The 140050-nt window shown below is 56.3% G+C and overlaps 1 protein-coding gene across 1 annotated transcript; it reads left to right on the top strand.

Moving 5' to 3' along the window:
• The first annotated feature begins 51293 nt into the window (after window positions 1-51293).
• Window positions 51294-139398, top strand: Bcl11b (BAF chromatin remodeling complex subunit BCL11B). The gene is given in 6 exon segments (XM_048362344.1): window positions 51294-51488; window positions 65053-65421; window positions 89500-89715; window positions 137159-138124; window positions 138127-138250; window positions 138306-139398. Coding segments are annotated over 6 exon segments (2826 nt in total). The 5' UTR covers window positions 51294-51430.
• The last annotated feature ends 652 nt before the right edge of the window (window positions 139399-140050 follow it).

Raw genomic sequence — 140050 nt, 5'->3', positions numbered from 1 at the left:
GGGTCGGGCTGAGCCTCCCTGCCCTTCCCGGGGGGCCTGGCTTCTTACATTGATGCATTTATTTGGGGAGTAGTGTTCTCTCTGTCTCGGCCAGGAGTTCTGAGCTTTAAGGACGCCTGGGCACAGCCAGCTGAGAGGAAGCTTCGTCCTGAGTCCTCGATGACCAAAGCTACCCCCCCACACCGATTGTATTGTGCTGTGCACCCCAAGATGTGATGCGTGCACCCTGAACTGTGCCCAGGTCTCCTCCACGGCGGCAGCTGGGCCTCCGCCGCCCTGCGGTGTGGAAGGGACCATGGCTGCCCCCAGCTCAATCAAGCCAGGGAAGCCAAGGGCCTGCGGCCCTGGCGGCGTTGGCAGAGCGGGGTCTGCCTGCCTTGCCCACAGGAAACAATCCGGCTATCTGTTCATAGGGGGCGTTGGGATGCGTCCAGGGTTAGAAACATCATCAAGCTGGAGTCCGACGAGGGAATCCTGGTGGTTTTAGAAGAGGGAGAGAGACGGGGTACACCTGCTTACTTCCTGTCTCCCACCATGTGACACCCGGCCGGGCAGGGAATGCCGGCACCAGGCCACCATCTCCTGTCCTTTGACCTTGGACCGGCGCCGAGAGCCAAAATAGTCCTTTTATTTATTTGGATGGTACTGGGGTTTAAACTCAAGGTCTCTTGCTTGCAAAATAGGCATGCTAGCGCTTGAGTCTCACCCTAGCCTCCTTAGGCTTTAGTTATTTGTTGGGTAAGGTATCATGTTTTTTGTTCAGGCCCAACCCTGCCCCCCAATTCTCCTACCCATGTCTGTCACTTAGCTGGGATCTCAGGCACACAACACCACACCAAGGTTATTGACTAAGAAAGAGTCTCACTCACCTTTTCTCTATCCTGGCCTCTAACCATGATCCTTGCAGTCTCTGCCTCCTTGAATATCTGAGTCTCATCCTTGTTGTTTTATAGATTTTTTTAAAAAAGTCTCTGGATTTCTTTTTTTTCCCCCTTTGGTTGGCCATGGGGTTTTGAACGTCGGATGCTGTCGCTGAGCTTTTTTGCTTCAAGGCTTGCGCTCTACCACTTTGAGCCACAGCTCCGCTTCTGGTGTTCTGATGGTTCATTGGAGAGAAGAGTCTCACGGACTTTCCTGCCCTGGCTGGCTTTTGAACTGTGATCCTCAGAACTCAGCCTCCTGAGTAGCTGGGATTACGGGTGTGAGCCACTGGTGCCCAGCTTATATAGATTTGTTTTTAGGGTGTGAGAAAGCCATAGTTGTTACAGCCCAAAAGGCCACCTGGCCCAACTTTGATCTCTCTCTCTCTCTGAGTTGGGAAACCAGGGTCAAGAGGAGGAAAATGCCATGTTCAGCCTTGGTTCTGTAGAGAATTTGCAGTCAAGACCAGAATTCAGGTCTCTCTCTTTTTGCCCTCCCCCTTCCTCTCTCCCCTCCCTCCATGGAAAAACCAAACGAAGGCCTGTGAAAGCAAAGACCCTCAGCTTTCCACGGGATGGCTTTGTCTGTGAGCAACGAGAGAGAGAGAGGGGGGGGGAGGGGCAGGCAGGAGGGGCCCAGATCTCCATCCCAGTCGGGTCCACATCCAAAGCTGGGTCCCAGTGGCTTCGGGGGGCTCAGGGGTTGCGCTCACGGAGGCTCCTTGGGGTCCCCTGCCCTGCTGGTCCTCAGCTGCAGCGGAGAGCACACAAGGCGCTCCACACGGACGGCACTCACGCGCTGCCCTTTTCCCCGTGCTCCTCACGCTTGCACGTGTGCAAGCTCACACGTGTGCGTGCGCGCGTGCGGCGAGTGCGCCTCCATCGCGTTCCTCTCGCTGTGCAGTCCGCTCTAGGTGCACGGGAGCCGGTCCTCCCCACCCGGTGTCTCCGGCCCCCGGGCCAGGCCAGGGATCAACACGGAGCACGGAGGAAGCGAGCACAAGCTCCCTCCGCAACCGTTTCCCGACCGTGCCTCACTTCGGGCAGGTCCTTTCCCGTCTAATGCGTGTTCTACGGGCTGTGACATATATAGTTAATCCTCCAGGTCATGGGGGCGGGAAAGGGCGGGAAAGGACAGATTCGAGAAGAACCGGGATCGGTGTTGGCCACGCGGAGAGACGGGAGCGCAAGCGACGTGAAGGCACCCGGCGCCCTCTGGGGCTGAGCGTGGGCGACCCCGCTCCTGTGCCGGCTGCGTTAGCAGCGCTCCGTGGGCCCGCGTGGCCGCCAGCACGGGGTGGGACCTGTTCTCGTGAGAGGCCCCGCGGGCGGTGACTGTCGGGAGGCCGCTCAGTCCCGGGCTGGAAGAGCCGGGTCCAGGCTCCATCGCTTCCTGACGGGGGGGGGGGGGGGCGGAGCGTGGGGGGCGGAGCGGGGGCGGAGCGGGGGGCGGAGCGTGGGGACGGAGCGTAGGGCGGAGCGTGGGGGGCGGAGCGGGGGCGGAGCGTGGGGACGGAGCGTGGGGGGCGGAGCGGGGGCGGAGCGTGGGGCGGTGCGTGGGGGGCGGTGCGTGGGGGGCGGAGCGTGGGGCGGAGCGGGGGCGGAGCTGGGGGCGGAGCTGGGGGCGGGGCGGGGGCGGAGCAAGGCCGCAGGTCAGCCGCGTGGCCCGTCAGCGCCACGGTGACCTCCCTGGAAGGCCCCGCGGGCCCTGCCTGCTCGCTCGTTCGGGGCCGGCGGGGCCCGGGCAGGCCCGCTTCCCTCTCTGGACCCCGCTTTCAAGCCGCTCACCCCCCATCCTGTCCTTCTCTCAGGACGCGAGCCCTGATGGGCTCCCTGTGGCCTACGCTGTGGCCGCCTGGGCAGGAGAGGCAGGGCCAGATACCGCCACGCAGTCCTGAGGGCCACGCGCACGCACGTGCGTGCCCACGCACGCACACGCACGTGCCCCTATACTCACACACTCAGTGCTGAGGTCCAGGGACCTCCTCCCAGCAGAGCAGCGAGGGGCGGCAGTTCACACACCCACGTGCACACGCACGCACACACACACACACACAGAGTATTGTGGGATTGGACCGGGTTTAATCGAAAGCCTTTGGTCTTCGTCTACAGGCCCGGAGGGGGCTGCATGAACGGGGTGGGCCTCCGGCCAGCCGGCCTGCTCGCCCTGCTTGCTTGGGTATGGGGCCCGCAGCGCTCAACCTCGGGGATCCTGAGGCCCAGGCGCCCCACGCCAGCAGGAAGGCTTCCTCCCTCCTCAGAACCGCCTCCACGTCTGCAGCCACTCGGGCCCAGGGCCGCTCCCCTAGGCAGCCCCACACTCCCGGTTGGGGTCAGAAGCTGTCCTCCTCCACCTCCCCCCATGGAGGACGTCTGCTTGCTCCTCCGCTGGTCAGGGAGGGGGGGACAGCAGTGCGGCTGTCAGGGCGGCCACCACGAGAAGCCAGCGTCGGCTCGAGAGAGGTGTGCAGACCTGGTGAGCCGCGTGAAAGGTGGGGGTACAGAGGGGCTGTGGGGTGGGGAAAATGGAGGACCAAGGAGGGGCCTTCCTCTCCATCTCTAGTTGCCTCTCTTCCTTCCCCAGCTCCCTAGGGCTCTGATTGGCCTACCCGGGCTAGGTGTCCCAGCTCCCCGGGGCTCTGATTGGTCTAGCTAGCCTAGGTCGCCTGGTTCTCCAGGTCTCTGATTGGGCTACCCGGGCTAGGTGTCCCAGCTCCTCAGGGCTCTGATTGGTCTAGCTAGGCTAGGTCTCCTGGTTCCTCAGGTCTCTGATTGGTCTAGGTACACTAGGTCTCCTGGTTCCCTAGGTCTCTGATTGGGCTACCCGGCCTAGGTGTTCCCAGTCAGCCAGTCAGCCATGGTCAGAGGCAGCTTGTCCAAGAACAGGCAGCTTTACAAATGGAGAGAGAAAGGGTAGGAGAGCACAGTCATCCTATTCACTATTCACATGTGAAAATGGAACCCGGGAACTTGAGGGGATGGCTGGGGTTGGGGTCAATGGGGGAGAGCCATGAAAGGGGTGGCATTGATCAGGACATAAATTTATGTACTTATAAAGCGATATACTGAACTAAACTCCTTTATACAACTACTAAAAGATGATCATAAGAAAAAAAAAAAAGAACAGGCTGCTGCTGGCACAGCCACGGGGGAAGGGCAGGGACTTTGTGGGCACAGGACAGAGGGCTGGACCGACAGGAGAGGACATGTCCACGCAGTTGCCCTCCTTCCCCTCCTCCTCCGGCAGTGCCTGGCCAGGGCCGATGGTGAGGACGGGAGGAGGTGGGCGTGGGTGGAGTGGGTGGGCGAGGCTGGGCGTGGGAAGGTGAATTTTGAAAGCTCACTGGGAGATCCCTTCCGTGTCTGCGTACCTTTAGTCTCCATGGTGGTCCTGGCCTGTGAGAAGACGCTCTGTCCCCTCAAGGTTGTACAGCTCGTAACAACCAGCTGAGAATTACCCGGCTTTCAGGAGCCAGGCGAGGTCCCTCTCCCATCCCCAGTGGGGCTGTATCCCCCCACACCTCCCCATAATGGAAAAACGAGGTGCAGCTAAATGAATTGACTTGTCCAAGGTTATGCAATTACTGGTTAAACCAGGGCCACTTGGCTTCCTGGCCTTCTGCTCTAAAGACAGTGGCCTAGGTGTTCTCTCCATAGCTCTGTGGCCTTTCAGAAGGTCAAGGGGGTGGGGGAGATGGGCAGGGCTGATGAGACTTTGCATCCAGTCTTGGGGTCACTGTGGGGCACCTTCTTATAATCTTGTTTCTACTGCCCTGGAGTTTTCTCTGCCTCCGTATGTTAAAAAGAAAGAAAACAATTAACGACAACAACACAGAGAAACTTAGATTATTTAAAAAAAAATTACAAAAAAGTCTGACTTATGTGAAATTTAATTTAATTTATTTTTATACCAGCAGCTGTCAGTTCAAAGAACAACAACAAAGTAGCCATCTGTGCTTAATTTCATCAATCCGCTGTCTGTGGTCACGTGAGCGTGGCTTTTGGACTGAGGCAGAGCACGTGGACGCATCTCGGTCCCCCCAGCCCCCAGTCCCCTGGCCAGGCAGAGGATGGGGGGGGGCGCTGGTGGCCAGCTTTAGGGGCAAAGGGCTCCACGCAGGGGCAGATAGGCACGGTGCTCCGGCAGCTCAGGGCTGCACGCGGCGTTAGTGAGGAAGAGCAGCGGTCTCTCCACACGGTAGCCTCCAGCTCCTCTCAGTTGCATAGCAAGTGGGCATTTCGGCCTCACCGAACAAACTGGGAAACCGAGTCACAGAAGAGGATTTTTTTTCCCCCCATCCATCCAAACCAATAAACTGATTCTGACTCTGGTTTGTTCCATTCCTAAAAGTCGAATAATCTTTCTTGTCATACTGTGTCTCACCCGGAGCTTGAAGCTATGATAAGAAAAAAAGAAAGAAAGAAAGAAAAAATACATCTTGGGGTCTGGGCTCCCCCATGTGCACTGGGACGTGTAGAATCAAGAGGAACGAGGTTTGGGGGAGCGGAGAAGGCCCCCTCAGTAGCAGGGCTGGGGCCTGTTCCGTGGCCTGTTCCGTGGCCTGTTCCGTGGCCTGTTCCGTGGCCTGTTCCGTGGCCCACCGCCCACTGGCCTGTGGGCCTCCGCGCAGGAAGAAGTGGCCATTGGGACTTCGGGGCTGCCGCGTCCCGCGTCCTTTCCCCAGCAGGGACCCGGAGCCTCTGCCGCGCCCCTGGGTGCCCAGGCTTGGTGGGGGAGGAGGTGCTGTCCCCCTTCCCGATGCCCACACGGACCCCGCATGCCCAGGAACGTGACCACGATCACAGGAGGCCCTTGAACACATCCTCCCTGCCACAGAACTCTAGAAAACCCGCGCGGAGAACCATAGCCAGCCAGGATCGCCCGCCCCAGGACGGCGGGGTCCGCCGGGCCCCCCCCCCCCCCCCCGCCGACCTCCACGGAGGCCCGACAAGGGAGCTGGCGGGCCTCGCGGGGGGCCCGCACCGTCACCCGGGGCTTCCTGCAGGACCGGCTTGGTGCTCAGCTCGTCCACCCCAAGTTTGCCTGTCCTACAGGGCCAGCTTGTCACAACCGTGACCTGTCCTCTCGGAAATGGACCATTCGTGGCTTTCCGAGGGGCCCCGTCGTTAGGTGATTGAAGGGGCCGCGTCAGGAGGCCGTGACCCCGGCCCAGCCTTCTCCTCCCTAGCACGCGGCTCCAACCCTTCAGAGAAAGTCAGAAGACTCCCCAGAAGGGATTCCTGGGCAAATCCCAGCTTTATTTACTGCGGCATTCAAAGAAGGAAGACTGAGCAAGTCAGAATCATTAAAATACAGATCAAGAAAGTCACATTTTTCGATTTGCCATATTAAAGAGATGGGGGGAACACGCCAATTGGCTTGTCATCTTCTCATTAAATAACAGATGGCGACTGAGTCACCGCTCCCGGCAGTCGGGACGCTGCTGGTCCGCCGGCTCCCTTGCTGGGGCCCAGCCGCTCACTCGGGACTAGGGGGGCTGTGGGGGGCAGAGGAGGAGGAGGAGGAGGAAGACATGCTGCCTCCCTCTCCAGGCAGCCCTTCCCACTCCCTCCCACCCCTCCGGCTCTGCAGCCCATCCAGCCTTCCTATTGTTCACGAGACCAGTGGTACCCAGCACGCTATGGACTCAGCCCCGGAGGGGCTGGTGGGGTGACACGCCCTGCACCCACAGAGCCTCCGTCTGGCCAGAGAGGCAGACAACAAGCACAAAGGTGATGCTATGAAGGCAGGCGTGAAGGAGGCGGCCCAGGGCCCGAGGGGAGCAGGGTCAAGCTCCACATAGAATTTGGGGGTGCTCTCGGCGGGAAGTTCCCCAAGTTCACCTCTGTCCCCCAATGGCAGTGAGGGGTTCCATCCAGGAGGGGTGCATGAGAAAGAGAGAGAGAGAGAGATAGGACTCTATGTGGCCAATCATGGCCCTTCTTCTTCCCATAATGCTCTGTGTTCCCTCCCAAACACCTTCTTCCCATAGTGCTCTGGTGCCTGCTCCAACCAATGAGAAGAGCCGGGTGGGGCCCGCGCACAGGCCGTCAAGCCAGCCCAGGGGGTGGCCACGCACTCACCCTCTCCTTGGCCCGCTGACCCTCTTCCGCGTTGCCCTGGGAACTTGAACATCACAGCTGCGGACCTGTCCTATTTGAGGGAGCAGTGGCCCCGGGACCTGTTTAGGGAGGGGGGGTGGCGCCCGGGGCTGCAGATCTTTTTCATTGCTCTGTGCGTATGTGGTACTGAGGTATTAAACCCAGGGCCTCGTGCACGCTAGGCGAGCGCCCTGCCACCCGGCCTCGTTCCCAGCCCCGAGTTCTTTTTAAGGATGGGTTGGGTTGGTGGAAGTTCTCAGCCTCTCCTCGGGACTGTCTGAGGCTCGGTGTGAACCTAGGTCCAGTGAGCCAAGACGCCACGTTTGCAGAACCCAGGCTCCTAAATGCCCAAACTCTGGTTTCTGCCAGATTCCGAATGGAACCCACGAGGCGCTGCAAGCCAGCCAGGCCCTGTGGCCAAGCTTGGCGCGGTCCCTGGGGGCTGCCCCACCTTGAGAAAATTCGTCTGGACCTGGAGTTCCGATTGGGCTCTCATTCATGAGACTCTCTCTTTTTATTTTCTTGGTGCCAGTACTAGGGCTTGAACCCAGGTCCACACGTTCTGGCTTGGCTTTTTTTTTTTCACTCAAGGCTGGCACTCTACCACTTGAGCCACAAGTCCACTTCTGGGCGTTTCTGCCTGGGCTGGCTTTGAATCGTGATGGTCCTCCCGTAGCCTACTGAGTGAGTGGCTAGGATTGCAGGGGTGAGGCGCGAGCTCCCTGCTCTTGGCTGCGTGTGCCTGGTCCCTAGGCCGGGGCTCGGGCTGAGGCCGGTTCTGCGGAGCCCTCAGCTCTCCTGAGCATCACGGAAGCAGCCGCTAAACCTGGGCCTGCTGCTGATGAGACCATACAGGCGGGGACCCCGGGTGGCCGGGCCTCTGGGGAGGGGGGGGCTGGCTCCGAGCAGGTGTGCTGGCTTGTCTCGAGGGCTGGGCCCCAAGCACCCCAGAAAGGGGTGGTGAGTGTCTGGGTCACTGGCTTCCCTCCTGGGGCAGCACAGATGTTGCTGCTTTTCACGGCTGTCGTCCTGCCCTCCACGCTGGTGCTGTGGGCCCGCGTCTGAGTCGTGGGTTAGAAACAGCGGTCACGTGCAGTGCCCCCTGCCTGAGTCTCGTCCCACCGGGGACTCCGGGCTGCCGGCTCTGCCCTTTGCCGGCTCTCCCGTCTGAGGATGCGCGATGGAATTCTTGGCATGTCTCGTGCAGGCCCATCTGGCCCGGTTCACCGGCAGCCCTGACGGATGGGCGTCCAGGACTCCTTCCTGCCCACCCGCCCTGCCTCCTGGGCTCCACCTGTTGGAAATCAATATTTTCTGGCGTAAATGGTGACACTGCTTGCTCTGCCATGGCCCAGCTTTTCCCCCAGACAGGGCCCCGCCGTGCACAACCTCCGGCCACCTGCTGGTTTCCCAGCATGCTCCGCTTCGCACCTACCACTCGCTACGTCCATGCTCCCAAACCTGCTCCTCTCAGCTTTCCGGGGGGCTCAAGAGTCCCCAGGACTATCCCCTCCGAAACTCGCACAGCTACGAGCCGGGTTAGTAGCCAGGAACTCACCTCCTCAGGACATCCAGAATCTTCCTCCGTGTTTTGACCAGCCCTCCCCCTGCTTTCTGCTTGTGGAGTCTAGACAGACACAAAACCATCGCTCTAGGGTGTGAACGAATGATGTCACTGTCCTGGCTTTCCATTGACCTAGAGATGTCCTCCAGGGCCCTCCCTACTTTATGCTAAGCCCCGCCCCTTGGGGGGCACAGGCCCCTCCCCCAGCTCCCCTCAGTGACTCCTCCAAACCCCAGTGCCTTCCCGGAGGAAGCATTTCTTCACATCTTACCCGTCGGCGGTTTTCCCTTCCATCCAGTTGTGTTTGCTGGAGTTTCCAGCTACTCACAGATCTTCCAGAAACATCTACTGCAGGGTGGTAGGGCTCAGCAATTTGAGCTGTGCGGCATTGTGAGAGGCTGTCCTGTTCTGAGCTGCGGAGACACGAAGAAGCCCTCGTCCCGAGTCTCACACTGCTGATGGAACCCATCCAGTGACCGGGGACCAGCTGAACCCACGCCCCACAGCAGTGACGGTCACCCCAAACCATGGCCGCCGCCATGGTCCACCGCCCAGACCCAGCCTCCGCCCTGTACTTGGGCTTCCATGCAGAGCCCAGCCCTGTGGCCTGGCTATCTTGACTCAACTTCACCATGAGACCCCAACTTCACCACGAGACCCCAACTTCACCACAAGACCCCACCTTCACCACGAGACCCCATCTTCACCACGAGACCCCACCTTCACCACGAGACCCCACCTTCACCACGAGACCCCAACTTCACCATGAGACCCCAACTTCACCATGAGATTTCACCTTCACCATGAGACCCCAACTTCACCATGAGACCCCAACTTCACCACAAGACCCCACCTTCACCACGAGACCCCAACTTCACCACGAGACCCCAACTTCACCATGAGACCCCAACTTCACCATGAGATTTCACCTTCACCACGAGACCCCAACTTCACCACGAGACCCCAACTTCACCACGAGACCCCACCTTCACCATGAGACCCCAACTTCACCATGAGACCCCAACTTCACCATGAGATTCACCATGAGATTTCACCTTCACCATGAGACCCCAACTTCACCACAAGACCCCACCTTCACCATGAGACCCCACCTTCACCACGAGACCCCACCTTCACCACGGGACCCACCTTCACCACGAGACCCCACCTTCACCATGAGACCTCACCTTCACCACGAGATTTCACCTTCACCACGAGACCCCAACTTGACCACAAGGCCCTACTTTCACCCTGAGACCCCACCTTCACCTCGAGACCCCAACTTCACCACGAGGCCCTACCTTCACCCTGAGATCCCACCTTCACCACGAGACCCCACCTTCACCACGGGACCCCCAACTTCACCACGAGACCCCAACTTCACCCTGAGACCCCAACTTCACCCTGAGACCCCAACTTCACTACGAGACCCCAACTTCACCCTGAGACCCCAACTTCACCATGAGGCCCCAACTTCACCACGAGACCCCAACTTCACCACGAGACCCCACCTTCACCACAGGACCCCACCTTCACCATGAGACCCCAACTTCACCATGAGACCCCATGTTCCCCCTCCTCCCTGTGGACCAATGGGTGGACAGACGCTGTCCTTCCAGCGGCCCCCAAACAGTTTGCAATTCAAGATGTCCAGGACAGACACACGAACGAGCCAGAGCCACGCTGAGCAGGACACGGGGGCTCAGACGACGCTGCCCCCCCCCCGCGGCTCCTCCCCCCCCCCCCCCCCGCCCTGGGTACCTGGCCAGCCAGGGCTCTGGAGATCCTGCGGCTGGAGCTCCCCGCTCAGGGCCTCTGGCCTTCTTCCTCCTTGCACAGGAAGACCACGGGGGTGACGAGTGGGTCTGAGCACACGCGTGACCTTGAAGCGCCCTTCCAGCTCGCGTGCTTTGTGACTGAGCTCTTTCCCACAGGGACACGTGGACCCCAGGGCGTGCAGAGACGCCTGCGCACACAGACACAGCCCTTCACCCCCGGAACCCCCGGCGGCCCGGGCTCAGGGGCCGGTGCGGCCTGGGTGGACCTCTGAGTCACCACAGTAAACGCAAGGTCACCCAAGGTCACTCGTTCCCCACCGGGTCATCTCCTGCTAGCTGACTTTAGACGGGGCGGTCGGAGCACCTTGAATTTTAGCTCGTGCCTTGGTTTGAGAGCGGGGAAAAAAGAAGTCAATTTCTTAACTTTGCACACGGCTAACTGAATTATTGCCAGACAAGGAAGCATAAGCAGTCATGTCCTGTGAGACTTCCACTCACACGCTTATGAAAAGCAGGAGCCTCTTCTAATCCTCCCACCTCCCCCCTGCCGTTTGGAGCATGGAAGTGATGGCTGGAACTCTAGCAGCCTTTGCAGGTCACGAGTGTTACAGATTTGGGATGATGGCCCGATAAAAGAGAAAGAGCCCAGGTACCTGGTTAGCCCTGCTTCTCTGGCTCGTACTAGTCCTGTATTTCCTACTTCCAAATGTCTTTGGTGTGAAAGAGAAAGACATTTCTTGGTATTTGAGTCACTGTTATTTTAGGGTTTCTGCCGCATGGGGTTGGACCCGGTCCTATCTGATTCACAGGCGAGTTGATTTCTAAACACGGAGGCACGCCGAGGGTGTTTTCAGGCCTACCAGCGGCAGCATGGAGCCTGCCTGCCGCAAGGGGACGCGAAGATCCTCGTGTACCTTGCTCAAGAACAAGAGACAATGGCGGCAATCTGTTAATCCCATCTGTGGCTCCCAAGGGAAAAAGGATTCCGTGGTGGAGAATGATGGGGAGGCGGCCTGGGGATTCCCCGAGTCCCGTGGCAGAGACTCGAGGGGTGCGGGGCGGGGGGGGGGTGTCTTGGAGCAATAGTGCTTCCTTTCCCTAGAGGAAGGGCCACGGAGCGACCGCATGCCCTAGACGTTCCAGAAGATTCCAAGTGCGTGCATTCAGTCGCCACGCCCTCCCTCCACGCCCCCTTGAGGCGCGGAAAGCGGCCTGGTCATTGGCAAAGCAGCTCTCGAGTGATTATCCTCCAGAGCAGCAAGCGGTCCGGAGGCCTGGGAGGGAGGGAGGGTGCTGCGGCGTCCTGTGTGTGTGTGTGTGTGTGTGTGTGAGTGCGAGTGTGAGCCCGCGGGTGAGTGGGCAGGCTCGCGCGTGTGATCGAGACACAGACGGAGCAAGCCGAGTTCATCAACCTCCGTGCACGTTAAGTAGATTGCGGCTCGAGGCAGACCACGCGCCCATTCGCGTCGCAGAAGTCAAGCGTGTAAGCTCAGAGTTCACCACAAGCGAAGCTGCCGGAAGCACAAGCAGGTAGGCGCCAGCAGGTGGCGCTCCGCAGTGCGGAGAATGCACCGGAAAGCCAGTGAACGGCGGGGGCTCAAGCGGGACGGGGGGCGGGGGGCGAGAGAGCCAACGGGGGGACCCAAGGACTTCATCTGTTGAAGCTGTGTTAAGAAGGGGAGAAGGGATGTGGGAGAGGGGCGGAGGGGGGAGGCGCGGGGGGGGGGAGCACAGAGGGGGGAGGCGGGGTGGGGGGGAGCACAGAGGGGTGCACTGCACCTAGACGGAAAGGGTGCATCGAATGCATGTCAAGAAAAAGATCTTTAAGACATGCTCCCTTGTCTGCAATGCCTTTGGAGCAGTGTGTGTGTGTGTGTGTGTGTGTGTGTGTGTGTGTGTGTGTGTGATCGCACGAGCGCCGGTCCTAGGGCTTGAACTCGAGCTTGGGTGCTGTCCCTGAGCTTCTTTTGCTTACGGCTAGCATGGGACGGCTTGAGCCACAGCGCCACTTCCAGGTTTTTCCTGTGGAGTTAATTGGAGAGAAAAACTCGGACAGGCTTTCCTGCTCAGGCTGGCTTCAAACCATGATCCTTAGACCTCAGCCTCCCGAGTAGCTGGGATTATAGGTGTGAGCTACCAGTGCCCAGCCGAAAGTATGTGAATGAAAATTTTCCGTGTGTCCTGTGATCACTGAGTTTTTATAGCTCGTCAAGACTTCTCATAATGCGTAGTGGCTCCGACGAGCTTTTGTTTTCATTGAGGATTTTCAGAGCATTAGAATAATCTTATGGGTACATATCCACAGTGGTATTTATAACAGGTAGTTAGTTGTAAATTTGCTATTTAGAACATTAAAGGCACACACTATAAAGAGTCTGTTTATGTTTATAGTTATTTGCATTCGTATTCGTTTTTCTTATGTAAAGTATCACTCTTTCAGGGCACAGAAAAGAGCAAAGCTACCCAAATAATCCTACAGATTCCATGTCACCCAAAGAACCTATCAAATCTTAACTCCAAGACTGACTTGTCTCACTCATGAACACAGGTGTAAAACTTCCAGATGCCATCGAGTCCAATCCAGAAGCGTATTCGGGATGGGCGAAAGCCTGGCAGACTCTCTGAATGGAGGGCTTATTTACTTTAAGGAAAAATCTATTTGGCTGAGAAATCGCACAGACAGATCATGGAATAAAACCTGATTGTCTCTTCAGAGGTCTGTCAGCCGGCCAGGCCAGCCGCTGGGCCCGGCAGGAATGATTGCCTCTCTCCCCGCAGTCTGACCACAGTCCTCCACCCTTCAGTTCTTGTCTTGCCTTGTCAGGACCTTCTACACTCATTCACCCCTCTCCTGGGGTCCACCTCCCCGTCTCTGCTCCCCATCTGGTTTTCTGGAACCTACGGAAAGCCCTCCCTTGGTCCTCCAGCCCCCTCTGGGCTCTCCATCTTCCTCTGTCTGGCCCACCGTTTTTGGTGGCAGGGTTGAGGTTTGAACTCAGGGCTCAGTTCTTGGTAGGCAAGTGAACCACAGGGTTGGCCCTTTGTGCTTCGGTTAGTTTGAAAGTAGGCTCTCACTTTTTGCCTGGGATGGCTTGAACCATCCTCCTTTCTAGTTTTTTAAGGCTTTATGGTTCTTTTTATAATATATTCTTTATATATATATTTATTTACATAGGTAGCTGGGATTACAGGCAAGTGCCACCATACCTAGCTATGGATGAAGGTAGTTTGTGCCTAGGCTGGCCTTAACTCTCTGATCTCAGTGCCTGGAGGAGCTAGGATTACAGATGTTGAGCGTCTCATTCTCTTGGCTTTACTTTTGTCAGTCATGGGGCTTGAACTGTGGGCCCGGGCGCTGTCCCTGAGCTTTTTTTCGCTCGAGGCTCGCCCTCTGCCACTTGAGCCACAGCGCCACTTGCGGTTTTCTGGTTGTTCATTGGAGGTGAGGGGGGTCTTGCAGACCTTTCTGCCTGGGCTGGCTTTGAACCGCCATCCTCAGATCGCAGCCTCCTGAGTGGCCAGGATGAGAGAGGCGTGAGCCACTGGTGCCTGAAAGGCTTTGTAAACCTCCTCCACCCACTGTTGTTTATCTGCTCTGCCCTGCAAGGGGTGTGTGTGTGTGTGTGTGTGTGTGTGTGAGCTGGGGGAGAGGGGACCCCTGCCCACAGAGGGGACCCCTGCCCACAGAGATGCCCCCCCGGCACAGTGGTGGCGCCGGGACGGGACGAAGCGCAGCCCCTCCGGAGCCCGGCTCCCCCGCTCGTTCCTGCGAACCCCTCTGCTCGGAGGGGAGGCTTCCTTCCCCAGGTTTGCCAGCCCGCTTTCCGTGGAGCCCAGCCAGGACACATTTCCTCACGCTGGAAGCTCCGGAAGTCCCTCCTGCTTTCTAGAACCTTCTTCCCTCCCTCCGCCGCCGCCGCCGCCGCGCTGGAGGGGTTCCAGCGGGCCAGGCAGGCCCGGATGGTTTACATTCGAGGTCTTGCCAAGAACCTTTCAAATGTTCCCCCAAGAAAAGGCCAGACCTGATCATCAGGCTCCGCGGCTGGCCAGATCCCTCCCTCTTACGCGCCGCATGGAAATAAAACACGGAGGTGACGAGCGGCTTGGAGAAGCAGAAATGTCAGCGCGACACCCCGCAACCTCCCGCGCCTGCCACTCGGAGACGCAAAGGTTGCCCAGAAAGCAAACTGTGAGTGTGGGGGGGGGGCGGGGGGGGCGCGCGGGAGCCGGGGGGCTCCAGGAGAAAGGCCTCCGCGCCCCGGGCGCACCCGACGCCCAGGCCGGCAGCCGTGGACGGGCGCCCCGCCTCCCCGCCTCCCCGCCTCCCCGCCCGCCCACCTGTGGCGCTGGCGACTCTGCCTGCCACTCCCCGGGGCCCTCCCCCCCGGCCCCCCGGCCCCCCCCCGGCCCCCCCCCGGCCCCCCCCCCCGCCCTGCTGCGCCCTCCGGAGTGCTCTGGAATCCGCCGCTCTCCCTTCCCGGTCTGGGCTTTGCTGCGCCCCCTGTGCCCGCTTCCCGACCCTGAGGGGCTGCAGCGGCGTGGAGCCCTGGGGCCTGAGCAGAAAGCCCAGCCGTGAGCGCGTGCGTGCGTGCGCGTGCGCGTGAGCGCGTGCGTGCGCGTGCGTGCGTGCGTGCGTGCGTGTCCAGGCCCTCCCTCCACCTGTTCGCAAGCAGGGCTGGCTGGCTGGCCACCCCTCCGCCCGCCGTGCTGCGTCTCGGTACTGACCGTCAGGTCTGGCGAGGCAGAGCGGGTGAGGCGCAGGGGGGAAGACCCGGGGGGGGGCTGATGGAGTCCCCGGGGGCGCGGGGGGGGGGTGAGGGGGCGGCCCGGGAAGGGTTCCCAGCAGAAGCCAACACCCCGCTTCCGGGAACGGAGTCTGGGCGCCGGGGCCCGGCTAGGCCTCTCTCCAGGCGCCTGCGCGTGGCGGGCCACCCGTGGCTCTGCCTGGCCTTGGCGTGAGGCTCCCAGTTCCGGGGCGCGCCACGTGGCTTCCTCCCTGGAGCCCGTCCTGGGTCCGAAGGTCCCCTTCTACCAGGATGAGGCCACACCAAATCGAGGCCGTCCCTGAGACTCATCCCAACCTAGCCGCCATCGGGACCTACTGTAGTGTGTGGCCCACGGGAGGCCACAGGACAAAGATGGAGGGGAGACAAGGCAGTGTCCTGGGAGAGAGCGCCAGGGTCCCCACGCAAGGGGAGGGGGACCCTCTGGCCATCTACTCCTGGTCTCCAGGGACCTCCAGCCTGGCACAGGGCCCCAGGGATGGTGGATGGATGGAAGATTTGGGCTGTCTTGCTCAGTCCTATGGGAGAAAAACGGCCGCCATTTAGAGACGGGGGAGGGGTGTTGGCACTTTGTGAGTCTCCTCTGGAATTGTTTCGGGGCCACTGGACCCCCAGTTCTGTGGTGACCTGGCCGGAGGCTCTGCCCAAACGTCCCCACACCCCCACGGATGGCCCGTGCTCTTCCCGAGCCCCGGAATCCAACTGGGGCAAAGCGATTTTCCACAAGGCGCAAGTCACCGGGTGTTGGTGGCCCACACCCGCCCGTCATTCCAGCTCCTCGGCGGGCTGAAACCCGGGGACTGCAGCTTGAAGCCAATCTCGGCAGGAAGGTCTGTGAGGATCTGATCTCCAGCGATCCACCAGGAAGCCCGAAGAGAAGCTGTGGCTCCAGTGGTAGAGCAAGAAACTCCAAGACACAGTGCCTCAGCCCCACGTTCAAGGCTCAGGACTGCACACCGCCAACCCCCAAATCAAAACCAAACAGAAGACCAAGTGCATGCGTCAACCTTGGCAGGGGGAAGGTGTCCAAGCCCGTCCTCTAGGCCAGGGTGGCCGGGCAGGAGCCCCACGCGCCCACGGGGCTGGGGGAGACTGGACAGGGCGAGACCCATCACAGGCGACCCTTGGCTTCGTCACAAGGGCCTCGAGACAGCACAAGCCAGGCGGAGCCCCCGGCCGGGCCAGGCAGGAGGAGGAGGCCAAAGCCGGCCCCTCAGGACAAGGCCTGCGCCACGAGTCTCTGGCTCGGGCTGCTGTTCCTCCACCTCAGACCTTTTGAATGCTAGAGGCAGGAAGCAGGGGTGCCTGGAAGGAAGGCTGTCTTGGGGCGGGGGCACCCCCTTCACAGAATCCCCAGGAAGCTCCCCATCAGGATCCAAATTCCTTCCAGCAAGGAGACGCTGCCGCCGCGGGGAGCCTTGGAAGGAGCACAGATCCGCGGAGTCCCGGGGGCGCTGCCAACCCCAAGGTTCGCTCTGGAGGCAAAGGCGGGGGTGGGGGGGAGGAGAGCGCGCGACATATGGAGGAGCCCTCCCCCTCCACGCGGCGGGGATGCGGGTGGGTGACACCGCGGGTGCTCCGGGCCGCAGCCTGCCTTCCCCACTTCCTTCCCGCTCCGTGGGCGCCTTCCAGGGACGAGCGGCTGTGGTCGGCTCAGGCCTTCCCCCCTCCCCCCCCACGATGGGAGTGGGGGGGCGTCATGGACGGGGGGGATGGGAGGTGACAGGCTGCAAGGCCAGAGGGGAAGCACAGCGACTGCCCTGGAGGGATGGTGTGTGTGTGTTGGTGTGTGTGTGTGTGTGTGTGTGTGTGTGTGTGTACAGATACAGAGAGGTTTGCTGTGCCAAGGGCTATCTGTGCATTTCTAATCGCATCCACACGCAAGCTGTATAAGACGCTGGAGACGGGCGGATGACCCGAGGCAGCAAGCGAGCCAGAAGCCAGGGCGTATCTGTTGTCCCAGTGATTTCAAGGGCTGTGTAGGGCTCACATGGGCCAGGCCTGGTCGAGAGGTTCCAGATCCTTCCATAGCAAGGCTTCATCAGCCCTGCCTCATGGCTTCTCTCCCAGTGTGTCTGGGGAGGAGATAGGCGTGTGTGCGCACAGGTGTGCATACACAAGTGTGTGTTCAGCCCCGGAACGCAAGGGGTGGGCCACGGCAGCCTGTAGACCGGCGCGGGGGCTGCCAGGCCGCGCTGGGCACAGCTCCTGAGCACCGGGACGCTGTGAGCGAGGGCAGCGGCTCCGCACCAGGCCTCCTCGACGGCTGACCTTGGGGTCCTCTGACCTCTGCAGAAGAGGGGACGGGGGGCGGGGGGCAGGGGGGGGGGCCAGGCGCGCCTGAGCAGGTGGCCCGGGGTGCTGGCGTCCCGGCAGCCGGGGGTCTCGGCCAGCAGGGCGGGCTCCCGCTCAGCGCCCTGCGGGGGCTCACAACCCCCGACTTGGACGAGAACCGGACCCCAGTCCCCCGTTCGGCCCAGGCGGGGTGGAGCCCGCGATGGCCACCCGGGGAGGTGCGCCTCAGGCGGGGCCCTGGGGAAATCAGCCACCCATCCGCCAGCTGGTGTGTGTCAGGTGCCAAGACTGCCCTCCCTCCCGTGTCCCCCCGCACCCCAGGGCACTGACCGCGTGACAGGTCGGGTGGGGGGGGGCAGGGATCAGGACAGGGCAGGGAGGAAGTGGAGCAGGGGCGGCGGGGGCGGGGGAGGGGTGGGGTGAGCCGCTGAGCTGCTGAGACTGGTGCGAGGCGTTTTCTCACCTGCTCCGCAGAGCCCTGAGCCCGTCCACAGGCTTCTGTGGTCAGCCGGCCAGTCCCGCGCTGACCTCAAGGCAGCCCCGGGCCTGGGGGGGGGGCGGGGGGCGGCGCTGCAGGCTGCTCCGAAGCTGCACCCGGATTCCCCATCCCCAAGGGGCTGCCTGAGCCCTTAGGGCCCACCCAGACCCAATCCGTCACCTTGGTCCCTCTCAGAGGGTTGGGTGAGCCCGCCTCTAGCGAGTTCGGGGCCGCCACGTCCTCGCCAGTGCCCCCCAAATGCCCACCCACTCTGCACAGGGACCAGTCGTCGCAAAGATGCCCGGCCCAGGACCGGTTGGCAGCTAAGGTGGCGCCCCCTTGTGGCAAGGGCTGAGGTGCAGCTGCTGGTGTCCCCTGGAACCCTGGTAGGGACGGGCGGGGCCTGGCGTCGCGGGAGGACAGGAGGGGTCGGACCCCATCACTGTGACCCGGGTTTCCACAAGATGCGACTCACCCGTCACGTAAAAAAAAACCCACAACCTTCCTGCCAGGTGTTGCTGGCTCGCCCCTGTACCCCCAGCCCCGCAGGAGGCTGAGGTCCGAGGATCGCGGTTCAAAGCCAGCCAGGGCGGGGGAAAATCCGTGAGACCCGAAGCGGAGCCGTGGCTCCAAGCGTTAGAGCGCCAGCCTCGAGTGAAAAACGCTGGGGAACAGCGCCGGGGCCTTGAGTGCAAGCCCCAACATTGGCACGCGCGCGCACACACACACACACATCACAACCATCCCAATGATGAAAGCAAGAGTGTTTTTATAAAGCCTAGAAAATACTTCCTCCGGGCTCCTCTCCAGTGGCAGGGCGTGCTGTTGGACCTGGGGGCCCCTCAAGGCCCTCCGCCCGCGAGATGGGCGTGTGCCCGATACTCCTGGGTCTGAGACAGTCGGGAGGTATCATGGCCTCTCCTCCCCCTTACAGACGAGGAAACCGAGGTCCAGAGCGGCGTCAGGTGCCGGGGTTAGGAGGTGGCACTGTGGAGGGGCGTGTCGGGCTGCACACGCGGGGGGCTGCGGGCACAGAGCCACCTCCCGCCCTGTCCCCAGCCGTCACCCGTGACGGGCGTCGCGGCGACTCCGCTGTGGACAGACAGCCGTCCCGTCTCCTCTCCTAGCTGCACTGGGATCGGATGTACGGTTCTAGAACCCTGATATGAGTTCGCTCACGACAGGAAGGCAAGGAGGGGGGTGTGGGGGCTCCTGGCCTTTCTTCTGGGGTCGCTAGATGATTCCGCGCCTTTGGCTCTCGAGACCCGGGCTCGGGGCCTCGTGGGCTGTGACGGGCCGCGCTGCCGGCCACACACGTGGCCACTGTCCGCGCTGGGTAGAGACCACAGCCCTGGGGTGCGTTCCGGGGCAGAGGACCCCCCCATGGCTCCGAGTGCCAGGCCCCGGGCAGAGCCCCTTGGGGAGGAGTCTCGTGCAGCTGCGCTCCCTGGTTGGGGACCGCTGGCTTCCGCCCCGTTCAGCCCAGCAGCAGGTCACCCCTGCTCTAGCCTCGGAAGGAAGTGGGCGCCGGACCCCCAGCCAAGGGGACCCGGAGGTCCCCAACCTCTGGGCCAATCTGGGGGAAGGTTCTAGTCCTCAGTAGGAGGACTCTGTCCATCCGAGCTCAGCAGAAGACGCTTCTGTCTGCCCCTGGGGTTGGGGGCACGGTGGTAGAGTTGACTTAGCACGGGCAAGACACTGGCTTCCAACCTCAGCAGCCCCACAAATGAACAAAAGACAGTGGGGTACAGAGGAGCTAAGAAATAGGTTTCTCTTCTTTCTTTGTAGATATCATGACTTAAGCTCAGAGGCTCACACTTGCTTGACTTCCTTCCTTCCCTTCCTTCCTTCCTTCCTTCCTTCCTTCCTTCCTTCCTTCCTTCCTTCCTTCCTTCCTTCCTTCCTTCCTTCCCTCCTTCCCTTTCCTTTTTCCCTCCCTCCCTCCTTTCCTCCCTCTCTCCCTCCCTCCCTTCTAAATTACCTTTAAGTAGTTGTACAAAGGGGTTTCAATTCAGCATGTCAGTTTATGAGTACAATCCATCTTGACTGCTTGGCTTTCTTACTCATAGATGGTGTTCTACCACTTGAACCATGTCTCTAGCCTTGCTTTTTTATTGGGTTCTTGGAGATGGAATCTTAGGGATTTTTCCCCCAGGTTGGCAGATCCTAGGTAGCTTGGATTGTAGGCATGTACCACTGGTGCTTGGCTAAAAAAACATTACATTTTTTATTTTTATTTGAAATGAAATGACTGCACTACTTATGGGTCTTGGTGTGACCTCTCAGCACACACATACGGTGTGCAATGGTCAGATCACAGTCACCAGGAATCTCTCACCTCGGACGCGTCTCCTTTCTCTCTGCTGGAACATCCACAGCCTCGCCACTACTTTGACACCAACGGTCATGGTGACCCCACTGTGCGACATCATTTCAGAAGTGATTCCTCCCATCTAACTGTGCCTCTCCAGCGCCATCACCTCCTCTCCGTTCAGCGTTCCCCTGCTCCCTTCCCAGCCTTCCTTACCCAGCCTGCTAAGGACTCGATTCTCTACTTCTTTCTCTCTCTCTTTTGTCCAAGACCAGGACTCGATCTCAGTAGGCAACACTTTCACCTGTTGGCTAGCATTCTGCCAACTGAGCCATGCCTCCAACTCTGTTCTCTCCTTCAATGAGATCACTATCTTAGCTTCCACTTACAAGTAAGAACGTTCAGTATGTATCTTTCTGTGCTTTGCTCATTTCTCTTCACACACTGACCTTCCGTTCCATCCAGGTGGCCGCATATGACAAGTTGCCACTCGTTTTTATGGCTGCATGGTATTCCATTGTGTACATATAGCTCGTTTCCCCCTTCTTCTTTGTCCCCATTCATCCATCAGTGGGCTCCTGGGTTGGTTCGGTGTCTGGGCTTCTGGGACTAGTCCTGCAGTAAACACAGGCCCGCGGCTGTCTCTTCACACACATACTGAACTCCTTGCCTTTGGCGATACACTCACAAGTGGGGTTGCTTGTGGGCTCTCTCTCTCAACTTCCCCTCGCTTGGGGGGGGGGAAGGGGCTTGTCCGCCCCTTCCTGGGTGGTCCTTTATCGCTCACGAGGGAGCGATGGCCACAGGTAGCCTCGGTGGCGTGTGGTCGCAGGGTGCCCCAAGAACGACACGGATGTGTGGGCCCCTGGAGAAAACCTCTAGGGCTTCTGTTTATTCAAATGAGGAGCCCCCCAGATATACCCCAAAGGCGGGCACAAGAGAGGGGCCCCTGATTGGTCCCAAGTGGCTGTCCCTCAAATGATGTCAGGAGACTTCCTTTGTGGGAAGAGGTCCAGCTCCCTATGGATGGGCCCCTGGGGTACCCCTCCGCCATAGCACACGTGCTAGCCCCAGGGACAGGGGCTTCTCTTCCTGTTAAAGACAGGAAGGGGAGGGACAGGCCGAGGTCAGTTGTGGCCCCTTAAAGGTGCAGCTGACCCCAACAGTTGCTGGCTCCTACGGTAGTTCTAGTTTGGTTGGGAGCCGCCATACTGTTTTCCACAAGCGCTGCATTAATTTACATTCCCACCAACGGCGATTCCCGTCCGGGACTTTTTTACACGGACGTGGTTGCAGCCAGGGCCCAGCTGAGCAGAGGGGCAGGAACTCCGAGCGTCCGGGGGAGGGGGCAGAGGGCAGGGTGTCCTCCGAGCCCAGGCGAGGGCTGGAGGCCTGGCAGCCCTGAGGCCCCCGAGGGAGGACGGAGCCACTGCCCGCCCCTTGAGCCGGCAGCGCGCGGAGGACGTGGCCGCAGAGGCCCCCACGCGGCGTGGCTCCGGCTGTGGGCAGGACAGCCGGCGGGCAGCCACCTTGGGGAGGGTGAGGGGTGGGCAGGCGGGGATCGCTCCGGGTGGCCGGGCGCTGGCTGAGCGTGAGACGAGCCCCGCTAGAACCCACTAGAACCTTCCGACGGGGTTTACGGAGAGCCTGGAGAGAAGCCCAGAGGCCTCGACTGTCAACCATCCCCAGGGTGGAATTCAGAGCGGGGTCCGGGTTGGAACCGAGGGTGGGTGCACCGAGCCCCGCCCCCCCCCCCCAGGTTGGACACCCCCGAGGGCCTTCTCACGGCGACACAGAGAGCAGCCATCAGTCACGGCGGTGCTCATTCACTGTGCACCTACTGTGTGCCGCGGGCTGTTTCCGATTCTGCGGGGTTATTCACAGGGATGCGCAGGGCCCTGTCCTCGCCGCTTTCCAGCACCATCCTTGGGGCCAGCGACGTTTTTAGACTACAAAGGAGAACCCCAACCTCCTGGCCTCCCCCAGGCAGGGAGCGAGCCTCCGCCTCTTGCCTGGGCCCTGCCCAGGGCTTGCCACCTTTTGGGGGAGACGTCCGGGGTCCTGCGGCCTCCCTGCCCGCAGGCGAGCCCATCCCGGCCGAGCCGGCCGGGACGCCGGGCTCCCGCCCCTCCGCGCCCGCCTCCCCGGTGCCCTATGGCCCGTGCCCACCGTGCGGCCGGGGCAGCTGCCGTTCGGGGGCCGGCGGCGGGGGGATCTGGTGATCATTTACAGATCTGGAGGGAGCGATAAGGCTCTGGCGGCGGCCTGTTTGCCGGTCCTTTATGGGTCATAAAGAGATGGCACCGTGGGGGCTGCACCCCATGCCAGCCCCCCCCCATGTTTATCTTTTATTGTCCACCCTTATCTCTCTCCCTCCCCAGGCCCCGCCCTGTACAGAACCCAAGACCATAACCTTCCTCAACCGCTGCTGCCTTCCTGACCTTCTGCCCCAGGCACAGGAGGAAGCTTTATCGCTAGGGTTGGGAGGGCTGGGCAGCCCAGCCCTGGGTGACCAGAGCGGGAGGTGGGGGGGGAGGTGGGGGGGACACGGCCCAGCCCCGGGAGCCCGGAGAGGGGGGACATTCTGCCACATGGCAGACACACAAGGCCTCCTGGAATCGGATGCAGACTGCAAACCTGCACCGTCCCCCGCCCTCCCCCCCACGCGCATTGCCCCCTCCACGGGCCGCCCCCCTCCCCCCAATCAGGGCCCCCCCCCCCGTTCTTCGCACCACGGGTTCTTCTGCAGGATAACGACCATTGTGTTTAGGGAGAGTGAAGCGGGCGATGGGGACCCGAACCTCCAACTCTCCGGGGACTGTCCTCGGTCCCTGTCTTTGCACCCCCAAAATGGATGCAGCTGCTGCAGGTGTCATGGTGCTGACGGGAGATTCTGTCCCGATGGGTGACAGCTCCCCCCCCCCCCCAGTGTAAGAGAAGGAAGCGAAGACATGCTGGAAGCTTCCTGGGGTCTTCATGGGCCTCTTCTCCTGTGCCTGGGGGTTGAGTCTCTGTGTCCCCCGTCTGACAAACAGACCAGGACCCCCCACTTCACAGTTACGGTGACTCGGGCCGTTCCTCTCTGCCAGAAGGGTCTTCTTCCTACTTGGCTGAGGGGAAGAGCGCGGCTCTGGATCCCAGAGACCTGGGTTCGGAGCTCAGTGTCGCCTCTGGGCGAGTCCACCGGTCCAAACCCCGGGCCCCCCCCAACTGCAGAGGGAGACTGTGAAGCCCCAGGCCTGGGTTTGTGAACAGAAGCAAGCGGCGTCCTGGCCATTTCCTGGGGCAAGTGTGAAGTAGCTGTGTCTGGCCATAATACCCCAAGGGGTATTATGGGGTGAAGACCTGGGCGGGGGGCGCGGATAGTCAGGTGAACTGTAGGGCTGGGTCAGCTGCGGGCCCGGGCCTCTTCTCTCCCCGACACACCTGTGTGGACTGGACTCAGCCCTAGCCACAGGACGGGAATGGCCTTCGCCCATGGGGCATCTGTCCTCTTCCCTTGGGGCCTGCGGTGACCAGCTAGCAGTCATTCCCCAAGGGTGCCGCGTCCCTGAAGGGCCACCGGAGTCGGCGGAGGGCCCGGGACACTTGTCCCGAAGGTTCCAACCCTCCTGTGGGCTCACCGGGGCTGCCAGGCATGGGGCCAGGTCGGGGGGGGGGGGAGGTGGTGGTGGTGGTAAACTGGATCCCTCCAGCCTGAAGCCCGCTCAGCCCTCCCCAGAGCCCAACCCATGTTTGTTTTGTCTTTCTGGGTTTCAGCCCTTTGGCCAGTGGAGGTTAAAGATTACAGAGGCAGCTGACAATAAAGTGCCCGGCGTGCTGGCCTTTGACCGCCCATTAGCAGCCGTGGGGTCCTGATCCCCACAACTGCCACCAAGGTGAAAGTGGGGTGAGGGCGGGCGTGCCCCGGGTATCACCGCTGGAGGACAGTTGCCGGGGCCGGGGATTGCGCCAGGCTGCTCTGTTATCTGCACGGGGCCACAATGTGGCATTGTTCTCCGTCTCAAAGGCCACCAGGTGGCCCCAGAGTGGACCGGCATGGACTCCGCCCGGGAGAACAAACACAGGCCCGAGGCGGCCGCCCGGCCCTCGGGGGTGGGGGAGGAGATCTCCCTTCCTCCCGCCGGGAGGAGTTCTTCCAGGTGAGCTGGTTGCCGGAGCGCCCGCGTGCAGTCACCTCCCCAAACCTGGGCCTCAGTTTCCCTCCTGGGCGGGGGCTACAGCCCATGGTGGACCCCGGGGAGCCAGAGGCCGCCCCGCTCGGAATCACGCTTTCTCAGAGTTCCTCAGCGCTCGCCAGAGGAAACCCCTCCCCCTGGAGGATAATTATCAGAATATCTAAAAGCAGACATAACGAACGCCCGGTGCCCGTGACGCACGGCTGTCATCCCAGCGACTCAGGAGGCTGAGCTCTGAGGCTCGCAGTTCGAAGGCAGCCTCAGCAGACACTCCTTCCTCCCCTCGCCACCCCCCCCCCCCGCAACACCCGCGCCCCCATTTGTAGGCATACTCGCAGTTCACATGCACCCCACACGGCCCAAGGACTCTCTCTCGCCCCCACAGAAGGGAAGGCGAGGCTCCGAGAGGCTGGGGAAAACCCCTGAGGTCACTGCGATCGCACAGCACGGTGGATGACACCCACGGCCGGTTCTCCGCGTCGTCTGGCCCGTGACCTAACAGACAGTCTCGGGTTGGAACGGAGAGGCTTGGAGCCCGGTTTCTGCCTGGACGCTCAGTGGCTGTGCCATACGGGGTTTAATCTCGAGCCTTGGTGCGGCCACCGGTCAGACGCACGTGAGGGGCAGGGGGACCAAGCTACCTGGGTGCTTTCCCCGGGGCGACGGCACCTGCTGAGCTGGGGTGGCTTCTTCCCCACGCCAGCTCTTCTTCCTTTCTCCCGGCCTCTCGGGCTGTGGAGAGGAGGGGAGGGGGCCGGAGCCCCTGGCCAGAGGGTCCACGTTCGCAAAGACACCTGGGAAAACGCTGTGCTCCCAGGGGCCTGCAGGCCTTGGTAGAAAAGCTGCGTTTAGTCCGCACATGACTGAATACATAAAAGTAGGAATGGGCACATGTCTTCCAGGTAGCACCGTGCAGGGTTCCCCGGGCTTGCTTCCGTCTTTTTCTTTTTGATGACAAGCTGCTGAATCTTCTACTTGCTTCATTTCTGAAGTCTGAGCCCCTCCAGCTCATTGCTGGAATGCGGTCTCCTGGTGGGAGAAACTGAGTCATGCAGCTGCCTCCAGGGACTTGGCCTTAGACGGGAGACGCCTATGTGTCACGACAGAAGCATGGCCTTTCTGCTTAGTTTAGGACTTGGGAGCTCATTTGGCTTCTCTGGTGACTTTGGGGAAGGGGGTAGAAAATTGAAGATATCAAACCCGAAGCCCAGGATGTTTGGACCCAGGCAACACGGTGGACGAAGGAGATGGGCACCTCAGCTGGAAACAACAGAACATCTGGGGCTGGAAAAGTCTTTAACTCAGGCCAGGAAAGAAGAGAAAACAAACCCAGAAAGGCTAGCAGGAGCCTGAGCCTGGCTTTTGATGGAGGTGTTTGTTGAAACGGATGCACTTGGGAATTGACTTCGGTACTGGGGCTTGAACTCAGAGCCTGGGTGCTGTCCTGTAGCCTTTCCCCTCAAGGCTGCTGCTCTACAACTTAATCCACTTCCAGCCTTTTTGCTGGTACATTGGAGATAAGAGCCTCATGGACTTTTCTGCCCAGGTTGGCTTCGAACTGCAAACCTCAGATATCAGTCTCTTGAGTAGCTAGAATGACAGGCATGAGCCACCCGTGCGTGGATGATTTTAGCCATCCTGGGGCGAAGGAAGGAAGAAAAGGACATTGCCCAGGACCTGGCTATGCAACAGAGAGCTAGAGCTACAAAGGGGGGACTTGTGCTGTAAGAAGGAGCCAGGAACCAATGCCCCTTTCCCCAGGAGTGCAAGGGAAATGGACTCTCCTGAAGCCTGGTGCTCTGAGGAAAGGCAACATAAGACCAAGGATTTTTAAGGAAGTCCACTTTGGAGCCAGAATTCATACAACCCGGGGGTCCAAAGAACTTAAAGCCGAAACTTATCTTAAAGTGGCTGCCAGGGGTGGTGATCTCAGGCAATGGGCGGAAAGCACATATTTTCTCTGGAGGGGACTACTTCCATTGCAGGCTTTGAAAGCTTTCCACAGTTAAATTTTGTGGAAAATGAGCAATTCCTATGCGAAAATCACCAGACAAACAAGGGAACAGTGTGGGCGTGGAGGGAGGAAGGAGAACGCAGAAGGAGAGGGTACGTAACCAGATTTTTAGGATTATTGTACCACTAATGGCAAATTTTATGTTTAATACATTTAAGAAGTAAGAGGAAGTATAAAAGGAGTAAGAAATAAGTAGATTAGCAAATGACATGGGAAAAATGTATACTGCTTTAGAAATTCAGCAGACAGATTTAATGGCTCTTTAGATTAAGCTTAAGAGAGAATTACTGAATTTGAAGCTAAAAGTAAGGAGACTTGAAACTCAGCGCAGAGGTACAGAACTATGGGCAATATTAACAAGAGGCTAAGAGAGACGTAAGGCTCACATGAGAAATTCAAATGGTTTAAAATGTAAACTCCAGGCTTTTGTTTTGTTTTTGTTTTTCTGCTGGTCCTGGGGCTTGAACTCAGGGCCCGAGCTCTGTCCCCGAGTGCCTCTGTACTCAAGGCTAGTGCTCTACCACTTGAGCCACAAAGCGACTTGCAGAAAATCCAAACTCCCAAAGGAGAGAAGCATAAAAGTAAAGGGAAAAGAGAGAGAGTGGAAGGAAGGGAGTAAAAGGGTCGTGACGGGCAAACCCAATCATGTGAAGAGATATAGTGAGAAGTCTCTAGAATAGAGGACAGAGCAATGGTGAGAAGCCCATTGAATTCCATGCGAGTCAATGGAGACACACGATACCGTGTAACTTCAGGACACCAAAAGCAAAGCAGAGACTTCCTCAGGGGAGAAAAGATAGGTTTCCCACCTAAGAGAAATGGCCGACGCTTGGCCTCTTAGCAGAAACAAGGATATCCCACGTGCGTTAAGAAACGAATAATTGCCAATGTAGAATTCTTCCAATAGAAACAAAAGCACCTTTCCATGAAGAGGATTAAGCACAATCTTTTTGAGATGAACCAAACAAACAGGCCCTTGTTGAAGGAGCTCTCATGAATGTACTTGTTGTGGATGGAAAGCAACGCCAAAGACCTGAGGTGCAGGAACCAATGAAGAACCAAGAAAGCGTGAACTTCGTGTGTGAAGTCATTTTGTGCCGAACATGTAAAACAGAGTGGGAGTCTTGGATGTATGCATACACGGAAACTAGGAGAATGATGGTGATGATGACGATGATAATCACGTGATGAAGGTGAACACAGCAAGACATTGCAAGATGGCCCTAGAGGAAAAGCACAGGTGTACCATAGAAATTTGGGTGGATATAGAACTTCTACCTGCTTCTGGTAGGAGTGGGTGGTGCCCGAGCTCAGGCTTGCCAGGTGGGGGCTGTGCTGTGGAGTCGTGACACCACACCGGCCTTTCGCCCGCTCTTTCCGGGAGAGGGTCGCGTTTCCTGTCCAGATGCTCCTCTGAACCGCCATCCGCCTAGTTCAGCTTCTTTGCCGTTTCTGGGATGGGAGGTGCGTACCAGCACACCGTGCATCTCAAGTGTGCTTGCACACATGCTGAGCCTGCTGTAGGGTCACTGAGAGGCGCTGTCTGGTGGGACGCTGTGGCACGCGTGATTCACTGGCAGCTAAGTTTCTAAAGACTGCCGTGTTTCCGTGAGTCCGTGTCGCCCTTTCCTATTGATTTACATGCCTGATATTTTTGTTGTCGTTGTTGAAAACTAGGTACCGTAGATAATGGATTGTAGTGACTCTGGGTTCTGTTATGTTCTTGTAAGGATTCCCCCCTCCTCCCTCCTCCTCCCTCCCCCCCCCCAAGCAGGCAGTTAATTTTCCAGCACACAATCTCTAGGTGCCACCCTTCCCTTGCTGAGTTATTTCAACTTCTTCCTGCTGAATTTCCAACGTGGTTCCTCATTTCTGCTAACCCTGGTGGTCAGCCCAGGATTTGGCCACCATTTTATGCCCACATTTTGGTGTTCACCGTGTGACTTCCTCGCTCCGCTCCTGCGGTTTCTTTCCAGTTTATGGTGCTCCACTAATATCGAGCCTTGATCGTTAGTGCTTTGACCAGTAGGACTCAGCTTTCTTCTGTCTGTGATTTGCCTGTGAGGGGATGATTTTTTTTTTTTTAAATAAGAAATGTAGCAGATTGACACCTTGCTCCTAGTCACCTTCTACCTTGCAAGGATGGGTGTTTCCCTGACTTCTGTTTGGTTTTTCTTTGGGCTTCTGGGGTTATCATTGATGCACGAGCAAATTAGCAATGAGACAGTGACGTGGGAAGACCTTACAGTCAGGTCCTGCCCACCCCATACTCCTTCAATTTCAATCAGGCATTTCTCTTGTTCCATTCCTCTCTGGGTCGCCAAATTACTAGCTATTCGCTAATCTCAGACGATCCCTTCTGCTTGCTTGAGGCAGTGAGAGAGAAGTTTTATACCACGGGATTTTTTTTTTTTTTTAAGATTTGAGACCATCTTCTGTTACTTCAAAGAAAAACCCTCAAAGTCATAATTGTTTTTCATCAAAACAGCCATCTCATGACAGATGTTCCCTTTGGTGTCTGTCTTCTGATTGCTTTGCAATGCTTCAAATACCTTTTCTTTTGATAAGTTTTGCCTAGATTTTATAATTGTTATCTTTTGAGAGTATTTGCCTCACCAACTCAGCCATTACAATAAGTTAGACATCTAAATGGTATCATTTAAAATTTCATTTTCTGATTGCAGCTGTTATATAAAAATAAGAATGCCATTTTTATGTTGATGCACTATCTAGCAATCCCGCTAACTTTACTTGTTATGCTAACCCTTTGTGGATTATTTAAATTTTTACATATGCTATTACATTGTCTGTAAAAATGACAATTTCATCTCATTGTTTCCAGTTTGTATACCTTGCTTTACTGATTTTTTTCTTCTTCTTCTTTTCTTGGCAGTGCTGGGGTTTGAACACAAGGTCTCGCGCTTGTGTAGCAGACACCCTAACACACCTCTAGCCCTTTTGGCTTTCATTAGTTTTCAGATAGGATCTTGTCTTTTGTCCAGGCTGGCTTGGACCCTGAACCTCTCTTTTGTGCTTCCTGGGCTGCTGGGATGGCAGGTGCCTACCAAGGAGCACAGCTTTTTATTGGTTATAGTGAGATCTTGAGATCTTTTTGCCCAGGTTGTCCTCGAACTACAACCTTGCTGGTCTCCCTGTGCTGAGTTGCTGGAATCACAGATGTGAGCACCTGCGTCTGACCTTGTCGGAAGCTTGACAGTGAGGCTGGGTTTGTCCCCTTGACGGGCATCTGGATGTCTTAATTTGGCAGGAAATGCTATCTGCTTTGTAGTAGAAAATGCCTTGGATGAAAAGAAGCTAAAAGTACAGCGTCTAACAGCACAAGGTAGAGCTACAGCTATGAGCAGAGGGAAATGTGAAGCCCTAAGCAAACAGGTTCTTACCGAAGAAGAAAGGCTGGGGCTTCTGGAGATAAATATCCAAGTCGGGTGAGAGCATCTGACTGGACAGAAGGACAAAAAGTGAGAAATAAGAAGGAAAAGAGCAGAAATGAATGAGGTGAGCAGAAAACAAGTGTTCACCAGAGAAAATTAGCAAAGGTAAACGTTACTCCCTGGGAAAGCTGAGCAAATTGATAAACATTCAGAAAAAAAAAAAATCAAGACAGAGGGCAAAACAAATTTCCAAAGTTAGAAATGTGAACATCACTACAGACCCTACAAAACACACACAATTATATTCCCAAACACTCACACATTAAATATGGTATGTTTGAGGTCCTAGAAAGCCCTTGCCAAACAAACACAAGGTAATGTAGAAAATCTGGCTAGTTTATAAATTTAAATTTTTAAATTTAGTTTATAATAGAAATTCTTTCCCCAAAGAGATATCCAGGCACAGATAGTTCCCAACAATTTTTTTTCAAACACTTAAGAAATAAGCAATGGCAATAGTAAACACGCTTCCAGTGGATAAAATTAGAAATAATGAAATGCTCATTTCAGACACTATAATAACATATATAAAAAGTTAAATAATCCACAAAGGATTAGAATAACATGTAGAGTTAGCAGGATTACTAGTAAAAAAATCACACACAAGGGGCTGGGAATATGGTCTAGTGGCAAGAGTGCTTGCCTCCTACACATGAAGCTCTCGGTTCGATTCCCCAGCACCACATATATGGAAAATGGCCAGAAGGGGCGCTGTGGCTCAGGTGGCAGAGTGCTAGCCTTGAGGGGGAAGAAGCCAGGGACAGTGCTCAGGACTGGCAAAAACAAACAAACACACACACACACACACACACACACACACACACACACACACACACACAAAAACTAAAATAATCTACAGTTTCCCTGTCGGCTTTTCTACTAACCTGTCTCACAATGATGGCTTACTTTTCGGACATAATTTCAGACTTACAGAAAAGTTGTGAGAGCAGGCCAAATAATTCTCAGATCAATTTCCTCCAAACTCCCCCAATAGTACTGTTTCCCTCTGGTTGCTGGATCCTTCTCGTCCCCACCTAAACGACAGAATGAAAGATGCCTCCACTCACCAGGTGACGTCTCAAAACCAAGGGTCTGTCTTCGGTGGAGAGCTGAGAATCAGGACTGTCCTCACAAAACTTTCCCGTAGACTCTGCTCCTCATTTAGATTTCACTAGCTGCCGCGATGGTGTCCTTTGTATGCCACAAAACTCCGGGTCATCTTTTGTTCTCCTTTGCTAAGTCTCCTTGGGCTTCGGTGCTCTGGCCTTGACACTGCTGAACAGCAGTGCACTGGGCTATCCCAGGCCAGTCAGGTGTGGCAGAGCTGCCAGGAACAGCATTGTGTCCTTCTCAGGACACCGTATCAGGAGGAATGGGCCGCCATTGCTTGGTAGGCAGCACCCGCCAGCTTCCTCCAGCGCAGGAGCTGTTTGACCCTTTGTAATTGGAGCACACCCCATGGGGGCCCACTTTGAGAGCTCATGCTGTCCTGTCCCCCAGGTTTTATCCTTTGGCGTCCATTGGTGACGTTGCCTTGATTAATTACCATCCTCATGATGGCTACTCAAATGGTTATTTTCTAATTTGATCATTTTTTTTCTAGTTTTATTAATTGACTTCATTTGTGAGGAAGAGTTTCTTCTCATTTATCAACAGCAGTATGAGCTTACAGATTCTTACTTTATTGAATAGGTTATAACCACTTAATGTTCTGTTTATCCATCTCCATCATCTGTTAACTGTCTATCTATATCAATCTTCAATGCATGTATCTATTTTATCTATTATTTATCTATTGATCTATAATCAATCATCTATATGTCTGCCTATATCTCTATCATCAATCTATATTTATCTATCATCCATTTATATCTATCTCTATTATCTAGCGTCCATGTCTATCATCTGTGTAGCTGTCTATATCTCTGTGTCTATCATCTATCAATCATTTATCTGTATTATCCACACTGACATCTTCAATTCTAAGCAGTAGCACATGGTTCATTTGGTCTTCTTCCTTTTCCCACGTGTAATTCCCTCCTCAACTTTGAAAAGCTGTCTTCAACACTGACAATGTATTCACTTATTTGTTCACTCCTAGAATGGGCAGAGTTGTTTCAGAACGGCTAAGCTAGAGTTCTGCAAAAGGAAGCCTGAACATTTGCTTGGAGTTAAGCTATTGTCTTGAAGTCCTGTGATCCAAATATCATGTTCAGAAATGACTTAGCTCTTCCCTTTCTGTGTAGTGAAGTGAGCAAGTTGCAATTCAGCCCCCTGTTATTATGCATGTATTGTAGCTTAGGTCCCTCTTCCTTGCTGTTTTTCCTTTTCTTCTTCTGAATGTGTGGACACACCCATGGTCAGCACCACAGAGATACCATCAGAGAAGCGTGAACTTCAAGCCCAAGCTCTCACACGCCGCACTTCCTCTCTGCCCCTCTCTCTCCAAGCCCTGCAGGTCCTCGTTAGAGCTGAACGCAGCCTCGTCAAACTCGCACTGAGGCGCCAGCCCCCCCCAGCCCCCCCCTCCCTGCACCACAGGACCCATCTGCATCTGGAGATACAGGTTTCAAAGAAAAGATGAAGGTACACTGAGTCAGATGGTCCAGGCTCATTGATGTCCTGATAAGACAGTCAGAACCTCGGTACACAGGAAGCCTGTGGGAGGATGCAGAGGAGACATGGTCTAGAGGCCAACGAGAGAGGCCTCAGAGTACCAACCCTGTGACGCCCCCGTCACGCCGTCAGCCTAAGGCACCGCGAGGAAATGCGTTCTGTTGTTCAGGCCACTGCGTCTGAGGGGCTTGCTTGTGTCAAGCCCAGCAAGCTGGCAGCAATAAACCTCACCGAGCCTTCGCTTCTCTTCTGGCTTCTTTCTGCTAGAATGAGAAGATAGAAACACACGCACAAACACACTTTTATATTCTATATTCTACATTCTCTTATATTCTATAATCTCTCTCTAAATATTCTGTATTCTCTTATATACATATTCTTTTCTCTTAGGCCAAGTGATGTGTATATATATATATATATATACATATATAATATATGTAATCTGGACATTCTTTTTTAATTATATTTTTATTATCTGTAAGTAGTTGTATACTATGTACACGCTTACGTTTTTCACTCAACATAGATATTCTAGAAATAGAATGTTCTTTCATCCATTTATATCTATCTATCTTGGTCTGTTATTTATCCATTGATCTACCATCTACATTTATCATCTGTGTGTCTGTCTGTCTATCTATCATTTATTATCTATCTAGGAATATTTATCCATCTCTTCTATCTACCTAGAAATGGAATATTCCTAGAATATATCTCCACATAGGCAGCGTTGTTGCTGAGGAGTAAGTCCCTACGCCTTTCCAGGATAACCCAGTCTATTGTGTGACTCACTTTTCTAACCGTTTGCTTAGGATTTTCACATCTCTGTTCATGAGAGATAGAAGCCTGGGATTTTCTTTGCTTACAACGTCCTCATCAAGTTTCACTACCTTACTTATTTATTCTCACAAAATGCGTGGAGACATGTTTCCTCTTCCTGTGTTTTCTGGGAAAGTAGGAAAAGCTGGAATTTCTTTCTTAAATGTTTGTAAGAACTTAACAGCAAAGTTAGCTAGGCCTATTTTCCCCCTCTAAAGGTGCAGGGGAGGAGACGGGAGGGGAGGAAGCTTTTTGAATTGCAGATAGTGTTTTAAAAATCCATGACTTAAAAGTTCCTGTTTCTTCTTCTGTGTTTTTGTAAGTGATGTACCTCAAGGAATTCTTCCATTTCATCTAAGTTGTCCACATTTCAGGGGAAACTAGTGTGGCTCAAGGAAGAGTATATACTGGGGAAGAGCTAAGTATAGCAGGGACAAGGTGCAGAGAGTACAGAGGCCCTGGGGTATGGGCATGCCTGGCTTAATGCAGAATAGTAAGCTAGCTGCTAGAGTGGTGATGATGAGGCATGAGGGAGGGAGGACAGGAGGGAGCGAGAGAGAAACAGACAGTGTTAGAGATGAGAACAGCAACGTAAGGGGGCCAGAGACCAGCAAGGTCCATGTAGACCAGTGGATGGCCTGAGGGGGTGAGTTTTAAGCAGAACAGTGTTGCCTTCCGATGTCTGACTTATAGTTAAAAAAATTAGACTACGTATAGAGAGTGGACTCAAGAGTCAAAACAGAAAAACCGGACACGAGGCTGTTGTTCTGGGAGGAGGCTGTTGTTCTGGGAGGAGGCTGTTGTTTTGGGAGGAGGCTGTTGTTCTGGGAGGAGGCTGTTGTTCTGGGAGGAGGCTGTTGTTCTGGGAGGACGCTGTGGTGGCCCTTGGGATGTTCATGCTCTGGAGAGACTTTGAAGGTAGAACCAACAGGAGATAATGGTGGATTGGGTACTGGATGGGGGAGACAAAGAAAGTCCAGAGATGACCCCCTGGGTCTGGCTTGAGCAATGGCCCCGAGTTAGAGCCTATCACGTGGAAGCAGAGTTTGGGATGGCAAGTTCAGAAGTCAGTCTCGGGGGCTGAGAATGAGAGCCCTGCGGGCGCTGATGGGCAGCTGCGTTACGGAAGCCATGTTGAGGGCGGGGTTTCCACGTGTGCATGGCTGAGGTGCAGATGGCATTTGAAGCTGTGTGCAGAATGGACTTGACCTGTCAAGGGGAGGAGGTCCACTGAGGAGCTCCGATGCCTACAGCTCCTGGCCTCCCGCACCCACCCAAGGGCTTGCTCTGCGTGGTTCAGGGGCCTCCCTACCCTGGCCCCGGTGCCCAGTCCTCAGCCCTCACCTCACTAGGCCCCCTCAGCAGCCTGTAGCATGGCTGCTCACTTTCCCTTCACTGGGTTTCAAGGTGGCCATGTGTCCCAGCCCTTCTGTCTCCTCGCCTCTTTTATGATCCCTGTTTGTGTCTCAATCACGGGGAGATACAGACGGGTGAGGGCTGTGTGCACCCCTGCCCCGCCTCTCCCGGTACCAGCCAGGGCCCTGTCTGCCCTGCCCAGGCAGCCTTCATTCATCCTCCCATCTGCAAGCCAGTGGGAAACACCAATCTCCAAGGGTCCTTTATGTCTAAGTGAGCACTGGCGAGTGGCATCGAGTCCAGCCCATTTGACAACCTGTGTCTGGAGAAACAAGGCTGAGGCCCCTGGCAGGGTCCCTGGCAGTCGGAATGTTCCAGATTTCCCGTAGAAACTGTGGCCTCGTGGAGGAGAGAGCGATCCGCGCTCTGAGGCCCATGTGTCTTGGTGTCTGGCGGGCAGGGAGTTGCGGTGCTCTGTTCACTGCCCACGGGGAACTGCATGAGCTCTCCGCTGCCTGGACACTCCCTCCCTGGAGGACAGGTCTCTAGGATCTTTGGGAGGCTGATGATCCCCCTGGAAGAGCCCCGGTGTCCAGGTGGGGACGGGTCTGTTAGGTCTTGAGCAGGTAGAGGGGGCCGTGCTCACTTGAGCCTCGTGAGGGGTGAACAGAGGCAATGGTTGTGGGCTGAAATCCATGGCTGGATGTGTTCCCCCCAATTCCATTTGTATGGCGGTACCTAGCCTTCAACATGATGGTATTAGGGAAGACGTAGGGTCTTGGGAGGGGGTGATTACGTAACAGGGTGGAACCCTCAGAAATGGATGGGTGCCCTTTTAAGAAGAGACATAGGGAGTTGATTTCTCTCTCCTCCATGAGGACGCAGTGAGAAGGCCGTCGACAGGCCAGAAGATGGGTGCTCCCCGGACCCGGGTCCACTAACACCTCCGCCTTGGACAGTGAGCCTTGGGGTTAGGATGGAAAATGGCTGTGTAAATGCCCATTGTGGAAACCACCCAGCCCGTGGGGGTGAGACAGGATCGCTCCAGGCCCCTCTCTGGTGGCTGCAGGCTCCCCCAAGGCCCCTCTGTTTCTCCCTGCCCAGTGCCATCCTGGGTGACTAGGATTCACCAGCCTGTCAGGCGCATCACGGACAAGGTACCGTGGTTTCCCAACCATGTGTTTCTCTCTCATCGCTTGACAGGTGGGAGAGGGCTGAGGGGCGTGTCACCTTGGAGTCAGGGCAGGAGCCCCCCCCCAGCTCAGGTGCTGCCCCTGGGCACGCGCCACCCTTCCCCCCCCCCCCGCCTCCTCTTGGCCTTAGACTCCCTCCTCAGGTAGGTGGACTGCATTATCGCTTGGTTCCTTCCAGCTGAAAAGCTCCCTGTTCTAAATCCATCCATCAAACACTATTTTGAGGGCTCTAAAGTTGAAACCTGGGTGTTTTTACACGATCCCACACACCTGCCTCACACCTCCCAAAGTTCTTGATGAGCATGTCAAATGGACTTAGTTTCTGGACTGGAGTCGCCCGATCTGTGAGCCGCCTTCCCTTCTTCTCCTTCTCCTTCTCCTTCCCCTTCTCCTCCCCCTCTCCCTCCTCCTCCACACCCTCCTCCTTCTCCTCCTTCTCCTTGTCCTTCCCTCTCCACACCCCCTCCTTTCTCTTCATCCCCCAAGATCTTGTTCTTCCCCAAGGAATTAACTGGCCAACCTAAGTCCTGCAGGTGTGTTTGCTCTTGATGGTAGATGACAGAAGACACAGAAGCAAAAGTTCCTTGTCCAAGGCCTCCATATTGCTGAGAAGGCCTCAGAATTCTCCCTGGTGACTGGGAACAGCCCAAAGAATGAGGAATGAAGGAATATAAAAAGATAGAAAGGGAGAAAACCTCGCAAATGGCTCAGAGTGTACATGGTAAGTACAGGTAGGTGATAAATCCAAGCATGGCACCACTTCCCTTCAGCCACAGTCTTGTTACCTGGTTGACGGTGAAGGCTAATTAGCACCTTCAGTCATCATCTAAGAACTAAGCACACCCTATCTGCATAGGGCAGCAGACTTAGGCAGTGTGTGGGTGGTGTCTGTATTTCCCAGCTTCCATTGGCGTTTGGTTGGGTCATGTGACTAGTTCTGGCCAATAGGCTGTGACTAGAAGAGCTGAGGCAGTTAAGGTCCAGTGTGAATCTCTGATCTCCTTCCCTGGGCATGGGGGCCTCAGAGCCTGCCAGATATGGCTACTAAGTCATAAGAGCAGCCAAGAAGCAGAACCAGAAGCCATAGCGTAAGCTTTCCTTGCCCGTCTCTGTTAGATGTAGAGAGTGACTTGTTACAGCGGCACAGCTTGGCTTATCCCGACCAACGTAGGGATGCAGATCTGGAGAGGGCCTGTGGTGCTGGAACACCCCCTTTTGACTCCCAGCTGCGGCTCTCGCTGGCTGTGCAGCCTTGGAACGTCGGCTGCCTTGGCTTCCCTCCTGTTGGGTGGCGTGTCACTGTCTGAATGACAGGGTGGGTGCGATGGAGGAGCTGAGCCAATGTCCCTTCCGGACCCGATGCACGGTCAAGGCGCTGTCCCGGGCTGCTGTCCGCGTCTCACATCTCCACTCGCTGTGCAGCCGCGCAGTCCCACAGCCGAGTTTTGCCAGCCTGTCTTTCGCGTGTGTGGTCAGGGCTGCAGAAGGCTTTGCCTGGGTGTGAAGCGTGGTATCCACAGAGCACAGAGCTCCGGCAGCAGAGCCAGCCGTCAGCCGTCAGCTCGTCCTGCCCGGCCCTGCACTCTCGGAGGGGGCTGCGTGGGGCAGAAGGACACAGAGCTTTCTTTTGGACCTTCTGTGGGTGGGCTGGGGGATCGAATGACTTCAGGGGTTCCGGGGGAAGGAGAAAACTCTTCTTCACGTGACGACATCCAAAATAGAGCCCAGAGGTAAGTCTCTACCCAATTCCACGTGCCAATTCACCACTGTGAGGAAGAATTGAGTCATTCCTTGTTGTCCTTTGTTTATGAAATGCAGTAATGACAATGAAACCCAACCACCCAGCCAGCCAGCGTCACCAGTGCTGGAGAGGTCAGAGGGCTGCAGTCTTAACGTCGAGCCAGCTTCCTATAGATGCTGGGAGGGTGTGATTTGAGGAACCGTGCAAGTGTCCTTCAAGCCGCCGCCATTTCTTCCACAGAAATGCTCCTTCAAAGCAACTCCTGGGGTTTGAACTAGGTGCGCCGAGCGGAGCCAGGACTGGAGTCTCTCCTGGGATGCAGAACGGGACATCACCCGTGTCCCAGTGCCACCCCGGCCTCAGGGTCCCCAGCCATGCAGCTGGCAGCACTTCTCAGCCTCTCCTTGGCGCCGACACAAAGGGGGAAAACCCCTCTCCGTGTTGGACCGCTTGCTCGCCCAGGCCTGTGGCGCCCGGGCCCCAGGCAAGACTAGCGCTGATCCTGCAGCTCCGCTCCCGTGTGCCTGCTTCTTGGTCCGCAGGAACCGGAGCAGGTCTCCGCTTTTCAAGGCTTTACACGACACACTTTCCCGGCAAAACAGACCCGCTGGCCAGAGACCCAGCACCTGATGCCCCGAAGGCCCTAGGGAGGGAGGGCCCTTCGTCACCTCCTCGAAACTGCTGTTCCTTGGCGTTCATGCCAGCTGTCATGGGAGATTCTTCCCGTGTGTCTGTTCACCTGGCCACCACCCTTTGAGGACACCTGTCATCAGATTTCAGGCCCATCCTAATCCAGTGACCTCACCTTAGCTAATTATATCCACAGAGACCCTGCTTCCATCTCAGGGCATGGGCACAGGCACGGAGGTTTAGAGGTTTAGGACGTCAGCATCTCTTGGGGGGGACGCACAACTCAGTTCCCTGTAGAGCGTGGACACATGGCTACTACGTAACTACGAGAGTCCAGTGGGGTAGGGGGAGGGGGGAGGAGGGGAGGGGGGCTGGGCTCTTTATTCCTCCTAGCCGCGGGGTGCACTGGCTGTGTGAGCCAGGCACACCTCCCACCCAGTTCACCTCTTTGTCGAGGTCTGAACTCAGGACCTCATACTTGCTCAGCTTGCTTGCTGGACTGGCATGCTACCGTCTGAGCCAGACCTCTAGCATGCGTTTTGTTGGTTAATTAGACATGGAATCTCATGGACTTTTCTGCCTGGGCTAGCTTTGAACTATGATCCTCCTGGTCGCTAAGCAATCAGGCATAGGACTGGACCACTGTCCATTTTTGCTGGCCCTGCCCTGCCCTGCCCTGCCCTTCCCTTCCCTTCCCTTCCCTTCCCTTCCCTTCCCTTCCCTTCCCTTCCCTTCCCTTCCCTTCCCTTCCCTTCCCTTCTCTTCCCTTCTCCTTCCCCCCCTCCCTCCCGTTCTCTCTCCCCAGTTATATTGGGTTCAGATCCCAAGCCCAGCCCAGACGTGATGGAGACGTACGTAAAGTCACAGTTCCTGCCCTGTCTGTCAGTACTGCCGGCTGGGGCTGGCACTGTGGATCTAGAACACAAGGGTGGAATTTGGGGGAAGTGGCACAGAGCGAGGTTTTCCAAACCCTACCTTGTATCTTTGACTTTGATTTTAGCCAAGCCAAGCCCCTTCCTGGAGCTGGAGAATGTTTGGAGGGTCTGGGCTTTCTGGAGGGTCAGGATTTTCTCTAATCTCAGAGCATTAGGGCTGACAAGAAAACTTCCCTGCCATGGCTCAGGCTGGAAGCAAAAGTGCCTCTCAAGCTGGGTGTGAGGGTTCCAGAAGGTTCTGCCGGATCCTCCTCTGCAGGAAGAATAGGAGCCATTCTGTAGCCTTCCCTCTTCCAGAAGGTTCCATGGTGAATGCATAATTAGGCCCTCTGTAATTACCAGTTTGAATCTGTCTAGGACACTGGGACTCCCACCCCCTAATTTACCTTATAAATTTATTCTGTTAAAAAAGTTGAAAATGTCAGTCTTCTGTGAAAGCTGCATAAATGAGTTATCTCCCCGGATGACAGAGGGTGGAGGAGGAGGGAGCTTTCGGAGGACATTGTTCCCCCGTGTGTGCGGCAAGCACAGACCCAGCCGACGGCCAGCCTGCCGCGCTGCCGCGGTGCCCCACAGCCCGGGGGAAGCCTGAGTGCTCGCTACCAGTGCGGGGTGCCGAGCCCAGCGACCCCAGCGCGGCTGGGGAGGGGGCACGGAAATCAGCCTGGCTGTGGACAAGCCTCCCGTGAGGGAGGCCTCCAAAAAGAAAGAAAGAAAAAATGAGTCTCAGCCAGCAGCTCTCGCTGGGGAGGTGCCAGAGTCCCCTCAGGGAACGCCGCCTCGCGGCTCAGCCCTTCAGTTCTGGGTTCTTTGACCAAGAATTGTTGCACAAAACTGTCTATACAAACGGATGGCAAGATGTAATGCCACCGCAGCAAGTTTGGGAAATAAAGTGTGTGTGTGTGTGTGTGTGTGCACACTTGTAGTGGGACTTGAACTCAGGCCCTTATACCCTTCTTGAGCTTTTTTTTTTGTTGTTCAAGGCTGGTGCTCTACCATTTGAGCCAGGCTCCACTTCCAGCTTTTTGTTGGTTAATTGGGAGATGGGAATCTATTGGGTTTGTCGACTTGGCTCTGAACCTTAATCCTCAAATCTCAGCTTCCTGAGCAGCTGGGGTTACAGGAGTGAGGCAGCACACCCAGCTAAATTTCTTTTAAGAGTCTTAATAATGGTTACCAGTTCTGAATCTCCTTCTAGTTTCTGTCTTAGTCCCCCCACCCCGGGTAGTCTGTGCATTGTTCTACCTTGTGGATAACTAGCTGATGGCTCAGCTGCAATGAGTTTTAAATTTTAATCTTGAAATCTGGGTGTTAACCCCCCCCCCCCCCAAATACAGCCTACAACCCATTTGGAGACCAAGAGAAGAAAATGAACCATAATATCACTGCTTGGTCCCAATCTCTGAGAGGACATTGCTACCCTGCCATGTCCCGGGCCCACACCATGGGTTTTCTACTTGGCAAAGGTTTTTATTTGGAGCTCTAGCTACCTCAGGCATTAATAGAGACAGAGTCTGGGATGGCTGCTTCAAGAAGCTCAGAGCTTAGGGACAGATGTACCACCTGCAAGTGCACACCAAGTTGTTGATTTCCTTCTGGCTATCCCGGATGTTGGCCTGGTCCCTGGCACAAAGCAGATGTGGTGTGTGTGTGTGTGTGTGTGTGTGTGTGTGTGTGTGTGCACCTGGCTTGCCTGTGTCCCCTACAAAGTTCTTGTTGGAACTAGGCCTGACTGTGGTGATTCTAACAGGTGGATTGTGGCTGGGTGTTGGGGGCTCTCATGGGAGGTTTAGTTCCTTATTAAAGGTCCCCCCCCCCCCCCCCCCGCACGCCTTGGTCTTCATCAGTAGTAGTTGAATAGGTCCACAGGTGAATAGGTCCTTCTGAAATGAAATGCTGAGGCGTGTACCATGAATTGAGTTTAGTGTAAGTCTCCCTTTAAAATGAGCATAGGCCTCTATGTAATATCTACGTTATTAAATGCCGGGCCCTGTGGAGGGCTTTCTTTTTTAAAAATTGAAGTACTGGAGTTTGAACTCAGGGCCTCACGCAGGCAGGTGCTCTACCAGCCCTTTTTATGGCTGGCCATTGTTGAGATAGGGTCTCTCTCGCTTTATGTTCACGCTGGCCTGGACTGCAGTCCCCTGCTTTGTTCTTCCCTACCTTGCTGGGATGACAGCTGTGTGTCACCCTCCCTGGCCACTATGAGAGATGACGTCTTGTGAACTTTTTTCCTTTTTATTTTTTTTCCCAAGCTGGTCTTGAAATGTTAACTCCCACCCCCCAATGTCCACCTTCCACGTAGCTAGGATGACAGGCTTGAACCGCTGCACTCGGCTTCCTGGGGCTGTCTGAATGACCGGAGGGAAGTCTCACTGAGGCTGAGATGTTACAGAGGAGGACTTGGACTGCCGAGCTGGTAAGCAAGCCCAGCTGGTGGCAGGCATAGCAGGGACTCGAACCCAGGGCCTTTAGGAGGTGGTCACCCTGGTGCTGAAACCCATCCTGCAAATCTCGGCACACAGTCACGTCGGGGGAAGGTTGGCAAAGGATGAGGTGATACAAACCACCCATCAGTGCAATTGGACAGTCTCTCTTTGACCCAGGGGGCCTCAAAGGTCTTGGGGTGCTCTGAACCTGTGGTCTGACCCTAGGCCTCTACCACGGGACGACACAGCCATGAGCAATTTGGGGAGTGGACTGGGGTGTGTGTGGGGGGAGTCTGTAGAGAAGGATGATGTTGGCGTTCACCTTCATATGTTTGCTGTGCCTCGCTGGACGGATGGGTCAAGTTTAGGTTCCCCGGAAGTAGAAACGAACCAGTCCTCAAGCCACCATCTCCGGGCCTTAGCACCCCTGGCACAGTACAGGCCTGGCACCCACGGGAGCTCAAGGATGGAATCTGTGGAGTGGCCCTGTGTGGCCGCATCGGGCCGGGTGCTGGCTGGGCAGCCTCCGGGCTGTTGGGAAGGGGCCCCAGGGTCCCCCCTGAACGCTCGCCCGGGACCCGGTGTCTATGTCTCATTTTGTGGGAAGCCGGCACGGCGGTGGCAGTGGCGAAGGCTAATTGCACGGAGCCGGGAGCTCAGGCGGCTGCTGTAACTCTCGTCACCTCCTCACAGCTCAGTGGGAGCTCGGGCTGAATCACACCGGGCGCTGCGTACATCCGTCGCAGATGTCATCGGCAGAGGTCGGGCGGGGCACCCAGGCAGCCACGCACGCGGCGCCACCCTCGCCAAGTCTCTAATTAAAGAAGGAAATATGTCAGCGCCTCCACGACCACTGTCCAGCCCCACAGGCCTTTCTAGAAGCAGCGAACGGCGCTGTTAGACTATGATGGGAACTAGCAACTCCGCAGGGCCGGCTCACTTCAGGAGGCAGAAGAGCATGCTTGGGGGGGGGGGGCGTGAAACCACCTCCAGGGGGTCCCCCTGAAGCTCCCCGTGGCAATCTGCGGGCTCGCCTGCATTTGCCCCTTACTTGAGAACCATAACCCTCGGAGATCACGGAGACCGAGAATCTGACAACTCAATAAAGTCACAATAACACATCCAAAGCTTTTCATACTTTCTCACTTTCTTTAACTCAATTTATTTTTCATTTTGTGGACAGAGATTTAGTCCGGGTATTAGTTTATGATTTTTTTTTACTGAAGAAATTACTCAACACACACACATATAAAAAGGAAATATTATTTTTATCATTTATTTTGTGTCATGTATACCATAGGAAGAAAAAAAAAACAGAGCAAAATCACTTCAGTACCGCTGTGTTTTTCATTACCAAGTTATTACATATAGAAATTACTCCAAATTATCTGAAATGAATGGAAATTATGAGGTTTAAATTCCCCAGGTTACTGCAGGCACAGCTCTGGAAATTTATTTTGTCATCTTGCTGAACATAATTGCTACAACAAAATTTCTTCCATTTTACAACTGCAGCATAACTTATTTATACCGGTGTAGCTGTAATTTTACATCAATAAGTTGCATGGGAAGTAATACACAGGTGGTAATTGAAAACAATAATTTGTACCAAGGTCCAGGTGGAACGGTTGGCTCAGAGAAAAGCTCCAGTTACCGTCGGCAACAGCTCCGAGTCACCACGGCCTCTTCCCATCCCCTTGATGAAGGCCCGTGGAACCTTCCGAACGCTCACTCGTGTTCTAGGGCGGCCACGTGAGAGCCACACGTGTCTCTTTGCTCTGTGGTCTGTGTACCGTGGCCTGGCAGGCAGAGCCATGGCACTCTGGGGGTAAGCAAGGCCCCCGGGGTACCTCTGTGCCAACTCCTGCCTCTTCCTTTTCCTCCTTTCTGATTTGCCTCTGGGTTGGGTGCCTTTAAGGTACCGGGAGCTAATTAAGGTGTTTGATAGATTTCAGTTGGAGTATGAGTTCTTGCCAGTAGCATCAACGATTCGATTCCCCAAGCGCGCGGCAGAGCGCTAACTCCGCTAATGCCTTCGACGTTCCTGTGTTCCTTCCCGGCCCGAATGTGTGGTCTGGGTACAATACCAAACGGGTCCCCAAACGGGCGTCCTCACTCATTTGGTTCTGTAATTGTTCCTGTTAAGCAGATACAAATAATGGAACTGCAGATGCCTGCGTGAAGTCCCAGCAGTGAATGGATCCAAATGTCTGAAGCTGGAGGTCCAAATGGAGATTTTTTTAACAACTGACCATAAATCTGCCCTATTTAGAATCCAACTCTTCAGGGTGGCCTGGGCACGGGGTCGGGAATGGGTTTCGCTGCTCTTGCTTGGTGTTTCGCTTCATGCTACCTCCGTGTGAGACAGAGAGAGGAAGGGAGGGAGGGAAAGAGAGAAAGAGGGTGACAAACACATAGAGCAGGGGACACAGAGACAGGAAGAGGAAGAGAAAGGCATAGTCAGAGAGAGCGAGCGAGGGAGAGACGGAGGGGGGAGAAACAGACAGAGACAGATAGGGAGAGAGAGAAGCAGAGAGGGAGAGATAGAGAGCCTTTGTTGCTAGTTGCAATGGAGCATATTATCCTGACATTCATATTTTAGGAGCTATTGTTGTTTCAAAGATCCCCAAGGCTTAAAATCACAGCAAAATCTTTTTTTTTTTTTAAAGACCCAGATTAAACTGATATCAGAATGCACAGCCATCCAGTGTCTTGGGTTTCCCTGGGTGGCATTAATTATCTTTTGCTGTAGCAAATTGTCTGCCTTGTAAATCAAGCCAAAAGTGCATCTTCAAGCCCGCGCATGCTTTACTAGGAACGTAATGGAACAACGTTTTGTTTCTAACGTCCACATAATCTAGAAGTATTATTCCATCTTTAATAATTTGCCGGAAGTAAGGACTGCCGTTGGGTCACACGCTTTGCTGGTCTCCTATTAAATGGGGGAGAAGCCACTTTTTGAACGCACTGGAAATCATAACTCAGAGCTCTGGGAGCCTTCTTGCTCTTCTAGCTCTAGAAGGCATTTTCTCTACAGCCAGGTGTTGGCTGGCTTTGATGGTTATTTTATTTTTTGGTAAGTGCTCCTTGCAGCATGCCCATGAAGCGACCAGCCTGTGTCATGTGTCTCTCTCTCCGCCCTCAGTTCCTTCCTAGTGTACCCCACTATAGACAGGAGTGCTCCAAGTCCGGGGGTCAGGGAGTCAGGAGAGAGTTCTCAGAGGAGTCAGACTTGTCTATAACTCCGATTTAGCATTTACCTGCAGCTTTCTCTTTCTGAGCCTCACTTAAGGACCGGTCACAGTCCTCACAACCCTTGCTAGGAAGGGGCTTAGGATGGCTTCTCAGCCACCTTCACCCTTAGCTTCTCCCCTCTGGTTCGCAGAGACAAAAGTGGACAGGACAGCCAGAACTCCCCAGACTCCAAACTCCCTCGGAACCCAGCACTTGTCTTGAAGGAAGCAGCCGAACTCCCTCTTTCCCCCTTCCAGAGCACAGGGTCACAGTCACCAGAGGGGAGAACTTCAACTTAGGTGAGTGTTCACGTGCCAGCGTGTTGGGACATACATACTCGTACACGGGAAGTGTTTGCACTTCAGTGACACAGCTTGAAGGCCTTTTGCACATCACACGAGCACAGAGTACAGGCCCAGCACAGCCGCTCTGATCTCTTTGGGTGGGGCAGGGGAAGGAATAAAGGGGGGATTTAGTAGGCTCTGATTATCTTCATGAACAATATTTCTCCCCCATCGACCAACTAACTCGATGATGCCAGTCTCGACCAAATTTGAATTGATGACTCAACGAAAGAATTAAAATTAGCAAGGCAAGAAAATTTGCAAATGAGGTAGAGAAAGCTGCAGAAATCATTTCAGATCCCCTCGTATCTGAGACATTCAATATCATCGCTGGTGACTGGCGGAGCTAGAAGCACTAGCTGTGGGTGTGAATCTTTTTCATATACAGGGAGCTGGGGAAGGAATTTTTTTTTTAAGGAAAATAATACATGAATTGAGGAGCCATGAATTTCATTTAACCTCTTGAAGGCTGCAGATTTCAAGACAGTGGGCAATGATGCTTTGGGGTTTTTCTAACACGTATACTTCATATAATTAAGTAAGAGTTAACAAAGAGGATCCACTACTGTATCAAGCCCAAGTATTACTTGCAGGAAAAAAAGAACATAATAAAGTGCAAGTGACTCATGTTTTAACAAAAGCTTGGTACTTAAATTCAGTACATGGAAAGACTCAGCCAAGCAATTGTTGAAAGGCAAGTTTTGTGGTTGTGCTTTGCTATCAGATGATAACTTCCCCCAAACCTCTCCAAACCCAGCAAAGCCATAATTGCATTCTTATGGCACCCAGAAATTTCCTGTAATTTTCAGAGATGACATGAAATAATGCTCGTAGATATGCAGGAAGCTCAAAAGGCCTCTCTCGTCTCTTTAGTACTTCTGGATTTGATAGCACCGAAAGATCTAGACCTGTAAGAAAATAGACATCTTGGGGACCTTACTAATAGGTAAATAAATACAATTGGCTTTCCACTCCCATGGCCGTTTCTTCAGTCGTTGGAGACTCAGAGCCACCTCGTGTTCATACATCTGGAGAAAAAAAAATTCAGCAGGCCCAAGCTTCCTTCCGACTTTGCCAGAACACTTGTGAAAAATGGAAAGGTTTGCCTTCTCTTTGCATGGATTTTTTTTCTTTTTAAGCAGCAGAAATGGAACTCAAAGTAATTTGGGAAGGTTTCTTTTCTTTCTTTTTCTTCTGTTGTTACCAAGTTAATTGACTACATTTCAGAGGGAGGATCCTTGCTAGAAAGAAGAAAACAAAAACAGATGAAATGTCAATTTTCTTCCTGCAGAGACAGGAGGGGTTCCCATTTCTATGGACACTGCTTGATTCCTTCCAATTTTTAAAACAAAATATTTTTGTCCTTTTTTTTTTTTGCCAGTCTTGGGGCTTGAACTCAGGGCCTGAGCACTGTCCCTGGCTTTGTTTTGCTCAAGGCTAGCACTCTACCTCTTGAGCCACAGCACCACTTCCATTTTTTTTTTTCTTTTCTGTGTACGTGGTGCTGAGGAATGGAACTCAGGGCTTCGTGCATGCCAGGCAAGCGCTCTACCGCTAAGCCACTTTCCCAGCCTATCCTTCCATTTGTTTTTTTTATACAGACAGAAGACAAACTACAACAGCTCAGAAGGCAAGGGAGAGCACTGTTGAATCTCCAACAGGGCGATTCAACCTGCAGCCCTGCTCAATGTGGAGAACCATTCAAGGAATTTTAAACAAAAAGCCTGATTTGGGGGTGACAGGCCTGTCCCATCAGCCCCCCTGGTGTGTGCTGCTCAGTGGAGAATGCAAAACCCACCCCACCAAAGTAAAAACGTATTCTGATGTGATGAAGTGATTTTTGCTTTCAGCAAGGCTGCTTCTCTCTGTGAAGGAAGGGACTTTCTCAGCCCAATGCACTGTTGAGCTGGAAGGAAACAGCAGGGATCTAACTGGTAGTTCAAAGAGATTTTGACATCTGCCCTGTGCGTATGTGTTCACGGATGGGGTAGAAAACGTGACACCTATGTCCATGTGGTCTGTGCAAAGCCTCAGCTTTGGTCGGGTCACACAGTAGGCCCGCAGCAGTTGGGGGAGAAATGAATCTGAACTTTCTTGATGACTAAGCCAGGCCTTCTTTGAACGGTGTGTTCTCCTTGTACACCGCCCCCCCCCCCCAGATTAGCTACCTGCACCTTCTTCGGAGGGGGGTCCTGACATGTTTTTCCCCTAATAAAAACTGGGTAGATCCAGGGGTATGTGGCAGTGATCTCAGACAGGTATGGCCCACACCTGGCCAGCCAGAGTCCGGAGGGACGGGTGGACACGGGGGTCCGGGCACCCCCCCCCCCCCCGTAGGAGAGAGGGAAATGTCATGGTTGGCCAGCTGCCCAAGCCAGGCGGGGTGGAGGTCGAGGTCAAGGTCAGCGGAGAGGCGGCGATTGATCGGCTCGGAGCGGGAGGCTGGGAGCGCAGGAGGACTAAAGGGGGAGCTGTGAGACCAGACATCAACAGCTTTCCGCGCTCACGATGCCCGTGCCAGACGGGCAGAGGGAAAAAGAGGAGACTGGAGTGGCAGCTGGGATCGCGCGCTGCCTGCGCCAGGCCGCCTCCCGGGAGAGGAGGGCGGAGGAGGGGCGGGCAGGAGGGGGAGCCGGGCGAGGAGGAGGAGGAGGAGGCGGCGGCGGCGGAGGGCCCAGGGGCCAGCGCAGGCCCGGGCGGGCCGGGCAGCGTCTCCGGCGGCGGCCGCGAGGTGGGGCGCGCAGGCGGGCAGTGGCGTGTCCGGCCCTGCGCCCCGTCTTCCCGCCGCCGTCAGGGCCGCGGAGGAAGTGCTCCTCGGGTCAGCCCCGGCCGGCCCCCCCCCCCCCCGGCCCCGCGCTTCCTGCTGAGTCTGGAGGGGGGGAGCCCCCTCCCCAGCCCCCCTCGCGCCGCCCGCTTCCCTAAGCCCTCGTGCCTGGGGTGGGGGCAGCTTTCCGCCTCTGGTTTCGGGTCATCACCCCGGGAGGACGAGGGCCACGCGTGGGGATTCGCGCCCCGGGGTTCAAGCAGCGCGGGGCAGCCGGCACGCGGCGGCGGCGGGGATCGAGCCCGGCCCCCGAGCGCTGTGTGTCCTTGGGCGCCGCGCAAACCTCTCTGGACCAGACGCCGCCTGGTCGCGCACAGTGAGGGCCAATGGATTGGGGTTTTTTCCCCTCTAATTTAAGTCTGGGTGTGTTGAGATGGCCGGGTGAGGGATTTGTCAAGTGGATCAAAGGTGGGTGTGGGCATCGGACTTCTTCCCCCCCCCCCCCTTCTTCTTCTTCCCCTCTTGTTATTTTGGCTACTTTCCTGGAAAGATTTTCTCGGGAGGGCGGATGGAGGGAGGGAGGCGCCTCCAGACTCGGGACCACGTGGAGGTGTGTGTTGGTGGTGGGTAGCCGCGCCGGCTGCCGGGCCGGGGGCCGGAGGTGCCAGCCCGCCCTCGGTCCCCGTCTCCACCCGCCGACCCCGCAGCCCACAGAGCGCGAACGCACCGGGGCAAGCCGGGGCACATCGCGTCGGTCTCGGGGGGCAGGTGGGACAGGAAGAGTTCTTCGGTCCCGGCTCGCTGGCAGTGCGCGCCAAGGTGTTGGTGCGGTTGGCCCCACCCCTGCCCTTCAGGAGGCGCACAAAGCCCGGGCGCCCCCGCCTGCCCCCCCTCCCCGGCCCCCGCCACCACGGGAAAGGCCCTGGACACCCCGGCCTTGCCGTGCGCCGGGTCGACGCCTCCGGGGCCAGGCCTGGGGGTGGGGTGGGTGCAGCCGGGTCCCCCTCACGGAACCCAGCCCCAGGTGGGCCCCACTCGCCCTGGCCGCCCAGCCGGCCGGACCCGAGAAGCCTGGGGAGCGGCGCGCCCAGGCCGGAGGCCGGGTCGTCCGACAGAGCCTAGGCCGGGCTTGGGGTAGGGCGGCGGGAGGGAGGGGCGCTGTCCACGGGGACCGACCGCGGCCTGGCCTGGTCCCCGGGCCACGGGCCATGGGCAGGCCCCCGCAGCTCCCGTCTCCTCGTCGGCCGGAGATCAAACGGCCCAGAAGGCTGCGGTGATTGCCAGTCTGACAGGCAATTTCAAGTCCTCTCCAGGGCGGCGGCGGGCGCAGGGGGCGGGGGGGGGGGGTGGGGACACGGACTTGCAGGTTTCAGTGATTGCCAGGGGCGCGCTGGGGGTGGGGTGGGCTCCCCGACCTGGCCACACTCCCAGGCCAGCCCGTCCGAGCCCCCTCCCACGCGCTTTCCCCCGCACCCCGGCGAGAGGTGGGGCTGGGGTGGGACCCCGTTTGACCCCCAGGGGGTGATGGGGTGAGGCCAGGCGCAGATTTGGGTGAAAATCCCTTCCAGGGTCCCAGCTCCCCGCCCCCAAAGGTTCCCATGTGCTTTTGATTGTATCTCTTAGGTTCTTTCCTTTCCTTTTTTTTTTTTTTTCCTTTTAAAATGTTGTCCACTCGGTTCTCTCCCAATCGGTAACACCGGAATTTATATGGAGACACTGAAAAAAAAAAGTTTAGTCTCGACCCCTTCCCCGCCCAATCAAACAAAAGTAACAGCAACGGAGCTACTTTTCCAGGGTGGCGAAGCAACCGCTCACATCCTCACATCCTCCGGTGCCTAGGTCGCCCCCTCCCCCTCCCCTCCCCCCTCCCCCCCCCCCCCCGTCTGAAAGCGCTTTTGGGTCGGTGGGTGTGGATTTGCATTGATCCAATTTACTTCACTCACAAAGCCCCCTTCTCAGGGGGTCCTGCTCCTGGGGGACGGGGGGGGGGGGGAGAGGAGGAGGAGGAGAAGGACCCGCAGGATTTTCTTTTATTTGAGAAAAAAAACACCCCTCCCCCTGCGCCCCCTCCCCCCTCCCCTTCTGCGGCGGGCGCTGACGGAGAGCGCGGTTTGAACGCGTGGCGGGCCTGGGCCGCGGGTGTGCGCCCCGGCGGGTGTGCGTGTGAGCGCGCGCGCGTGTCTCCGGGTGTGCTTTCTTGTTCTCTTGCAGGGTACAATGTTAAAAAGCCACCGCTAGTCGCCCCCAGTGCTCCGACTCTCTGGGTCTTTTTGTCTCTGGTGCAGATTAAACGTCACGTCCGCACTTGAACTTGAATTTTATCCCATTGTACAGAGGCAGCCCCAGCCATAGAGAGACCGAGAGCTCCCAGAGAACCCGGACTCCGCCATCTTCACGTTGCAATCTATAGCTCCCAGTCCGCGCCCGCACCCGCACCGACCCAGGCGCCCTGGGCGAGCCGCCCCTCCGCCCCGCTCCCCCCCTGGGCCCACGGCGCCCGGGGAGCGCTGGGGAGCCTCGGCTCGCGGGGACCCGGCGGCCCCCCTCGGCCCGCGCCAGCAGCCCGCCAGGTGGACCGGGAAGGAGCCGCTCCCGGGGTCCCCCCCAGCCTCGGCGGGGTCAGCCTGCGGGAGAACCCGGGGCGGCCCGCGGGAAGCCGGAGCCCACGAGCCGCGACAGTTTTGCATCGCTCCGGGATTTTTGAGGGGGCGGGGTGAGGGGGTACGAGACAAGTCCCCAAGTTTTCTTGGCTTCCCCCCCTTTGCTTTTCCTTTTTTTTTTTTTTTTTTGCTTTTTTTTCCCCTTCTTTTTCGCTTTTTTTTTTTTTTTTTTTTGCACATTTGCTCGCCTTTCCCCTCCCCGCCCCCTCCCCGCGAGCGCGGCTCTCCACCCCGCAGACCCTGCAGGAAAAGTGTCCGAGCCGGGCGCCCAGCCCGATGTAAGTTCAGGAAGACGCGGGCAAGTCCGAGAGGCCGAGCAGCCTGAAGGAGTGTAAGAGATCTTTTTTATTTTTCCCTCCCCTTCAAAACAGCTCTTTTTATTTTTTTTTGTTTTCTTTTTTGCAAAAGAAACCGGCCATCTCCGCGGGCAAGCGGCGGCAGTTTTATTTATTTATTTTGGTTGCCTTTTATTTTAGATCGAGAGTTTTCCTCCCCCCTCTTTTTTTTTTTAAATCTTTTTGCAAACAACAACAACAAAAAACCAGCAGAGAAGAAAGAGCAAAATAAAGAAGAAGAGGAAGAAGCGAGAGCAAGAGAAGAAGGGAGGAAAAAAAAATAACAAAACCCAACAACCACACCAAACCCAAGAACCCACCAGCAGCAGCAGCAGCAGCAGCAGCGGCAGCAGCCCCGGCAGCCCCGGCGGCCCCGGCGGCCGCGGCGGACGCAGCAGCCCGGGCGCGCGGAGGAGGCGGCGCGGCGCGGCGCGGCTCGGACCCTCCCCGGACCCATCAGAGCGGCTCTCCGGGCGATGCCGGAATAGATGCAGGGCCATGTCCCGCCGCAAACAGGGCAACCCGCAGCACTTGTCCCAGAGGGAGCTCATCACTCGTAAGTGTCCGCGGTGTGCGCGCGGGGGGCCGGAGGACGGGGCTCCCGGTGCCCGGCGCGCCGGGCGGCCGCAGCCGGGGTGCAGCCGGGCGGGCCCGAGCCGCGGCGGGGTCAGCCTCGAGCAGGGCGGTGGGGGGCGCCGGAAAGTTTTCCTGCAGGCCGGGGTGGTGGTGGTGGTGGTGGTGGGGGGGGGGGGAGCCGGCACTTGGGCGCAGCCGGGCGCTCCGGGGCCCGGGACATGCGGGAGGAGGAGGAGGGGGGTGGGGTGCTGCGGAGCCGGCTCCGGGCTGGGGAGGGGGCGGCCCGGGCCGGAGGAGGCGGGCGGGCGCGCGCGGAGCCCGGCCGGACGCTCGCCCCTCGGAGCGGCGTGTGCGGCGGCGGCGGCGGCGGCGGGGTTTGGAGGGAGGGGGAGGGGGCTGGGCGCGGAGGGGGAGGGGGAGCCGGGAAAAGTTGGCGAAGCGCGTGGGTCCGCGCTGACGGCACGGGCTGCGGAGACCGGGGTGCGCCCGGGCCTGGGGGAGCCGCGCGCGGGGCGGGCGGGAGGCGCCGGGCAGCCGCTGCCCGGATCCCCGGATCCCCGGGTTCCCGGTTGCTGCGCCCCGCCTGGCAGGGCGCCGGCCCCGCCGGTCCCGGGGATTCCGGAGCCGCCTTTCCCTCCCCCCCGCTTTTTTTTTTTTTTCCCTCCTGCTATTTGCAAAAGAATCCAGCTGCGCGGCGGAGCGAGGGGCCCGGCGCCCCCTCCCCGCGCCCACCCCCGTCTCCTGGGGCCTCTCGGCGGCGTTCACCGCTCCAAAAAAATAAAGGGGGGGGGGGGAAGAAGAATGACGGGGTGGGGAATTGGGGCGGGTGGCAAATCCCCGCCACGCGCAAAGAAGGTTCGCGGGAGTGGGGAGAGAGGCATGCACTTGTAAAATAGTAAAAAAAAAACACACACACACAGAAAAGAAAACCACACTCACACGCACACGCACACTCACGCGCGCGCGCGGACGGGGGACCGGGGAGCGGGGCGTCTCACCCGTGCGTGTCGGCATCCCGCAGCCCCCCGATCTCAGCGCCCCGGGCGGGTCGCGGCCGGTGGGCAGCCGCGCGTGGCGTCGTCCTGCGGGTGCCCAGCCGGCGGCGGCGGCCGAGGCAGCTCGCGAAGCCCGGGCTGGGGTGATTTGGAAAAGAAAGAAAGAGGGGGGGAAAAAAAAACACCCCACAAAAATCCCGCCGAGCTGCCGCTGCCCTGGTACCCGAGTTCGCTGGGGAGCCGGTCGCGGTCCCCGCGCCGTGGCACCGGCCAGGTGGCTTCCCCGCGCTCCGGGTCCGTCCGTCCGTCCGTCCGTCCGTCTGTCGGTCCGCCGCAAGCAGGCAGGCAGGCCGCCCGCCCGCCCGCCCGCGGGGAGCCGCTTCCTCACGGCGCCCCGCCATTCTCTTCCCCCTGGCCTGGTCCGGGTCATCGCCGTGGCTTTATTTATTTATTTGTTTGTTTTATGGCGATAGAAATAAACCATCCTTGGGGTGCCATCGTGTTGGTCGTGTGTTCCGGGGCCCTCTCCTCCCTCCCGCCTCCCGGCGCCGGGGCCGGGCTCCAGGCTGCCGCCGAGGGCTGAGCGTCCAGCCGCAGCCGCCCAGGACTGGCTGCCCGGAGGCGGCCGAGAGCCGAATATTTATGTTATATTTTAAAAAATTTAAATAAATAAATAAATATATAAAGGGGTTCTCCCCTCCCCTGGAAACTCGGCAGAGGAGCCATCTGCTCGGAGCAGTGTTGCCGGTCGCCTCTCGCCTTTGTTATTCAAACATATTAGTAAGAATTTGTGGATTTATTATCCTGTTTTGCCGGGCTGGGGAGGGAAGGGATAGGTATTTTAACTGGGTTACGGGGAGAGGGGAGATGGCTTTTGGAGATGGGGAAGAGGGTCTCTTCTTATTAATTATTACTATTTGCCGTAGTCATGTCAAGGAAGATGGCATTTGAGATAAGAGGCTTTATTCTATTTTATTTTTTTGCAACTAGATTTGAGCTGGGTTTGATCAAGGTCTTTTTTTTTTCCCCCCCGCCAGTTGACATTTCTGATTCCTTCCCCGAGCTGTAGGCATCGCTTTCAGCTGGGGTGGTCCTTCCCATCTCTCTTCTTGAAGATGTCTAGTTTCTGCCCCGTGGAACCTCTGTATAATTGCGAGGGCTGTGTTTTTTGAGGAGGGGAGGTGGTGTGTGTGTTGGGGGTCTAGAAAGGGGGAGATGTTGGGGGCGTGCTTCCAGGCTGGCAGCGGTGACAAGAACCAGGAGTGATTGCAGTTGTGTGTATGGGGAAGGAAGCAGGTAGGTGTGCTCTGCTTTTGCTTTCCCTCTCCTGGCATCCCCTCCTCCTCCCCCCCGGGCATCAGGAGCAAGGCCTGGGCCGGGAGGACCGGTGGTAGCAGAGTCCTGCACGCCGCCGCCTCAGCCTTGCTCAGAGCTGCTTGGGGAAAGCCAGCGGACACTGGAATGGTGTCAGGGAGGGAGAGGAAGACGATAAGGGGCCAAAGCAATCCTGCCTGCCTTCCAGGGACAGTGGGAGCCTGGCTTTGTGCAGGGGTTTTTACCAGGGAGAGTGGTCCAACCAGTTCCTAGACAAGGCTACTTATTATTTGAAAAAAAAAAAAAAAAAGCAAGCAGCTGGCTTTTCTGTCTGTCCTGTGTCACCCAGAAGGTGGGAGCAAGCAAAGCAAAAGAAGGAATAGGATGCACTCGAAGCTCCATGGCCTCGGGACATGGTGGCTTGCCAACATTACTGTAGCCCCTGGATTTAGGGGTGCTGGGGGGGCCCTGCCTAGCAAAGCAGGTGTTGTCACAGCCCCCAGTTGTGGGGGAGAGGCTCACATTTGAGATTGCCTATATGAAAGACACCACCAAGAACCGTGGCTCATCCTTATCATTTGGGTGGCAGCCTTGCAGGCCTGTGAGGCAGAGCTATCTTGGTTTTTTTTTTTTTTTTTAGGGGTGATGTAACCCAGAATAACTGATGGCCTGGGAAACCAGAAGAGCACAAAAACAGCATCCATGATCTAGGTCCAGGGAGCAGGGTTAGAAAGACTTCCTATCGAGCTAGCTCAGTGTTCAGACAGGGCCGGTTAGAAGAGTGAGGGTAAGGTGAGTGGGAAGACAGCTGGACCTGGGCTTCTGGTTTGTTTCAAAAGGTTTGACCCCGATGGAGATGGCTTTGCATGGCGGAGGGCAGGCGCAGCTAGGAATAAGAGCAAACACAAAAACAAGCCAGGGACGATCCTGAAAGGAGGGAAGGGGTAGCCTTCCAGTAAGCAGGGGGAAGAGGACCAGGAGCCGTAGATGCCGCCCAGGCCAGGGGAGCAGGGAACGTGTTTCAAGTCTCAGCTTTTACAGAGAAATGTCAGGAAATAAGATGGCCAGGCGAAATTACCGCAGGCCGTTTTTCAACAGCCCACCAACAGGTTTCCTAGGAAGATTAGTAATTTTCCTTATATATTCATGATTTTTTTTTTCTTAGCACAACCGGCCCCAAGATTTGACACGGAAGTTAGGCGAACTGTGTTAATTCTATGCTTGCCTTTTAAATTGGTTTTTGCTCTAGCTGTGTGTTTTGAAGGTGTTTGTGCTCACTCACAATGATCTAAACTCTCGGGGGGTGGGGGGAGCCTACTTGCCTTTCAAAACTGGGCCATACATCTCATAAGACAGGAAGGTCCTCTTTTGTCCCCCCCTCCTCGTGCTTGCTTTTGGGGGTAGATGGGGTGGGCGCGAAGTTTGCCTTCCTCTGCACAGAAGGGAGCCCCATATCATTAGAAGTGCGGTATGTCAGCTGCTCTGATTCCACAGGAGAATAAACATGTGTTCATCAGAGGTGTTATGCCAGGCTGATTTTACTCATTTGTAATTCACACCTGAGAGAAAACAGCCGTGACCATATTTTAACAACCCCTAATATTTTTAAAGGGTATTTCCCCCTTCTCCTCCACCTGAAGATTTTATGTACAGGAGAGATTTTTTTTTTTTGAGGAGAGAAGGGAGGAGGTTGCTAATCTGCCTTCGCCTTGCCTTCGCCTTGCCCTTCCTTGGTGATTTCTGTCTGGCCTTGGAAATCTCTTGTCACAGAAACGAGTCATTTCTCCAGGGTGAGGGCGCCTACGGTCGCCCTGGGAGCCGGCCTTAAAAACACGGGGAGAGGTGAGAGTAGGTTGCTGGGTGAGACGCTCAGCCGACCACGGCAGGCCTCCGCGGGTCTTCCTTGGCCAGAGGGCGCATTTGACGGTAATTAGAACGTTATCTCAGGTGAGATGGAAGACGCTACAGGCTACAGCTGGGTTACAAGATCCCGGCTTCCAACTGTGGCACACACTGGTTTCTAGCGCCTTACCCGAATTTGACTCCTGCACGTTCCTATAGCGCAGAACGTGGCTCACCCCCTTTCCTTACCCCGCCCCCCCCCCCCCCCCCCCCATCGCATCTCCTCTGCCGCGATCGCCTTGCCTTCTCTGTCGCTTGTTGTGATAAAGTACTTTTCAAAATAAACTTTCAGGGGAAATTGGGTTTTGCTTCCTGGCCAACCTGCCTGTGGGAGGCGAGCCTGGCTGTGCGCGGCGGCTAGGGGGCGCTCTGTGTCTGTGTCATCGCCGGGCCGGGCGCCGCCGCTTACAATGGCTGGGAGCAGGGCTTGCTGCAGAATGCCTGAAGTGTGAAGTTGTAATATTGATTTTCCTGCAGAGTCGTGCAGGACAGAATGAGAATATAAGTTTGAGAAATCTATTTTCAAGCTATCGTCATTGATTTATAATCCTTCACTTGGCAGACAGGGGGGCTATTTTCTTTCTTTTTTTGTAAAAAAAAATATTATTTTCCTCCCTCTCCCCCACCCTCTCCCCCCCCCCCCCGCCTTGTGCCCCAGCAATTAGAATTATTCATCTTGAAGGTGTGTGTTCCCCTGGATTTGTCCGTGGTGTGGATGCTTGTTCTGTGAAGGCACTGGGGACCCAGCCGGTAGGGCTGGGGGACAGGGTTGGGAAAGAGTATACATTATTTGGGGGTCCAGACAACCTGCTTCTTCCTGTGGTGCATGCCACAGACGTACTCCATGGATCCCCAAGAATTGCTGCTTGGGGCACCTGGCTACCTGAAACAGCTCGATGAATGGAAATCCTTTCAGCTCAGATTTTATAGCCTTTGGAATCTCCATTCCTCCTATTAGGTAATGTGCCCGTGGAATGAAGGGAAATAGCTCCGTTCTCTAAAGCTATAAAATGCCAACTCAAATAATGTGTAAAACTTTGTTTGGAAGAAGTGTGTGTCTGCCAGAAGTCAGCCTGGTAATACCTTTCGCCCTAGACAGCACCCTGTGGATGCTATTTAATGAGACCGTTTCTTCCCTAAACATGTAATTTAGTGCCGGGGACTAGGTGTACTTTGATGGCAGGATTGCTAGATCTCCAGTGCCATCTCTTCTGAGTTTAAGAAATCTACAGACAGCCCAGGAAGCCCGAATCTTCTGCTTGAGCTCAGTAGATGAGCATAAGAGGTCTGCCTGTGACAGGAAGAAGTGCTTTATTCTAACCTGAAAGAGAAATAAATTAGGTCAGGCAAGCGCTTACGCTGTCATCAGCTGGAGAGGGACCCGGCTGGCCATTTATTTGATGATTTCTCGACTTCGTTTCATGTTTGAGTCGAGCCAGTTGCGAGCATGTAGCGTCATCGAGCTCATTGGACAACTCGGAGATAAAGAAGCGTGTTCAGCTTGAGGGCTTCTTCTGGCCAGTGGCCTCTGGTCTGTGCAAAACCATGTCAAAAAACAAAATCAGTGTAGAAATCCTCAGCCATTTGTCTCGGGACTTGGGGAGTTTGTGAGCTGTGGCCAGTCAGCACAGACCCACAGAGATGATCGTGCGTGAATAAAACTCTGGGGAGAAGCCCATCTTATCCTTGGGGGCTTTTCTTCTTTCTATCTCCTGTGGTTGAAGGAAGGACCCTTTGCCAGCTCGCTTCGGCTTCACCTTGAGCTGAAACTCGTCTTGGCTTCCAGATGAAGGCTGGCGTCACATCTGGAGAAGACAAGGGGCATGCACGCTCCCCTGGGGACTGGCCTGCACCGCACGGTCAGGTTGGAATGATGCAGGCTGAGCGTTGTGCGGAGATGCAGCGCGCGTCTCAGGGCACGTTCCTATCGGCCGGAGTGGGCCGGGGGTGGGGGGTGGGGTCCCGAAGGCCAGGGACACTCCTGGGTGTCGTCAGCTGCTCTGACTGTGGCTTTGTGGTCCCAGTGACTCTAGACTCCCCCACGATGCATCGGGGCTGGGGGTGTCCTGATTGCTGCCCTCTCTCGGCTTCCCCGTCTCGCAGTCCCAGGAGCTGCTTGTTGGAGCGAGGGGCTCACGTTTTGTTCCCTGTGTTCCCTCAGCCTTTGACTGCCTCCCCTGAGCGGCTCGCTCTTGCCAGGACGTGGGTAAACAGCTTGCCGGTGGGTTGGGGGGCACGGTTCTTGCGTTCTTCTCTTCAGCGGGCCGCGGTCTGGGTCTTACTGGTACAAGTGACGCACGCTCCCCGTTGGCCGGCCAGCCGGCGGCTCCGTCCACTTCATCCGGCATTTTGACACGGGCAAGCCTTTTGTGTAGTTTTTAGAATTCACAGAACTCACTGCTTTTTCTTTCTCTGAGGCAGCTGATAATTTTGCCTGGGTGTTGAATGAGCTAACCCGAACTATTTTAACTGTCATGAAATCCCAGACCACACAAAATGAAGTAACTTCAAAGTTAAAAAGAAAAAAAGGAGTGGGGGGGGGGATAATCTTCTGTTTTTACATAACGTGTTTATGACCCCTGTCCACAGAACTGCTCGAATACAAAATGCGTTTGGGATCCATCGTGACAAATCCTCTAAACAACGTGCAGCCGTGACTCAAAGTCGAATGCGAATGTTATTATGATTAACGTGTGACTCCCAGTGGATGGCCTGCTAAGAATAAGAAAAAAAAAAATTAAAGGGCACTGTTTAAATGTGTACCTAAGAAAAGGGCTTACCTTCCCAAACCCTGCCTGTGGGCTTTTCTGGACTAGTATCCCCCATGGGAGTTCCTACCACCTGCACCTTTGCAAATGCATACGATTAAATAAAACAAGTGTCTTCATTTGGCCACAAAGAATGCGTTTATATCATCGCATCGTTATGAGCCCCCCGTGGCTCTGAAGATTTCTGGCAGTTGCCATTTTATAGAATAGGTGTAGAAGGTTTTCTATCACAGCAGACCTTAAAAATTCGCCGCCCCCCCACCCTTTCAGCAGATAATTTTATTGATCCAAACCCAGGTCATTGCATTCCTTGAGTTTGTGGACTTAGCTTTTTCTTTGTAGCTTGGTAGGAACGGTGAAATGCACCTGAGTGTAGATTTTCTTATTCATTTGTTGCTGTTGTGGTTTGTTTGTCCCCCCTTGATTTTGGCTTGGTGGGATCCCGTCTCCTGAGCTGTGGTTTTTTGGGGTTCTGAAGAGGAGTGGGCATTGGGAAGGGGAGGAGGTGACTAACCCTAGAGCAGAGTTTGGGGAACCTCTGCGGGGAGCTGCTCTTAATCTCCCCCGTGTGCCAGAACCAGGGCAGCCTGTACATCCTGGTCCCTCCACGTGTCTGCCTTCCCCACTCAGAGTCTCCAGACCAGGGCTGCGCAGGTGGGGGGGGGTGTCCCCTTGTAGCCAGAACCTCTTCACCGGGGTGCAGGGTGAAGGCCTTGGCCCTAAGATCCTACTGGCCAAACCACCCTTACTGGGGTCCTGAACCCTCCGCCATCCTCAGGTGAGACCCACATTGCCTCTCGTGTTATGAAAGCGCAGCCTTCTCGGTCTTCCCCCCAGATACCAAACACGGTGGAAATTTCAGTTTGAGGCTTGTGGTTGGCACGGAGCAGAGAGGGTGGCGGCCTTCGTGGGCACCCACCCTCTGTCTCTCGGTGGAGGTGACCTTGGCAGGGTCTCAGGGGGTGTATGTAGGGTTGTGAGGCCTGGAATGGCCTGTGACTTGCAGTCACACCTGGAGGACAGGTAGTTAGTCTGTCTCGGTGATGGGTTCCCGCCCCCCCCTCCCCCCACGCAGCCCCTAACCCCTGCCTCTCCCTGTCTCCTCCGCCAGGTACTTCATTATTCCTTCAGTTGGGAGAACTTCATAAAAAATCTCTCGTCGTGCCTTTAAGTGTCACCTAGTCATAGATTATTTTCTCTCCCAAGAATTGATTCTTGTTCTCTCCCCTCCGTCCGTCTCCTCCTCACTCCTCGCCATGGTTATTTTCCTTTGGATCCCATAAATTAAAAATTGATGGCAGCTCCGGAAGTGTTGTGCTGTGTGGAGAGAGTGTGCGTGTGCGTGTGCGTGCGCGTGTGTGTGTGTGGGTGTCGTCGTCGGTGTCGGTGGTGTTTCAGTGTCACTTGCAGTCTCGGCCCCTCCCGAGCGTCCTCCGGCAGGAGGACTGGAGAAATCCCCGTGCAGGTCTCTGGGAAGCCGGGGCTGGCTGGCAAACGCGCCGTCTTGGTGGGGAGCAGGTGCGGTCTCCGGTGCAGGCGGTGCTCGGGCGGATGGAGGCTCGCATGCATACGCATCACCACGGTGGCTCTGACGTGGGCGGCACACGGGGTTTTTTTTTTAAGAGCCTGGCGTCCTTCCCTCCACCCTCCCCACCCCCATCGCCCAAACCAATAATTCTGCATATGTTTCTCCTGGACCGTGGGTTAATCATTACAGTAGAGAACGGCAATGGGATGGATGCGTGGCAAAGGAGAACGAGCTCACGTGCCGCGTATGCGCCCGTATGTGTGTGTGTGTGTGTGTGCGCGCACGCATGTGTATTTGTGTGTACCTGGGTGTGTGTGCGAGTATGCCTGTGTGTGCATGTGTGCGCGTGTGGGGGGGAGGCCTCTCTGTGCCAGTCCTGGTGCAGCGCACATGCCCTGTACTTGGGACAGCAGGTGGCTGACCTTTGGGCTGGAATTCCCCAAAGGAGGGCAGGTGCAGGGAGGTGATTAGAGATGGACTCGGGGGGGGGGGGCGCCAGGGGGGCCCTGGGAGTCTTGCAGGTTGGGGCACTTGCTGGCCAGGTGAGGCCTCTTAAGCCCGGATAGCCCCTGGGGTTTGAGGACTGCTCTGCTGGGCCCATGTTCATCATGCCCTCTCGTTTCTGTTCCCCGCCACCCCCCACCCCCGCCATCCACCCCTCCCTCGCCGTTGGGAGACCCAGGGAAGTTTGTCTTGAGATCGTATGCCTCTCGCTGCCCGTCACAGGGGTGCCCATTATGATTTGGGAAGCCTGATTTCATTGCTTCTCAGGGCTCTTCCCAGCTGGGAGGAAGCCAGCCTTGTAAATAAAATGTGGTTTTGTTGTAAAAGAAAAATCTTAACTCGTGTGTGCGTGCGTGTGTGTGTGTGTGTAAATATATATTTGCTCATGCACTTTAGGATTTAGCATTTCAGAACCGTCCCCGGTCCTCTGACATTTGAGCTCGAGGCTTGCCGTATCCATTCACTTTCCCTCTTCACCGGTCGGGCTTCTCAGCTCGCCCCAGTCCATGGGGAGCGGGAAGGCTTTGCGGGGCTCGCCCGGCACTTGGGGAGCTCTCTCAGGAAGCTTCGAGGCTGTGGGAGGGGCTGGCTTGTGGGGTGGAGGGTGGCAGTTGGGACCCTCTGCCTGTCAGAGCAGAGGCCTGGTCGGGGGCCGGCGTGTCACAGTGTCACGGAGCTGCAGGATTGTCGCGGGAGCCCGCAGAGGAAGGCTGGCCAGGACCACACACCTTCCCGCCCCGGGCCGGGCCAAGGGGCTCTTTCTCATTTTCTTTCTTTCATTATTGGTACAGTTCTAAGAACACACACACACACACACACACACACACACACACACACACACACACACACACACACACCCTACATAACCAGCCCAGTATCCGCCTGCTAGCGGAAATGAAACCACAATCTTTGGGGGTGTCTCTGAAGACCACACGCCTTAGCTTTGAGGCCTGCTCAGCTCTGTGACCCAGAAGTTGGGTGACTTTGGGGCTCAGGAGGACCCTGCTGCCTGAATGCCGTGTGTGTGTGTGTGTGTGTGTGTGTGTGTGTGTGTGTGTGACTTTACCATCATCTTCGGCCCTGTCTCCTGCACTAGGCCACAGCTCAGAGCCCTGCAGCCTGGGCTAGAGGGAGGAAACCCCGCTCTTGGGAGGTTCTTGACAGGCTGAGCGGCTCGGTGCTCAGGGAATTTGACTTTCAGTGCTGGAAATGGGAGGAGAAGGAGCCCCACCCCCCTTCCTTTACCTTCCAGTTTCCTTAGGAACAGAGGTTTGATCCCGGTTCCTGTGCAGGAGGTAGAGATGTGCAGTCCTGTCTGTCCCCTGGCTGGCTTGACATGAGGGGAAACTAAGGCACAATCAGAAGCATAGCTTAGTAAACGGAGTTGGAGACCTTCAATTACTAGAGTGCATAGGTCTTGCTGCACGGGGAGAGTTAAAAGACAGAGGCTGCCAGAAAAAGAAGAACAGATGTTACCCACCCCCCCGAAAAAAAATAAATAAAAAAAGAAAGAATATAGAGGGGGGGGGGGGAAGTGCCGGTTTGGAGTCTCGGCACGGAGGAAGGTTGCTTGTGAACTGGCATCTGTGACCTTTGCTAATTTTTAAGTGAGTCTGTGATTCTTTGGAATTAGGAAATGAATTTGGAATTTTGTAGCTTAAAAATCTCCTCGCAGAAAAAAAGGCAGGGGGAATTACTCACTCCTGCTTGTGATCAGACCTGCTGGGAGGGAGGAGCGAGGGAGGAAGTTAATGAGAAAAAAACACTAAGAAGTCATCCTCAGGTTCAACCACAAGACAACCAGGACCTCGCTGGCCCTCGGGAAGGGGCCGTGGGTGGGTGGGCCGGGAAGGTGCATTTGTTGCTTTTTAATTTTTATTTTAACCAAATGTTCTGTGCACGGGGGCACACTCTGCAAGGCCCGCTCAGAGCTGCCATTTAAGACTACCGGGTACCGCGCCTCAGCCCTGCTTGGATTGAATTCTCAATTTCATTTTGTAATTGCCCTCCCCGCCCCCCCTTTCCGGGATTTTTTTTTTTTTTTTTCCTTTTCAGCTCATTTCCTTTGTGCTTTTTTTTTTTTTAAAAAAAAAGCAAAACAATATTTTGACATCCTCCTCCCATTTATTAGCTCTCCTTCTCTAGAAATGGTGCACAATACACCCTTATATTTCTAAAGAACTTTTTCAGAGCCTTCTCCTTTTGGCTCTGGAATTATGTATATGTAATTGGTAATTAAAGGTGCGAGATTTTCAATATAAACAGTATTGCTCAATGTTAGATCATTAAAGGGAAGAGAGGCACCGAATAATTACCTTTTACTTCTGACAAACTGTGCACGGAGAACCCAGTCTCTTCCCTCCAGTTTTGAAGGCTGTGATTACATTTTAACCATTGTAAAGCATCTTTTCATACAATAAATTGGTAAATTAATTATGTGGCATTGTCTTCAAACTCCTCCTTTAAGTAAACTCCGGTTTCTTTTTTAAAGTATAATTAATGGTTTCTGGCTTTCAGAGGACGGTTCTTTACCTTGTCGGGTCTTTCTTTTCTTTTCTTCTTTTTTTTTTTTTTTTGTTAAAGATGTGCAGACTACAGATTTAGGATTTTCTTCTCCATGGGATATATATATTTTTTTCTACATGGGATTTTTTTTTCTACATTTAATTCCCGGAGAGCTCTGTCTGCTGTTTATTTATCTGTGTATTTCTTTATCTATTTATTCATTGATAGACGTAAGTACAGGAGGAGAGAATCTCCAATCGTTACTCCCCCGCGTAGCGCTACCTGGACCCCCTCCTCCCGTGGCTTACGCTCCGTGGAGGTGCACGCACTATGTCCCCAGCTTTAGCTGCTGTTTCCGCCCCGACTTCCGCGGCCCCTGAGCAAGTTTTCTGCATTCAGAAAACACAGAGCGGTGATTTATACGTAGGATGGAAGACGCCACCGAATTTTTTCCCTAAATTATCTGTTCTTTGGCTCCGGCCTGTCAGTAACTTCACCGCCCCGGAATGTATTTCCCTCCCTTCCGTTTGTTCTCCCTGCTCTTCTCCTGGTTTGCCTGGCCTCTGCGAAATCTCACAGGGCTTCAGGTGTACCTGTCTGTCCCCATGTCAGGCCTCTCTCTGGCTGCCCTTTGCCCCTCTGGTGACCCCACTGCTTGTGACTTCTGACTTTTGCTGTAAAAATAAAATAAAATAAAATAAACAACTCCAGCCTTTGCTCATCCCCGAGGGGGATAGGAAAGGCCCGGTTGCTCTTTCCCTTTATTGATGACAGTCTCCCTGCCTGTTTTCCCATTCTCCCCTGGAGGAGGTGGCTGATTTTTTTTTTTTTTGAGACATTAATTAGCTTCGGAAAACTTGGGTCCTGTGCCCCTCCCAACAGCAGCGATAAGGAAAAAAAGGTTAAAGCAAATACACCGATTGCCCATTGCGAGTGTGGTTTGAAATCTGCCAAGAAATGCTTTTGGATTCTAAAGGATTTTTCCCCCCCTACCTCTGGGAGACAAAAATAAAACCCACCAATGAATAAACAAGCAACCCCTCACCTCCCCCCCCCAAAAAAAACCCCAAACAAACAAAAGAAAAACAACCGGGTAGGGAGTTGCGGAGCGCTGGGTCATGCTGGCTAGGTATGAAGTCTGGCCGGGGCAGTGCGTCTGGCAATAGAAGCTTCCAGTCCCGTGTATATTCCTTTTTGGAACCTGACACTTGCCCCTGAGCATGTGGGCTTTTCTTTCCTTGGGAAGGACTGGCGCTCCGACAACGCCTGTCTGGGTTTCTGCTTTCCAGTTTGGTGCAGGGCCAGGGCTCAGGTAGAAGAATGCGAGTAGGGCGCCCATGAATGGTGAGGACAAAACATGAATGAAAGCACGAGAAGTGTGTATGTGGTGTGTGTGTGGGGGGGGGGAGGGGGGCTAGTACTTTCAGCCAGAGAAAGCAGGGAGAGACTCAGCACTGCTCTAGTTCCCCGCTCCCCCTCCCCCCCCCCCCACCTGCCCCAACAGGACACTGAAGTCACCCCACCAGGAAGGCTTTGAGAGACGTACAGATGTTTGGGGTTTCCAAAAGCGAACGGGGTCCACGTTGCTGCCCCCTGGGCTTCCTGGGGACGCTCTGAAGTTGGAGAGACATGGTCTCTGATCCCATGATCCTCATGCCTTCTGATCCCAAGATGTGCACGTGCGTGCGTGCGTGCGTGTGTGTGTGTGTGCGCGTGCGCGTGTGTGTGTGCAGGGCAGGCGTGGGGGATGGGAGAGGAGTTGGGCATGGGCTGTTGGAGGGAGAACCCCTGGGGGTGTCATGTTGCCTCTGTCAGGGCTGCACTGTGCTCCATCGGTCAGGGATGGTGAACCCCCAAATCCAGGGAGGACTTGGCGAGCCCCGGCCTCACGGCAGCAAGTGGACGGGCCTCCCCCCCCCCCCCCCGCTCCTCTCGGTGGGGGAGGGCAGAGGGCGCGCGTTGATGGTGGCGATCGCCTAAGCCCATCTCTGTCTTCTCTGCCCCTCCCTTTGTCTCTCCCGTCTCCAGCAGAGGCTGACCATGTGGACACGGCCATTCTCGATGAGGACGAAGGTCTGGAGATAGAGGAGCCCAGCGGCCTGGGGCTGATGGTGGGTGGCCCCGACCCTGACCTGCTCACCTGTGGCCAGTGTCAGATGAACTTCCCCTTGGGGGACATCCTGGTTTTTATAGAGCACAAGAAGAAGCAGTGTGGTGGCGGCCTGGGCATCTGCTACGACAAAGGCCTGGACAAGGGCAGCCCGCCGCCTTCCTCCCGCGCCGAGCTCAGGAAAGTCTCCGAGCCTGTAGAGATTGGAATCCAGGTGACCCCGGACGAAGATGAACACCTGCTCTCACCCACGAAAGGCATCTGCCCCAAGCAGGAGAATATTACAGGTATGGACCGTCTCGCTTACCTGCTCACCGCTGACGTCACCGTGAGCTCACACCTTTGATCCGAGTGCTTGCGTGGATGCGGGGCAGGCCTGGGGACTTCCAGAATGGTCTCTGGAAAGTCCTCCCCAGGACACACTGGCCCGGGGCACAGGGAGGTCCTCCCGGTGGCCTGTGCCGGGGCGGGGGGCGGGGGGGGACTTTGCTTTTGGCGAGGGGCTCTGTGTCGGGCCCAGTGCAGAGGTGGCCCCCGGGGGGCACGGCGTGGAAACCTCCAGCTGCTTGGCCTTCTTTTGTGCTGGTGATGGCGGCCCAGTTCCTGGCTTGGGAGTCTGGCAGTGGCGGTCAGGAGTCTCTGCTTCAGAGCTTGGGGATGTCCGTTTCCTAGCTGTAGAACAGAGCTGGGGGAACCCACCCCGAGCGGGCTGGGGTGCTATGTAAGGACAGGCTGTGAGGGGCAATACCTACCTGCAGGGCACTTGTGACGGGTACACGCTGCACCCCCTCCCCCGTGAAGAGAGGGCTGGGGCCCCTCCCATCGCAGGGGCCGCTTCTCCTGTGGCCTGCCCCTGAGGGGTGGGCCTGGGGAGGGGCCGTGGGAACACGTGCCCTGCTCGGTGCCCCCTGGGGACAGGTTGGACATGCCCTTTGACCCGGATAGCTGAAGAGCAGGTGTGGGGCCTTGGCCCCCGGGCACGGCCTTGTGTCCTCCAGCAGGGCATGTTCATGCCGGGGACTTTGTGTCAGGTCCCCCCCACGGCAGGCTGGCGTCTTCCCCTGGGAACGGCTGTGAGCGTTGGTCTCTGCTGTAGGTGTCTGAGTTCTGCAAGTCAGAAGAACCCCGGGGCGGGGAGGTGGGGGGACTGGCAGGCTGTTCTAGAGTGAGACAGGCCTCGGAGTTCAGACCCTGCTGGTTCCCTTGAGGCGAGCCTCAGTTTCCTCACCTGTCACCAGGGTATCATCGTCCCAGCAGCTCCCGCATGAGGATTAAAAACGTAGGTTAGGGACTTGGTAATGCTTCGCTCTCGGGGTCGCCTCTGGCTCTGTAATGGCAGGTAGGCAGTGGAGCGGGCGAATGGGTGGTTGATCCTAGGGTATCTGGGTGATGGAGGCTGTCCAGGTCTCTGGAAGAGACTGAGGCCTAGGCTGGGAGGTATGGCGGCATGGCTAGGGGTCTCCGTTACCTGGGAGCCAGCTAGAACCAGGCAGCAAGGCCTGTCTCCACCTCGAGCTGGCTTTGGGACTTCAGGACTCGTTGTCCACTGAGACCAATGAGGCAGACTGTGGCTTCTCATGCCCCATACCGGCTTCGGGTCCTTACCCTTCTTTTTCTTTTCTTTTTTTTTCTCTTGCTGGTACTAGAACTTGAACTCGGGGGCCTCAGTCCCTCTGTATGTTCTGATGCTCAGATTCCAGGCTTCTTCCCCGCCCCCTCCCCAATCCCAAATTCTTACTTCACACAGAAGCTATTTCCCAACGAGAGGATGTCCATTGTCATGAGGTTTGTTTAAGAGAGCCACTGGAGGGGATTGGATAAAAGACAGAGTCACTCTCTAAGTGGCTCTGCCCACATCTTCAGGCTGCCTCTCCTGCCCACAAGTTTTGCTTTGCCCCCTTCCCCACCTCCCCCCCCCATTTTGGGTGGTCATGTGCTGCAACCTATGGTATTTTTATTTTATGTGTGATGAGAAATCTCCTTGGTCCTTCTATTCAGCAATTGGACGGATGGATCTTTTTCTTCAGCCCAGAAGACATATGTAAAAGAATCCCTTAGAACTCTAAAGAGATATGTTTGTTCAAAGCATTTAAAATGTTGTTTTAATCAAAGGCACAAAAAACAGTCTGCGTGCTGTGTCAGCTACAGAAGAACATTTCTTCCTAACAACCATCACCGCCTTACTTTCTAGTTCCTGTTCTGTTTCCCTGCCTACTTTTCGTACCAACTTTTCTTTCTTTCCTTCCCTTTTTTAAAAAAAATTTTAATAAGAAAAAGGGAAGATTAAAGAATAAAACTTCAGTGGCTCAAATGTATAAAGTAATTTAATATGGTAGGAGCATTAATTATTTTAGCTTAATTGAATTCTGAGGACTGCAGTCTTTACAGTTTCGTAGACAAGCCCTGTTTATTATTTCTCTGTGTAGATTAACAGTAAAGGAAATACAGATAACTTTCAGTTATTTATTGTAAAATAAATGTGTCAATTCATGTGTAAAGCAAGCTGCTCGAAGATAATTGAGTCTTTATATTTTAAGAGAGGGAACTAGGAATCATGGGCGCTTCTCTGCCCAGGCTTCCGGAAATCTGCACAGCTGTTGTCCGTACCCCTATGTGAGAGTGTCCCCTTAATTCCTGCCTCCTGGCCTGGGGCCCCAGGGGGACCCTCCCACCCCTGCTGCCCCCAGGGTCTCCCCGGTCTTGGTAGTCGTTAGCAATGGGTAGCTGGTGATTCTTGGGGACTCTGCCTCTGGTTTGGGCCGTCGGCCTCATCGGGTGACGTAGCTCAGTGATTCTGCCCGTCCTGGAGACAACAGATAGTTTTTTTTTTTGTCCCAGCCTCGCCTCTCTACTGGGGACCGTCTAGAAGTTGGGCTTCACAGGGGGGGGTCTAAGGAAATAGGTGGGCTCCCTCCACCCTCCAGCACGCCCCCGGAGTGAGGGCAGGGCTGGAATGGTGTTAGGCATTGTGCCAGTGTGTCGGTCCTGACTCAGCCCTTTCCTCGCTGTGGTCATCTGGAGATGGGAATAAAAGTACTCATTATTTATTCATCTTTTTATTATTGTTGTTATTGTTGCTTTTAGTTGTTAGTGGTAGGGAGAGAGGAATGTGAAGGGAGTTTCTGGAGCTTTGTCTCTTGGAGGGTGTTCACTAATTCATTTACCCATTCACTCCTTTCTTCATTCACTCATTCACCCATTCATTCACTCCTCAAACCATTTCCTCATTCGTTTGCTTGTTCACTCACTGATTCATTCACTTACTCGTGTATTCGGAGACTAAGCCCATTCCCTCACCCTGGGCATGCAGGCTTATAGACCGGGAGCCCCAGGAGCGGGGGCTGCTGGTGGGGGACCATCCTCTGTGGGGGAGTACTGTCCTTGGTGGGGGTGCTGTTGATCCTGGGCCTGCTCCCAGCTGGTCTGCAGGGGAGGTCCTGGGACCAGGGTTGTTGGAGTTAGTCAGAGGTTGGGACTTTGGTCTGGATTCCTGGCTCAGGGACAGGAATGTGCCACTGATAATATCTGCTCACATGCAGGCCCTGTGCACTCACACTCCCTTTCTGTGCACTCTCCCTGCCTTGTTGGGGGCTCTGCTGGAACACTAAGGGCTCTGTCTATCATCCACCCACCCATCCATTCATCATCCATCCATCCACCATCCATTTACCCATCTATCTATCTACCATCCATCCATCCATCCATCCATCAATTCACCCACCCATCCATCCACTTACCCATCCATCCACCATCCATTTACCCATCTATCTACCATCCGTCCATCCACCATCCATCCATCAATTCACCCACCCATCCATCCACTTACCCATCCATCCACCATCCATTTACCCATCTATCTACCATCCATCCATCAATTCACCCACGAATCCACTCATCTATTCATCATCCATCCATCTACCCATCCATCCACCATCCATCCACTCTCCATCCATCCATTCTCCATCCTCCCTCCCTCCATTTACCATCTATCCACCATCCATCCATCTATCCACCATCTGTCCACTATCCACCTGTCTACCATCCACTCCTTCACCATTCATTCATATACCATCCATCCATCCATCCATCCATCCATCCATCCATTGAAAGCAGGCAGGAAACTTCTAGATCCCAAGTGAGGGGTTGGTTAAGAGCTCGAGGCTCCTGGAGCAGAATCCAAGAGCTATTACCTGGGAAACTGAGGTAGGGTTTTTTTTTTTTTTGAGGTTTGGGGAGAGGTACAAATATAGCCTGAATCTGAGCTACTTTGGTCTCTGCCATCCTGGACATGTGACTAGACCCGTAGTGCCCCCGTTTCCTAATCTTTGCAGCCCCTGATGACACCTGGGGTGCTTGACCAGGGCCCAGCACAGTGGGTGTGGGGTGCTGCGCACAGAAGCTGCTTCTTCCTGGGGCTCACGCACTTCCAACGCTGGGGTGCAGCAGCCCAGGTGGCCTTGGGATGCGCGTCCTGCTAGGGTTGGAGGGAAGCTTGCATGGGGTTCTAGGACGTGCGACATCAGTGGCCTCATCACTTGTGTCTGCCCCTCATGCTGAGGAGGGGCTGGGCCCTGACTCGCGGGGGGCACATCTCACTGCTGTGTCCCCGTGTCCGTGTCCTCAACGGCTCCCGCTTTCCAGCATCATACCCGGAGCCGACTGAGACGAGGCATGGGGCGCATCACCTAGCACAGGCTTGCGCCAGGAGCAGACAGCTGAGGAGTGGAAGCTTCTAGAAGGCCCAGATGAAGAAGAAAGTGTGGCCCTTGCTGGGCAATATCGGGGCGTTTGTTTTTCTGAGCCACCACTGGGGACTCCACATACCAGGGACTTTCTCTCTCTCTCTCTCTCTCTCTCTCTCTCTCTCTCTCTCTCTCTCTCTCTCTCTCTCTGTGTCTGAGTGTGGTTTCCGCCAGGTTCCTCCAGCAACACTCACCGCCACTGACCTGGCCACTTGGTTTTACATCTTATCGCCCTTCCCATAACCAAAGTTCCCACAAGGGGAAGGCGCTAGCACTCAGCTCTCACGCCTTGCCTTCGTCCCTCCTTCCAGCCTCGTGCCAGTGTTCTGAAGCGCAGAGCCAGGCAGCCAGGGATTGGCAGGAGGCCTGTGGGGTCCCAGCAACCCCTAGCTAAGCACAGTGTGTTCAAGGAAAGGAGCTTTGGACCAGGGCCCAGGGCCCAGCCTGCCCTGAGATTGTTCCCCTCAGACTTAAAAAAAAAACAAACAAACCACAAATAAAATAAATGCGGGGAAACAACAGGTTAGCTTGGCCAGTGAGAGAAAGGAAATACCCCGTGTGTGTGTGTGTGTGTGTGTGTGTGTGTGTGTGTGTGAGAGAGAGAGAGACCCTTGCTTCCCGCCTGTAAGAAACCTGCCTCTGATGTATTTGAAGTGCTTGTTTTCCCCTCCGCATTAAGACGAGTCAAATCCATGTGTGTTGTGGCATGGATTATCTCTTTTTATTATTAAATCGTGACAGCTAATGATTAGTTCTGTCTGCCTGGAGGAGCGCGGCAGGGTTCTGGCTGAGGACTGTGGCCCCCAGGGCGGGTCGGGTGTTGGGGGTTGGTTGTTGGCAGGCTGATCTGGGAAGGGGGCGGTCCGCAAGAGGGGTTTCCCCCTGTGACTTCTTACCTTGTTAGGGGCGTTTCTTGAGTTGGGTCACTTCATTTTCTTCTTAACCTTGAAGTAGATAATTCGAGCCTTCATTCTGAATTTCAGCTCAGAGTGGCTGAGGGACCTGCCTAACTAAGGTCACGCTGCCAAGTGTGTGGGGGGGAGGGATCACAGAGCTGCCTCTGCCTAGTGACTTCCTTGGCTACCAAGGAAGAGGCTTCTGGGAAGAGGACTTGGTAGCAGGTGCTACTACAGGATCCCAAGGGTGGTAGTCATCTTGGAATCCCATCTCAGACAAGGCCCCGGGTGGGGGCCCCAGCCAGGACTCCTCAGGCCAGCGAAAACCGTAGACCCACAATGTGTGGCCTGCTTGTAGGAGGTTGGAGGTTTGGGGGAGGCAGGTGGCATCTGAGAATGCAATAACATGAATGCAGATGGAATGGATGCTTTTTGATACACATAAATGGCTTGTTTTATATTCATTGCTGCACAAGCCTCCCCCGCCCCCCCCCCCACCATAAATGCGAACATCTTTGTTATTTGTTTTATTCTGTGGAATTTTGGTTTTGCCTGAGACTTGTGTGACTGCCAGCCGATTGTCCACCTCCTATAAGACAGAGATGCTTGTTTCTTGCCTCCGGGGCTTATGGTCAGGCTGGATGTAGGCCCTGTGCACGCATCGGGCCTCCTGGCTAGTGAGCTGTTGTCACAGAGAGTGGGGGAGTCTGTGGGCGTCCAGATGCAGATCCGCCTCCTCCTCTGCGCTGGAAGGACCTGTGCTGACCTTCTGCTCTTCCCTGCTCTGCCTTGGTGACTTGTCTGAGCTTACATAACCTGCTACCGGCAGAGCTGAGCTTAGGACAGGTGGCTGTGCGCCAGCTCTGGCTGCCTAGCCCTGGGGCTTGGGGCCAGCTCTCTCGCCTGGGTGGCGGTGGTGGGGGGGGGGGTTCCCTTTCCTCACCCATCACTGCCTCTCCCGCCCTGCCAGCCTCCCACCAGGAAAGGGATGGAGGCTTCCGTGTGGACGGTCCAGACGAGAGCAGAGCCTCGGTAGAGAAGCACTGAGCTCTAGCTGAACATCTTAAAACGAGGGGAAAAGGCACTGGTCAGCCAGAAGGGGAATTTTATTTCCTTTTGAGCTGTGAGATCTTATTAACCGATCTCATTTCCAAAAATTATTTATCATTTGCAGTGCTTGCGATGGAACCCAGGGCTTCATGTGCTAGGCGTAGATTCACAAGAGGTCTTATTTTCTATTTCTACGGGTCCCACACTAGTGGCAGAAATCCAGGAAAGGAGGAAGTGGTGGGGGGAGAGAGGAGAGAGAGAGAGAGAGAGAGAGAGAGAGAGAGAGAGAGAGAGAGAGAGAGAGAGAACAAATCCACCAAGCACCCAGAGAGAGAGAGAAAACAAATCCACCAAGCACCCAGCATATTTAGCTTCATTATTCATTGTTTTTGTTTTTTCACTTGACAGTAAATAGCAGTTCATTTAAATTTTTTATTAGACATTTGGGTTTTGTTGGTTGGTTGGTTTGTTGTTGTTGCTGGTTTTCGTGCCTGGCTAGTGCGAGGCAGAAAGGTCTGGAAGCCGTCCGGAGTGGGCTCCACGTGGCTAACCGAGGGGTGGAGCCCTCAGCGCCCAGGTTCCTCGTGGGGTGTCCGTGGTCCATCTTCCCCGCGGCCGTACGCGCCAGGTCTGCTGGGAATCCCACCTCGCAGGAAGGGCAGTGACACAGACGGGTTCAGTTATTGGCCTCGGCTCCCCCAGCGGCGAGGAGGGGCCCGAAGTGTCAGCCCCGGCACGCTGCAGCCGCCCCGGGCCACCTGTGGTCACATTTCATCCTGTTCCCATTGCTACCTCCGCCCTGTTCGGGGGTGGCAGGTGATGACACTTTCATTTTGTAGGGGAGGCGACTGAGTCATCGGGATGTTGTTCGATGGCCTGAGAGCGGCTGTCTCAGTGGGTCCCAGAAACTGGGTGTTCATGGGGCTGTCTCCAGGGACTGAACCACCCACCCTGCGGTGGTGGGCGAGAGGCCCTCTTGCTCTTCCGCTGTCCACTGTGAGGGTGACCCCAGGAGGCCATGGCTCCCGCTGTCCCAGCTGTGGCTGTAGGTGCACTCCTGGCCGTGCGTTTGTGGGGGCTGCTCCCCTCCTGTGTTAGGAACAGGCAGGTCACCTCCTGGGTCCAAAAGGAGAGGGCCAGGCATGCGCAGGGCTCCTGCCTTGAGCAGGCTCTCTCCTTCCCTGAGCCGGAGCCTCCTGAGCTGAAAACGCCAGGGGTTTCCAGCTGTGAGAGTCAGACCTTCCGCGCAGCGTCTTGGCCTGGACTTGGCTGAGCAAGCAGTAGGTTTTCTTGGAAGGATGCGTGGCTGGCAATAACAGTGATAGGAAAAGATACACAGGGGCTCCTGCTCCACGCAGTGGGGACCCCTGAAAGATCTCTGTACTCACCTACAGAGTAATGTTTGCAGCTCAGGGCTGGGCTCCAAGTTGCAGCTGTATAGGTTGGCATTTCTGTGTGTGTGTGTGTGTGTGTGTGCATGTGCACACGCATGCACACACACTTGCCCAAAAAGGATCTCTGAAAAGTTTAAGCTCAAGCCTCATAAAATCTGGACCGTGCTTGGCCTAGACCCTGCTAGGCAGTGGCCACCGCCTAAGGGAGGTCCGGGAGCAGTCGGGGTGACCGGGCCCGGGCACAGGAGGCCTGGTGGGCACCGCGGCCTTCAGGGCCTTTTGTTTGTCAGTTTTGTTTGTCAGATGCACCTGTTCGGGTCTGGAGGGCTCTGGAGGGTGGAGGAGGAGCCAGGTGGGTGGTGCTGGGGAAGAGAAGCCTGGGGTGAGCCCCAATGTGGGGGCTCTGCCCGTGGCTTTGCGGGCAGCCAAGGAACTGGGACGAGGAGGCTCCTTTGGGTGGAAAATGAGCAGCAGAACGACCTTTTTTGTTGGTGCTAAAAAGGCACAGGAGCTCAGTTTGGGTTCCTTGCACTCGGTCCGCAGCCCAGGACACAGTCTACACCTCCCGAAAGGCCAGAGCTGTGGGTCGCAGCTCAGCCCGGGTCGCCTTGGTGGGTGGCTTCTCTGGGTGGCACCAGGTGTCAGCGAGCGCAAGTGTCCACAGGCATGGCAGCCCCCGGATTGGGCTGGAAGTGGTGGGGTGCGAGGCAGGGCCTCCGTCCTGCCCTGTGTCCAGGAGACCCGGGGCCACCTGGCCTTTCCAGGGGAGCAGGCCTGGGGGGCAGCCTCAGCCAGGGCGGCAGGGCCCTCCCGGGGAGGAGGACTGCCTCCCCTGGGCTCCACGTGTGGGCAGGAGGCTGGACTCATTTTCTCTAAAAGGAGGAGTTAAGGCAAGCCCTTCCGTGACCCTTCCCCACCTCCAACAGTGGGGGCTGTGGACCCCCTCTCCCCTCCCCTCCATCCCCCCCCCCCCCCCCCCCCCCGGGTCTAGGCCGGTCCTTTCCCCCTCCCACCTCGAGTTCAAATCTGGCCAATTAGGAAACCTAAACAGTGCGGTCTTCTTCCTGCGTCGCGGGCTGGTAAAACTTTCCCTGCAAACCGGGCGACCACGTTCTTTCCTGGCCGGGACCGAGGGGCCTGTCATTTTCCTGCCCTGGCCCCCTGCTTTGAGAAGGGCAAGGAAGGGAGCAGATCTGTCCGGGCCCCGTGCGGTGCGCTGGAGCCGCAAGGCTGGGCCCGCGGATCGGGGACTCTGGGGGGCTGCAGGGACCTCGAGTCCGGCCCCCCCCCCCCCCCCGCTCTGACCACCTTCCCTCCCCCTCTCAGCACGACAGGCTTCGCCACCTCGGACCTGCACTTCCGACCTCCAGGCACCCACCCCCCCTTCCCTTCTCCACGGAGCCCCGGGGGCGCGGGAGAGGGGCGCCCGGCCAGGATCGGTCTCCCCCCCCCACCCCCGGCCGTGTGGGCCTGGGGACCCCGCCCTCCTCGGGGGCCTTCCAGGTTGGGGTCCCTCAGGGCCCCTTCATCCTCTCTGGACGGGGAGGGCCAGGCCTTGCCCCGCGGCTGCGGACTGCGCGGAGCTCGGGCCCGGGGCGCGGGGTGGCTCCCCCGCAGCTCCCGGGCCACGCGGGGAAAGGACGCTTGTGACAGCTGGGCGGTGGCGCCGGGGGCCCCAGTCCTGCCGAGGGGGGTGGGGTGAGACGCCGATCGGATCCCGGGGCTCCGGGCGCCCCGCCTCCTCCTCCTCCTCCTCGGCAGCCGGCCTGCTACCAGGCTCCGATTTCCCCAGCTCGCGCCCGGGGCCCGCGCGCGCACGCCCCGGGCCAACACCTTCCTGCTCTCCCGGGCTCGACCGGGGCCCGGCGTGCCTCGACGGTGCCCGCCGCCTGGGCGGGAGGGAGGGCCATGCATCATTCGGGGGCTTAATGGGCCAGCTGCCGGAGCCGGGCGGGGAGCGTCGGGTGCGCCCTGCCTCCGCGCGGCCCCGCCCGGGGTGGGGTGTGTGTGCGGGGGGGGGGGGGGCGGGCGCACGCCTGGCCTCCGCCGGGGTTGGGGAGGTGGGGCGACCTCCCCCACCGCCGAGCCTCGGAGGCTCAGGGGGAGGGCGACCAGCGCGCCGCCCCCCCGCCCCCCCGTCCCCCCACCCGTCTCCACGCGGGCTGCTCTGGGAGTGGGATCGCAGGTTTCCTCCGAGGAGAGCCCTCCGCCGCTCAGCCCCCCAGCCCTCGGCGCCTTTCCCCTCCCCGACGCCCCCCCCCCCCCCAGCCCAGCCCCAAGCCCAGCCCCAGCCCTCCAGCACGCCCCTGGCTACCGGCCAACCCCTTTCCCCGGCTGCCAGCCTGAGATGGATGGGGGCGGAGACCCAAGGTCAAGGGCGGGGAGGCCGCCTGCCCTAGGCCCCTTTGTGCGCTGGGGGTGGGGGGGGAGCCCCCTCCTCCGCCAGCCGCCCCTTCCCCACCTCTGGGGCGCGCAGCCCCCTTGGAATGACCTTGCTGGACCCGAGGGGGTGATTTGCAGTTCTGGTTCTTTAGGAGTCGCGGGGGGGTGGGGGGGTGGGGGTGGGGGTTGGGGTGGGATGCCTTCCCCTAAAGCGCCTGCCCCCCCCCCCCCCCCGGCAGGTTTGCTGGGGTGGCAGGAACCCTTTCAGCCCACTACTGTAGCCCAGGCCTAGAAGAAGGAATCCAGAGTTCCTTTTCACTATTTATGTTCCTGAAGGGCAAACAGGATGGTCCCAAGGTAATTTTCTCTGGGAACCCCCCTTCCCCCCCCCCCCAGTCTCTTAGAGAAATAGCTTGGAGCTGAGACTTTAGAACAGGGCCCAAAAGTGTGCTCCTAATTGTGTGGGAAGGAAGGCGCCCCCCCCCCCCCGTGGGGGCTGGGGTCTCCCAGAATAACAAGGAATTCTCAGCAGTTCTCCCTACCGCCCCCCCCAGACTCTCTTAGCATCAACCCCCTCTCCCCAAAGAGAATTTATAGGCAAACGGCCACCTTGCTAAGAGCCTCTTTTTGTTTCCACTTCTGCAAAACTGGCCTCCAGTTGTTCCCAGTACTCCAACAGGCCCTTAAAAAACTGGGAGAGCCCTGTGGAACCTCCTGTGTGGAGACTTCCTGGGTACCCACCAAAAAGCACTCTGAAGGAAAAGTTCAAACATCTCCCCAGTGCTGTGTTTTGGGAAATAAGAAGGTATATACCGTTTGGCTGTGCAAGATAAAACGTTCATCTTCCCTCTCACCGTGTTTCCAGCCTACGATTGGATCCACACCTCAGTTCTTCACTATTCAGAAATAAGTCTGAAGGAGACAGGACACATTTGCCCTAGCAGGAGGCCACGTAGCTTTAAGAATATGTGTGTGTATACCTATCTACTTAGGATTTGGGTCAGACATCGCATCTAGCATGTTCTGCCCTCTCCACGTGCCTGCCTGACATTTTGAGTAAGAACAGATCTTAGGGGGGGAAAAAGCCTCAGATTTAGCTAATCCGAACTTTGAGCAGTTGGCTTTTCTGGTGGAGGAGTCTGAAGGTATTTGTCAATGTACTTGTTGATAGGCCTTGGGGAAAGGCAACCGAGTCAATGCTTGGGAACTCAAAGCTGCCAGTCCTGGACATATCTGCCTGAACTTGCTCACTGATTTCTCAGACGTCCATTTATGACAGTTCCAACAAGATAGAATCTGCCTTTGAATATCTGTAAATATGGGTAAAGATCACAGTCCAGCACTCACAATGGGCCAAGACGAAAAGACAGATTCTTCTGTTTGATTAATATTTATGTTACCGGATTCCTTTACAGGAAGATGAAACACTAATTTGTGTGTGTGTGTGTGTGTGTGTGTGTGTTTAGGGGCCTTGGCCCATGCAGTTCATTTGGAGAGGTGTAGATTTTTGGAGACCAGGTGTGTGCCTGAGAGGGGGATTGTTTGCTGGTTGTCTGACTTAATGGACATTCTACCTGAGGTCCATTTAGTCCTACCTTTTCCTTACTTTGACTGCTCAACGCTGATTAAAAATAAATTAGGTAGGATTCATCCTTCTAGAATTAGGTGAGGGCTGGAGGTTACAGAAATGGGAGATTCTCATAGCAGAGGGCCCCGAGTCCCCCCACCCCCAGCCCTGATCCAGACGCTGTCCCTGGCAGGGCGGGACCGAATGTATGTACCTTCACGAAGTGGCAGGGCCTGCCCTGCTGTGTGTTGCTCTGAGCCCTGGGCAGTGTCGGCCGGGCACAGGTGGCTTTGCCTGTCTTTGTTCAGAAGTGCCCTGTAGGAGGAGTGTGTACTTGGAAATGTGGTATTTTGTCAGCAGGATCCTGTTGAAATTCAACCAGTGAGATTGGTGGGCAAAGGGGCCGGAGGAAAGCTGCTTCTAAGGGGCTGTTCACCATGGGTGTCTCTTTTTACTGCTCGGAGAAATAACAGATTTCCCTACCCATGTGGTTGCCCTGGGTGGCACCTGAGTCCTAGTTAGGCGTTTGATAAATATTTGTTGTTGCTGGAACGTCAAGGGCAACCCTCGGGGTGAAGGCATTAGAACGGAGTCCTTGGCAGGTCTCCCTGCATAGCTTTGGGCACACCAGCTCCGGTGGGTGCCCGTGTCTCTGTCTGTAAGATGGGGACGTGCCCTTGTTTACTTTCCTGTCACCGCCCGCACAGGGACACTGGCTAGTCTGCAGACTGAAGGCATTACCATCCCTGGGGACCCTCTCATTGTTGGGTTGGTGGGTTGTCTGGGTGGGGTGTCTTAATTTGCAAGTCGGAAAAGGAGTCAAATAGCTGCTTGTATAGGGTGGTGTTCTTATTGTGGAGTGGGAGCATTTGGGGCTGAGGTGGAGGGGAGATGGGGGGGGGAGGATTTGGATTTTGTATTTAGTAATAACTCAGTACCACCTGAAGGAGTGTCCCACCGACTTCTCTCCCCCCCCATCTCATCTCAAGTGTTGGGGGGAGGCTGTCATGTAATTCAGAATTCTAACACCCTGTGGTATTACTGTTGCTCTGATCCTGAATCCTGCCCCCTCCTCCCCTTCAAAGAGATAGAATTTGGATAGTTTGTTTCCAGGGGAGGGGAGGAGCTGGATAGGAGTGATTTAGATTTAGGTTGGGAGGAAGGTATACAGCAAGCTGACTTTAAATGCTCAGACTTGCTAGGAGCAGGCGAGGAATGATCTCAGTGCACACTGGTAAGGAAATTCTCGGTTACCTTTTGTTGCTGCCTCTCAAAGCTAACCAAAATTGGTATTTTTATCCACTGAACTCACAGCTGGCTCTTAACGAAAAGGTACCTTCTCGAAAAGGCCTGCTGGGACTGTAGTTCGCTTTTTCTTTTCTTTTTTTTTTTTGGTTGTTGTTATTTTTCTTGCAAAGAGGCTTTCTTCCTTTCATTTCTTTCTCCCCCCCCCCCTCCTTTTCCCAGCAAATGCTGGATGACCTGAATTTGTTTTTAATAAGAATAACCTCTGGCAGGGTCCCAAACCTCTGGCTCAGCCTTGTTCTGTAGAAGTACAGATGTTGTTGTTGTTGTCTGCTTGGCTTGTTCCCCCAGCTCAGGCTGGAGTTGGGTTGGTGAGTGTATACTTTCTCCTCTCCCCACAGGGGCCCTGGCAGAGCTCTGCTTCCCGGCATCTGGGCTGGAGTTGGGGTGGGGACCGCGGACACCTTGAGTCTGCCTGGGCGCAGGCTTATAGCCAGGAGGTGTGTGATGCTCCCTAATTGAACACAGATCCGAACAGACCCATGTGGGATGTCCCTGTATAATGTCCCCATAATGTCCCAGCTCCGTGAGCTTCCCCTGCCCCTACCTCTACCCAGCCCATCGGGTTTACAAAAAAAGTAGGAAACAGGCGAGAGCATGCCAAGCCCCATGCGAATACTGTTTGCAGAACCTGGCTCTTCCGAGCGTTTGTTAGTGACAGTTCACGGAGGGGCAGATCGGTGCTGCCTTTCTCCTGACACGGTCTCTCCTGTCTTCAACCTGAACCGTTCACAGCAAGTCTTCCGACAGCCGCCTCTTCTCTCCCGGTTGTCCTCCTGCTTCTCCTCCCCCCCCCCCGCCTCCCCCCCCCCCCCCGCGCGCCTTCCTGTACCCTCCTCTCCACCCTTCCCTTCAACCCAAGTGGGCTTGTCGCGGGGTGCAGGACAGACACGCTAAACACAGCTAAATAAATCATGTTTACGCTTGGCGTTCTCGGTAGTGAAAAATCTGTTGGCTGTTCTGACTTCCTTATTTCTCAGCATTTGCTTCCTACCTGTTTTTGAGTACATGCCCAGAAAGAGTGGTTTTGTCAAATGAGGGGAGAATGCCAGCCAGCCGCTCCTTATGCCAAGGAAGCTGCGGGGTTTTGCAAAACAGAGTGACGTGTTTTTTTTTTCTTTCTTTTTTTTTTTTTCTTCTTCTTCTTCTGGTGACACTGATGTGGTGTGTGTGTGTGTGTGTGTGTGTGTGTGTGTGTGTGTGTGTGTTTCTTTTCTCCCTTCAAAGAAATTAGGATGTAGAATAAGGTTATTAAAATGTACTTAGGAAAGGGTGGGGGGAAGCAAGAAGCTAGCTAGTTCCTCCTCCTGCTCCGGGGGCAGGCGTGGAGAGGAAAGGTCTTCCTGGTGGTTGTAAGCGGAGCAGGCAGCCCCTGGAAGCCGGGAGGCTACTGTGTGCACTTGGGCTGAGTCAGGTTCCCTGTCTCAGTCTCAAGACTTCATTTTTTTTCCCCCCTGCTGGCTTGGTCATGGGATGGAGCAAGGATTTTCTGCCCCCTTCCTTTCCCGTTTGGTTTTGTGTCTGTTTAGTGTCTGAGGTCTCCTGAGCTGGCTGTATTCCTGCTGGCTGTATTCCTGCGACGATCTTGTCCTGCGTGGGGTCTGGGGCCGGTCATTGTTTATGTTAATCGGCCGTGGAGGTGCCCCTTCCCCTCTCTGGGTTTTATTGGTCATGTTGTTGTTGTTGTTTTGTTGTTGTTGTGGGGGCATCTGAGACGTTGTTTATGTGATGGGTGTTGTGTGCTAGGCAGAGAACTTCCTGGGTAATGACAGCCAAATAAAGGCTTGCAGATTTTAAAAAGACTTAAAAAAAAATTCCAAAATCAAGTATTGCCAAATAAACACTCGCAGGCTCCTGTAGGGAGGTGAGACTTGGCTTATCCAGGAATGTGTTCTGTAAGATTTCAGCAATGGTTCTTTCTTCATGAGGTCCCTCAAAGACAGCCGAAGGTGTGTGTGTGGGGGGGGGGGGGAATGGGGGGGGACTGGAATTCACAACAAAATCAACGTCGACGTGTTCTGATTTTCCCCAATTTCTAATGGGAATACGTCGCAATAGAAATGATATTTCCACTGAGGACTGCAGTGCTGGATTCTTTAATTACATTAAATAGCGGTATAAACCTCCGCTGATGTAAACCTCTGCTGCAGCCGTGTCGTGTGAGTAGCTTGGATTGAATCGTAAGGAGCAATGTGACCAGCGTTAATGTGCTAACCAGCTTTATTAAATTAATCCAGTGAAGTGTTAATTTTTACAAATTTTGTTGTGCACATACCACACATCACCTCTGGTGTGTTCGGAGATGAAAATGGATTTCATGTAAAAAAAAACCAAAACAACAACAACAAAACAGCAAGTAAGGAGGTGGCTGTCAGACTGCTTCCTTAGAAGGAAATTTGTGATTTTTTTTTTCTATCAAATGCTACCGGGCTGAAAAGGAGACTCACAATATGTATATTAAATGCCATCTACATACAGAAAACTCAGTTAAAGGAACTATTTGGTTGAAAGTAATTACAGGCCTGTTCAATTTTTTAGTCAGTGACATTTCAGACGTGGCTTTGGAAACATAAAGAGGCCCTAGAAAGATTTTTGTTCTTAATGGGAGACAAAGCATTGAGCCCTCAGTATTCTATGTGTCCATTTGAAAAAAAAAAAAAGGTAAAAAAAAGAAAAAAGAAATACAAGAAGATTCAATTCTTATCAACAAAATTCAAGGGAGAGCTAGATTTCTAAAAAAAAAAATTCTAAAAGAGGAGATCAGTTGCTTCTAACTCTAATAAGTACATGTTAAAAAACAAAATATGCTTTTGAAGGATAGCAGGGACCCTCATTCTTCCACTTTGATTTTTTTTCCTCCTTGCTCTCTCTTAAACTTTCCCTTAGCCAAATTTATTTCTTTCCTGTGGAAAACAAAGAAATCTTACTGGTGCTGTGGTTATTCCTTTCCTGCCCAGGTTGAATTTTTATGGTCCCGTCTTAAGAAGGTCGACGGTGGTACTGACATTCCTCAAACTCGGTCTGCACCTGAAATTTCCATCTTCTCTCCTGCCTGTGCTGGGCTGGAGTCTCTGCCAAACCCTCCTTCTGGACACTCGGTTTCCTTTCTCATCTTTCTATTGGCTAGGCTGTGTTCTTTTCATTCCTAGTTCTCTGGGCTTCTCAGTTGAGACTTCCTTCCTCCTCCTCTTAATTCTCGTGGGTCCTCTGTGTGTGGTGCTTGAGGGAAAAGCCCAGGTTGTACTTCGTGGGACCCCTGAACCACAGCGACGTTTTGAGCTCAACAGCTTTTTAAATGTGTTTTATGGAGGACCGGATTTTTGACAAGAAGTCAGGTTCAGTGTTTCCCAGACATTCACGTCAAGTCAAACCCAGTGATTGCTGAGGGGAGGGGTGTGGGTAAGGAAAAGGGGTCTCTGCTTTAAAACACACCGTAGACATCAAACCCAAAGATTCATTTCCCCCGGATTAGTTCCCTCACAGGACACGTGACTTCTGTCTTCACTGGAGATCCCCTCTCCCCTTCCCGCCCCCCCCCCCCCCCCCCAGTTATCAATGAACAGAAACACGGGCATGTGTCTACGGGATGGTTGGCCCAGCTTATCTGAGGGGATCGGGCCCCTTAGTCCTGCCCCAGAGTTTTCATGCCTTGGGCTGCTGAAGATGAATCCAGCGTCCGGCTTCCTTTCCTAGATTGCGCGTTTCCTCTCGGTGTGCTTCCTGTGGCTACGGGTAGGCCACTGCCTGTTGCTCTGGATGCAGCTGAGGATCGGATTCCTGAAGGACCTGGGAGTCCTCTGTGGGGGCAGAAGCTGCTATAGGTGGACACAGCTACCCAGCTGCCTGGCTTCTGACCAGAAGGCCTACATCAGGGAGAAAGGAGAAATTCCTCTGCTAGGGATTAGCTAGGTGCTTCTGCTGGGGACATTGGCCATCTGCTAACCCCAGGTTTTGTTTTGGTGATGCATGCAGGCAGTTTAACCTTACGGGTGTGTGTGTGTGTGTGTGTGTGTGTGTGTGTGTGTGTGTGTGTTTGCATATATCTGTAACATCTCTGTATTTTAGATGCCCATGCCTATATTTTTCTAACTAGTCAAGCATAGAACCTTACCTTCTCTATCAAAGGCCCCAGTTTGGTGAGCTGACCTGTAAGTTGACTGTTTGCTTTTCTTTGCGCATCCTGCGCTGGATACATAGGCGTCAAGTGGAGGTGCTGATTTATATTCAGGATATTCAGAGAGCTCCAGGAGCATCCCCCTATAGGGAAGCAAAAGTAGACGGTCCAACCTGTGAGTGTTGCCCTGCAGATACAGGCGTGAGCGTTGGAATGGGGGCCCAAACACTCTGTCTGCCTTCTCCATGTTGTCCCCAGTGATTCACGGGAGGTGTCTCAAGGGTTGCAGTACCAGCAGGTTTCTCTGGAAAGGCCCCAGAAGGGGCTGGGCCTGCTGACGTGGCCTCTCCAGTTCCCGCCTCAGAGGACGGAGAGGGGTCTGCCGTGTCCAGGGTCTCAGAAGTCTGCATCTTTAGGAAACTGGGGTTGCCTATCATTGAACTAAGCACTTCTGGACCCGGAAAAGGGGTGCGATACCCCCCCTCCCCCTGCTTCTACTCGCCACACCCGCCACAGGGGACGGGGTTGGGGAGAGGTTTTGGTAAAGTTGCCCTGTCCCTCTTCTGGGGCTTCATGAAATGGGCACCGTGTTGGGGAGCGATACATCTCTGAGACTGATTTCTGAAAGGAGGAGGGAGGAGGAGGACGGACAGGCTCAAGGACCGAGCGCTGAGTTACCTGCCTCGTGCAGGTGGGTGGCTCAGTCTTCTGACGGTGGCTATGGGAGGATGCCCGGGTGGTCCACCCAGGGTTGTGAGCGGCGATCAAGTGGCGTGTCCGGGCGGTGTCAGTAGAGGTCGGCAGCCACCTCTCTTCCTGCTGTCCAGCTCTCCCAGTGACCCAGGCGACTGGTGAGGGAGGTGAAGCAGGCCTGTCACGGAGTGGGAATTCTGAATTCTCATCGGCCCCAGGCACCTGCAGGGTTGCAGGCTTTCAGCAAGAAAGCAGCGGGTGGAAGGCTAAGCATGGATGCGAACTCTGGCTTTACATCTCCCACGTCAGGGCTCCGAAACACGGGGATGCGTACCAGTGTGAACCCGTTTTCCCTTTCATTGCTCTTACCCCCCCACCCCCCACCCTCCCTGCCCCCAATCCCCAACCCCACCCAGGCTTCAAGGGACTAAGAGACCTGTGACAGGCCTTCTGCACTCAATCAGACAAAGCAGGTGGAGACTGAGAATGAGAAGCCAGAGGAGGGATTAATGGCAGGACTGAGGGAACCCTGGTTTCCTGCATAGAATTTCCTGGTCCCACGATGGCTGTGGGGTGGTAGCTTGAGCAATTCCCCCTGGGGCTTGGGTGGCTCTGGGAAATAAACCACCATGAAGATTCCTTAGAATCATCCTCTATTCCTGCTCTCTCAGCCACTCCTTCCATTCCCCCCTTCCCCCCCCCCCCCAAAAAAAAAGAGGAGGGAGAAAGAGACAACTGATAGGGCAAGTTGCAGGCTTCTGGTCAGTACCCGGGCCTGTTTCGTTTAAGGTGGCGCTCCACTCCTTTGAAATAGGAAATTGCCAAAATGGATGTCATCAGCCGCTAATTAGATATATTTTAACTGCAGGATCATTTTACCAGCCAGTGCTGTTATTATGTGCTTCAGGGTGAGCCCACGGCGGAGCTGTAACGCTCTCGGCACATGGTCTTAGCCGACAGTTAGTAGACAGTCAGCAGGACCGGCGAAGGTACTTCCTCTCGGTGGCATCTGGTCACGAGGGCATTTCTGGGCTCTCAGGATGCCGAAGTTGGACACCCTTGCGCTGAAGGTCTCCGTCTTTCCACCTTCTCAAGATGGACCCCCCCAGTTTTCCCTATCCCCACTTCCTGTGTAAGAAGGTCAAGGCCTGGATGCCTGAAGATGTCCAGACTGTGGGTACCGGTGGGCACATACCCCCTGATCGAGCACAGTTCCCCAGTCTCTGAGCCCCTGGAGCAGCCAGGGAGCAGCAGCAGATGGAATGGAACCTGTCCACCGGGTCGTGCTAGCCGGCAGGAGGGCTGTGTGGAGCACTGGCTTTTCAAGGCGCTGCTGATTTTACCTCCATCTTCCCTAGCACACCGGAAAAAGAATAGTGATTTCCTGTCGGGGTGGGAGGTGGAAGTCTAGGGTGAGGATAATGATTCTTAAATATGAGCAGTGCATTTGCCTGCCTGTTTCTTTCTCTCTCTCTCTTCTCTTCTTAATACATGGCTTTTTATATATTTTTCCCCCTTTATTATCCCTTAAGACAAAGTAGCTGGCAAAATATTTAAGTGATGAGAAAGAAATGTTTTTATTTGCCTGTGTGTGAACTGGGTTATCTGCCTATCTTGTTTAGGAAATTTGGGGCTGCCTTTTCCCGAATACTGTTAGCCTCTCAAATCTTTCCCGGCTCCATTTCCATATTTCTGCGTGCTTGTTCTTTGTTAGTCAGTTGGCAAGCGCTTATTTGAATATTAAAAATTTCTTTAATCATCAAAGGCAGGAGAACAGTCTCATGAATATTCATATTCTCTCTCCCCCCCCCCCCCCCACTAGATTCTAGTTCATTACCCTGCGGTAAAAGCCAAACAGCCATCAATCGCCCTCATTACCGGCTCTGGCGTTTTGATTGGCTGCCTGCTGCCCACAGCTTTTTTTTTTTTTTTTTTTAAATCCCCTCCTCCCTTTCTCCTATGAGCTGTCGTGTACCTGCCAACAACTTAAAAAAAAATCAACAATGCAGGAATAAATTTCTCTGGTTGAAACACAACTTTGCAAACTTGTCAAACAGTCCTTGTGGCTTGCTGGTATCTTAGTGGCCACCAGCACCAGGACTGGGCTCTGCAAACCCTCCTCCCCTAAAAAGGAACGAGGGGAAGGAAGGGGAGGGGGGGGCGGGAATTAAATAAATAAATAAAAAGGGAGAAACTTGAGCCTCTGAGATGAATATTTGTCAAGAGAGTTGACGTAAGTTTCATTTGCATAATGACTTTGTACTTCTGCATTAATAAAATTTGCATATGAAGCCATGTTAATTACTCCTGATCATGCTTTTTGCATTCATGCATAGTAATTTTCTCCGACTTGTGAGAATTAATGTCTTGGCGTGGGGGGAGGGGGCGCGGGGACTGTCAGGTTCCCTTGCCAGTGTCCCTCGTTCACAGACGCTGGCTCCCTGTCTGTCTCCTTCCTTGATCTGTGACTCATTTCTGCACTATCAGTAGGAGTTCTCGCCTTAAAAAAACGCATCCGTTGAAAGACACCAGTGGGGAGAAAAATAGACCTCTCGGCACAGAGTATTCCTGGCCACCTCTGTAGCTGGGAACAGTGCAATCTGCAATTCCCCCCACCGTTTGGGAGGGGCGGCCCTGAGCCTGCAGGCTGAACCTGGCTCAGAGGAGGTTCTTGTCACCCTCCGTGCAGGAGTGGTGTGTGTGTGTGTGTGTGTGTGTGTGTGCAGGCTCCTGGCGGTGGGTGTGTCCCCAGCTAGTGCGCATGCGTGGGGCTGGCACTGAGCATCTTTCAGGCCTGGTTGAAGGGAGGTGGTCTTCGGGGACCCCCTTCGGGAGGCTCCATGCCCCGGAGGCGTGAACAGCGACCGTGTCTCCTGTTCTGGACCTTTCAGCACATTTCAGGGGCCCCATCTGGAGACATTTTTGGGGAACGGAGAGCAGGAAGGCAGTGTTACCCTTATAAACCCATTGGGCTAGGGGAATCCACGGAGACAGCCGTCATCGCTCTCGGTTTTCTTCCTTGTCAGAGTGGGGACGTGACGCCTACCCTGTAGGCAGGCGCTGAGCTTCACATGCCATACCCACGTATTAATTGCTTATTTATTTTTGTCTACTTTAAATGATGCAAGTCACCTGCTCTCGATTAAAGCTGAGCTGGTTATCTGGCTTCCCCCTGGCATACATCTCCACGCGCAGGGGGTCTGTTTGGACTGAGACGGGCCTCAAAAGAAAGTATTTAAAAATACAATGGCTGTGCCGTGGAGGCCAAGGCCTTGTGCACGCGAGGCCAGTGCCCCACCCAGGAGCCCAGGAAGCTTTTGCTCGCCGTCAAGCGACCGAGCTGTGCGAGGTGTTCCGAGAGCAGGAAGCAACTCCGAATTGAAAGTAGACGACGGCCCCTCCTTTTCCCCGCCCCGTTTTTCCACTGTAGTTATTATTTTGGGGGGGGGGTAGGGTCTTGAGGTTTGCCTGGGGCTGACCTTGGACCGGGATCCTTCTGTCTACATCTGCTCCCCTTGGCCACGGAACCCATCATGTGAATGAGCCACCATGCGTGGTTTATGGATTGAGATGGTGGGGAGGGGGGGGTCACTTTCTAAGCTTTCTGCTTACGCAAGAAGCTGGGGTTACAGACCTGAGCCACGGTGCCAGCCTGAATGTTTTTTTTTTTTTTTTGTAATTAAGATGCACATATGCAAAATCCATTTGGTACCCACAGTGGCTTTGAGTGTACTCGCCAGGCTTTGTCGCCATCGCCGCTGTGATGTAATTCCAGGCGGTCTAAGCCGCCACCTCCTGAAACCACCTCGCGCTCTGCGGTCCTCACGTCGCAGCCGCCCCCCTGGCCCCGGGAGCCTCCATTCTGTCTCCGTGGATTCCTCGGCTCAGGATCCCACTCAGGGAAGCAAACAGCGCGCGCGTGCTTCCTCGCCCGCTCGCTCGCTCGCTCGCGCGTGGCTTTCGGTGCGTGGGTTCCTCGCGCTGTCCCTGGGGGCAGCGTTTTGCTTTGGGGAGCTGTTTCGTAGGGAGCCTCCTGCAGGGCATGAGGTACTCGGACAGTCCCAGGGAGGTCCCAGACCTTGAAGCCCCTCTTTGCTGCCCCTGAAGCAGGCTGACTTCAGTGAGCTCACACTTCAGAAGGAGGCCTTGAGGACGCTTGTTTCTACTAGCATCACTACCCACGCGAGCTTGATCACCTTGACAGACCCTGGCCTCAGACTCTGGCCTGGCCCTGCGTTGGCCCTGTGGCTTCAGGGCCCCTTCCTTCCCGTCTCTTTGCCCTCTTCCTATCAGCGCCATCCCCCTTCCTATTGGGGTGACGGTCACGAGGCCACTTGGGGGGGTTCAGTTGCCTTCTCAGCTGGATGGGTAGTGGTGCTGAGTTGTGACTTCCCCTAGAAATGGAGCCAGAACTGGAGTCAGAGGTTGGCCGTTTGCAGCCACCAGTGAGTGACTGGCTGAGGTCAAGTGTGCCCAAGTCTCCCCCCAGCCCCACACGGCCCTGGATGATGGGACCCCTGGCTTTCTTGGTCATGCCCTCCATCTGTAGCCGTAGAGGGAGGCACGACTGGGTTTCTACCCCACAGCTCTCCGAGCCTCTGTTTCCCCCTGAGGAACGAGGGCGGTCCTTCCCTCGAGCAGGTGGTTGGGGTACAGTCAGCACAAATGGCTGATGATGACCTTGGGCCCCAGCGGGGACCCCAGACTCAAAGCGAGGAGGGTCAGGTGCAAGTGGCCTTTCAAGCAGCCTTTCCGGAGGAGGCTGGTGACAAGGGCCTGCCCTTCCTCAGGGCTCACACTAAGCCTGGGGCCTGGCTTTCCACTCAGTATCTGGGGTTCCTCAGCTGTGCCCTTGGACTATGCCGGCTCAGAAATATCCGGGTCCCTAAGCTACCCTAGTACAGAGGCTTCAGTGGCCCAGCAGGGCGTGCGGAAGGCTGGTTCTAGCTTTGTCTCTTGGCAGGACGTTGGCGGTCCCTGGGCTCTAACTTGGGAGTTAGGCTGTGGCTTTCTCCAGTCTCAGCCTCTGTTTCCTGATCTGTACAGTGGATTTTTTCTAGCGTCTGTTGCTCAGGGCGGTTAGGAGGCCTGGATGCGGAAGACTTGGCAGGCTTCTGGCTCTCCGTGCCTTTGCGGAGCCTGGCTCACCTGGGAAAGGGGGCATTAGCGGTGGCCAAGTATGGACAGATTCCCACCTGTGCAGACTTTACCAGGAGGTGAGGCTGGCCGGCCTCCCCGGCAGAGCCAGGACGGCTCGACTGCCCGTCATCTTGTTGATGTTTTTCCTTTTTGTCTCTCTGATGCTTCTTTGCTCAATTATTTACCCAGGGAATTTGGGCTTCTCCACTTGTGGTTTTGGCAAGCGCTTCACACAAATGTTTTGCCCTGGTGGTCTCTTAGCCATGTAAGATAAACGGCCAAATCAAATGCAGGCCTTGCCTTGCCTCGCCTCGCCTTGCCGGCAGCCGACCGAGACAAAACTGCAGGGCTGGGTGGAGGAGAGAGAGGCAGTCTGGCGAAAGCCCTGGTCTTTTCTGTCCTGGTGAGGAAGAGGGTGCTTCCAAGCGAGGACCCAGTCATTGAGAGGGGCCAGGTTTTCTTGGGGTGGCGGAGGGATTCAAGGCCTTTTTGAACCCTGCCGGGGCTGGGGTGCTGCTTGCTATTGGGGCGGGGGGGGAGGGGGTTGGAGAGAGGACCAGCAGCAGGAGGATAACTAGAGTCTAGACCCTTGGAGCAAGGGGCGCCCAGCTTCCCAGCTCTTGCAGAGATGGGCGATCCAGAATCTGGTGGGAGCAGATGATCACTCGGAGCCCCGTCCCGTTCACTCCGGAAGACCCCCTCACGGGAGGATTTTTTCCTGGGAGTTGGGGCCTGACAGTCCCTCTGTGTCCCTACCCCCTGTCCGAGGCTCCGGAGGCAGAGGGCCCCGCCCTAGGACCGCCCCGCCTGGCAGCTGCACACCGAAGGCTTTCCCCGTGGCCCCCCCCCCCCCCCGCCCCTCACCTCCACGACCTGACCCCGCTCATCATCCTGCCCACGTTTGGGTGGCCATGCCCGCAGACCGTCACCCCCCTTGGGCCTCTCACTCTTTAAAAGCCGGCCCCACGCCCCGCGCCCCGGGCCCCTCCCGTGCCCCCCCACCCCACCCCCACCCCACCACCCCCAGCCTCTTGTGCGGTCCAGGGCCCGACTGACCAGTCTTTTCTATTGTTTTTTCTCCAGGGCCGTGCAGGCCTGCCCAGCTGCCAGCGATGGCCCCCATAGCTGCCTCTTCCTCCCACCCTCACACATCTGTGATTACTTCACCTCTGCGTGCCCTGGGCGCTCTCCCGCCCTGCTTCCCGCTGCCCTGCTGCAGCGCGCGCCCGATGTCGGGCGACGGGACTCAGGGTGAGGGTCAGACGGAGGGTCCCTTTGGATGCCAGTGTCAGTTGTCAGGTAACGCAGCCGCCGCGGTGGGGAGGGGGGTTGGGGTCCCGGGATGGCGGGGTGTGCCCTGGGATAGAGCTGGGGGCCCGAGATGGGGACCCAGGGGTGGAGTGCCACCCTCACCCCCAAATGCATTTTTGGGGGGGGTGCCAGGGGGAACGTGGTGAAGGCCGTCAACGGAACTGTAAAAAACCGGTGTCTCGTTTTTCCCAGAGGTTGGGGGGGGGTGCGTTTCCATTCCCCCACCCGCTCTGAGAGCCTCGCTCCCGGAATGCACTGCCCATCCACCCTTCCAATTCCATCTCTCTGGGCTGTTTAGCTAAAGCTTAATTGGATAACGCTTAACATCTGAGGTTTTCCCCTGCCCTTGCCTCTGCCCGCCACCCCAGACAAGGTTAGAAAGGATTCCTCGGTTGTCTGTGTACATCACTGGAGCCATCCAAAATGCTGAGTTTCTCTTTAGGACAATGTGTTGCCCATTAACTCAGAGGGGGGAAAAAAAAAAGTTGCTCCCAAGGAGTCTTTGTCAAGAGTCGGTGGTTGCCGGGCGCCAGTGGCCCACGCCTGCAACCCTAGCCACTCAGGAGGCTGAGGGCTGAAGACTGACGTTCCAACTGAGCCCAGGCAGGAAAGCCCAATGAGACGCTTATCCTTAATGAACCAGCAAAAAGCCACAAGTGGAGCTGCGGCTCACATGGTAGAGTGCCCGTCTTGAGTGGAAAAGCCAAGGGGTAGTGTCCAGGTCCTGAGTTCAAGCCCGAGTACTGGCACAAAATTGAAAACAAACTAAAGAATAGAAAAGAAAGGAAGAAGAAGTTGCTCCGGCTATGAGGGTGGAGTGAAGCACTGTGGGGTGGTGGTGGTGGGCGGGGTGGGGGGTGGGGAGGCGTGGACAGCACCATGGTGTGTCTGGCTGTGGGCAGACGCCGGACCTGCACACCTGTGTGCCTGCCCCGTTCCTGCTGCCCTCCCGACGTGGCCAGGCCGGGGCTGGGCAGCAGCGCACAGCTCTGCACACCTACCCGCGTCCCCCAGACGAGAGCGAATGACGTGCCGCGGCCGGGCGGGATACCTCGTCCCCCGGCCGCCTCCTGGCAGGGCCTGCCGGAGCCGGGAGGCTGACACGCACTCACATGGCAGGCAGCCGTGGCCTGGTTTCTGTGGCAGGGGCCAAGGAAGGAGAGAGAGTGGGTGACTGCAGAGCCAGGGCAGATCCGGTTCGCGAGGCACGTGGCAGGCTTTGTCTGGACCCAGACCGTGAAGGGGAAGCTATGTGTGTGTTGGGCGAGTTTTGCCTTTCCCGGATGCCGTCTCAAGGGGACAGTTCCGGTGGGAGCCCGGGGGTCTGTGAGAGGCCACCGGTCGCCTCTGTTCCAGGGCTCCGTGGACCGCTCGGCTGCTGGGGTGGCCTGTGGCCGTCCAGATCCCTGGCTGCAGTGACAGATGGTGACATCACAGAATCTGGCTTCCAGGGTGGCGCTCTGGTTTCTCCCTGGGTCTCTGAAATGCATACAGCAAAACCCAGATCACCCGGGAAGGAGGGAGAACAGCTTCCCAAGAGGCTGGTTCGCCTGGTCTGCGTGGGGTGAGGGGGGGGGGATTGGGGCTGGCTGGCCTCGCCCTGGTGGGGCAGATCTGTGCGGGGGGGGGGGGGGTGGTGTTGCAGAAGATGCTGCTTGGTGCGCGGGGAGGGCTGCCCTGCTCTCCTGGCTTCCCGTCATTAGTGCTCCAGCCCTGCGGCCACTCGGGGGCCCTGCTATCAAAGATCAGCCCCAGTGTGTACGGCTGGACTCGGTCAAGTTCCGCGTGTAGAAACATGATCTCCTTAGCAGAGGCCTACCGCCAGGGTTTTAGTTAACCCTCTGTTGGCTCTGGCTCTCCGGAGAGGCTGTCCAAGTTAGGGGAGAGGAGCCCCCGTGCCTTCCCAACCCGGCTGGACCCTCCTGACATTTTTGGGGAGCACCAGGCAGCAGCCATTTCTGTCCTCATTTGGCAAACAAGTCGGTGGGAGGGGCTCAGGCAGGGTGAAGGCTGGGCTAAGGTTGATGTCCAGGGGTCCCTTCTGGGCGAGCCTCCGGACAAGGTCACTGTGCCGCCCATTGAGCCCCGCTGTGTCTGCCCCTGTCCCGCAGAGGACAAACAGGGCTTCCGGAGAGGGTGGCCGTCAGTCTGTCCCCACGCTACCTCCGGGACCTTCAGGGGCTCCCACAGCACCGACTTTGCCCTTGGTTTTGGCTTTGGCATGGAAGACGCTATGGCTGAAGGGCCCCAAGGCCTGGCACAATCCCACCCCCCCCCCCCGCCTCTCCCCGCAGGGGGCGTGGCAAGGAAGGACCATATCCGTCCCGGGACCCCCTCCTGGGGGACTGGCTCTGACTTCCGCCCTGGGGCCCATACCCAGGACTCTGTTAATTAGCGGGCGCTAGGCTGTGTCACCCTCTTCTCTGATCACTTTCAGTACCTGAAAGTCTCCTATTCCAGTGGTTTGTTTTTATTTTTGTCCCTTTGTGATTTCTCTGCCTGACACGGGGCTGGCTGCTTAAGTGTTTTTAGTGCCTGTTTAATTAGTAGCTGGAATGGACTCATTAAGTCCCCAGTAACCCATTAGGCGGAAGTGGTCCGCCATAAAGCAGGACTGCCGTCCATTCTTTGCTTTGTCCCTTTTTCTGATCGGAATGCCTTGAACTTAGGGCTTCCCACGAATACGGAAATCTCTGGTGCAAATGTGCCTCATACAGGTTAATTGCGCACGCAGGAAGGCATTCTGGGTTATTATTAGAAAGGTATGATTTTGCGGGCAAGAAAACCATACAGGTATGTCTGTGTGTGTCCACCCCAAGCCGGCAGCATTCTAAGCAGGCCCCCCTCCCCCACCCGGGCCCCCCCCCCCAGGCCACCCTCTGATGCTCACAGTGATAGGGGGGACATAACACCCTTTGCTTTGGACTGGATTCAAATCCTGTGGGCTTCGAATCAGGATGTTTCTGGGTACCAAAAGGTCTTCCCTAAGAAATTCCACTTAGAGGATTTGCCAAGTGGCGGTGGAAAAGTCTCAGCCTGTGGTCCTGGCCTGGAAGTCCACTTGGCCAGTGGCCTGGAATACATCATCCCCCTGTGAGTCTCCGCTGCTTCTTCTTTCTTTCTTTTTTTTTTTTTTTGGAAAGGATTCATATTATGTATGTGCATATAGCATTTAGAAATGAGGCACCTCGTAGACTGATCCCTGAAACAGATCAATGTGAGTCTACGGTGGACATTCCTGGGCAGGGGACCCTAGCCAGTGCTCCCCGGGGCTCCCGCGGGGCAGCTAACAGCCTCCTCGCCTTCAGCACTCTTCTCCGTTGGGAGACTTCTGCGATTGGAGTGAAAGCACGAGGCAGTGTGGATCCAGAGAGCCGTTTCCCCTCTTGGGAGGTTCCTCAGTTTACCCATCTGTAAAATGGGTTGGAAGGATGTGAAGGCTGTTCCTGAGGATTTTGCGTGGGGACCGTACGGGCCAGGGGCTGGGAGCGCTGCCCTCGTCCTGAGCGAGCTCCGCAGAAGGTTATGACCCACGAGCTTCCCAGAAGGACGGTGCGCCTTGTCTGGCGCCGCGTAGCCTCTTCCTTCACGCCGCATCCCCGGCTTCCGTGCCTATAAAGGCATTTACCCTCTTGGCTGGCTTAGCTCGCGTACCGGCATTAGAGGTGGAAAGGGAGCCGAGCCACTTCATTGCATATTTAAAAGCTGCACATGTTCATCAGCCAGAGTGATTAATACATGTGCTTGGTGAAGTTCAAGGTCTCACGCAAGAACACACAGGATCCCAGCTTGGGGAAGTGGAAGTGTTTGGATTTAATAGAGAGAGTCAGTGGCAGTCATTAGTATATGCTGAAAGCACAGGGCAATCTTGTAAAGTTAAATTCAATTTACTTTTCTACTGAAATTGTGCTTGCTGTGTTATTTAACTAGTCTGGGGCTTCTTGGCATGGGTTGAAGGGACAATAAAGATAAAAGAATTACCTGTAAGTAAATAGTAGGGTTTAACAGTGGAATCTGCCATTCTTCTCCTTCTCCAATTATATCACAGTGTTCATTTGGTGTTGCTTTTTATAAGTGGAGTGGTTGGATGGGCTGTCGTGGAGTAGACCACCCTTGCTGTGTGGGACACGGTGCAATTAATACAGTCTGTCTGGAAAGTGGCCTTATTTCGGGGAGTTTTATGTTACTGATAGGGTCTGCACTCGGCACGTTTCATACCGGAATGAGAAGGGAGCTGGAGTCACTCTTCTGGACTGGGTTTGATTAGCAGTGCAGGGCCAGTGGGCAGCCGCTCCAACGCTGACGGATGGCCGTCCTCACCGGGCCCCGCCCCCGGGCTGTGTGGGTTCTGGTCCTGGGGGGGGGTGGGGGGTTTGCTAGAGGCAGGGCAGTGGGGTGTTAGAACGTCCATTGACACGCCGGAGGGAGAGGTGGGGGTGGGGGCGAAGAAGAAAAAGCCCCGTGTGAGCGTGCGGGGCGTGTAGGGGTGGGAGACCCCTGCAGGAGGGGGTGGGCGTCCCTTTTGTAGAGTCGCATTTGTTGTTCTGGACTTTCTGGGGCTCACCAGGTGCCAGTGCCCATGGGGGTGGCTGATTGCAGAGAAAAGGGCTTTCAGGGAAGTTATTAAAAATTTAGAGACGTCATCTGTGTGCCTCACCACGTCTACGCCGCCCAAGGGGTTGGTGGTGGTCCCGGCTTGCTCTCTCCCGGGCCAGTGTTGGGGCGTCTTTGCAGTTCTGCCTTCTGCGTCGATGTCTCGAGAGATGGGCACCTCTGTAGAGGTTGTCTTGCCCCGGGTGACCACGTGCCGAGTTCTGAGACACCTCCCCCCTCCCCCCGCCCCCCCCCCCGCCCCCCAGAGTGCAGGAAGCGGAGGGTGGTGGGGCTTCGGTGGTCACCAGAAAAGCCCTCTGCCCCCGTGGCAGGCGGACCAGGTCTCCTTCAGCGCCAGCGGGGCCTAACGCGGGCGGCCGGGGGGGGGGGGCGAGGGAAGACCGCACTGCTGCCCCGTGAGGGCGGGGCACTGCCCCTGCCAAGCATGAGCGCCCTCAGGATAAAGAGAGCCCGGCTGCGCGCTGGAGCGGACGCCGGGGCGGCCCGGCCGGGGCAGGCCCCGCGGGCGTTTCTGAAGGCAGAGAGAAATCAAAGACCCCTGTCCCGGTCTGCACACGAGGCTGCTCTTTCTCTGCTCTGACAGGAGAGGCATTGGAAAGTGCAGTTTCTTTCTTTCTTTTCTTCCCTTTAAAAAAAAAAAAAATTTTTTTTTAAAAAAATTTTTTATAGCTGTCTTAAAAAGGAGTTTGGCTGTTTAGCACAGCTGGCGCTCATTACATTATGCACTGGCAATAAAATAGCATGTGTAATTAATTTTTAATGCAGCAGCGCTGGATACAGCGCTTTCAAGCAGTTAGCGGATGGCAGAGCCAGCGCTGGCCGCTGACATCAGACACCTTGGAGCAGCCAGCCATGTTCTCCTTTCGAGGGATTCGAACGTGGTGGGGCAGGTGGGGTGGGGCTGACCCAACCGGAAATACTCACGGCGGTGGGTGACTTGAGGCTCCAGATCCATCTGTGAGAACCCAGGACCATTCGATCTTCTTCTCTGACCCTTTTTGTGACGTAGATGGGTAAACTGAGGCAGGCAGTGGGAAAGAGACTCAAGGTAGAGGTGAAGAGAGTTGACTCAGACCCGAGCCCCTTACGCACTGCCTGCTGGGTCAGTGCTGTCCCTGTTTGTGTTCGTGTTTTTGCGCCAGTACTGGGCTTGAACTTAGGGCCTGGGTGCTATCCATTAGGATTTTTGAGCAAGGCTGGTGCTTTACCACAGAAGCCACAGTTCCGTTTGCAGCTTTTTTTTTTCTTCCCCCTACTTTATTGGAAATAAGAGTCTCACAGACTTCTGCTCAAGTTGGCTTTGAATTGTCATCTTTGGGTCTCAGCCTCCTGACCATGGGCCTGTGTCACCGCACCCAGCCACCATAGCTGTGAGCCTGGATTATAGGTGTGTGAGCCACCGGTGCTACGCTCATGCCGACCCTCTTGAAAACCCGAAAAGGCACCAACCTGCCCTAGCAGAAGCCTGTGAATACCTGGGGTTCTTCCCAGGATATGAGGAGTCGGACTCAAGTTCTTGCGCTTGCTAGTTTGGGGGCCCTTCCACGTGAGCCCCCTTTCACATCGGTTATTGTGAGGGGCCTCTTACTTTACGATCCAGCTGGCCTAGGTACTAGTGGAGATGGAGTCTTACGAACTTGTGTGCCCATGCTGGTCTTGAACTTCGATCTTCTGATCTCTGTTAAGTAACTAGGATTACAGCCTTGAGCCGCTGTGTTCACCAGGCATAAGTACTGATTTCTGTGTCACCACCAGACTCGGGGTGAAACCTGTGGTTAGATTTGGCATCAGATGAAAACAGCAGTTTTGGAGCTGAGGGCCCCCCCTACGTGTGACCCCTGAGACCCTCAGGTTTGTCACCTGCAATGGAACACCTTCCCCCCCACCCCCGGCACCTGTCCTCATTTTGCAACCTCCGGTGCCCTTCTTTTTTTTTTTTGCCTGTCCTGGGCCTTGGACTCAGGGCCTGAGCACTGTCCCTGGCTTCTTTTTGCTCAAGGCTAGCACTCTGCCACTTGAGCCACAGCGCCACTTCTGGCCGTTTTGTATATATGTGGTGCTGGGGAATCGAACCCAGGGCCTCATGTATACGAGGCGAGCGCTCTTGCCACTAGGCCGTATCCCCAGCCCCCGGTGCCTGGTTCTTTTTTTTTTTTTTTTTTTTTTTGCCAGTCCTGGGCCTTGGACTCAGGGCCTGAGCACTGTCCCTGGCTTCTACCCGCTCAAGGCTAGCACTCCGCCACTTGAGCCACAGCGCCGCTTCTGGCCGTTTTTCTGTATATGTGGTGCTGGGGAATCGAACCTAGGGCCTCGTGTATCCGAGACAGGCACTCTTGCCACTAGGCTATCTCCCCAGCCCTGGTGCCTGGTTCTTGATCACTGGCTGCCCTGCCTGTCGGAGGGCTCCACGGTGTGGATTTGTGTTTGAGTTCCATGTCGGGCCGCTTGCGCGTCCGTGGCAGTGCTGCCGGCACTGGGGAGGAAGCCCCCGGCGGCAGCCATCTTCGGTCCTGTCCTCGGAGCACATGGCCGCGAATCTGCGGCTCCAGGCGAGCTCCTTCTCTCCAAGTCCTGAGCCTCCCCCGCTTGCGGAGGCGTGGGGGTGGCCGCCAGCATCGTCCTCACCACCCATGCTTCCGGAGGTCCACTGAACAGCTGCCCGAAATGGGACTCCGTCTCAGTGGACCTCCCCAGTGGGGGTGGGGGCGGGGGTGGATGGGAGCAGGCTGAGCTGTGGAGAATCGCTCTGCCGTTCCGTGGGCTCGGGTACCACGCGCGATCACGACCGCCCCGCCAGTTCTGTGACGGTCCCGTGCCTCGCACTTTTTAGACGAACAGGAAGGAGGTGTCACCTGTGTTCCTAGGGCTTGCTGGGCTTCATGAAAGAGCTTACTCTGTGCCTCTGCCTTGGACACAGCCCCCCCCCCCCCCAATCCCTGCCCCTTTCCTAGGCGGTCCTCTGTTCCCCTCCTCCGCCCCCCGGTGTGCCCGGGAGGCTGCTGGGCTTCCAGAGGCCGACCACCCCTTGTGGCCCCGCAGTGCGTACATGGTGGCCCGGGACTGAAGAGTCCGGCCTGGAGCTTGTGCTGGTGACCGTCCCCTCCTGGTTGGAGGTGGACCACAGGAATGGCGGGGTACCTCATGCCTGGGGAGATCCCCAGACCTCCTCCTTGACCTCACCGGGTATTACCCGGACTGGATGGAGGGTGCAGAAATAAGCCAGAAGGGCCACAGTGGGTGGGCTCCGTGGAAGTCCTCACACGGTAGGTGTGAGATGCACACTTCGGAGTGCCTTTCGTGATTTAGAGTAACGAAGCTTACAGGGGTTGGGATGGTCCGGGCGGGGGGGGGGCGGGGGGAGGGGTTGCTGGGTTTTGCTTCCAAGAGGAGGCTCAGGGCGGGGAGGAGTGGCTCCTGCTGGCCCCAAGGGGGTCAATGCCAGGGGAGCGGGGGCGTGGGCATTTCCTAGGAAGATTCCCTCAGGTTCCGGAAGCCGCCTCTGTTACTGGCTGGGCCTGTCCCGTGCCCCCGCCTCCCTCCAGTGCCCATGGCAAGGCGTGGGGCCGGAGGTGCCCGGGACGGTTCACACGGTGCTGGGCACTGGTGGAGGGTGTACCCGCAGGTGCGTGAGAAGAGGGAGGAGACACGCAAGCAGCCGCGGTCAGGTTCTCTACCACGGTCGCCCGCGTCAGCCCTGCCCCATCCACTTCTCTGTGCTTGGGAGAAACCAGCGTGGTGTCTTCAGAAAGGCCGGAGGTGTTCTCTGTGTGTGTGTGTGTGTGTGTGTGTGTGTGTGTGTGTGTGTGTGTGTGTGTTTGGCAGGTGGATAGAATGTTCTCGACTTTTCAGACCCACGGCAGGGGAGGGGCCACGAGGGGGGCTGTGTGCCGTACATATTTCACAATCGAATCCGAGTAGCCGAAACCATGCAATGCGTGCTTTACGCAAGCACCATCATCAAGGCAGGCCAGCGTAACCCACAAAGAAGAAACCTTGGATGGCAGGGGTCCCCTTCCACGTCGGGGTTTGCAGCCCGGGTGAGACCTCGGAGGAGTCGCGGACTGTGTGCCACTGTAGTCCCTCCTCGGACATTCCTTAGTAGTGGGCCAGGCGCCGGTGGCTCACACAAGAGGTTGAGATCTGAGAGTTGGGGTTGGAAGCCAGCCTGGGCAGGAAGATCTATGAGACTCTTCTCTCCAATGAATCACCTGAAAAGACTGACATGGAGCTGTGACTCAAGCGGGAGAGCACTAGCCTTGAGGAAAAAAGTGAGGGGACAGCACTCAGGCCCTGAGTTCAAGCCCCAAGACTGACACCAAAACACATAAGTACAAAAAACACCCCACAACAACTGGTAGGTGACAAAGATGGGATTTGAACCCAGGCCTCTTGGGATGTGCTGTTCTTTCTGTTGTGCCTTTCTTGGGGAGGCACGAGGGAGCAGAGGGCTGCCGGAGAGGCTTGAGCTCGTGAATCAAGAGCTGAGGATGGCTGGCCGGGGCCCTGGCTGCTAACGGCGTCTGTATTTTATGCTTTTAGCAGCAGGGTCAGAGGGCTGAGGACCTCTCCAAGGAGGTTAATGCAAAAACAGAGTTACTATCTGCAGAAACAGCCTGCTGGAAGATTTTCATAAAACTTGACGTTTTTAATTATTGCCTTTGTTAATAAGAGGTACGGAACGGCTGATGGGGTGAGCCCCACCTTGCTGGGGGCCACGAGTCTGCTCTTGGGGCTGTAGATCACCAATTTTTCCTGACTTGGGGTTTTTTTTTTTTTTTTTGCTCTGAATTTCCTTATGGTTTATGAACCAGCTCAATGACTCTTGATTTAATCGTAAGCGGAACCATTGTGTTTTGACCCAGGATGTACCACGGGGCTCCCACAACTGTGCAAAAGAAAAAGTTATTCATTTGTTTATTTATTTATTTTTGTGTCGGTCCTAGCCAGTAGAAAATGGCCATCATCTTGAATTCAGGGCCTGAGTATTGGCCCTGAGCTCTTTTACCCACCCGAGGTTGGTGCTCTTATCACTTGAGCCTCATCCTCACATCCTGCTTTCTCGGTGGTTCATTGAAGATAAGAGTCTCACAGACTTTTCTTTCCCCGGCTAGCTCCAGATCTCGGCCTCCTGAGTATCTGGGATGACAGGCTTGAGCTACCGGTGCCCCGCTTGCTTTTGCCTTTTGATGACCACAAACAATGCTGCTTGGCGCATGGACGTACAAATACTTCTTCCCCGCTTTGCTTTCAGTTCCTTTGGGCGTTCGTCCAGAAGCGCGCTTACCAGCAGTGGGATTGACCTCAGGGCTTTGTACTCCTCCTTAGACTTTCTGCTCAAACCTGGAGCTCTCCCTCTTGAGGCGCACCTTCACGTCTGGCATTTTGTCGGTTGACTGGACCTTAGAGTCTCTCAGATTTGTCTTCCTAGGCTGGTTTTGAACTTTTGTCCTCGGATCTCAGCTTCCCGAGTAGCCAGGATTACAGGCGTGAGCCACGGGCGCCCGGCTATCATAGTGTGTTTTTATGTTTTCTGGGCTTGCTGTCTTGGCCATCTCTGGTGTGAAGTCTGGAGCTCCTAGCTCTCCTGTAAATGTCTCTCAGCAACGGCCTTGCCTATCCAGAGATCTGCTTTTTAGCCAACTTGTGAGTTGGGGAAAATCCTGCGAGTGGACACTTTTCACTTTTCCTTTTGTTGTTGTTGTTATTGCTGGATCTTTAAGGCATTGGTTTGAGGGCAACTTGGCAGAAAGAGCCAGAACTCTGTGCGTGAGTCTCTTAAGGGTCTCCCTGCCGCACGGGTCATGGTGCTGCTTTTGCTCGCTGGGCTGGGCTGGGAGGGATTCAACAGAGGAGGGGCCTTGGGTCCTTTGTAGATCATGGTAGTCATTCGGAAGCGAAGCCAAGGAATACTAATCGGGCTGTGATTTCTCTGTTATCCTGGGTGAACGTTCCAGACCAACCAGTAGAAAATGGCTGAAATCTAGATGGTTTCTCTCTGTCTGCAGCATTTTCTTCTCTCCTAGTTCAGAGCCTCAAGTTCAAAGTCAAGGCATTGGCTCCCTTCTGAGGCTCTAGGTAAGGAATCCGCCTCGCTTCTTCCGGTTTCTGGTGACTCCAGGTGTTCCTGGCTCGTGGCCAGCTCAGCCTAATCCTGGCGTCCACGGTCACCTTAGTGGTCTCCTTGGCAGGCAGCGTCTCCTCTTCTTGTGCACCCTTGACATGAAAAGAACCATCACCAAGTTTGGGACCATCCTAGATAACCCGGGACTATCACAGCTTAAGGTCTTTAACGTAACTATATCCACGAGGACCTTTTCCTAAACAAGGGCCCCTTGGCCGCTTTCGCTGATTTAGTTGTGGAGTATGTTCCAGGGGCCACCCAGCAGCCCCTCACACGCCCCTGGCTAGGTTCTAGGTCCCTTCAGGGCAAAACCTCCCATTTGGTTTCTGGAAGAAGTAAGCCTGGGACAGGTTCAGGCCTTACTGTCTGTGAGATGGCCACGTGTCTTGTTCCCCTAAGCATCGTGGGGATTTCCAAGTGCCTGGCACCTCCAGCCAGCTCTCAGACTCGATGGGTTCTGGAAGCTGTGTGGTCACGCTGGTCTCCTCCCCAGCAAGGCCCCCGGAACAAGTCGGAGCCCAGTAGCCAACAAGAGAGGGGCATCTATCTATCTATCTATCTACCTATCTACATTTTAGAAGTCTGTAAAGATCACTATGAGATAATTAGCCAAACCGAGTAGAAGCTAAACATAGCTGGACACATACTTGCCTATAATTTTTTTTTTAACAAAAGGAAACATAATTATGTTGGTAAACGGACTCTGCCATGATGTCAGGAGTATCTTCAGTCTGTGTTTTCCACGATGTTGTTGTACTGATCTCTGGAGACCACCCGTGGGGTGATGTCATCACCTCATTGAGGGGAACAGAGCTCCCCCCGCCCCCCCTCCCCCCCCCCGAGGCCTGTGGGGCTTGGCCAGTGCTGAGGCTCAGGGTTTAGCATCCCCGGCCTGGGCCCCCGTGGGCTGAGCCGACGATGGTGTTGTCTGGAGATGTCAGCGGGTTGGGATGGCCTGGTCATCGGCAGAATGGCAGCCGGCTCGGCTCCAGGCCCGGGGTGGTGGCCCTGGGGACGAGGCCCGGCTGAGTGGCCACCCCGGGGGTGATTCGGGTCCCCGCCGGCTTGCAGCGCTCACCAGAGCTCCAGGGAGAGGGTCTCGTGGCTTTTCCACTTGGAGCCACTTCTTTGAGTCATTTTCCTCCCATGGCCTCTGCCAGGGTCCTCGGTCTGGCACAGTCTGTGTACTGAAAGACCCCCTGTGTGTGTGTGTGAGTGTCTGCGCCTGTATGCTCCCCGAGTGTGCGTATCTGTGCGTGCAGGCAGGTGTTGTGTGTGTGTGAGTGCACACGTGGATGTTTGTATGTGCGCCTGTGGTTGGGTGTATGTGTATGTGTTTGTGCCTGTGTGCAGATGCACTTTGTTATGTGTGCCTTGTGTGTCTGTTTCTTCTGTTGGTGTCTGTGTGTGCATTGCGCGTGCGTGTACGTGCGCCCGTGTGCTCCCCCACCCTGGTGCTGGTGCGTGTGGCAGAGGCACTTTTGCTTATTCCCGTGCTCATTCTTTCTGGCCTGTGGTACGTGTTGACGTGTCACAGCCCGTGTTCCGCGCAGGGCTTCGGGGCGAGTCTCTCCTGAGAGAATAATTCCCTCCCCAGTACCTACCAGGGGAGGCCAACCCCCCCCACCCCCCAATCTCAGGGGACCCCCCCACCCACCCTGCAAGTGTGCTCAGGGGCGTGAGGGCCCTGGGGGAGGACTGCGGGGCTCACCCCCTGAACTGTGGCACGGATGAGTTCTCTGACCCTGGGCAGGTCTCCTGGCCCATGTCTGCCGGGGTAATGGACACAATCCTAAATGCTTGCTGTAGGTTTTGTGGGGGAAATAACCCCTACTTCACCGACGCGGAAACCGGGGCCGGATGGTGACTTGAGAGCCCCTCCTGAGCTGCCGTGCTTTCTTTATGAGTTGTCTTGCGCAGCAACTGCTGGTGGGTAGTGAGTGGCAGGCCTGACCGTTACGTGCTGTTGTCGCCGCAACTGTCACGGGCATCCTGGTCGCTGGCTCCCGGGGTGGACCGGTACCACCCACACCTGCTTCTTTCCTCCCACCACCGTCCCGCTTTGGGGGGGCCCCCCCCTCCCCAGCTCATCCTTCACTTGGTGGGCCCGCCTTCCACCTCCTGGCCCCTGCCGTCTCTCTTCCATTTTGGGTTTGTGCAGATCTGAGGTCTCAAGTCTTTCTCCTCTAATTGCGACAGAGAATGCACCCGCCCACCCCCCACCCCCGTAACCCCCAAAATCACCATCCCGAAAGCCAAAGTGCAGAGCCACGGTTTTCATCCTCCTCTTGCTCTTCCTTCTCTGGCTCCCCCTCTCTCTCCTTCTCCCTCTCGGTCTTGCCTTCTCTGTTTCCGTGTGCCACCCTCCCTTCACCCCCTCATACACCTCTTCCTTAGGAAGGGATTGGCTGAGAGCTCACGGCTAATAACCTATGGATTTATAGAGCCGGCGCGCGCGGGCTTAATCAGCTCTGATACCCGGAATCAGTGTCCTGTCTCTTTAAGTCGAGACTCTGACTTGCTGTGGTATTTTACAGTGCCTGGTTTCATTTATGCTGGAGCCAGACTTACTATGTGAGAGTCGTCCGCATGCTGGAATTAGTCTTAAGCTTGCTTCTGTGGCGTTGCCAAATTCCATGTTTGTGTTTTATTTAGAATTCTTTTCACGGCCAGCCTATTCTGTGCCGGCACACACACAGGCACTGTTGCGCCCCGTGGAGAAAATAAGCAAGCTTGCGTTTTCTTTGGCACAGGCCGCGGCCACAATAGACTGCGGTCTCTGAAACATTTTTTAAAAGCTATTTTAACCCATAACAGATGCATAAAGTCGGCCCGGGCCTGCCAGTTTTCTTAGTTTTAATTAAAAAATAATTACAGTCTAATGGGATGTTAGTGACACATTTGAATGAATGGTGGGTGACATTATCTGCAACTTATAAATTAGTGCCTCTCCCTTGGCTGGGGCCAGGGGTGGGGACGCGTGGGGAGGGGGGATTTGGAGTTCTGCTGTTAATTGCAGGGTGGGGGTGACAGGGTGACAGGCGCTGAGGCTTGGATGGGGGGGGGGGCCCTGGTAACGGTCCGCCCGTGCTCAGGGTCCCGCTTGGTCTGCCCAGGATTGGGGGCGCCTGGGACCCTTCCGGTATCCATCCAGGGCTGACTCACCTGAGGGGCGCGTCCCGCTCTCGGTGGACGGAGAGCGTCCTGCAGGGCTCCGGGAAGCTCTTGCTTCTCGGCCCCCATCCCCTTCCGCCACGAGCCCCCCCATCCGCCGATCAGCATCCTCAGTGGGGAAGCGAAGAGGCAGAAAGCCAGCGCCTTGCCCGGCGGGGTCTGGAGTTCCGCTTGTCCCCCAGAGGCTGCATTTCATCAAGCTTGGTGGTGGTTGGTTGGAATGGCCACGAGTGGGTGGGTGGGTGGGCTGGAAGTTGCTGGAAGGTGGGGTCCCTGCCCAACCTAGGGCTAGAACCTGGGCTTAGAGTGAGGGGGCGGAGACTGTGTTCTGGGCTCCGCCTCTTGGTCCTGTTCCCAGCCCTCCGGGGCCACAGTGCTGAGCTTGCCTGTCACTGGGAGCTGCGGCCGGGCCCTTGGGACCAGGAGAAGGTGTCATTTAACTCCTCCGGGGGCTCTGCCAGGGGCCCATTCCTCCTTGCTGTGTTTCCTTCAGGGGCTGAGCCAGGCCGGGCCTTGCTGACTTTTGACTCCCATTGAACCCAGCACTCTGTCTGAGGAACACGGTGTGTGTGTGTGGGGGGGGGAGGGGGTGGATATGGGGGTGGCAGGTACTGCACTGGCTGGGGACCTTTATTGTTTTACTTTTGGGGTGGTGGCACTTCCTGTTGTCCCCGGAGTAGAGCAACTGCTGCTTAGACAATCTTTCCTGAAGCCCACATTCCTCACAAGTGAAAATGAAGTTCTTCTATTAAAAACATGAGTCACGCCAGCCCCGATGAGAGTCATTTTCGTCGTTCCTGGAATGTTTGGGAGAGCCACACTGCATTCATGTGATCCTTCCAATTAGGCTGCGTTGGCGATAATCCGCCGGGCGTTTGGGGTGGCAGCCCTCTGCCACCATCTGACTGTGGTTAAGGCTTTGCACTGGGCACCTGAGAAGGAGAAATCGCTGCCTTTCGTCTTCTTTGCTGCTGTGTGTCTGGACAGCCCGGGCTTTCTGGGGGTGTGTGCTTCACAGGCTTTCTTTGAGCCCATTCTGAGCTCGATCCAGATCTATCCTGAGTCTGAGTGAGTTTTCCACTGAAGGGATGGGCCAGGGTCAGGACCCAGCTTGCGTCCCTCACAGAACAGCGGCTCTGTAGAGTTGGTATTCGCCATTCCCAGAGCCGCCAAGGATCCACACAGCGACCAAGGCGGGGAGGAGTCCTTCGGGCCTGGTCCAGACCTCTGCTTTGGAGAAACGTACCCAGGCGGCGGGGGGCGGGGGGAGGACCTTTGTGGCCCTGTTGTCAGCCTGCTTTGTCAGTCCAGGTCCCCCTGGTTCTCACCCCTCCTCCAAGGCCAAGTCCACAGGGAGAGCTGGCCCCTGCCCCGTCTCTGTGAGCCTTGGGGCTGGGGCTGGGGTCCGTGTCCCCTCTGCCCTGCCCCGTGGGTCCCCGTACTTCCTCAAGGTGACACACCAGTCCTGGCTGGCCTGGATGTCACTTGTTTCCCGGTGCGCGGCCCCGGCTCCTAGGAGGCTGTCCCTCGGCCTGCTGAGCCCCGGTGGAGTAGAAGCCCGCGTGCCAGAGGCCCCAGGGCGGTGCGTCTGAGAAACGCAGGACTTGGCCCGTGACAGGCCGTGGTCAGGAGAACTGGAGTTGTGGCTCTGGGACTTGGGGTGCGTTATTTAGTTTTTGGAGATTTTTTTGGGGGGTGGAGGAGGATGAGGAGGGGTCGCACGCTGGTTTTGCTTCTGTAAACGTGAGACGTTGTTGCGGGCCACCTGCCGCTCCGGTGAGCGGGTTCCGGTCCCGGGGCCCGCGGGGCCTCTCCGGGAGTGGATGAGAACGAGTAGGAGCTGGCCTCCGGGAGGGGGCAGGCTTTGGGGTTTGGAACGGGACACGCGGAGCGTGTGGTTTCTGAGCTTGGAGCTCATGCTTCTCTTTCGGGGTGTGTGGGGGAGTGGGGCCGGGCAGGGGTTCAAGTTCGTTTACTTGTATTAAGTTGACGTTTCCTCTTTTTATGAGTAAGAAGGAAAAGCCCTCGGAGATGATGAGAAACACAGGCTGTTGGTTTACACGTTCAATTTCCCATAAAATAAACAGAGGCTTAGAATGGAAGGGCCGGTGCGGGGCGACTCCAGCGGTCCGGGGAGAGCGGCGGGAAGCGGGTGGGTGGGAAATGGGCCAGCGGGTCAGGGACAGACATGGGCGCCCCGGGGGCCACGCGTCGCCCTGCAGAGACGGCAGGCTCGAGCCACCGGGGTGCGTGAGCGCGCGCGCGCGTGCTCGCACGTGGAGGCGGGCCCGCATACTTAGCGCAGGTGCATCCACGCACTCCCCGGCGCCGACGTGAGATGGCCGTGCGGGCATTTGCACGCAGGTCTTGCCCGTCGTGTCCGTCCTCACCTGGGGAGCGATGGGAGAGGCTGGGCCCCGCCGCGGCACCCGGGACTCAGAGGAGGCTCGTCGGCGTGAGTCCCCTGGGCTCCTCTGGTAGCTTCTCAAGCCAGAGGAAGGGACCACCCCTGCGTGGCGCGTGGAACTCAGTGCGCAATGGGTTCTCCCCGGAGGAGACCTACTCAGTAAACACTTCTGCAGCAAGATGGCCGGGAGACCTGCGGCCTCATGTTTACCGTGGGCTGAGGGAGCCCGGGGATTCGGGGCAGTCACGCCGCCCCGATTCCTCCCCGCTCTGGTTTCAGGCGTTCTCTGGGGACAACCCTGGAGCCTCCTCCTTTCCCAGTGCTTGCGCTGTCTCTTTGCGTTCCTCCTGGAAGGGACAGGAGACTTCGGGTCTGAGAGGCACAGGGCACGCACATCACCATGGTTCCCTCCCACACCGGGGCAGACATCACTCAGTGATCGCAGCAGTTCGACCCCCTGGGGCCCCCCCCCCCCACCCCGTCCCTGATGCTCCAACATGGTAGGCGGGCAGCCATTACTAATCGATCTCGCTGGCCAGGAGTTGGCGCTTCATTTGGTCCTGCAGGGCTTTGGGGAGGAACTCTGGGACTCAGGGCTCTTCACCGGTCCTGGGGTGGTGGTCGGTCGGAGAGGTCGCCGGAAGCGTTGGCGTCAGGGTTGCTGTGATGGGGATGAAGGCTTTCCCGCCGAGAGCTGATGTGAGTGCCGTTTTGCGGTTTGGCAGACTTAGAAAGAGGCGGGGCGGGCGCCCTGCAGGCCAATCCCGGGGAGCGCCTCTCATTCGTGCTGTGTGATTGGGGCGCTGCCCCTCGCCCCCTCCTGCCAGGCTACCTGGAGGGTGGGCACCACCTCCTCCCCGCGCGACGTGACCCGGTCAGGTGTCGGAGCTCGGTGGGACTGTGGCTCGGCACCTGCCCCTCTGCTCCAGCGACATGTCCCACAGGTCACCGGCAGCCTCGAGGCCCCCACGGCCCCGGGGCGGGGCTGGCCTGGCGCTGACCCGCCCCTGGCCCCCGATGGTGTCGTCACGTGGCCCGTGCGGTCTCCACGGGTTCCCACCCCAGGGCCGTGGCCTGCTCTCTGCTCGCCCAAGAATTCCCCGCTGATGTCAGCGGAGCCCGTTGTGTTTTGATCGCCAAGAAGTGGCGTTTGGGGTGTGGTAGGAATGGGAGCTGAGAGGGAAGGGGGGGCGGGGGGTGTCCTCTAGCACCTGTCCCAAATCCTTACCGGGCTCTCTGAGGCTGACACCCACCCCGTCGTACAGACGAGGACGCGATGGCTCAGGAGGACAGGCCCTTGTGCAGGGGCTCCGGTCTGGGAGGCAGCTAGCTGTGGCCGGGCTCTGTCTCTAGCCACCCCCTCCCCCTCGTAGGCCCTGGATGTAGATCAGAGCCTCATCTGCTTTCTTCATGCCCCCCCACCACCCCCCCGCCCCGCCCTGGCCCTCCTGGCCCTGTTGGGAGCTGCTCCCTCCTTCCCCTTGGGACTCTGGGTTCCCAAGGCAATGACACTGGCCTCGGTCCACCCAGCCTCACGCAGGCTGTGCATGTCACTGTCTGAAAGTCCATCTCCTAGACCTGACGGAGGCTGTGGTCCCTCTGTGTCCTGACATCAGCTGTGTGCCCGGCCCACAGAAGGCCCGAGAAGGCCGGCTGGTGGCTGGGTGGGTGGATGGATGGATGGGTAGCGGAAGCACTGACTGGATTAGGGTATGGGGGACCCATTCTTCAGTCTCCCCAGACAGGCCTGAGGCGGCTGGGAGCATCACGTCTGGGGTGAGCTTGCGAACCACTCGTGAAGTGCTAAGCCATGGCAGACTCCTCTCTTTTTGTTAAACATAGCTGTGCCTCTGGGCTTGCATGGGTTAGTGTGTCTGTCTGAGAAGAGCAGGAATGGCCCCTCCCACCCCTCCCTCCCTCCCCCCTTCTCGCCTTTCAGAAGGACATATAGAATATGAGAAGGTAGGTACTGGATGGGCCAGGCAGTAGCCACTTAACGAAGTCCATGTCAGTAATAAGATGATAGGCAGGGTCACAGGACTGAGGTACCAGCCTTGGCTCAGGAAGGTTTCCCCTAGCCATGGCTGAAGTCTGGGGTCCTGTGAAGACCGGGGCCTCTGGCTTTGGTTTGGGCGGACGTCCTTGGGCTTTCTAGAAGGTGAGATGATGTAGGTGTGGGCGTGAGCCCGGCTCAGGTCACAAGGGTGAGAGCCCCGATCTGTGTGCGCTTGGTTTAAAACCAGATCCCTCGGGGACCCCTGGGGAAGTCGGATCCCCCACCAAGGGCCTTCTGGGGAGCGCTGTCCACACCACGGCCTCCCCCCCCCCCCGGTGCCCAGCGGCCTCCACTGCGGAGGGATCCTGCTTGTTGCCAGGGAAACCGCAGGGCTGGTGTGGCCCCGTGTGTCCACGCCACCCCACTCCCAGCGTGTTCACTCCCAGGGGAGCTGTGGGGGTGTCATCGAAGCCCCAGGGACTCCTGTCCAAGACTTCTGCAGTTGGGTCCAGCCAGACCCCGCCCGGCAAGCCCTGTCCCTCGGAGAGCCAGCTTGCTCCTGGTCACTCCCCGAGCCCCAGTGGCGGCCCCCTCTCCCCGGGCACACGAGTTGAGCTGACTTCCTTCGGAATCTGCTTGGCCTCCGGGGGAGAGCGGGTCTGTGTGCAAGGCCGGGGCTGGCCCGTGCCCAGGAGGGCCCGTGCACGTCTGGGTGGAGGAAGGCTGCCTTGGGAGCCCCCCTTTCTCTTCAGGAGCAGGGAGACACTGAAGTGAGCCGGGAGAGGACCTGAAGAGCTCTGAGTTCTCCGCACGGGGTCTCGGCGGGCAGGGGCCTGAGCCGAGCAGAGTGCAGCTTGCCTAGGAAGGAAGGGTCCTTGCCTAGGGAAGTTCTAAGGGCGGGTGTGCACTCAGGGCAGAGGACCCCTGGGCTGCAAAAGCCACCTGGCCTCCTCATGTTCTTGGTCTTTTACTTGCACCATAGTGAGGGGGGTTTGCCTTCTCACTTTGAGTAAACCAGATACAGAGATGAAAGCCGTGTGTGTGTGTGTGTGTGTGTGTGTGTGTGTGTGCACGCATGCGTATGCGCACGTCAGTACTAGGACTGAAACTCAGGGCCTAAATGCTGACCCTTCACTTTTCCACTCCAGGCTGGCATTCTGCTCGGGCTGGCTTTGAACCGTGATCCTCAGATCTCAGCCTCCTGAGTAGCTAGGATGACAGGCAGGAGCTGCTGGCGCCCAGCTTTACAGAACCATTTAACGGCACAAAGAAGAGGGGTCACACCGTCGGGCTAGGAAAGCTGGCCCTGTGAACTGTCGGGAACGGAGGATTTATCTCAGCTTGCTGGCAGTCAGAAGCAAAGCACGAGTTCTGGTATTACTTGAGGATAGAGAGATTATTAGAGCAACCTCAGGCCTGGAGATTTCATCCTATGGATTTTTCAGACGAGGCGGATCCTTTATCGAAGGTGGTAAATAGCTATGTGGGCCAGGTGGTCTCTGGAACGTATTCAGCTCTACCATTGTAGATAAGAACATCTATGAGGGGTTGAACAATGAGCATGACTGATAGTAAAATTTGATTTATAAGTCAGGCATTGGCGGCTCACGCCTGTAATCCTAGCTATTCAGGAGGCTGAGATCTGAGGATTGCAATTTAAAGCCAGCCTGTGCAGGAAAGTCTTTGAGACGCCTTATCTCCATTGAGCCACCACAAAGCTGAATGTGGAGGTATAGCTCAGCGGGTGGAGCACCAACCTTGAGCGAAAAAACTAAGGAACAGTGACCCGGCCCTGAGTTCAAGTCCTAGCTCTGGCATAAAACCAAACACTTTCCTGACAAAACAACAAGCAGCCAGTCTGTGGCCTGAAGTTGGTTGGATGCCCAGGTGAAAACAATTATGAGGCTTGTGACCTCGAGGAGGACGTGGACATGATCACCAGCAAGACTGGGATGTCTCCTCGCGGTGACACGGAAGGCTGTGCAGACCCAACTTCAAGTGCGGCATCTTGGTCTAGTCTGTTGTAGTGATCAGGGAGGACCCTGGCCGTGGGCCCGGGGGCTTCCTGTCTTCAAGCCCCCGAGCACCCCGAGGGGCCTCTCCGGCTCCCTTCCTGTGGCACCCCGAGTGAGATGGGGCTACCTCCTCTGGGGCCGAGCTTCCTTCCACGGCCGTGTCTGGGGAGGGAAGGAGTGCAGGAAGACAGACCTTCAGGGCTGCGTCACCTAGACGGGCTGTGCCAGGGCTCTGTGGTGGTGGCCGAGGGGGAGGTGCTCGGGGAACAGACTGGAAGTTCGGGAGTTGCTGGTATTCAGCCCTTCACCCCTCACTCCCAGTTCCTGCGTCTACAAACTCCGGACCTCTCTTCACCCACGTCTGGGGAGGGAGAGAGAGACCGCCCTGAGGGTCCTTCCCAAGCACGGAGCTCGAGCGGAAGGTGACCAGGAGGCATGGGGACACCGAGGGTCCTGCATCCGTCACCCCCATTCCCAGGGTGGGAGGTGCCTAGTGCCCGGCTGTTGACTGGATGTTACTGACACTTGTCAGAAGTGAAGGAGAATCCAGAACGTCTCCAAACTCCAGGATGTGGGGTGTCCCCACGAGCATGGCTGGCTGGCCCGTCTGTAGAGTCTGAGACCCCCAGCTTCAGAACTGGAGGGTCCTGTTGCCCTCCCAAGGGTCTGCTCCGTTTTAACTTCCCTTCTTCCTGCCATGAAAGACCGCCAGCCTTTCCGCTTCCGTCCAGAGCACGGAAACGGGAGGTGCTGGCTCTCGACACCGGCTTGCACGTAGTCTGGGACCTAGGGCGCAGACACGGGCTGCGATCACACTTTGAGGACTTCGTCTGTGTCCTCCCTGCCTCCCCCCCCTCCCCCGCCCAGGAAGCTGCCCTTTGCTCTGTGCACGTGGCCTTGTTGTGGGTGAGTTCACGAGTGTCCTTGCACATTTGTGAGCCAAGAGTGCAAGCAGAGCCGCTTGTGGCCACCATCAGGGAAGCCAAGGCTGGGACGGGATGATGGAGCTCGAGTGTCTCCACGGTTCCTCCCTCCATGTGGGCTCCAGCTGCCACTCTGCGGGGGGACGGGGGGGGGGGGAAGGAGAAAGAGCTAGATCCTCTCCAAGCTCCGAGCCGCCCAGCGGTGTCTCTGGCGTCCGGCCCCCTGCGCTGGCCGGCTGGGCGGGATGAGGGCATCCCCGCGTGGAGCAGTGACAGGGGGTGTCGGTGGGGTCCCCTCGCCGATGCACCTGTGCACGGTGGGGTGAAGTGATGGGCGGAGTCGGCAGAGTTCCGAGTTCTCCTTGCTGACCCCACCCGGGACGGCGCACCTCTGTGTGTTGGGCAGCGTGGAGGGCGGCGGCTCAGGTCCAGGCCAGCTTGGGGTCGGGGTCACAGAGGCCTCAGCCTCCCCATCCTCGGGCAGCAGAGGTGCAGGAAACGCTCATTCACCCGGGGAAGGGGCTCCCCCCCCTCGCTCACGGGACCTGTGCGCCTTTGCTTCCTGTCACTGCCCGGAGCCCGGCTTCGAGACGGGGAAGGGACGGGGTCAGCCTTCCGCCCGCCGGAGCTTCTCTCTCCCTGGCCTGGCCATGCGAGCGGCCTCTCTGTCCTCCGTGGTGGGGTGTGCCGGGCAGGACCCTCCATTCCGTGCGGGCTCATGTGGCCCACTGGAGCTTCAGAGAACGAAGACCCTGACAGATGGGGTAGGGGTGGCCGTCTGCTGTCCTGCTCCTTCCTTCCTGCCCCTCGCCTTGGCTTGGTCTTCCCGGAAGTGAGGCTGGTGTGCGGGAGGCCGGGCCTCGTGGCCGGGCGCCGTGGCGGCGTGGGACAGGCTTCCTTTCCTTCTGTCGGCGTGGCGGCAGGGTTGCGTGGTGAGGAGTTAGGTGGGAGGGGGGCTGGAGTAGCTGTCGGGTGTGGAGTAGCTGTCGGGTGTGTGTAGGGGGACGGTGCTGGGGTGTGAACTCCAGGCCTCATACTCTCACTGAGCTTTTCCGCTCAAGGCTGGGTGCCCTACTACTTGAGCCATAGCTCCACTTTTGGCTTTTTGGTGGTTCATTGGAGATCAGAGGCTCACGGATCTGCCTGAGCTGCCTTCGAACCACGATCCTCAGTTCTCGGCCTGCTGAGTAGCGAGGATGACAGTAGCGTGGTTCACGGGGGGAAATGGCTTTCCAGTGGCTGTGTTCATTCCCCAGGAGCCCTGGCTTCTGGCTTGGGGCATCAAGTCCGTCTGCCCTGCCTTCCTGTCTGACCAGGGCCCCAGGCCCAGACAGGGAAAAAGACGCTTCCACGTCCCTCGGCGTAGGGAAACAGCTTGAGGTCCAGGCCTGGCTGGCCCTTCCCGAACCAGGCCGGGCTGAGTTCTAATCACCCTGTGGCCAGCCATCGATGCTGTAGACTGGGGCTCCAGGGGCCAAGAGGCAGCCTCTCTCCTGTCCCCAGGGCTGTGGAAGTGAATGGGCAGTGTGTGCCTTCCTTGTCCAGGCCTGGGCTATTGCCATGTGGACACAAGGCACCTCCTCTGATGGGGACTCCCGTGGGTGGCTAGCAAGGGGGTGCTGGGGGGGGGGAGGCGGGGGGTGTCTGTTCTTCCTCTGGAGTGGATCCAAAGGACAGAAGAAGAACACGGACCTCCTTGGCCTCCGTGGTCCGGGTGTCACTCGTACGTAAAGCAGGGCATAGGCCAGCGGGTGCAGTTGCTGCTGTTTGCTCTTCCCCGCTTGGTCTCCGTCTGGGGGCCTCCCGGAGCCCCTCCCGGCTAGACTAGACGTGGGACTGCCAGAGGACACTCAGGTCAGGAGCCAGGCAGCAGCGTGTGGCTTGGGGGGGGGTGGGGGGAGGAGGCCGTGGAGGCCACGGCTCTGCAAGGGGGGGAGGTCTGTGTCCATGCTCACCGAGGCAAGGACTCCCCCTGCCCCCCCGGGTGTGGTGGATGGGAGGCCCTGCAAGGCAGAGGAGGTGCGGGCACATGGAGGTGTGAGGGAGGAGAGCCATCGGGGACCCGTGCGTGGCCGGCCATGCCCAATCTCAGGGGACCCGGGATGGGGCGCAGAGAGAAGGCCGGAGTGGCAAACCCAGGCGCGGGAGCACAGGGGTAGGGCGGGGTGAGCGGCCTCGCCTCTGGGAACCTTGGGTTTCTTAGCCGACGGAGGGCGGCAGTCACGCCCACGTCGGGCTCTTGCGGGGTTGGGGCACGCGCAGCGTGCGCGCAGCTCTGCCGCCATTCCGCCCCTCCCTGCTGTGCCGAGGCCCCGTGGTGTGCCCGGGTCGCCCGGGCCTCTGTCACGGTGAACCTCGGGGGCGCCTGAGGGTGGAAATCCCTGCCTGGAGTCGGCGCTGACCCCCGGGCCCTCTGCCTCTGCGGCCCGCTTGGCCCCTGGCTCTGCCTCGCTGCTGGGAGCACGCCGGGGTCCTGGGGCGCCGGGTGGCTTCGTGCCGGGCTCTGTGTGCCTCGGTATTTGGGCCCGGGTGTCGGTTCCCCCTTCTCTTTGGGGGACAGGTGTCCGGGCGCTGCCAGGGCTCTGGTCACGGCCGGAGGGCACGGGGAGGATGGAGCCCAGCAGTGCCGGGGTGCCTCCCCCATCCTCTGGCTCTGCTGGGCAGTGATTCCAAGATGACCCCCTCCGTGCTCGCCTCGGGGCTGCCCTGCCCTGCCTTTCACTGGGGGCGGGACCTCACCCCCCACGGCCCACCCCCCTTCCCCCCCCTCCTGGGCTCTCGGGGCTGTGCGTGGGTGTGAGCGTCCTTGCAGACAGGAGAGGCCCGGAGCCTGGAGGCGTCTGACGCCTTTCCGAGAGCGGAGAATGGAGAAAGTCAGGGGGAGCTCTTCCACAAGAAATGGGCTCGCCTGTCTTGGGATTTGGGGAAACAGAACTGGCAAAGAGGTGTTTTTTTTTTTTCCCCTTTCCAGGCACTCGGTATTATTAAGACACTCTGTCTTACAGGGGATGTCGGATAATTAATCCTGTGGTGTTGCAAAAGCAACAAGCCTTGGAATATATTTAAATAATGAGGAAGTTCTTTAATGTGAAGCTGTAGAATAATGGTGGGCTGGTAACACAAGGAAGAGAGGGTCTGTGTTTATTACAGTGTCCTTCCCCCTTCAGAAAACGGGGTTTGCTTTTGTGCCTGCACGCGCACGTGCGCGCGCACACACGCGCACACACACGCACGCACACACACAGCCTTCAGCCAGAACCCTGCTAAGTCTTCTCTCTTTTCAGTGGGAAAAAAGAATCTGTTATGCCTTGTGGTCGATTTCCCAAAACCTCTTTTAAGTGTGTGATTTAGCTTCGCTGGAGAGTTCTCCAATCAGCCCCTGAGCCCGAGAAGGGAGAAATAAAGCCCCTCACCAAATATCTGGGCGTGACTCTCAGCCATTGAGAATATTGACAGCTCTGAGAATTCCTCTGCTGTGGAAACTTCGCCTCTAATTGAACTGGGAAAGGTAAACCCAGATTCAGGGCTCTGCATGCTATAATTGCAATAATTTAATTTAGCTATTTAACCTGTAATTCAGTGGTATTTATTAAGGAGCATGGGAGAAAATGAGGCCATTAGGAGCCAAAGATGAATACATTGAAATGAAAATGAACACTTCTAACTGCCAGTTGACCTTCGGTTTGTAGCAGTTTTTATTAGGCTGGTCACGGTAATTACCAGGACGTGAATCGGAGAGGAAAAGTGAATAATTCAGTAATGAACATTTTTATTCATTATCTCACATTTTCAGGAAGCGGACAAGTATCACCAAAGTATCAGTGATGTTCTCTGTGTGTGTGTGTTTGTTTTCTAAACGATTGTTTGTGGATGGGGCATGGTTCTTTGGCTGGGGAGCACCGGGAGGGATGCTGGGGCGTGTCCCTAGGGTGGGCGTGTTCTGCGCCCCGCCCTAGGCAGCCTGGGAGGAAGTGGAAGTCCACATCCTGCTAGCCTGCCTGGCAAGGGTTGTCTCCTGGGAAGTTTTTCTGCTGTGCTGAGCCCAGGTGGTGTCAGCACAGGAGGGGAGCATTACACAGCAGTGAAAACTAGTGTTGTCACCGCCTGGCAGGCGATGGGGCAAATGTCAAGTGGGTTTCAGCACTGTACACAGCAAGTGGCAGAGGCCGGGCGGGGCCTGTCTAACTCCAGAGGAAAAAGGAAACGGAAGGAAACAGCTTAGCAGAAGTGACGTTAGTTGACATTTTTTTTTTTTTTCCCTGCACCTCCCTCCCTCTCCCTTTTTCGGTGACACTGGGTTTTGAACTCAGGGCTCTGGGTGTGTGCTAAGCCACTCCCCCTGAGGTTTTTTTCTTCTTCCTTATATTTCAGATAGGCTCTTGTGCTTTTTTTTTTTTTTTCTTCCCTAAGTGCTCCTGGGATCACACTGTCTTTGGTTTGCACTATCCTTGGATTATGAACCTCCTACTGTTGCCTCTCAAGTACCTGGTGTTACAGGCGCCATCCACCACGCCCAGCCCCTCTATAAGGCCGCTGCTACGTTTTCTACGAGAAAACAACAAAAAAGGGATCCTTGAGAAAAACTCAGCCTCACAAGTTTCAGTGACTTTGGCTGATGGGGGAAAAACGTTTCCCCGTGCCTGCTGCTTTCTGCCAAGCTTGTGGTTTCATTAGTGCTGCCTTCCTCTTCCCAGAAACCCATCCAGGGCTCAGCCGTAACGGGGCGGGGGCTGGGGGGGGGGTAGGGGGGGATGCGCGCCGAGGACACTTGTCTCGGCGGCGTTGATGGATGGCTCCCCAGCCCGACCACGCCCGGCTGTTTTGGGGGCGCCTTCTGTTTATGGGTATTGCTTCCATGCCCTGCCAAGACACCCCCCCCCCGCCAACTCCTGAGGCCCAGAGTGTGTGGTTCAAGAGTGGGTCTTGCTGGTTGGCTCCCTGGTGTGGCGCTGTCAGCTAGCCTCCGGCTGGCGTCATTTCCATTCCGATAGAGACGTTAGGAGCAGTCCAATTCTGTTCACGCAGCCAGCCGGTGGGGCAGGAGCAGGGCCGGCCGTCACTGGCGTGTTTGTGGCCAGAAGAACCTCATTAGGTACGCGGGGACTTCTTCCCGTTTTGTCCCCCGCAAGCTCTTCATTTCCTCCCCAGCGAGCCCCTCGACACCCAGGGAGGCTTGCTTCATGAAATATATATTTACATACATATATATGTATGTATATATATATATATACTTTCCAGTTTTCAATTTTCCATCTTCATTCATTTTCTGTATTAAGTGTGCCATAGAGAATGGAGAGGAAGAAAGCAAAGGACAGTTCTGCCTTGAATTCAGAGCATGGCGCTCCGCTCTGCCTTTCCTACTGGCTCCAGGAGGAGAGGAGTAACGGGGGTCTTCTAGCTCCAGGACGGTGCCCCTGCAGTCATGCCCTTCTGCCCATGGGCCTTTCTCTTCTCGCTCACCTGCTCGTGCCCTGACCCTCCTGCAACCAGCTGTCTCCTTGGCACCCTTAAACTTGAAGGTCCGGAGCAAAAGGCTCTGCCTCGGGCCAGGCCAGGGAGGCGGGCCGACAGGCCTGTGGCTTCTGGTTCTGGTCTCGAGTCTCGGTTGGTTCACCTGCAACACAGAAATGCAATGCAATGAAGCAGATAATTCAGTTGTGAGAATGAATTTCCGAGGTTATGTGTGGCACGCTGTCAGGCCAGGTCCTCCACGCATAGTAGGTTGTTTTATTTTTTGGTGCCAGTCCTGGGACTTAAAACCAGTGTCTTGAGAGCTTCGGCTTAGCTGTTCCGCTCAAGGCTGTTGCTCTACCTCTCGAGCCACACCTCCGCTTCAGGCTTTTTGCCGGTTCATTGAAGTTTAGAGGCCTTTTGGATTTGCCTGCCCGGGCTGGCTTGGATCCTCCATCCTCAGATGTCAGCCTCCAGAAGAGCTGGGATTACAGGTGTGAGCCGCCAGGGCCTGGTTCCAGAGTAGGTTCTGAAGGGGCGTTCCGTGGTCTGTGGGAGAGCCAGAGCTCTTCTCTGGGAAGCAGCCTGCACACGCTTCCAGGGAAAATGGTGGATTGAGAGGTGCCCAAGCCAGTGGAGACGCTGGCCCTCGAGGGGACTTTGGGAGCCTCAGAAAGCCTCGTGGGGGCACATGCTCGCTGCGCACGGGGTTCCGGTTCGTGTACGGGAGCCTCAGTACCTCCTTGCCACCCGCCCCGTCCCTGCAGACGAGGCGTGCCCTCCGCCAGTCGCTTTCCAGGGCGGCTGACCCTCCGGGGACTTGACGGCACCGGTCCTCCGGAACGGTCGGGGCACAGCGTGGTCAGGGAGGCGAGCCAGGGGCCGTTCCAGAAAGGCTGTGACCTGTGGCTTTGGGCACAGAGAGAGGCCTGCTGGTCGTCAGCTTGGACTGTGATGGCGGTTGGAGGGGACATGGGCTGTCCTGTAAAGTGGGCTGGTCTGTGTGGAATGGCTGGGAAGGGGGAAGCTGGGACATTTAGGCCTCACTGTGGGAGCTCCCGCCGGCATGCCCCCGCCCCTATTTGTTTGTCTGTTTACTTATTTATTTCACGTAGTGCCGGTCCTGGGGCTTGAACTCAGGGCCTGGCTGCTGTCCTCCAGCTGTCTTGCTCAAAGCTTATGCTCTACCACTTGAGCCACACCTCCACTTCTAGTTTTCTGGTGGCTCATTGGAGATAAACATCTCAAGGACTTGCCTGCCCCGGGGCTGCCTTCCAACTGTGATCCTCCGACCTCAGCCTCCTGGGGAGCTAGGATGGCAGGGTGAGCCTCGGGCACCGGCTCCTTCCCTGTTTTTGAAGGTCCAGAAGAAGCTGCCCACCCTGAGCGGAGTGCCGCTGTCCTGGGTCGGTGGAGGATCCTGGGAACCTTTCCTCTTCCTGGTTGCTTGGTTACGAGAGGGTCTGTCACGTGATCCTCGAGAAAGGGGGCTTGGCCGGGGAGAAGGGGGTGGGGGGGGGCCCTGGGAGATGGTGTCTGCTGTGGGAATGCGCTGAGTACATTTGATCATATCAAATTCCCATTTATATTACGCGGGACAGCTCCACTGCCCAGCTGCCCTCTCGAAGCCTTGGGACCGCTGGGGCTTTGCCGATGCCTGAATGAAGGCTGGGAAGTGGGCCAGGACTTGGCGTCTGGGCTTCTTCATCATTTATTAGCTTCTAGTTTTAATTGTTTCCCGACTTCTTTCCAGATATTTATCTAGGAAGAATTGTCAATTCTTGCTGCGCTGGGCAGACGCGTGGGGCAGGCGCCGACTGCGGGGGTTTTCACGGCTCCTCTGGGCAGCGGGGGGGTGGGGGGGCTCGGCCGTGTGTCCGGAGGTGTTGGCTGACCACCTACCGGGTGTCAGGTGGCCCTGCATGAGGGGCTGACGGGCCTGGCGTCTGTCCTGGAGAGGCCGCTGTGTTGGGGGTCCAGTGCTATCTCGAGGAGCCTTTTTGCTGCTGTGGTTTCCACTGCCACTCTGTTCGAGACCCCGGGGATGGGTGGGCTGGGCTCAGGCAGGTTGTGTTATGCCTCTGAGCCTTGCTTTCGTCATCTGTGGTGCAAGGTGACGCAGCCTCGTAGGGGATGCTGGGAACACGTCGGGGTTTTCAGGAAGTGCTGGGGGTGGGTGCTGGCCATTGTTTTGGGGGTGCTGAGTGCAGGGAAGCGGTCCCAATAGGGGCTGTGGGGTAGTATGGGGGCACAGCGGGGAGCTCTCAGCCAGTATCCTGGCCTGTTGTGAAACAGCAGTGGGGGGGCGGGGGGAGCCCCATAGAGGAGGGCTGGGGAGTTTGGGGAGCCACTGGTAATGTTTCTCCCTCTCTCTCAAGGACCAGAGCAGCCTTGACTGGTCGGAGCTTGGGAGTCTTCTCTCTCTACTTGGGCAGCCTCAGTTTCCCCTCCTGTGAGCTTCCTGTTGGTGGGAAGAACAGAAGCCACCAGGCAGCCTGGCCCTGTGGCGGCCTGCTTCACTGTTGGGGGTCATGAGCAAAGGGGCCATATTCCTGTTCCCCAGCTGCTCCTTTAGGGCCCGCCGGGAGGGCGGGGCGTGGAGGTGGAGGGGCTACACGTGCCAGCCTGCCAGCCTCCTTGGGCCACGGTTTGGGGGACAGTCGGCCCCGCGTTCAGAGAGTGCCAGCCCCAGTGTAGGATCAGCCATGGAGCCCCTTTATCTGTCCCTCGTGTTCTCCTCCGTGCGGCGAGCCACTTCTTCAGGATAGACTCAGCTCCTTGCCTAGGTCCCCCCGCGAATGAGTGGCGTAAGCCGGAGGCCCAGAGGGCTGCACGGGATGGGCTCTGACTGGCCCCGAGGAAGAAAGAAAGGGCTGAGGGGTGTTGGACATGCCCCCCCGGGCCTCCCCAAATAGCCAGCCTGGGTGTTTGTCCCAGAGCCGTAGCTCTGAGGTGGCTCCGGGGTCCTGGGGGGTCCTGGAGGGTCTGGGTCTGAGCATGCTCCTCCGTGCTGGGTCTCTGCTGAGGAGCCGCCCGCCCCCTGAATCCCCACCTGTGGCTTCTCCTCCATCTCGTCAGGGAGGATGGTGGGGAGGACGGGTTTGGTGCTGGTGAGTGCACACTCCCACAAGATCTCCTTTCTTTGGGAAATCCTTGGCGTTGCCCTTGGCTTGGGAGCCATGGTTGACTGGCAGAAACCATCATAAATCCCAGTGCTTGGACTCACCCTGCCCAGCTTTGAGGGGGGGTGGTCAGTGAGACCACTGGACCCCAGTGGCCCCCGAGGGTTTGAAGTGTGACCTCAGGCGAGGGGGAAATGACAGAATCCTCCGAGTTGTCCACTGACTTCTAGGAAATCCATTTTGAATTCGGAGAAATTTGTTCTTTTTTCAATGCTGGAGTTTGAACTCGGGGCTTTGAGTTTGCTAGGCAGGCGCTCTACCACCTGAGCCACGCTCCTCGCCCCTTTGCGTTTAGTACTTTGTCAGATAGGTTCTTGTCCATTTCACGGGGGTCGGCCTCAGACTACGAATCTTCCCATGCGGCTGGGATGACAGACAGACAGACACACAGGCGCGGGCCCTCCCCCCCACGTGACTTACTGAGCTAGGGTCTCGTGACTCCCACCGCGGTTTGCCTGGTCTCCACATCCCTCTCCAGTGTCTGAGGCCACAGGCGGGAGCCACGCCACCGACACCGGGCCTAGGGGCGTTTTAAAAGACAGCGCCTTCCCGAAACGTGGCTGAAATGATCGAAAAGAAAATAAACCATCAAGCCGTGCTTCGGCTCTGAATGGCCGGGACGGGAAGGTGCGTTCCCTGCGGCCCCTGGAGATGTTTGAGTCTGACTGTTGTTTCTTTGGCTCCTTATCTTTTCCTTCTTGTGTGGGGTTTGGTTCTAGTCCTTCGTCCTCTGTGAGTGGGAAGGGAAGGGAAGGGGTTCACAGCGCGGGAGGGCTGCGGGGTCCACCCTCCGCAGCCGGAATCTGAGTTCTTTAGCACATTGTTGTGCCAAGTAATGGTTATTTCCCCCAGGAAAAAAAAAAATAATGTCCTTTTTTTTCCTTCCTCTCCTCTTCACTCGCTTTTAACATTCTGCCCTTGGCATCTGTTCCAGGCATTGTGGACGAACGGAGACTGTGTTCTGACAATGGGTTAAAGCAAGCACTTATTGAAAAGCATTCTCTACTTAATTACATTTCCTTCTTCTGGAAGCTATTTTAATTTTTTTTTATAATCACATGTTAATTGTGTTTTAGCGGGGCCTTTCTGATTAGTTGAAAACATAATGAAACCTTTGTAAACAACACAGAGAGGAAGAAAAGGGGAATGTGTGAATCGGAGACTTAGCGCCGAGCCAGTTCTAAGGGGCCGAAATCGCTACATTTCTGGATGCCAGGGAGAAGCAGATATTGTCCCCCCTGTTTTGAACAGCTTCCCCCTGGGAGAAACAGAGCTCCCGAGAAGGGGGGGAGTCCGACGATGGAACCTTCTGGAACCCTCGAGGCCCCATCCTCTTGCTCACATTTGCTCCTTTACATTCCGACCGTTAAGTAGCGTCTTCCGCTGATCTCCGGCGGGAGGCCAGGCCTGCCCCAGCCCCGGCCCTTCCGTCCCGGGTGTAGTTTTTATCCCCATCTACAGATGAGGGAACCGACTGAGAGCCCCCAGGGGAGCTTGCTCCTCCAAGCTCTGGGAGTAGAAGAAGCCGGAGAGCTGGCTCAGGGTGGCCCGCGTGGCCCTCGAGCCGCACCGAGCTCCTTCCTCCCTGACTTGAGCGAACCGGAGACACCTGGCACCTGCCAGGGTGCGATGCCCGCTCCTCCCGGGCATCCAGACGGGTAGCGGGAGGAGGGAAAGAGCCCGAAGGCTGGGTCTGTGTGTGTGTGTGTGTGTGTGTGTGTGTGTGTGTGTGTGGTGGCGGGCGCTGGGGTGGGGTGGGGGGATTATTGGCAGGGGTGAGGGGAAGGGGTGGCCTTCGGCTGTCCCCAGAACGTGCCGGCGGCATTGTTTCATTTTCCCCTCTTCACCAGAGCCACGCGTGTCCATCGAAATCCCCGGGCTGGGGTTAACAGTTCCCACTGTGGTGAGCCCTGTTCCCCATTGAAAGGGGCTGGGCTGGTGTTACAGGGCTCTCTCTCTCTCTCTCTCTCTCTCTCTCTCTTCCTTCTCCTTCAGTTCCCAGGCAGTTATTAGGGGAGCGTGGCTGGGACGCTTCAAATGAAAGCGCTACTGTATCCGAGACGCAGGTTCACGGTGCGCCGCTCCGGAGAAACGCTGCCAAGCCCGTACTGTGAACAGCTGCCAAGCCAAACACGCGCTCCGGGGCCCGCGCGGCCAGCTCGCTTCTGCAAATAGGTGGGGGGGGGGGGGGGAGAATTGACTTTCTAATTTGGAGTGGTTCTACAACTAAGAAAAATCACTCCAGTGATTGTTCTAAAAATATTCCAGAGGCGAGGCGGCTCGCTCGGGATGCGAGCGTCTCCTAATTGTACTTCGTATGTAATCTCTCCGGATCATGTGGTGGTTGTTGTTTTTTTTGTTTTTTTTTTTTTTTCTTTAAATCACTTAAGCTTGCGTGGTCATTTCCCCTCCCCCCTCCCGAAGGGTCCCCCCCCACCCCCCACCCCCCCACGACTGCAGCCTGAGAGCGGCACGCGCGGCGGGCAGCAGCAGCAATGGTATTTTTATCTCGTTGGACCTCAGGAAGTGTATTTGGGTTTTCATCTCCCGCAGCCGCTCGACGTGGCGAGGCTCACAGCTGCCCTGGGGAATCTAGGGCAGCCCGGCGATGCCCGTGCCCGGGGGGGAGGGGGTGGGGTGGGGGGGGAGGGTGCCCCCCCACCCCCCGCGGTCAAGCCCCGGAGGGAGGCAGCCCTCGTGCAGAGTGCTTCTTGGGGGCGGGCCAGGGGCCGAGGCCCGCGCCGCCTGCCAGTTCCGGGCTGCCATCTTTCCGTCCGAGGCCCGGGTCTCCCCGGGAGCCCCGGATTCACAACTGCAGGCAACTCTGGGATTCCAGCGTGTTCTGTGGTGATGAAACGGACTGGACCGGGCTTCTGCCACAGTTCATTCATTGCCAAAAGGAAAGGATGTGACGCCCCAACCGTGTCCCCCCTCCTCCCCCCTTCATTGGATCCTCTTAGCACCGCTCCCCTCTTGCTCCTCCCTGTCCATGCTTCCTCGCTCCCTCTCCTGGCTCCTCTCTTGCAGTCTGTTCTGTCAGGCTCAGGGGAAAGTGCCCACAAGAGGCCAGTGTTGAAGCTGTGGGTCCAGCCTCGGGGTGCTCACACGGGGGGAGGGGAGGCTGCAGAAACAACATGGAGCTTGGACCCTCTTCCTGGGGTGTGTGTGTGTGTGTGTGTGTGTGTGTGTGTGTGTGTGTGTGTGTGTGTGTGTGTGGCTGTCCTGTGCCTTGTATGACGTTTTGCAGCCACTTGTATCCTACATGGCAGGGGCAGCCCAGCTCCTTTAGTTTAAATGTCCTCAGACATTATTCAGAGTCCTCAAGAGAGGCACAAAATAATGTCCTCAGACAGTATTCGGAACCCTCAAGAAAGGCAGAGCGGAGAACCACTGGTCTAGCTCGCTTTCCAGCCAGCAGCACCAGGAATGATCCTGGAGAATATTTGGCTCTGTTTTTGTGTTTTAAGAATAAGAAGTAGTGAGCCAGGCACCAGTGGCTTGTGGCTCTAATCCTAGCTATTCAGGATAGTGAGATCTGAGAATTGGGGTTCAGAGCCAGCCTGGGCAGGAATGTCCATAAGACTCTTATCTCCAACTGAGCATCAAAAATTCTGGAAGTGGAGCTGTGGCTCAAGGGGCAGAGAGCTAGCCTTGAGCAAAAATGTTCAGGGATAGTGCCCAGGCCCAGAGTTCAAGCCCCAGGACAACACACACACACACACACACACACACACACACACACACACACACACACACACACAGAACAAGAAGTAGTAACCGGGTGGAATTTACTCTCAAAGTATGTATTTTAAGAAGTTATTAGGGGCTGGGGATATGGCCTAGTGGCAAGAGTGCCTGCCTCGTATACATGAGGCCCTGGGTTCGATTCCCCAGCACCACATATACAGAAAACGGCCAGAAGTGGCGCTGTGGCTCAAGTGGCAGAGTGCTAGCCTTGAGCAAAAAGGAAGCCAGGGACAGTGCTCAGGCCCAGAATCCAAGCCCCAGGACTGGCAAAAAAAAAAAAAAGTTATTAAGCTGGGTGCCAGTGGCTCATGCCTGTAATTCTATCTACTCAGGAGGCTGAGATCTGAGCCTCGAGGTTCAAAGCTGCCTAGGCAGGAAAGTTCATGAAATTCTTATTTCCAATTACCTGCCAACAAGGTAGAAGTGGAGCTATGGCTCCAGGGGTAGAGTGTTAGCCTTGAGCACAACTTGTGAGTGAGCCCCCAGAGTTGGCCAACAGACCCGTACACAAAAGTTGGTGTAGGACACGTCTGGTTTGAGGGTGACTGAGATGTGCCCCAAATGGTAGTAAAGGTTGGGGGGCCCGTACAGGCCTTCCTGCAGGATGTGTAGGGCCAGGTAAACCAGATGTCTGTACAGTCAAGTGAATCATGTGATTCTTCTATAGACATTTCTCCATGCTAAGCTAGAAGACAGCTCTACTAGAATTAGGGACTGAGCGTCTTCCTGGTAACCATGGACAGTTTGGGAGACTTTGCCAATGTTTCTAGAATGTTCTTTGAGAGACTTCTTTGGTTTTATTGCCCTCCCTTCCCTCCTCTCTCCACTCCTCCATTTCCTTCCTTTCGTTGAGATCTTTTGGCTGATGGGTAGGAACTGGACCCAGCCCACTTCTGGGCAGGTGCCTCATTCTAGTGGCCTACACTGTCCCCATTTACAAGAATCACGCTCTGTGGGTTGAAATGGTGACTCATGGCTGGGGCACCAAGTACAATCAGGTGCCCGGTGTCGTTGCTTCCCTCCGCAGAGCCATCTTCGAGAAATCTACACTCTGGTGGTCAGTGGGGTTCACACTGGGCTTTCTGGGAACCCTGGGTGACTGTGTACAAGACTGATTTTCTGGACTCGGTCAGTTAGAGCCCAGGCTTTCTTTCGCTGGCCGAGCTGGCCTGGAGGTACTGCAGACACGACCTGTCACACTCACGGGACAGCCCTCCCCTGGGGCCAAAGCATCTAGATTTCAGGGTCTGTGGGTGCAGCCTGGCAGGACTGTCCAGGGACTGGGCGTCTGTAGAGCCCAGCCTCACCCCACCCGTCCCCCACCCCCTTTGTCGCCAGCCTGGCGTGCTCTGCCAGTGCAGACTTCCTCCTGCCTCCTGGGGTCTGCCCACCGGGCCTTGCTGCGGTCCTCGCGGGAGGGTGGTTGGTGATAAGGAGACACACTGGCACGGCCACCGTGGGTCACTGCCCAGAGCCAGAACCCCAGCTCGGTCCAGCCTCGCAGCCACCTGGCGGGGGGCTGTTGGTGTCTGGAGAGAGGTGTGTTGAGTGTGGCTGGATCTGCTTGCTTGCTGGCGTTTATTCTCTCTCCCTCAGTGCGTGTGCGCGTGTGTGCTTGTGCGTGTGCGTGTGTGTGAGAGACATACCCCTGCATTTTTGTGCGAACACACCGTGTCTCTCTCGCGCGGTGGTGGTGTTGGCCCATCTCCGAATCTTTGGGTGTTTCTCATCGGGCATCCGGGTACCCGGAGACTCGGCCGCTGCCGGGCGGTGGCTGGCGTGATGATTCTGGCGTGATGGTGACCACGTCGGCCGCCGGTGGCGGGCTGGAGGAAGCTTGGCACCGTGGCTGAGGCAACGCGATGCACAAGAGCCGCAGGTTTTTCATATGGAAATGTGGAATAATGGGGTGATTAAATAGAGCTGTATATTAAAGTACATCTGACATTAGAATTACCATAATGTGCTGTAGCCTTAGGCTGAGTACTTTATTTGCCATCTGCGTCGGCCCAAAATCCCCGGGGGAAGCGCTAAAATATTCTGAATAAACTCAGCTCGAGTTCTTATTGAGAGTAAAATACCATTTGTGGCACGTCGTATTGATTCGTCTTAATTGTGGTACAGAAAAGAACATTCACTGGCTGATGACTTTTGTGCTCCGTGACAAGCTGGCTGGAGTTTCTCTAACACTGCAGTTGGTTAACCTGGGCAGACAGGCGGCGGAGGCCCGGTGGGCACCTCCGGAGCCGGCTCCTGCCCCCGCCCCGGGCGACGGCCACAGCTGGGGCTCCCTGCCAGCTCCTTGCCCTCCTGGGGAAGGGGAGGGCGGAGGAAGGGACCCGGTTCCTCCCTGCACCCAGCCTTTCACCTCAACACACAAGCAGTGGCTGGCTCTAGAAAGGAGGGTGCAGTCTTTGCACCCACGCTCATAACTGTGAGTGTTTCAGGAAGCAAAACTACAAGGAGAGAGGAAGGAAGCAAGGAAGGAAGGGGGGGAAGGAAGGAAGGAAGGAAGGAAGGAAGGGGGGAAGGAAGGAAGGAAGGGAAAGGAAAGACAGTGACAGAAACAAAGAGGACACAGACAGACAGACAGACAAGAAAGAAAGGAAGAAAGAGAAAAAGGAAAAGGCCAGAAGTCAGTGTTTTATGCCTATAATCTTATCTACTTGGCTGATATCCGAATCGTGGTTTAAGCCAGCCCAGGCACAATAGTCTGTGAGACTCTTATTTCCAATTAACCACCCAAAGGCAGAAGGGGGGACTGTGACTCAAGTGGTGGAAGGCTAGCCTTGAGCAGAAAAGCTCAGGGACACTGCCCAGGCCCTGAGTTCAAGCCTCAGTATGGGCACAAATACAGAAGCAAAAGCAAAACCAAAACTAAAGCAAAAAAAAAGAAAAAAAGCTAAAAAAAAAAATGCAACCACAAAAGAAAGGAAAAGCAAGGCCTCCCCTCCCCCCCCCCCCAAGCTTGGCAGGTCCCTGTGTAGAGGCGTTGGGACCTGGTGTGACTGGGGGAGCCCTTTGGGAGGGTGACAGGAGAAGGTTCTTACAAAATGCAGTGTAGATAAATGAGCCGTCAGGGGTAAACACTGGGTGATCCTGTAGCACTCCCCCATTCATAAGGTCCAGTTTTTACCCCATAATTGCCTATCATTATACACAATTTAAATATTCAAACATGCTCCACAAACCCTGGGCTAGCATGTTTTTATTACAAATTCAGAACAAGGGAATAACCTTTAACTTCAGAGACAAATGAGACAAATTTACAAGTGCATATCTGCGGTTTTCTTGTGCTTTATCAATCCCTGCGGACCAGAACACTTTTGCTATAACACTACTCCAAACAATATACATATATTACTACTTGTTTGTAGTGTGTGGGTAATGAGTCTCCTCTGCATTGGCTAACCTATATAACCAGGCGTCGGAGCTCTCCATAACGCCAATTAGCTCCGAGGAGCTAAACGTACACTCCATTAAAACGAGATTTACTGCTCCTGCCGTACTTCTCGGGGTGGAAAGTGGAGTTTTTTTTCCGTGGGTTTGAGGAAAGGATGGGTGCAGACTTGCCCGGGGAAGGAAGCGGTGATTTAGGGGGGAAGGGGAGACTTCCTGTGTCATCAGGAGAGGTTCGAATCCCACCCGAGAGAAGAGCAGTGGCTCCTACCCGCAGCCTTTTCTGCTTTTGTTTGTGTTTAATTCTGTTATGGAGCCTTGAACTCAGGGCCTGGGCACCTTCTCTTAGTATTTGTTTTTTTTCCCACTCAAGGCTGGTGTGCTCCCACTTGGGCCGCAAGTCCATTGCTGACTTTTTGCTGGTTGCTTGGAAATTAGAGTCTCCTGGGTTCTCCTGCCTGGGCCTGAACCACAATCCTCAGATCTCAGCCTCTTGAGTAGCAGCTAGGATAATAGGCGCGAGCCATAGTCGCTTTCCCCACCCCTGAATTCCCCCTTCTTTGGGGCCTTTATCAGCGACCCCTCCTCCCCACCAACCTGCTGGAAAAGGGGAGGTAGGCCCCTTTCAGGGAAGGCTGCAGAAAGAAGATTTTGAGGCAATTTCTCAGCCCATTCGTCTTATTCAGAGAAGACTGATAACTCTTTCTGGTGAATCTGAGCGCCAAGAGGGCAGCTCTAAAGATGACACCACCGCGGCTGTTTTTGTTCGTGTTACGGTGGTGCGGCCGTTTTTGGTAGGTTTGATGACATTGTGGCGTTTTTGTTTCTTTTGTTTTTTTGGTAAGTTCTACCCCTGAGCTGCCACGAGGGACATCCCCTTGGGCCGTGCGTTCTGTTCCCGCTCTTCCATCTTCCTGACAAACACCACCACTTCACCCCCACCCCAGATGCCCGGCGGTCAGCGATTCTTTGCTGTTTCGGGGCTGGGTTGACGGTTTCCTGAGCCTGAGCCGGCACACCTGGTCCGACCACAAGATTGAACGGTTGCAGTAAAGACTGTTTTGGGAAAGCTAGCGTGTAGGGTGCCTGTGGCCGTCATACAATGCGAAGGCCTCCCTTTTCTACCAAGACCCTAGATCACCCTGCTCCTGAAGCCGGACCCACGGGGTCGTAGAGGATTCAGACTTGCTAGGTGGATTGAAACTCCAGTTTCCAAAAAAGTACCTCCTCCCTCTGGGTCCTCATGGATTGCATTTTAAGTCTCATGGTTTCACAGTTTGGCAAGGTGGGTTTGGTTGGAAGCAGAGTTCTGTGCAGGGTTGGCCTGTGGGTTTGTCTTTTTTCTTTTTTTTTGGCTGTAAATCCAATAGTTCCTGACTTGAGCGGTCTCCGGTGTGGACCTGGAAAAGCCGCTTCCTTTTTGCACTGTGAATGTTTCCCCCGGGATTTGCTCTCTACCTGCCAAGCTTCGTAACTTGTTTTTCGGCCTTTGCTCGAATGGATGCCGATCCCCCTTTTCCGTTTCACCCCTGGGTGCTCCTCTTCTGAGTGCAGGGCCCTTCCTTTCTTCCGCGCCTGCTTGTGGATGGTTTCCTCTTCCTTCTCTGCACCGCGGACTCACTGTTTTCCTTGTGAACTCAGTGTCGGGGTCTCTTCCTCCCACCCCACGCTCCTCCCTCTCTTCTCGCCAGTAGCGCACAGTTCCTTACTGACCGCAGCTGGAAAGGTTTCTAGGTGTCTCCGTGTCTCAAGGACTCTGGGCTCCCCGAGGACAGCCCTTCCTGGCCGGGTCCCGCTGCGGGGAGGGCCTGGCCCAGAGCCACGTGTGGGGCGTGGGTAGATGGCAGGGAGGGGGAGAAGGAGCAGGGCAGGCGCACCCAGCTTCGCGGTCTTCAGAGGCAGAGGTCATGGAGCCTTGGGCTCTCCTGGTCCTCGCCCTCCTCTCTCGGAAGGAGCCCCTGCAAGCTTAACATTTGTCGTTTAGCCTAAGTTGGGAGGGAGGTGGGGGGGGGCGGCAGTGAGCAGGCAGGGAGTCCTGGGAATCTGGTGGGGTGGCTGATGGAGTGGGTGGCTATTGTGTCCTCAGTTTCCCTTTTGTCCTTCAGTAGGCAAAACGGTGTCCTCCTTTCTCCAGGCCAGGCATTCTACACCCTGTGTGCTTCACCCTCTGCCTGGCCGGCCTTTCCCTCCGTGGCCTGGGGTGCCTCTCATTCTGGGCACCAGCCTGAGCCGCACCTCTGTGTCCCCCTGCTTTCTGGGCATTCTGAGGTTCCTCAGTAGCTTCTGCTCCACCTCAGAGTGCCACAGCCCCCATCCCCCGATTCCCGTCTGTCACCCCTGGAGGAGGGAAGCAAGCTTGCTGGCAGTTCTGGGCAAAGCTGTCTGTCTGGGGCAAACTTGGGGGCGCGGGTGGGAACCCCCTTGTTTGAGGTTGCAGGGGAAGCTCTAAGTCCAGGGCTGTTGCTCACAGCCTAAGTGAACCCCAGGCAGTTTCCCTGCGCGGCTCAGACCCCAGTCCAAGAAATGGACGTCGCAGAATGCGCTGAGTCTGTGTGAGGGTCGTTCAGTGCCTGCAGCCTCTTCCCCGCCGGCTGCCCCGGAACCCCTGCGGGTGGCTCCCCGTGTCCAGCCGTCCGGCATTCTTGGGTGCAGATGGAACGGGCACGGCCTCTCGGGGCTGCTGCTTGCAGTCTTGGAGCCGGCAGGAGGTGGGGAGCGGCTGTCTGCACCTCCAGACAGCGCGGGCCCGGGGCCAGGCAGGCCCGAGTGTGAATCCAGGGCTCCCTCAAAACAAGCCCTGAGACCTTGGGCTCTGCTCAGCTGTGACGAGACTTGGTTTCCTTGTCTGAGAAGGTCTGGGTGGAAACTTTCTTTCTAGGGAGGATTCGGCATCCATCTGATGCCCAGAGCATTGCGAAAGCCGAGTATCGATGGGCACGTGCAGCGGGCGGGGCGAATGCACGAAGGTCAGGGTGAACGAGCAGGGACCCAGCGTTATGGCGCGGGCAGAGGGTGGTGGGCAGCTGGATCTGAAGGATGTCTTCCTGGTGGAGAACTGGACATGGCTGTTCTGGGCTCGGGAATGACGTCAAGCAGGCTTGGAGGTGTGACGAGTTGGTCCAAAGAGACGGTGGAAGGGCAGGTGGCCAGGACCGGCCGTGTACCGGGGGTGGTGGGCCGCACCGTGGGCAGCGAGGGGGGCCGCGGGCCCCGTGGCGTGGGAGGATCACCCCTTCCTTGCACAGTCGGCAGTGGCAGCGGCGCTAGGGTTTTGTCCTGGTGCTCTGATGGGGGCGTGCGCAGGTGAAAGGCAGGGGCAGGGCTGGGCGGGGCCTGTACCCCGCGTGCCCAGGGAAAGGCGGTTTGCCCAGGGTGCTGAGCTAGCCCACACATGGGTGGTGGTCCAGCACAGTGGGACATGGAGTCAGGAGACGCCCAAGGTCTAGGCAGATGCCCTTGTCCTGGGAGAGATGGCTCCTGGAACAACCACCAGACACAAAGCAATGGCAGAGGGGGTGCGTTCCCCACCTCCTGTGTCCCCTCCCGGGTTCTCGGCACCCTCTTGGTGGGGGACCCTCATCTCATAGCCAGTGACCCCGGGGAAGAAGGTGCTGCCTCTTCTGGCATTGAGGGTGCCCAGCACCTTTTTTTTTTTTTTTTTTTTGGCCAGTCCTGGGGCTTGAACTCAGGGCCTGAGCACTATCCCTGGCTTCTTCTTGCTCAAGGCTAGCACTCTGCCACTTGAGCCACAGCACCGCTTCTGGCCGTTTTCTGTATATGTGGTGCTGGGGAATCGAACCTAGGGCCTCGTGTATATGAGGCAGGCACTCTTGCCACTAGGCCACATTCCCAGCCCAATGCCCAGCACCTTTAGAAATCCAGACTTGCACAGAGGCTCCGGCGTGACGCCCAAGGCCCATGGGCTCCTGCTGGCGAAGGCTGAGCAAACATGCCAGGCCAGGGGACCCCTCAGGACCACAGGCCACGGGCAATGACGGGGTACCCGCGTAGTCCATAAGACCGCCTCTGTCCTGCTGTCCGGGAGCTTTTAGAATCCAGCGGGCAATTTATTCATTAAAAAACCCAAGGCCACCCGTGTGTGCTTGAGGCCTCTTTATTCTTTCGTCATGTGTCATGAGGTGCAGCGTTGTTGCAAACATGAGGTGATGTGATGGAGGGGAGAAGGCTGGCACCCTACGGGTTGCAGACCTCCAATCCAGCTGAGTCCTTGCATCTTCTCTCCTAGCATCCTAAATGTCTGATTAGCACCACTCGTAATTTTCATGAAACAACCGAGCAGGTTGCTAGGTGCTGTCCATGGCCTTGCTCCTAAACAGTATCCCTAGTTTTACCAGCCGAGATTCCAGGCCCATACAAGGTGTCTGGCCCTTGTTTGGTCAATGAATGAATGAATGAGTGAATGAGAGGAAGAGGTATTCATTGCTCTCAGCAGGACTTGCAGCGTTTCCCAATTTGCTCAGCCCTGTCTGTTCTGACCGCTTACCTTCTGGGCTTTTGCGTGCCCAGATCCATGGAGAGCAAAGAGGCTGAGGCACACTTCATTTGGTCAAGATTGTCAGGGGCCTGGGGTTCAAGAAGATTCCAGGGCCTAGATGGAGAGTGCAGGGATTGATTGGCGATGTCTACCACAGACACTGGTGTAGGGGAACGAGGCTGAGAGGATGTCTCAGAACCACCCAGTACCACTCCTCGGTGGACCGCTTGCTTTGAAAAGTTTTTTTTTTTCTTCTTCTTCTTCTCAACAAATGACATGTATTACATTTCCATGAGCAAATTGGTGTGATTTCACCAAGTGATTGCAATTCTAGTCCAAACAATACATTTCAGTCTTTTGTTAGCACATGGGCCGGGATGGAAGGTACAGATAGAGAGGCACGCGCAGCTACTTCTGACCTCTCCCCGGCACTCTGGGATCCTGAGGCGTCGGCACGGTGCTCGCTGGACCTGAAGTTCATCTTAACAGCGTGTCGCGCGCGGTCCTGGGCAGGGCCTCCTCTCAGCTGTCACCGGTCCTCCCCCTCAGAGCTCAGGCTCCTCATCTGGGACCTGGCCATGAGGACCCTTTGGGCCCCCCACCAGGGCAGGGCCGGGAGCCTGATGTGGGGCTTCACGCCGTCAACGTGGGCCTGACTCGTGGGACCGACCGACTTCCTGGAATTGGCAGGACCAGGGTTGTGTTTGGTGTTTGTGGAGAAAGAAGTTGAGCAAATACATGCAGAGCCAGTAAGGACTTTTGTAGATGTCGTACACCGACACCCCCCCCACCTCCCGCCCCCACCCCAAGCCTCAAGGTGCCCACTTGGCCTTTTCTTCCTGAGATCATGAGAGGGGAGACAGTTCTTATTTATCTATTGAACCCAGGCCTCCAGCCACCTTAGGCAAACACTCTACAATGAGTGCCACACCCGGTCCGGAAGAAGGTCGTTTTTAGATGAATAAAGAGGGGCCACCCATCTGTGGGAGAGCATATTAGTGATCCTCATTTTGGAACGGGCGATGGCACTGTTAGCAGTCACAGGCTTTGGAGGAGAATGGAGCAGTTTCTCCGCTTGGGTATCCCTGATTAGGTCTCCTGAGCAGCAGGTGGCACCCACGCGACTGGAGGCAGCTTGGGGTTCTGATGGTGGTGGGGAAGCCGAGGAAGGTAACGCTCCACCACTTTCTGGCCTTGTGACTTTGTTTCTCCAAGCTTCGTGTTCTCGTGAGCCAGTGGAGGAGCGGCCTGGCCCGCCCTCCCAGAGGCCATGATGAGCAAGGACGAACTAGCCAATGCAGGAGAAAATTCCAGATTGGCTGTCAAGGGCTGGCTCGCCTGCAGAGTGACCTACAGAGCTCGAGCAAGGTTCCCCTGATCAGAGAGCTGTGGCCAGAGCGTCCCGTTCCGCCCAGCATGCCTTTTCACTGGGCACCAGTGATGTGTTTGCCATTGGATCTATTAACTCAATTAAAGCTGTGCTTTTTGTTGAATACCCCTAATGCCCTTATTGGTATTATTAAGAGTCGTCAGCACAGTAAGGAGGAACAATTATTTAATGCTCATTTTAAAAATCTACTAGCAGGAGAATAGTATTTCATTATGGAGTCCAGTTTCCTATCCATTCCCAAGTGTCATTTAAAAAAAAAAGTCCTGTTTCCTTCACGTCTGCAAGTTTCTACCTCCCGGAACCAGAGGCATTACAGCTCTGCTGGGGTTCTACTGCGGCCAGAGCTGCACCCAAAGGTATTTCTGAACATCCATGACCTGTTCTAAGGCTGGATAACAAAAAGCAAAGTGCGTGAACGCGCTACTCATTTGCATGGTGGTGAGCGGTTTATAAGGGCAGAATCTCATCTGAAGACTGGAGTATGATTCCTGTCTTACAGATGCAGGAGAGGTTATCAGGACTTGATTGCCTTAACTGATGACCCAGCCATCCCAGGGTGGGTTTGGGAATTTTGAGGGAAGGTGTCATGGTCCAGCAGAGCAAAGAAGATCTAGTGTGGGTTTCTGTCAACGGACGCACAAAAGAAGATCCGAGAAAGAAAGGAAAGAGAGCGAGAGGACACAGACGAGGAAAGCGCCAACTCTGAGTTCTGAGTTGCCAGGGTGGTTCAGTGAGCAAAATGAAGCTGACCTGTCTAGTCTCTAGGCCAGAACCGTTGCTCAGTCATCTAGGCCTCGACCTGTCCTTGGAATCTCAGCAGCCAGTGGCTCTGTGGTGTATGCGGATCTGGTCTGGTCACCAGCAGAGCAGCCACCCCGTGCTGCGGCGTTGGAAGAGCGGAGGCGGATCAAGGCAACGTTTAGTCCAGCCCTAAGTCTACCCTGTGCTGCATTTAAAACGAGCAGTCAGTGACTGCGCTGCTTCTTACAGATATTGTTCCACGTGGCTCTTCAAAGACTTTTGGACATTGTTCAGAGGTGTGTGTGTGTGTGTGTGTGTGTGTGTGTGTGTGTGCACACGCGCGCGCACGCACACATCCTGGGATTTACTCTGAGCCTTTCCTCTCAAGTGCTCTACCACTTGAGCCACAGCTCCACTTCTGGCTTTTTGCCAGACAGTTTGCAGACAGTAGTCTCACCAACTCTCCTGCCTGGGATGGCTTCCAAGTGTGGTTCTCAGATCTCAGCCTCCTGATTAGCTAGGATTAGAGGCGTGAGCCCCCGGCCGCCAAGCTGCTCAGTGCTTAAAACTGAACAGCCCCACGTTCGGGGTTCCTTCTAGGTGGGAGGTATCATAATACGGAAATGAACATTTTATTTTATTATTTTTTTTAAAAGGGGAGCGCAAGGAGTTGTCTGGGGATGACGTTTGAGAACTGGGAGGCTTTTGAAAACTGGGAAGCTGTCAGACCCTGTGGAGATGTTGACAGCGAGGAATGGGACCAGGCGTGGGAGGGGGTCTTCCAACCAAAGCAGTTCCGGGGCTCAGATGAAGAACCTTCTTCCTTGGGCTGCCAGGGGTCCTGAGATCCGACTCGATGAATAAGTATAGTTCTCCCTCCGGCTCCTGGGTGATGCCTTATGGGCAGGGAACATCTTACCTATGCTTCTCCAAACCTGACTCTATCTGCCTCTGAATGCCCTAGAACTTCCTAGAATATATGTAGGTCACCAAATCAAGGAGCAAGTAGTGCTTCGGAATTACCCACGGAAAGAAAGAAGATAAAAACAAACAGCTGGGAGGGGCCTGGGGATGTTCTGACTTAAACCCACCAACCATCAGAAAAGCTGGAGGTGGGGGTGTAGCTTAAGGGCCATCCTTGAGAAAAATGCTTAGGGACAGTCCCTGAGTTCAAGCCCCAGTGCAGGCAGGCAGGCAGGCAGGCAGGCAGGAAGGAAGGAAGGAAGGAAGGAAGGAAGGAAGGAAGGGAGGGAGAGCCTTAGATTTCCTTGCATTTTTCTGCCCTTATCCTTACTTTCCGTGCCACCCATCACAAAGATGCCCTTTGAGAGTGGTGTGTAAAGCAAATGGTCCTGTCCTCTTGGCTGTGGTCCAGGTGAACCTCGGCCCTGTCCCTGAGGCAGCACAAAGCCTTCGGGTGACATCTCCCACCTGGGGTATGGAGCAGTCCTGGCCTGTTGAAGCTGGCGAGTCAAACCTGAGGGACGTGTACACGGCAGATGGCAACAGGGGATGGGGGGGGGCGGGTCCCATGGTTCCTGGTCACGTGGTTTTAAAAGAAGGTGGCAAAAGACCACTAATGTGGCTGTAAGCATTGCAGGAGGCGAAACCCTTACTGGTGGGTGGATGTGCCAGTCCTGGGGCTTGAACCCAGGGCTTTAAGCTCTTGCTTGACTTTCCTGCTCCAGGCTAGTGTTCTACCACTTGAACCATACCTCCACTTCTGCCTTTTGACAGGGTAACTGGAGACAAGGGTTTCATGGGCTTTCCTGCCTGGGCTGACTTTGAGCCCAAATACTCAAGATGTCAGCCTTCTGTGTAGCTAGGATCACAAGTGCAAGCCCCCAGGGCCCAGCTTTCAGAAGTACTTTAAACAGGCTGACCGGGCAGCTGGGATGGGGGACGCGGCTACGGCCGCAGCCCCTTACGGACTGTGATGGGGCAGGCACGGGGTGACGGTGCGCACTTTGGCCTCCTCCAGGACTTCACAGCTACCGGCTTTCATATCCGCCTGAAGACCTCCCCGATACGGGGAAGTCTGAGAAAGCAAAAGGTTTTGTTTTGTGTTTTTGTTTGAAGATCGCAGCGTGCACAGCCCGTGCTGGGTCCGGGCTGGGTTCCTGTTCTATTGCAGCTGATGACAGAAGGCAGGGCCCGTCCGCGCCTGGCACTCTCGTGTACAGCACGAGGGAGGCTCTGGCTGGCAGAGCGGCGGCCTCACCCCGAGGTCGAGGGCAGCTGCCAGGCAGCTGGAGATGAAAGGTTCGGCCTCCGTTTCGTGACTGCCCCAATGATGGACAACGACCGTGACATTCTGGCTCCGTGCCACCGGTGTCCGCTGTAATTTGCTACTGATGTCACGAGCGCCGGGTTCTGACAAATCGGGGCTTTCAGCCATTCATCCTGAGTGGACGGCCCGATTTGGCCACTGTCCTTCGTTGCTTTGTATTCCAGGGAAAAAGACTGCAAGGTTCTCCTTTAGCTAATGCAGGCCACCTGGCTGGAGGTCTGCAGGACCTGTTCTCGCACCGTGGAGGGGCGTGTGGGAGCGTGCCGGGTGGGGACAGCCGTCACGAGACTGCGTTACGTTTCTTGGGTCTGGAGGCTTGGTGTACGAAACCCTCACTTCCTGTGGCGAGACTCAAATACGGACCTATCACAGTATTCCTCTTGAAGAACAGTGCAGCCAGGTGTCCGTAGCTCGTGCCTAGAATCCTAGATCTGAGGATCGTGGCTTGAAGTCAGCCCAGGCAGGAAAGTTTGTGACCCTTTTTCTTCAGCTAGCCAACAAAAAGCTGGGGATGGAGTTGTGGTTCCAGTAGCTAAGCTCCAGCCTTGGGTGTAAAAGCTAAGGCACAGCAACCAGGCCCTGCGTTTAAGCTCCAGTTCCAACACACACACACACACACACACACACACACACATGCAGTTACATTGACTTATGTGTATGTGTGTTTGTAAAAGAAAAAAACCCACAATGCTTGTAAGCCAATGCAGTTGTGTGTGTGTAGTGTGTGTGTGTGTGTGTTGGTACCAAGCCTGAACTTCAGGGCCTCACACTCTGTCTCAGTTTTTCTGTTCAAGGCTAATACTCTACCGCTTGAACTCTTATCTCCACTTCTGGCTTTTCTGGTCGTTAATTGGAGATTAGAGTCTTTCAGATTGGTCTGTCCACGCTGACTTAGAACTGTGATCCTCAATCTCAGCCTCCTGTGTAGCTGGGATTACAGGTGTGAGCCGCCAGCGCCAGGCGAGGGCAATGCACCTTGATTTGTGTGTGTGCAGAACGCATTCGTACGTCAAGTATTGTCTAGAACCTCTGGTCCCGGAGGGGAGGGGAGGGGAAGGGAGGGGAGTAGGTGGGTGATTTCGCCTCTGGAGGTCAGGATGTCCTAGAGTCGACAGTGCCCAGGATAGGCATCCACACACCAGCGCAAAAGGAGGGAACTGTACACAGCAAGTGCTTCATTGGAGAAACCCAGGTCTGGGCCTGCAGGAATGTGAAAAGCACCCCAATCTGGACGAGGTTTGCCCCGATTAGGTTTTATGGAGTCCCTACTTTTGTAATTCCTGGTACTGGGGGGGGAGAGTGGGGAGGGGGTGGTGTCCGGTCTTCTCAGCCGCCCACCCTCCTGGCCTCAGAGATGAGGAGGACCAGATCACCTTTAGGGAAGCCAGGCCTGCCCAGGCCCAGCAGACCCGCCCCCCCCCACCCCCATGGCCCTGCCCCTTCTCACGGCGCTGTCCGCCTTTCTTCTGTCCGTGTGTCTCCCCAGGTAAAGATGAGCCTTCCAGCTACATTTGCACAACCTGCAAGCAGCCCTTCAACAGCGCGTGGTTCCTGCTGCAGCACGCGCAGAACACGCACGGCTTCCGCATCTACCTGGAGCCCGGGCCGGCCAGCAGCTCGCTCACGCCGCGGCTCACCATCCCGCCGCCCCTGGGGCCCGAGGCCGTGGCCCAGTCCCCGCTCATGAATTTCCTGGGCGACAGCAACCCCTTCAACCTGCTGCGCATGACGGGCCCCCTGCTGCGGGAGCACCCGGGCTTCGGGGAGGGCCGCCTGCCCGGCACGCCGCCCCTGTTCAGCCCGCCGCCGCGCCACCACCTGGACCCGCACCGGCTGAGCGCCGAGGAGATGGGGCTCGTGGCGCAGCACCCCAGTGCCTTCGACCGAGTCATGCGCCTCAACCCCATGGCCATGGACTCGCCGGCCATGGACTTCTCCAGGCGGCTCCGCGAGCTGGCCGGCAACAGCTCCACGCCGCCGCCCGTGTCGCCGGGCCGCGGCAACCCCATGCACCGGCTCCTGAACCCCTTCCAGCCCAGCCCCAAGTCCCCGTTCCTGAGCACGCCGCCGCTGCCCGCCATGCCCCCGGGCGCCGGCACGCCGCCGCCGCAGCCGCCCGCCAAGAGCAAGTCGTGCGAGTTCTGCGGCAAGACGTTCAAGTTCCAGAGCAACCTCATCGTGCACCGGCGCAGCCACACGGGCGAGAAGCCCTACAAGTGCCAGCTGTGCGACCACGCGTGCTCGCAGGCCAGCAAGCTCAAGCGCCACATGAAGACGCACATGCACAAGGCGGGCTCGCTGGCCGGCCGCTCCGACGACGGGCTGTCCGCCGCCAGCTCCCCGGAGCCCGGCCCCAGCGAGCTGGCGGCCGAGGGCCTCAAGGCGGCCGACGGCGACTTCCGCCACCACCACCACCACCCGCACGAGAGCGACCCGTCGCTGGGCGCCGAGCCGACGAGGAGGACGAGGAGGAGGACGAGGAGGAGGAGGAGCTGCTGCTGGAGAACGAGAGCCGCCCGGACTCCAGCTTCAGCATGGACTCGGAGCTCAGCCGCAACCGCGAGAACGGCGGCGGCGGCGGCGGGGGCGTCGGCGGCGGGGGGCGGCGGCGGCGGCGGCGGCGTCGGGGTGGTGGTGGCCGGGGCGCCCGGGGGCGCGGGCGGCGTCGGGGCGGCGGTGAAGGCGCTGGCCGAGGAGAAGGCGCTGGTGCTGGGCAAGGTCATGGAGAACGTGGGGCTGGGCGCGCTGCCGCCCTACGGCGACCTGCTGGCGGCCGACAAGCAGAAGCGCGGCGCGGCCGCCTTCCTGAAGCGCGCGGCGGGCGGCGGCGGCGGCGGCGGGGACGCGGGCGACGACGACGACCTGGACGACGACGGCGCGGGCGGCGGCTGCGGCGCGGTGGGCGACGCGGGCGCGCTGGGCGGCGCCCTGGGCGTCGGCGGCGGCGGCGCGGTGAACGGGCGCGGCGGCGGCGGGGGCGGCGGCGGCGGCGGGGGCGGCGGCCTGGGCGGCTTCGGGCCCGGCGCCGACCCCTTCCCCGGGCTCTTCCCGCGCAAGCCGCCGCCGCTGCCCAGCCCCGGGCTCAACAGCGCGGCCAAGCGCATCAAGGTGGAGAAGGACCTGGAGCTGCCGCCCGCCGCGCTCATCCCGTCGGAGAACGTGTACTCGCAGTGGCTGGTGGGCTACGCGGCCTCGCGGCACTTCATGAAGGACCCCTTCCTGGGCTTCACGGACGCGCGCCAGTCGCCCTTCGCCACGTCGTCCGAGCACTCGTCCGAGAACGGCAGCCTGCGCTTCTCCACGCCGCCGGGGGACCTGCTGGACGGCGGGCTGAGCGGGCGCAGCGGCACGGCCAGCGGGGGCAGCACGCCCCACCTGGGCGGGCCCGGGCCCGGCCGGCCCAGCTCCAAGGAGGGCCGGCGCAGCGACACGTGCGAGTACTGCGGCAAGGTGTTCAAGAACTGCAGCAACCTCACCGTGCACCGGCGGAGCCACACCGGCGAGCGGCCTTACAAGTGCGAGCTGTGCAACTACGCGTGCGCGCAGAGCAGCAAGCTCACGCGCCACATGAAGACGCACGGGCAGATCGGCAAGGAGGTGTACCGCTGCGACATCTGCCAGATGCCCTTCAGCGTCTACAGCACCCTGGAGAAACACATGAAGAAGTGGCACGGCGAGCACTTGCTGACCAACGACGTCAAGATCGAGCAGGCCGAGAGGAGCTGAGCGCGCGGCGCGCATGCGCGCTCCCCCCCCCCCCCCCCCACCAGGCCCCCCCTCCCCCCAGACCCGGGCTCCCCGCACCTGTACAGTGGAACCATTGCCAACCGTGAGAATGCTGACCTGACTCGCCCCACCCCGCGTCACCTCCGCCACACCCCCCCCCCGGGGTGGGGAGGGTTTTTTTTTTTTTTTTGCGGGGGTGGGGGTGGGGGTCACCTCACCCCACCACCCCCCCCCCGCTCCCCCCACGGGCGGAGAGGCACTCCAACCTCACCTTGTGTCTGCGAAGTCCTATGGAAACCCGAAGCCTGAGGAAAGGCAGTAAAGTTAAAACAAAACAAAACAAAAAAACAAAAAAAAAAAAAAGGAAAAAAAAAAAGAAAAAAAATTGTGGAGCCTTTTAACTGTGCAATAATTTCTGTATTTATTGGGTTTTGTAAGTTTTTGGGCATGTGCAGGTACTTTTTTTCTTTTTTAATTCTTCTTCTTCTTTCTGTTTAAATTCCTTTAAAAGATTTTGTTGGGTATCCATCCCTTCTTCATTTAAAAAACAAACAAACAAAAACCACCACCAACAAAAACAACGAAACCCCAACAACAACAACAATCTCCACCCAGTAGTAGTCGGAATAATGACTCAACAGCAATGTAGAGG

Source organism: Perognathus longimembris, chromosome 14 (assembly GCF_023159225.1).
Source record: "Perognathus longimembris pacificus isolate PPM17 chromosome 14, ASM2315922v1, whole genome shotgun sequence".
In the NCBI taxonomy this organism is placed as follows: Eukaryota; Metazoa; Chordata; class Mammalia; order Rodentia; family Heteromyidae; genus Perognathus; species Perognathus longimembris.
The sequence above is the reverse complement of the archived record's forward strand: the minus strand, read 5'-3'. Positions and strand labels throughout refer to the sequence as shown.